Below are 138,364 nucleotides of genomic sequence, written 5' to 3' on the forward strand. Positions count from 1 at the left end.
TCTGATGGCTCGGAGCCTGGAGCCTGTTTCCGATTCTGTGTCTCCCTCTCTCTCTGCCCCTCCCCCGTTCATGCTCTGTCTCTCTCTGTCCCAAAAATAAATTAAAAAAAAAAAAAGTTGAAAAAAATAAACATTTATTTATTATTGAGAGACAGAGCATGAGCAGGGGAGGGGCAGAGAGAGAGGGAGACACAGAATCTGAAGCAGGCTCCAGGCTCTGAGCTATCAGCACAGAGCCTGACGCGGGGCTCGAACTCACAAACTGCGAGATCATGACCCGAGCCGAAGTTGGATGCCCAACCGACTGAGCCACTCAGGTGCCCCTAGAATTTTGATAGGGATTGCACTGAGTCTGTAGGTTGCTTTGGATACTATGGACATTTTCACAATATTGATTCTTCCTATCCAAGAACACAGGATGTCTTTCCATTTCTTTCTTTTTCGATTTCTTTCATTGGTATCTTATAGTTTTCACCTCCTTATTGAAATTTATTCCTAGGTATTTTATTATTTTGATGCTGCTGTAAATGGTTTTGCTTTCTTCTCTTTCAGATAGTGTGTTAATGTATAGACATGCAACTGATTTCTGTATTTTGATTTTGTATTCTGTAACTTTACTGAATTTGTTTATTAGTTATAACACCTTTTTGTTGGAGTCTTAGGGTTTCTTATATAAGATTATGTTGTCTGCAAACATAAACTTTTCCTCCTTTCTGATTTGGATGACTTTTATTTCTTTTTCTTGCCTAATTGCTATGGCTAGGATTTCTGGTATTATGTTGAATAGAGGTGACAAGAGTGGGCATTTTTGTATTGTTTCTGATCTTAGAAGAAAAACTTTTAACTTTTAACACTGAGTATAATGTTAGCTGTGGGCTAGTTACATGTGGCCTTTATTATGTTAAAAAAATTGTTTTTTAGGTTTATTTATTTTGAGAGAGGGAGAAAGACAGAGAAAGAGGGAGAGACTCCAAAGCAGGCTTTGTGCTGTCAGCATGGAGCCTACCTAACATGGGGCTTGATCTCACAAACTGTGAGATCATGACCTGAGCTGAAATCAAGAGTTAGATACTCGACTGAGCCACCCAGGTGTCCTTAGCCTTTATTATGCTGAGGTACATTCCTTTTATACCTAATTTGTTGAGGATTTTTATCATTAAGGGATGTTGAATTTTGTCAAATGCTTTTTCTGCATCTATTGAAATTATCATGTGATGTTTATTTTTCATTCTGTTAACATGCTACATCACATGTGTTGATTTACCTATGTTGAACCATATGTATGTTGCATCCCAGTCATAAATCCCACTTGATCATGGTGTGCGAGCCTTTTAATGTGGTGTTGAGTTCAGTTTACTGGTATTTTGTTGCGGACTTTTGTATCTATGTTCACCAGGGATACTGGACTATAATCTTCTTTTCTTGCAGGGTCCTTGTCTAGCTTTGGTAAAGCTGGCCTCGTAAAATGAGTCTTGAAATATTCTTTCCTCTTGAATTTTTGAGAAGAATTTGAGAATGATTGTTGTTAATTCTTCCTTAAAATGTTTGGTAGAATTCACTCATAAAGCCATCTGGTCCAGTACTCTTATTTGTTGGGGGCTGAATCAATCTCCTTGCTCATTATTTGTCTGTTCAGATTTACTGCACGATTCAGTCTTTGTAAGATGTGTATTTCTAGCAGTGTATCCATTTCTTCTAAGTTATCTAATTTATTGGCATATAATTGTTCATACTAATCTTTTATGATCATTTGTATTTCAGGGGTGTCAGTTATTAAATCTCCTCTTTATTTATAATTTTGTTAATTTGAGTCATTTGTCATTTTTTGTCTTAGTCAGCTAAAGATTTTTCAACTTTTGCAGCACGTGGGTGGCTCAGTTGGTTAAGTGTTGGACTTAGGCTCAGGTCATGATCTCACAGCTCATGAGTTTAGGCCCCACATCAGGCTCTCTTCTGTCAGTGCAGAGCCCACTTGGGATCCTTTGCCTGCCTCTCTCTGCCCCTCCCCACTCACGCTCTCTCTCAAAAATAAATAGACATTAAGAAAAAAAGATTTTTCAATTTTCTGTTTTCAAAAAACCAAATCTTAGTTTAATTGATCCTTTAAATCGTCTTTCTAGTCTCTATTTCATTTATTTCTGCTGTAATCACTATTATGCCACCTTCGTGCTGAGTTTGTTCTTGTTTCAGTTCCTTGAGGTGTAATGTTAGAACACAGATGTAAAAATCCTCAACAAAATACAGTACTAGCAAACTGACTTCACTCTTTTTCATTCTTATTTCTCTTTTTCTCTTTTTTTCTCCTCTGACTGGATAACATCAAGAAATATGTCTTCAAGTTCACAGATTCCTTCTACCTTGGTGGACCAACCCTGGGTGATGCCCTCATTCCCATACAGCCCATCAGTTCCTAAGCCAATACATCCTGTGTCTTGACTCTCTACGTTCTCTCCTTCTCTCTGTCCTCATTGCTTGGGCTGGCTCAGGACTTGTGCTTTCCCATCTGGACCCAGACCTCAGCCTCCTCCATTCTCTTAGTCTCTCCCCTCCAGTCCACTCCCTACGTGGCCTGAGAGGATCTTTTGAAGCCCAGACCTGGATTATACAGCCCTATGTCCACATCTATTAGGACACAGATTTACCACCCCTCATCCCTCAGCAGCTCTTCTAAGCCATCATTAAATCTTCTGTGCTCTACTACTAATATACAGTTCAAATTCACTCACTTCTCTCCAAGGCCACTATCCTAATCCAGGCTGTATTATTTTCCATACAAATAATTACAATTGCTTCTCTACTGATTGTAGGGTGTGGATGGTGACACCCTGCCCCTGCCCCTAAAAAGATATGTGCATGCTGGGGCATCTGGGTGGCTTAGTCGGTTGAGCATCCAGCTTTGGCTCAGGTCATGATCTCACGGTTCCTGAGTTCAAGTCCCTCATCGGGCTCTCTACTGTCAGTGCAGTGCCTGCTTCGGATCCTCTGTCCCTCTCTCTCTGCACCTCCCCCACTCATGCTTGCTCTCTGTCCAAAATGAATAAACATTAAAAAAAAAAAAAAAAAGACATGTCCATGCCAAGGCAATACTGAAAAAGAAGAACAAAACTGGAGGTATCATAACCCCCAATTTCAAGATACACTACAAAGCGGTAATAATCAAACCAGTGTGGTAGTGGCACAAAAATAGACACATAGAGCAATGGAACAGAACAGAGAGCCCAGAAATAAACCCACGATTACATGATCACTTAATGTTTGACCAAAGAGGCAAGAATATACAGTGGGAAAAAAGACAAATGGTCCAGGAAAAACTGGACCACTTTCTCCCTCCATACACAAAAATAAACTCAAAATGGATTAAAGACCTAAACGTGAGATCTGAAACCATAAAAATCCTAGAAAAGGACACAGGAAGTAATTTCTCTGACATGAGCCATAGCAGCACTTTCCTAGATATGTCTCCCGAGGCAAGGGAAACAAAAGCAAAAATAAACGACTGCTACTACATCAAAATGAAAGGCTTCTGGAGAGCAATGGAAACAACCAACAAAACTGAAAGACAACCTACTGAATGGGGGAAGATATTTGCAAATGACATTATCTGGTGAAGGGTTAGTATCCAAAATATATAAAGGACTTCTATAACTCAATAAAAAAAAAAAACCCAAAAAATAAAAACAAAAAAAACCCCAAAACAGAACAAAAAAAAATTAATCCAAATGCAGAAGACATGAACAGATACTTCTCCAAAGAAGACATATAGATGGCCAGCAGATACATTAAAAGATGCTCAACATCACTGATAATTAGGGAAATGCAAATCAAAACCGCAATGAGATATCACACCTGTCAGAATGGCTAAAATTAAAAACACAAGAAACGACAAGTGTTGATGATGATGTGGAGAAAAAGAAAACTCTGTGCACTGTTGGTGGGAATGCAAACTGATGCAGCCACTGTGGAAAATGGTATGGAGGTTCCTCAAAAACAAAAACAAAAACAGAATTACCATATGATCCAGCAATTCCACTACCAGGTATTTACCCCAAAGAATACTAAAAACACTAACCTGAAGAGATACATGCATCATTACATTTATTGCAGCATTATTTACAATAGCCAAATTATGGAAGCAGCCGAAGTGTCAATTGATAAATGAATGGAAAAAGAAGATGTGAGATATGTATACAATGGAATATTACTCAGCCATAAAAAAGAATGAAATCTTGCTATTAGCAATGTCATGGATGGATCTACAGGATATAACGCTAAGTGAAATAAGTCAGAGAACGACATAGTTGCTCATATATGGAATTTAAGAAACAACTGAACAAAGAAAAAAAAGAGACAACTCAAAAAATAGACCCCAAACAATAGAGAACAAACTTCTGGTCACCAGAAGAGATCTGGGCAGGGGGGATGGGTAAAACAGGTGGAGATGATTAAGAGTACACATATGATGTGGGGCACCCGGGTGGCTCAGTCGGTTGGGCATCCGATCATGATCTCATTGCTTTTTGAGTCCGAGCCCTGCGTGGGGCTCTGTGCTGACAGCTCAGAGCCTGAAGCCTGCTTTGGATTCTGTGTCTCCCTTTCTCTGCCCCTCCCCAACTTGTACTCTGTCTTTCTCTCAAAAATAAAAAAAAAAAACCATAAAAAACAAAAAAGAGTACACTTATGATGAGCACTGAGTAATGTATAAAATTGTTGAATCGCTACATTGTACATTTGAAACTAATATAACACTGTATGTTACCTACACTAGAATAGAAAAAAAAAGGATATGTCCATGTCCTGGAATCTGTGAATGTGACCTTATCTGGCAAAAAGGGTTTTTCAGACGTAATTAAGGATCTTGACATGAGATCAACCAGCATTATCTGAGGGGGCCCTAAATAAATCTAATGGTAAGTGTCTTATACTGTAAGAGACACACAGGAGAAGACAGAGAGACGAGAATGCCAGGTGAAGGAAGAGGCAGAGATTGGAATTATTCAGCTGCAAGTTATTTTAGGAAACTCTTTGACTATGGCTCATCATTTGGCCTTAGTCCAGGGAACGTAAGAAATTTGGGGTTTATTTGGATCCTCAGAAAGACTTAACTTGAAAAGGGGCAGGGTTTCATAGGTTCAGGAGAGGAGGTGGAGAGAGTTTTGGAGGAAAAGGGAAGTTTGGTGAAAGGATTAGAACCAGGGAGCAGGGGGGACAAAGGAGGTGAGGACTGTGCAGAGGAAGCTGGCACCAGAGGCAAGGCCTGAGAGCAAGGTGGATGCTATGTATTATAGAGACAAAGAAGGGCGGGGAGGAGGAGAGGAGGTAAAGAGGCCTTAGAAGACATTCTGACTTCTTTCAATTGTTTAGTTGCCTCATTTAATTTAGAAATAGTACTTTGTGATGTGATTTGAAGTTTGGGTTAGAGAGCAAACAGCCAAGAAAGAATTCTTGACATATTTTTGGTGCAAAAAGGTGATTGCATTCCAGCACGGGGATAGGACCTGTGGGCAAAAAGGACTGCTTTGGGATTGTGAAGAGGGACTGATTATATGCTTTTTAATTAGTGGGGTTTAAGGATTGCGTAAGTCTCTAAGGAATTTAGAAGCATGGCTTTCAGGATCTTGAGGGGCGAGCTGCCGTTAAGATAAGGTTACTTTTACTCTTTAAAAAAAAAATTTTTTTTAATGTTTACTTATTTTTGAGAGAGAGAGAGAGGCAGGCAGATACAGAATCTGAAACAGGCTCCAGCCTCCGAGCTGTCAGCACAGAGCCTGATGCGGGGCTGGAACTCAAGGACTTCAAGATCATGGCCTGAGCCAAAGTCAGACACTCAACCGACTGAGCCACCCAGGCGCCCCTACTTTTGGTCTTTAATAAAACATACACATTAAGGCACTAAGGCAGCCATGAGTTCCTTGAGGAACGTCATGCTCTGTATGTTTCAGGTATCTATCAGTGGGCTGCAAGCTGTAAGGAAACTTAGCTTTGGCTACATTTCTCTCATCTTTGTTCATTTTACAAAGAGGTAAACAGAATCCTGAAAACATCTGCAGGCCTCAAGCTACTGTTTACAATAGGCATCCCATACAGGTTTTTGCTTCTTTTACAGCTGTAGCTCTCCAATTTAATTTTGAATAATAAAAAAAGTTTGGAGAGATCAGAATTTCCCCATGATTGCCATTGGGAGTTCTAAAATACTTTCTGTCAAGTCGTTCCATTTCCTTGTAAGTGTGCCAAAAAACCTGCCAGAGTCCCAGAAGGGGCAGGGCGACCTCAGAGCGTTTTGATGCCTGGGAACCCCAGTTCCTAGAGGTTTCTCTTTAGAGCAAAGAGAAAAATTCCTAGATGGCACAGTTGGAATAAGAACAGCCCAGTTCCAAACAGGAGGGGGAATGAAGTCCAAAAGAGTAGTCTCAGGGAGGACAAAGCCTTAAAACAAATGCCCAAATAAATCCTGGAGTGCTCAAATCACGAAGAGTGAAGTTGAAATCCAGGAGAAAACACCTTCAAACTCGCGGGTCATCAAGAAAGCAGTAAGCTCAGGGGCGCCTGGGTGGCTCAGTGGGTTAAGCATCCTACTCCTGGTTTCCACTCAGGTCTGTGAGTTGAGCCCCATGTCCAGCTCTGTGCTGACAGTGCAGAGCCTGCTTGGGCTGTCTCCCTCTCTCTCTGCTCCTCCCTCACTTGCGCTGCTGTCTCTGTCTCTCTCAAAATAAACAAATACACTTAAAAAATATCTAAAATAAACAAAACTTGTCAGTTATTTTACCAGCAAAAGTGAGTTGTTATTGGTCCCCGCCCCGAGGAATAATAGAGAATTGCAATTCAGGACAGGCAAGTTAGGGCAAAACCACAGTCAAGTCCAAGAAAAAAGGAGAAAACTACTCTTTGATAGAGGAAGGCGGGGAGCTGGGAGGGCTTTTGTGAATAAAAGTCTATTGGAATGAACTGGGAGTCTGAAGTGTAGGGACTTGCATCGGCTGAGTTGTGAAAGTCTCTCATTGGCTGGGGTGTTGCTGGGTAGGAAAAAAACTTTCTTCCTCCTGATGAGATAGTACAGTAGTCACTGCCAAGTTAGGTTTCTTCCTGTCGGGTCTACAATTGACTGGAGTGGTAGAGTGTGAGAGCTCCCCTTGCTGGCCCCCAGACTCAATTTTAGAGAGGCTACCCTTCATTAATATTTCACGTCTGCAATCCCAGTAGGTTTCTGAGCTCTCTGAAGGCAAGGTCCGTGTCTGTCCTGTTGGACACATATTTAAGCTTTGGATAGCAGTAGGGGAAGCTTAACTAAACACCGTAAGTTTGAAAGCAAGAGAAATGACTGGGAAGAACAAGCTTCCCACCTCACCCACATCTCCACCTCACTCAGGGGTGTGGAAGCAAAGTTCATGCTCCAGACTCGGGATACGGCTAAAAGCTTGGCTTCAGCACCACGCGCAGTGGGGAGGGCGTTGGGTGCCTGGTCCAAAGCGGGAAGAGACGGACGCGGGGCCAGGCCAGGACGCTCGCGCAGGAAACTGAGTGGGGAAGCGGCTGGAGGGCGCGCGGTGGCGCGCGCGTGCGCAGTGCAGGCGGGCGTGTTAAGAGTTTCGGGGCGGAATCCTCCGCGGGGTCGAAGGGGGCGGGGCGGGGGGCGGGGCGCATGCGCAGAGGAACGGCGGGAAAGGCTGCACCTGAGGCGGAGCGAGGCGTGCGTCGCGAGCTGGCCTGACGAGGCCTGGAGGGGCCTGAGATGTTCGGTAGGCTTCTCGGCAGAGGCGTCTTCACATTCATTTTTTTTCACAGACTGAACAGACCGGAGAGCCCGGGGGTTTCCGGGCTGGGGTGAGAGTGACAGCCCCAGGGAGGCTTGAAAACTCAGAGATCCGGGATGTGCGAAGCTGGGCGTCACTCCTGAGGCCCGGGGTCACGGGATTCCCCTGGACGCCCCGGGCTCTGAGGAGCTGAGGGATCAGATAGGCCCCGAGGGGTCCCTCCTTTTTTCTCCCCCAGGACCCCGCGCACTGTCTTCAGCCCCTTCGCGGTCTGAATCTGACTTGGGGTCCCGTGCTCACGGGACTCGGCCCTGGGTCCCCGCCGTTTGGGGAGACCCAGCGGTTCAAGCGCTTGGACCGCGGAAACCCGGGCCAGTCCCACCATCCATCGGCCTGTTAGGGACACAACCCCTGCTCCTTGAGGAACCTGCCACCCGCTCCCTCCTTTCCTCTCCTGAGGTTGTAGTTCCAGGAAGGAGGGCCTCCGCGGGGAAGAGGCGTTTCTGGGGGACCCTGAGTGCCCGCCCCCCCCCCCCAGAGGCCATGGGCCTGGAGGAGCGGTTGTCGCGAATGGTGATGTAGGTGATCACGCGTGGCCCCTCACCCCCAGGGCCGCTCAGCCGGGAGGAGGGGGTCTGCCGCGGGGCCAGGGGGCTTCACAGGTGGCGCAGGTGGCCAGCTCTCTCGCCGAAGGGTCCAGTTTCCCCATTTGCCAGAAAACTCGTTTTAAGGAAGACCCTTTTGGAATGTGTTTCAGAGAGGTGGCTGTATTTTTCATGAATTCAATTTTCCTTTTCTCTCCCCCAGGGGAGCGGAGAGTCCGAATCAATGTCAACAGCATGGGATTATGAGAATCGGAAGTCCTCCTGGTTATTTTGAGGTATGTTACATTTCAGCTGCTGGCGAGATATCTAGTTGTAATGAACATTTGTGCTTTTTTTTTTTTTTTTTTTAATTTTTTTTAAGTGGGCTCCATGCCCAAGGTGGGGCTGGAACTCAGAACTCTGAGTTTAAGAGTCTCATGCACTACGGACTGAGCTAGACAGCCCCGCCCCCACCCCCTTTTTGGAACATTTGTGCTTTTTTTTTTTTTTTTTTAATTATTTTTGACAGAGAGAGAGAGCGCGCGAGCATGGGAGGGTTCGAAAGAGAGGGAGACAGAATCCAAAGCAGGCTCCAGGCTCTGAGCTGCCCAGCCCAGAGCCGGAAGCAGGGGCTCAAACCCACAAACTCTAAGATCATGACCTGGGTGGAAGTTGGATGCTTAATGGACAGCCACCCAGGTGTCCTGGAATATTTGTGCTTCTTAAGAGAACTGCCACCTTTACCTACATGTCTCCAGCTTCCTCAGCTTGCTTAACTTTTGTACAAATTGAATTAAGATTTCTCTTTCTGTTTACTTCCTACCCGCTAAAAGCATACATGTTCATATCGTTCTGTTTCTTTCTTTTTTTTTTTTAAAGATTTTTTTTTAAGTTTATTTATTTTTGAGACAGAGAGAGACAGAGCATGAACAGGGGAGGGTCAGAGAGAGCGGGAGACACAGAATCGGAAGCAGGCTCCAGGCTCTGAGCCATCAGCCCAGAGCCCGACGTGGGGCTCGAACCCACGGACTTCGAGATCGTGACCTGAGCTGAAGTCGGACGCTTAACCGACTGAGCCACCCAGGCGCCCCACGTTCTGTTTCTTAAAGCCTGTTAAATAAATCACTTTTAGAGGTCTGTTCCCTGCAGATTTTTTCAAACTTTTCCTTCATTTTTAAAGTTTTTAAAAAAATTTACTTAGAGAGAACGCACACACAAACATGGGAGGGGCAGAGGGAGAGGGAGAGAGAATCCCAAGCAGGCTCCGAGTTGTCAGCAGAGCCTGAGCTGGGGCTCAGTCTCACCAACCATGAGATGGTGACCTGAGCTGAAATCAAGAGTCCCATGTTTAATCCGCTGAATCACCCAGGCATCCCTTTCCTTCATTTTGCTTTGCTTTGCCTTTTCTTTCGTTTTCTTTTTCTTTCTTTCTTTCTTTTTCTTTCTTTCTTTCTTTCTTTCTAAGGAAACCAATTATTTTATTACCTTTGGCTAATGATTCTAATATTTGGAATCATTTGCATTTGTCATCTGTTGTTTCTGTCCGTTCTCACTATTAGTGCCTTTTTTTCCTTGTGTGCTATGTATGCTTCTTGTTCTTGACAAATTATTTTTTTTTAAGGTTCTATTTTTAAGTAATCTCTGCACCCAATGTGTGGCTGGAAGTCACAAACCCAAGATCAAGAGTTGCACGCTCTACTGACCGAGCCATCCAGGCACCCTGACAAATTATTTGTAGGAATAACTTAAGGCCTGAGAATGAAGATGTCTTACTCCAGGGAGGGTTCCGATTTATTCTGCAAAGTACTTAGGGGGCACCATTAGTCTTGTACTACTTATACTTAATTTGGGAAGGGGGTTGGTATATTACTGTGGTTTTAACTTGGATTTTTCTGATGACATGATGTTGAACACATTTTTCAGATGTGTATTGGCCCTTCATATATCTTTCTTTGTGAAATATCTTTTCAAATCCTTTATCCATTTTTTAATTGAGTTGTATCTATTTTCATTAAGTTGTAGGAGTTCTTTCTATTCCCTAAATACAAGTCCTTTGTCAGATATATATATGAAGATCATTTTCCCTTAGCCTCTGGCTTGCTTATTAATTTAGAAAATTAATCAAGTCTTTTGATGAGCAGAAGTTTTTAAATTAAAAAAAATTTTTTTTAATGTTTATTTTTGAAGGAGAGAGGCACAGCATGAGCAGGGGAGGGGCAGGGAGAGGGAGACACAGAATCCGAAGCAGGCTCCAGGCTCTGAGCTGTCAGCACAGAGCCTGATGCAGGGCTTGAACTTACAAACTGTGAGATCATGACCTGAGCTGAAGTCGGACGCTCAACCAACTAAGCCACCCAGGCGCCCCAATGAGTGGAAGTTTTTAATTTGATGAAGTCTAAATGAATACTTTTTATGATAATTGTATTTTGTGTCCTGTCTATGAAACTTTACCTACTCCTAAGTCATGAACATATTCTATTATATTTTCTTTTAAATATTTATTTATTTTTGAGAGAGAGGGCATGAGTGGGGGAGGTGCAGAGAGAGAGGGGGACAGAGGATCCGAAGCAAGTTCTGCACTGACATTAGAGAGCCCAATGTGGGGCTTGAATTCGTGAACTGTGAGATCATGATCTGAGTCGAAGTCAGACATTCAACAGACTGAGCCACCCAGGTGCCCCTCTTATATTTTCTTTTGAATGCTTTATAGTTTTAGATTTTACATTTAGGTCTGTGATTTATGTCAAAATAATGTGTGTGTATGGTGCAGAGTAGGGTTTGGGTTTCATTTTTTTTCCCCCATATGGATATCTAGTTATTCTAGAAAGGACTTTTCCCCCTCCAATTGAATGTGTTTGGATTCTCTGTCAAGAAACAAAAGACCAATACATATACTTACGGGTCCGTTTTTGAGTTACATTGTTTGACTTTTGCATGTTAAATCAACCTTGCATTTCTGGAATAAACTCCATGCGATCATTATTTATTATCCTTTTTATATATTGCAGGATTTGCTTTGTAACATTTGTAGAGGATTTTTGCATCTATGTTTATGAAGATACTGGTCTGAAATTGTCTCTTTTACTAATATCTTTTTCAAGTTTTGGTATTTGGGTCATAGACTTATAAAATGGGTTGGGAAGTGTTTCCTCTTCTTTCCTGGAAGTACTTGTGTAAGGTTGGTGTTATTTTTTTCTTTCAATATTTGATATAATTCACTAATTATTTTTTTTTTTTTAATTTTTTTTTCAACGTTTTTTATTTATTTTTGGGACAGAGAGAGACATAGCATGAATGGGGGAGGGGCAGAGAGAGAGGGAGACACAGAATCGGAAACAGGCTCCAGGCTCCGAGCCATCAGCCCAGAGCCCGACGCGGGGCTCGAACTCACAGACCGCGAGATCGTGACCTGGCTGAAGTCGGACGCTTAACCGACTGCGCCACCCAGGCGCCCCTAATTCACTAATTATTAACTGTTTGGGCCTGGAATTTTCTCTGTGGGAAAGGTTTTGATAAGAAATTCAACTTATTTAATGAAACTGTACAGATTTCCCATTTCATTTGATTGCAGTTTTGTTAGCTGTATTTTTAAGAAATTTTCTCATTCATCTAATTTGTTAAGTTTATTGGCATAAGTTTGACATCATATTTTCTTATTCTTTTAATGTCTATAGCATATATAGTGATAACCTCACTATCATTCCTGATATTGGTGATGTGCATGTCTCCTTTTGTCTTAATCTGTCTAGGGGTTTACCAGTGTTGTGATCATTTCAAAGAACCAGCTTTGGCTTCTTTACTTTTTGCTATTATCTGTTTTCTACTTGTATTTATATTTTTCTTTGTTCTTTTTTGGATTTATTTTGTTCTTGTCTTGAAAGCTTTTTGTAAGACATTGATTTGAAACCTTTTTTTCTAATAACAGGATGTAAAGCTATGAAATTCTCTCTAAGCATTGCTTTTGCTGCATCCCACAAATTTTGATATTTTGTATTTTTATTATCCTTCAATTTAAAATACTTTATAATTTCTTTGTGACTTATTCTCTGACCTATATATTGCTTAATAATATATTCTTTAATTTCCAAGTGTTTGCAGCTTTCTTACACATCTTATTGATTTCAAACTTATTTATGTTGTAGTCAGAGAACAGACCCTGTGTGATTTCAATCCTTGTAAATTTATGGGTACTTGTTTTATAGCCCAGCCTATGGCATTGATGAAGTATGTGTATTCTGTTTTGTTTTGTTTTGTTTTTTTTAAGTGGGTTTTAAACCCAGAGTGGAGCCTAACTTGAGGCTTGAGCTCACAACCTTGAGATTAAGACCTGAGCTGAGATCAAGAGTCTGTTGCTTAATGGACTTAGCTACCCAAGTGCCTATTTGGGGGTTTTATAAATGTCAATTAGGTCAAGGATGCTTGTAGTGTTATTGGATCTTCTATATCTTTACTGATATTTTGGTCTTCTTTTTCCCCATCACTTACTGAGAAAGAGTGTTAACTTCTACCATGATTGTGGACATCATGTAGCCTTTGTAAATTTTTGCTTCATGTATTTTGAGATTTGTTATGTTTGCATACATTAGTTGTCTTCATGATGAATTGACACCATTTTTTATCATTAGTAAGTATCCTTCTTTTTTTTAAATTTTTTTTTTAACGTTTTATTTATTTTTGAGACAGAGAGAGACAGAGCATGAACGGGGGAGGGGCAGAGAGAGAGGGAGACACAGAATCGAAAGCAGGCACCAGGCTCTGAGCCATCAGCCCAGAGGCCCGACGCGGGGCTCGAACACACGGACCGCGAGATCGTGACCTGAGCTGAAGTCGGACGTTTAACTGACTGAGCCACCCAGGCGCCTCAGTAAGTATCCTTCTTTAAATCTGATAATACTCTTTACCTCAAAGCCCATTTTATGTTACATTAATAAGGTCACTACAGCTTTTTTATGCTTCATTTGCAGGATGGGTCTTTTTCTATTAAGCTACTTTCAATCTATCTGTGTTTTTGACCTTAAGTTTCATCTCTTCAGAAGCTTATAATTGGGTCTCTTTTATTCATCCTGACAATCTTTGCCTTTTATTTAGTTATTTTTTAAATTTGTGCCTTTTAATTGGAATGCTTAAACTAAAAACGTTTCCTGTAATTATTGACATGGTTGCATTTTGGTCTCCAATTTTCTGTTTGTTGATTTTTTTTTTTTTTTGATAGCTTGAATCATTTTTAGTATCCATTTTTATTTATTTATTGTCTTAGTAGCTATAACTGTTCATAACATTTTTTAGCAGTTTTTCTAGGGATTATAATTCATACTACTAACTTTTTTTTTAATGTTTGTTTTTATTTTTGAGAGAGAGAGACAGCTTGAACGGGGGAGGGGCAGAGAGGGAGATACAGAATCTGAAGCAGGCTCCAGGCTCTAAGCTGTCAGCACAGAGCCCTATGTGGGGCTTGAACTCATGAACCGTGAAATCATGACCTGAGCCGAAGTCGGACACTTGGCGCCCCTAGACTTAACTTTTTATCTCTGTTGTGTTTCCCAATTTTTTTCCTTTTAACTAAAGGTATTGTGCCACAGGCTAGTTTCTCTACCTAATTTTTTCTTCATCTCGGAACACTTGTGGTTCAAATTAATGCTTCCTGCTAATGCTGTGGTGGCACAATTTGTCTCAGGGAGAGACCTATTAACTCATTCACGTTTTCTCTAAAGTGGCTCACACATTGGCTCACAGAGTTTTGCACCCTCTGGGATACAGCTTCTGGAAGCTGTTGGTTCATTGGAGCAGAAGGGCTTTGGAGAGGGATTCTTTTTCTCTCCAACAAGCTGCCTGGAAAATTATAACTTATTTCCTAAAACATTAAACGACTTCATCAGGAAGGATCGATGTCAATTAACCCCTTAGTGACTACAGTTTGATCCTGTCTGTTGTGTATGTAGCAGGATTTTCTCCATTGTTTAAAATTTAGATTTTAGTTAATATACAGTGCGATAGTGATTTCAGAAGTAGAATGCAGTGATTCATCACTTACATACAACACCCAGGGCTCATCACAAGTTCCCTCCTTAATACCTATCACCAATCTAGCCCATCTCCTACCTACCTCCCTCTGTCAATCCTCAGTTTGTTCTCTTGTTAAAAGCCCTTGTGGTCTTTTCTCCTCTCTTCTTTCCTCCACCTTCCCTTCCCATATGTTCATCTGTTTTGTTTCTTAAATTCCGCATATGAATGAAATCGTATGATATTTGTCTTTCTCTGATTGACTTATTTTGTCTAGCATAATTCTTTTCTAGCTCTGTCCACGTCATTGCAAATGGCAAGATTTCATTCTCTTTGATGGCTGAGTAACATTCTATTGTATATATATACACCATATTTTTATCTATTAATCAGTCTATGGACATTTGGGCTCTCTCTACAGTTTGGCTATTGTTGATAATGCTGCTTTAAACGTTAGGGTGCATGTACCCCTTCCAGTCTGTATTTTTATATCCTTTGGGTAAATACCTAATCGTGAAATTATTGGATCATAGGGTAGTTCTGTTTTTTGAGGAACCTCCATGCTGTTCTTCAGAGTGACTGCACCAGTTTGGATTCCCACCAGCAGTGCAAGAGAGGTCCCCTTTCTCTGCATTCTTGCCAATACCTGGCTTGTGTTGTTAATTTTAGCCATTCTTACAGGTGTGAGGTGGTATCTTGTTGTGGCTTTGATTTGTACTTCCCTAATGTTGGGTGATGTTGGGCATCTTTTCATGTGTCTGTTAGCCATTTGGATGTATTCTTTGGAAAAGTGCCTATTCATGTCTTCCTCCCATTTCTTAACTGGGTTGTTTTTTGGTGTTGAGTTTGATAAGTTCTTAACAGATTTTGGATACTAACCCTTTATCAGGTATGTCATCTACAAATATCTTCTCCCATGGTGTAGGCTGCCATTTAGTTTTGTTGATTGTTTCCTTTGCTGTGCAGAAACTTTTTGTCTTGAAGTCCCAATAGTTCATGTTTGGTTTTGTTTCCCTTTCTTTTGACAATGTGTCTGGTAAGAAGTGCTCCAGCTGAGTTTTGAAGAGGTTGCTGCCTGTGTTCTCTTCTAGGATTTTGATTTTCTCACATTTAGGTCTCTTATCCGTTTTGAATTTATTTTTGTGTATGGTGTAAGAAAGTGGTCCAGTTTCATTCTTCATGTCACCATCCAGTTTTCCCAGCACCAGTTGTTGAAGAGAGTCTTTTTTCTATTGGGTGTTCTTTCCTTCTTTGTCGAAGATGAGTTGACCATATAGTTGTGGGTCCATTTCTGGGTTTTCTGTTCTATTGATCTGTGTGTCTGTTTTTGTGCCAGTACTATCTTGATGACTACGGCTTTGTAATATAGCTTGAAATCCAAAATCATGATGACTCGTTTTTTTTTTTTTTTTAATTCAGGATTTCTTTGGCTATTTGGGGTCTTTTGTGGTTCATACACATTTTAGGATTGTTTGTTTTAGCCCTGTGAAGAATGCTGGTGGTATTTTGATAGGGATTGCATTAAATGTGTAGATTGCTTTGGGTAGTATAGACATTATAAGAATGTTTGTTCTTCCAATCCATGAGCATGGAATGCTTTTCCATTTCTTTGTGTCATCTTCAGTTTCTTTCATAAGTCTTCTATAGTTTTCAGGGTGTTTTTTTCTTCTTCTTTTTTTAAATTTTAGTTTTTTATTATTTTTATTTTTTATTTATGTATCTTAGAGAGAGAGCAAGAGTGTGGGCATGAGCTGGGGAGAGAGGTGGAGGGAGAGAATCTCAAGGAGGCTCCATACTCATCGTGGAGCCTGACATGGGTCTTGATCCCACAACCCTGGGATTGTGACCTAAGCCAAAATCAAGAGTCAGACCCTCAACCTACTGAGCCACCCAGTATGCACTCAGTGCCATAAATTTCCTTCCAAGTACTGCTTTCATTTCATCCCACGAATTTTGGTAAGTTTTGTTTCATTTTCATTGAGTTAAAAATATTTATAAATTTCTCTTGAGAGTTTTTCTTGATCCATGTACTATTAGAAATGATTTGGGGCGCCTGGGTGGCGCAGTCGGTTAAGCGTCCGACTTCAGCCAGGTCACGATCTCGCGGTCTGTGAGTTCGAGCCCCGCGTCAGGCTCTGGGCTGATGGCTCGGAGCCTGGAGCCTGTTTCCGATTCTGTGTCTCCCTCTCTCTCTGCCCCTCCCCCATTCATGCTCTGTCTCTCTCTGTCCCAAAAATAAATAAAAAAAAAAAAACGTTGGGAAAAAAAAATTAAAAAAAAAAAAAAAAGAAATGATTTGTTTAATCTCCACATATTTTGGGATTCTCCAGTTATCTTTCCATTAGATTTTTAGTTTAATTCAATTGTGAACTGAGAGAAGACATTGTATGAGTTTTTGTTTTTTGAGTTTGTTAAGCTGTTTTATAGCCCATGATGTGGGCTTGAGAAAAATGTGCATTCTGCTGTTATTGGATGAAGTGGTCTGCAGATGTCAGTTATATCCAGTTGATTGATGGTGTTGTCAGATTTGACATATCCTTACTGATTTTCTGCCTGCTGATGTTCAGTCTTTGTTTTCTTTACTTTTCAGTTCCGGAGGTTTCTATTGAGAGATCTTCAGGCTCAGTGTTTCTTTCCTCAGCCACGTCCAGTCTACTAAAAAGCCCATCAAAGGTATTCTTCATTTTTGTTACAGTTTTGTTTTATTTTTTAATCTGTCAGTTCTTTTTGGTTCCTCCTTAGGATTTCAATCTCTCTGTTTACATTGCCCATCTCGCATGCCTACTTTATCCATTACAGCCCTTAGCAAATTAATCCCGGTTGTTTCAAATTCTCAGTCTGACAATCCGAGCATGCCTGCCATGTGTGGTTCTGATGCTCACTCTGTCTCTTCAAATTATGGTGTTTTTTTTGCCTTTTGGTATGCCTTGTAAATTTTTGTTGTTGTTGTTAGCTGCAAATGACGTACTAGATAAAGGAACTGCTGTAAAGTAGGCCTGTAAGTAATGTGGTGATAAGGTGTGGGGAAGGGCAAGTATTCTATGCTGGGTCTCAGTCTTTTAGTGAGCCTTTGGCCCTAGACTGAATTTCACAAGTGTTTCTTGGGGTTTTTTTCCTCCTCTCTTAGGTGGGACAGGATGGCTGGAGTGGGCTGGAGTTGATATTTTCTTTCCCCTAGCTCAGACTGACTTTGATATTACCCCACAGATTAGGCTGTGGTTAACTAGTTTCTCCTGAGGGCAGGCCTTGTTAAGAATAGAGTGCCCTGGAGTATTTCAGTATGGTTCCTTTTTCCTTCCCCTTCTGGAAGCCTGAGGGGATTTTCAGCCTATATTCCATGAGAACTCGATCAGGCTCCCGGAGCTCAAACTCACCAAAATGTGCCTCACCCCAGTGACTGGGTCCTCCTGGAGTTTTAAACTCTCGGATTGTCCACACTGAGCCTCCAGCAATTTGTCAATTACAATTGAGTTTTTCCCTCTCTGGCACTGGTTCCTGTTATGCCCAGAATTCGTGATCCCCAAAGACCACCAGGGAGCCGAGTCCGATGCAAAAGCAAAGAGCCTTTATTCGAGCTAGCTCGAGCTCAGTCCCCTACCTGCACCGACACAGCGGTGAGATGCCGAGGAGAGAGAGCAAGTTTCAAAAGCACAAAGGTTTTATAGGGGTCTAGGGGTAGTTGGTGAGGTAATGGCGGTGGCCTCAGCCGATTGGCTGGGGAAGGGTCGGAGTCCTGTTACGCAGGCCGCTGGTTGTGTTTTGATCCGTGTTTTGATCGGGAAGTTTGAACGGGTGAGCCGGAGGTTACTCAAGGGGAGGAGGCGTGGTCTGAGGTTTCTGCGATTTTCCCGGAAAGGGGGCATGTCAGGGACTTAGTCACTCAAGGTGGAGGACACAGAACAAGATGGAGCCAGCGTAGGTCCGCTCTTTCAGTTCCTTGGCAGTTTCTCCTCCTAAATTTCTGCTCCAGTAATCAAGTAATCTTTGTATTTGACTATCTGTCAGTCTTGGGGGCAGTGGTTTACTCTGTGCCCCTACCTCCCTTAGGGATCCAGTTATTGATTTGCAATCTGTTCAGCTTTTTACTTGTTAGGATGGAGTGGTGACTTCCAAGTTCCTAACATGTGAACTGGAAACTGGAAGTCCAGCCCAGCTGCTTTTCGAGTTCTGGTATTAACCTTTAAAAAAATTTTTTTTTAAATATTTCGTTATCTTTGAGATACAGAGAGAGAGACAGAGCATGAGCAGTGGAGGAACAGAGAGAGAGGGAGACACAGATTCCGAAGCGGGCTTCAGGCTCTGAGCTGTCAGCACAGAGCCCGACGTGAGATCATGACCTGAGCCAAAGTCAGACGCTTAACCAACTGAGCCACCCAGGCGCCCCCAGTATTAACTTCTTATTTTCACATAACTTCAGACTTACAATTGTAGTTTCAATCTTGCAATTCTTTCATCTTTCCTTATCTTCATGACTTTGATCAATTTTTAATGAAAATAATCCAGTTGTTTTATAGAATGTTCCTCAATTTGTGTTGTCTAATGTTTCCTCATGATTGGATTCTGGTTGTACATTTTTGGCAGGAATATCACTGAAATGATGTTGTGTTCTTTTCAGTGCATCATATCAGGAGACAGATGATATCAGTTGGCTTTCATTACTTGGTTCAGGTGGTGTCTAACACTATAAAGGTACTATTTTTCTGTTTTTTGTTTTTGTTTTTTGGAGGAGATATGTTAATACTGGGCAATTATTTGTCCCCACCAAACTTTCTTGTGTTAGTAACCATTGATGATTCTTGCTTGAATTAGTTATAAATTTCAATGGTTTCCAAATGATGACTTTCTAATTCCATCATTGCTTCTACTTTTATTAGTTTTCATTTTGCTGTAAGGAGAAATTTTCCTTTTGCTCATTTATATCGTTATGGATTCATGGATTCTTACTTTATTCTATGGGTTCTCATCTGTTACTATTATTTATTTTGATGCTTTAGTTGCCCCATACATGGGTGAAAGAACTCCTTCCATCTGACTTCTGTGTCCAGTATCATCTTTTTATTTTTAAGTTTATTTATTTTTGAGAAAGAGAGCACGCAAACAAGGGGGGGCCAGAGAGAGAGACGGAGACATAGAATCTGAAGCAGGCTCCAGGCTCTGAGCTCAGATCCTGACACAGGGCTTGACCCCACGAATGGTGAGATCATCACCTGACCTGAAGTCAGCCGCTTAACCAACTGAGCCACCCAGGCACCCCTCATCTTTTTATTTTTAATTTTTACATGTCAATATATACTTTTCTCGATTATTGAAGCAATACTTTTTTTAGACATTTTAATAAAATCAGAGAGAAAGATATAAAAATATCTTATTGTCTTCTACACATTGGCGTATTTTCTTTCAGCCTTTGCTTTCATTGCGCTTTTAAAGGTAGTAGAGATAGAACTATAGACACAGATTTGCATCTCAGTTTTGGTTTTTAACCTGTCATTGAATTATAAGCATTTCCTGAGCTACTAAGAACTCTTTCCAAACAGTATGTCTCACAACTGATTATTCTTGTGACCCAGATGCGCTAGTGCTGCCCTGAGACCTACCTGTTGCCTCTGCTTTTGGATGGCATGCTCCTTCCCCTTCTGAAAGAAAAATCCAGTTCCCTCTCTCTTCCCCTCCACCACATCCTGTTGTTTTTCTTTTTTCTTTTCTTTTTTCCTTTTATTTTTCAGCACACTCCTTGCCCATTCTCTTGTAGAGCATTTGAGGAGTCAGCAACAGGTCAGAGTGGCAGAAGGGCAGAGAGGAGAGTGTCCCCAGATGTGAGGTAGAGCATTGTCCTCTTGCTGGGGAAAGAGCAGTCAGTGGGGAGTGGGGGGGGGCGGAGATAGACAAAAAAGAGATGAATAATCAATAGCTAATTGCATCAGGAGGTGAAAAATGCTATGAAGAAAAATAAAAGGGGGTAGGATGGAGAGAGTAGTGGGGATGGGTAGCTGCTATTTTAAAGGTGGATAGGGAAGACCTCTCTGGTGAGGTGATATTTGAGCAGAGACCTGAGTGTTCTACAGATGAGAAAGCCCAGAGAGTTAAAGGAACCTTCCTAAGGTTATAAGCAAGATGTATTAAATTCATTTCTTTATTTTTTCAGTTTTTTAATTTATGTAATCTCTACACCCAGCACGGGGCTTGAACTTGTAACCCTGAGATCAAGAGTCACACGCTCTTCTGACTGAGGCAGCCAGGCACCCTGAAGTTTGTTTCATTGATTCAAAAGCCCACTATAAATGGTACTTCCCTCCCTAGGGAGTATACCTCAATGTTTTTAGAAGCCCTTTGAGTGCGATTCCTAACTGTTAGCTTGGCTATCTCTACCCTTCTCCCTTGTACTGAAATATTTCTAAGAGGTAAAACTTATATAGAGATTTTCATATGTTTTGACTCTCAAATCTAAATGTAGGTTTTGGTGTCCTTAAGGTCTGTTCAGGAAGGTGAACACCCCATTGAAAAAGCTGGAGCTGCTCCAGGGAGTCTGCCTAGAATGAAGATAGAGGCCCAGGATTCCACATCTTTACTGGCAAAAGCCATCTCTACTGAGACAGAACTTTCTGAGAGTGCCCAAGAAAGACAATCTTGGGAAGATAAGGGCATGGCTCCCTGGCCTGCGATGGTCCGGCTTTCAGAGTCCCAGGCTTTGGAGGCCCAGATGGCAAAGGCTTAGGCCTGGGAGATGCAGGCTTGTGAGGCCAAGTACAGAGCTAGCCAATCCAGGCACATCTCTGCATTGGAAGTAGCAGCTACCGGGGCACCTGGGTGGCTCAGTCGGTTGAGCGTCTGACTTCGGTTCAGGTCAAGATCTTGCAGTTCATGAGTTCAAGCCCCATGTCAGGCTCTGTGCTGACAGCTCAGAGCCCGGAACCTGCTTTGGATTCTTTGTTTCTCTCTCTCTCTACCCCTTCCCCCCTCATGCTCTGTCTCTCTGTCTCTCAAAGATGAATAAACGTAAAAAAAAAAAAAAAAAAAAAAAGAGTGGCAGCTACCCTGACCCAGAAACCCTTATGTGGGAAGGGGCAGGTTGCAGAGAAGGAAAAGAGAGAGGCCTTTTTTAACCGTCCATGCTGGTCCAATAAGGTTGAGTACATCCTGACTCAGGTAGGCTACTCCATGAGGATGAGTGATCTCTGGCATGTTTTCTTCCTATGACCTCACAATGGAGGTTGTAAGTTTGGGGACCAGGAATCATGGATCCACAAGAGGCTTCAAACTCCAAGGTTTCTGAGATCTGTAGAGGCTGGAAATTTGGTACTCTGAGCAGGATAGGAGTCAGGTGCCTGAACACTTAGGATCATAAGAGGGTAGGGGTGCAGGGTATCAGAATATAAGGATGGTGGTCCAGGGTGGGGGTGGAAACTAGGCATCTGGGTCTTACAGAAACTAGGGGTAAAGGGGTACCTGGGACTATGAGGGATGTGGAAACAGTTGAGCCCTGATGCCTGTGGCCCTGAGGGAGGTCACGGGGCGGGGGAATGTGTTTTCCCGGACCCCCAAAGAAGTTTAGGCACTGGAAAGCCAGGTGGTTCTCAGAGCCCTCCTGACTCCCTTGCACAGGCGGTTTTCTCATCTTCTATATCCACGTGCTGTTCTTGATCGGGGTTCCTCTTCTATTCCTGGAGATGGCAGCTGGTCAGAGAATGCGTCAGGGCAGCATTGGTGTCTGGAAGGTCATCAGCCCCTGGATTGGTGGTGTGGGGTATACCAGCTTCATGGTGAGGAGTCCTGGGCTGCCCCGGCCTGCCCTTTACACCCCACTCGCACCCTGACCCTTGTCCTGGGATGGGTCCCATGACTTCACTTCCACAGGCCAAGTCTCTTCAGTTCCCAGTCCTCTCTCTCTAATCCCCTCTTTTTTCCTGTTCTCATTCTTCCTCCCCAGCCACCTGCCTTGTGGCCCTCAGGTGTGCTTCATCACCAACTTATACTTGAATGTGGTCAATGCCTGGATCCTGTCCTACTTGGCCCAGTCTTTCCAGTTTCCAGTTCCATGGGAGAACTGTCCCTTATTGATGAACTCCAGTGAATTTGGTGAGGAAGAAGTGAGAGAGGAGGAGATGGGGAAAACAGCTGGAAGGGAATTTGGAAGAGGAGAAACGAGTGAGGAGGGATAAAGAAGAGGAAAATCTTAGAAAGAAGAAATGGGAGGGAGAAAGAGATGGAGGAAGTGGGAGAAAGGCTAAAGAAGAGGGAGGGATCACCCTATCTAGCAGGCATGTCCAAAGACAGGTCCCCCCAGATCCTGAAGGACAACAGCTTCCATGTACTTCTGGTACCTGCTGACCTTGAAGGCCTCAGACAGAGTTGAGGATGGTGGGTCACCAGTCTTCAGTCTGAAATTGTTCTTATTGGTGTCGTGGTATCTTGTTAGCGCTTTCATTATTAATGGGCTCAAGTTCTCTGGAAACGTAAGCCACCATTGACATTCTCGGATGCCTTAGACCTCATCTAATATTGTTATCACTGATCTCCTAATGTCTTGCTCCTTCTGGCCTTTTGCTCCCACCAGCCCTTGACCCTTGCTGAAAACTGTCTCCTCCTCACTTCTGACTCAGAACTTTTGATCCCTGTTGATTGTTGGTTGACCCCTCACTGGTACATGCTTGCTGATATGTCCCATTCTCAATTCAGGTAATGTATGTCTTGGTACCAGTCTCTTATTGCATCGTCCTCAGTTTCCTCATCTGTGTCTACTGCTCTAAGGGGCAGTATTTGGCCTTCAGTATTGGATGCTTTCCAAGGTAAAGTACATCTTCCTCACTCTGCTACCGGGCCTTGGCAGACTCCTATTGTCTATTTTTAGGGCATCCTTTCTCCCTTATTACCCCTTGTCCTTCCCCCCATACTTGCTAAGGTTCTCCTCTCCTTCTTTGACATTTCACCTTGTACTTGTCTTCTCCCTTTTAGATATCAACTATGTACAACATGGATGTATGGCATGAAGTAGGGAACCGGGTCTTGTTTGCCTTGTGTCTAGGCTTTGGCCTTGTCTCCTTATCCTCGCACATGTACCCATCCAGCAACTGTCTCATTGATGCCTTCGTTGTGACTCTGGTCAACCTGCTCAGCATGCTGCTGGTCCCATCATTTTACTTCTGTGTCCTGGGCTTTTGGGCCACAGTCATCACGCACCGCTGCAGTGAGAAGTAAGGCCAGCCCCTTAGTTGAGGGTGCCAGTGCCAGGGAACTACAAAACCTAGAGACCCTGACTTTCAACGTGCTACAGAGACTCCTGTCCACAGCTGGCAACATCAGGTGCACTTGCAAGTCTCTACTGTCCCGTGGAGCAAAACACAGAGACAGTAGAATCTCTGTCATATAATATTTTGCCCAGAGCCTCTTTCTGGCCCTAGAAATCTTCAAACTCAGAGATTGCCAGCCATCCACTTCAGAGTACCACCACAGAGATAGGCTAAAAGTGGCAAACATTCAAGATTACTCTGGTCTCAGATACCATCTAAGAGCACACCTATATGGAGAACTTTCCACTTGCTGAATGTTTTCACTCTTAACTTTCAACTCCTAAGTTTAGGGATTTCTGTCAATCTGTCGCACTTAAACCCCAAAAGGACTCTCAGAACGAGATTTTTTTATTGTTTGCTCACCCCTTGTTTTTCATTCTTTAGGCATTAGTTTCAAAAACACTCATCAGACATGTACAAAGAACTCTTTGCGTACCACAGAGATGTGGACAGGTGAATCAGACCACAGTTCTTGCTTTCACTGAGTTTTCAGTTTTCGGAGAGAGGAGGTGGGGGAATTGCATAATCAGACAGTCACAGACTCGTGATAACTAATACCAGGGGTGATGGGGAGTATAGAAGACAGAGCCTTTAATTCTGACTGGGCTAGTCAGAGAAGGACTCCTAGAGGAGGCAAACCTAAGCTGAATTTGTCCCTATCCTAATCCATGTAAATAAGCACTCTTTTCTTCTAGAATTAACCCGGGAATATTCATGTGCTTATGTGCAAGAGTCCTCTGGGGTGTATACTTAGGAATGGAATTGGTGGGTAGGGTGCCCACACCTTTAGTCTTACTGTGTGTTGTCTCATTACCAAAATGGCTTATGATGTGTGAGAATTCTGCATATTCAACTTTCTGCACGTTTGATTAGACTTGGTCACACTTGAAAATTTTTGCCAGTCTGGTGGGAGTGTAATGGTATTTTTTAATGTTTAAAAAACATTTTATTATGAGGTATTACATACATATAGAAACACACGTAAAACAACACATGCAGAATAAATAACTATAAAATAAACAGCACCCATGTTAAGAACTAGAATGACCCATAGAAGATCTCTGTGTATCTCTAATTATAAACTCTTTCCTCACACCCACTGTCCTGGCTTTTATGGTAATTAGTTCTTTGTTTTTTTATATATTTTATTATCTACATATGCATATCTAAGTAATGTAGTTTTGTTTGTACACTTATATGAAGCAATATGGTTTAACGTGTCCATTTATATAGTTTAATTTGTTCATTTACATATACATTCTCTTTTGTATTCTTTTGTGTTTTACTTCTTTCATTTCAACGTGTGTTCATAAGATTCATCCATATGGTCTGTGCTTTTAATGCTGTATAATGTTCCAGTATATGAACATTCCACAATTTATTTATCCATTATACTATTGACCATTTAGAGTCTTTCCAGTTTTGGGCTATTGAAACAATGCTGTTCTAAACATTCTTACACGTGTTCCTGATGTACTACACACGTGCTTATGTGTGTAGGGTATATATCTACGAGTGAGATTGTTGATGCCGAGTTCTGTTACCGTGTGACAAATCACTCCGAAAGTAAATGGCTGAAACCAAGAATGATTTATTTTTTCTTAAGATTCTATGGGTTGGCTGGCAAGTTCTACTATTGGGCTTGCATGGGTTAACTCGCATGTCTGCATTCAGCTGGGCCCAGCTGGGACTGCACCGCTTTGCTGTGTGCGGTGTTGACAGGGCTCGCTTGAGCGCTCCGGTCAGCTGGTGGGTCCGCAAGGCCTGCTCTTTCCGGGAGGCCTCTCTGTGTGGCTAGCTTGGGCTTCCCCATATGACAGCTCACAGAGAACCTAGGTGGAATCAGCAAAGTGTCTTGAAGCCTAAGCATGGGAATACTCTCATTGTCGTTGCTGCTACATTTCTTTAGTCAAAGGGAGTCACAAAGCCACCCCAGATTTGAGGGGTGGAGAAACAGACTTTACCTCCTGATGGGAGGAACTGCAAAATACTATGGTCACGTTTCTACCCCACGTATAGCTTCAGCGGATAATGCCAGGTTACCTTCCACAGTATTTAGGATTGTAATGGTCTTTCCTTCCACAGTATTATTAGGATTGTAATGGTCTTTCTATCTCTTGTTGCTGGTCTCACTGTCATACACACACACACACACACACACACACACACACACACACACACACTTGCTTAATCTCCAAGCTAGAATGCACAGCAAATAGTTACAGAATTGCTAGCTCATTCCATTACGGAAACAAACATACTAATCCCAGAGTTCAGTATTTGTTGACAACTTTTTGTCTTTATCCTGAATTTTATAGTTAAAATGCTGTGTTCAAAATTACTTGGGTTAGGGGCGCCTGGGTGGCTCAGTCGTTTGAGCGGCCGACTTCAGCTCAGGTCATGATCTTGTGGTCCGTGAGTTCAAGCCCCACGTTGGGCTCCGTGCTGACCGCTCAGAGCCTGGAGCCTGTTTCAGATTCTGTGTCTCCCTCTCTCTGACCCTCCCCCGTTCATGCTCTGTCTCTCTCTGTCACAAAAATAAATAAACGTTAAAAAAATTTTTTTTTTAAATTACTTGGGTTAGTTCTTTTTCCTTCATTCAGTATGATTGTCACTTACTTGAAATACAGTTAATGTTCATTTGTTTCTGTTTATATGGAATTTTAATGTCCCTCAAACTTTTATTTTAATGTGAAACATTAATGTGGTTTCAAAAGAGAAAATTATACAAAGGGACACTCAGAAATTTCACCAGCACTTCAACCCATTTCTCATCCATCCCTTATAGGTAAACCGATCTCATTATGTTTTTATTTATCCTTCCTGTGTGTGTTTGTAAAAACAAAGAGAAAGATGTATATATTTTTATTTACCCTTCTTTTTATTTAAAAGGAAATTGTTTTGGGGCACCTGGGTGGCTTGGTCGGTTAAGCGTCCGACTTGGGCTCAGGTCATGGTCTCATGGTCCGTGAGTTCGAGCCCTGCATCGGGCTTTGTGCTGACAGCTCAGAGCCTGGAGCCTGTTTCAGATTCTGTGTCTCCCTCTCTCTGCCCCTCCCCCATTCATGCTCTGTCTCTCTCTGTCTCAAAAATAAATAAACGTTAAAAAAAAATTTTAAAGGAAATTGTTTTAAATGTTTATTCTTGAGAGAGAGAGAGAGAGAGAGAGAGAGAGAGAATGAGGGGGGGGGGGGGGCAGAGAGAGAGGGAGACACAGACTCGGAAGCAGGCTCCAGTCTCCGAGCTGTCAGCACAGAGCCTGATGCAGGACTCGAACTCACAACTGCGAGATCATGACCTGAGCCAAAGTCGGATGCTTAACCGACTGAGCCACCCAGGCCCCCCTTTTTACCCTTCTTTCTTATGCAGAAGTTAGTTTTTATGCTTTTTTCATTTAACAGTATATCCTGGGAATCACTTTTCCATGTTAATTTTTTTCTTAGATGATCTAAGGCCTGGTGGTAGTGCCTGCCGTCCTGTAGATCAGTGGCTCCTCTATTCTTTCGAGTTCTCTTCACTCCTTAGTATGTAAGGCCTTGTTACAGTCAATAACTGGACACCATAAAAATTCAAACCATTTTCTCTTTGAAAGATACCCGTGAAGATAATGAAAATGCATGTCCCAGTATTGGAGAAATTTATATGTTCTATACATTTATATTCAGAATATGTAAAGAACTCCTAAAACACACTAAGAGGACAACCCAACAAAAGTGTGCACTTAACTTTCTACAGTCTGTTTAGAATTAATACTTCAGGGGCACCTGGGGGGCTCAGTCAGGTAAGCATCTGACTTCAACTCAGGTCATGATCTCACGGTTTGTGAGTTTGAGCCCCACACTGGGCTCTGCCACTGGCAGTGCGGATCCTGCTTGGGATTCTCTCTCCCTCTCTCTTTGCCCCTCTCCTACTCACACATTCACTCTCTCTCTCAAAATAAATGAATAAACTTTAAAAAAATGTACTGTTTGCTGTTGGGCTCCATTTCTGATAAGGAATTTGTAGTCTTTGAGATTGCTGTTGCTGAATATGTAGTGTATCATTTTTCTCTGCCTCTTTCAAGATTTTTTAATGTTTTTCAGTTTGATTTAAAAAATTTTTTTAATGTTTATTTTTGAGAGAGAGAGAGAGTGAGCTGGGGAGGGACAGAGAGAGAGGGAGACACAGAATCCGAAGCAGGCTCCAGGGTCCGAGCTGTCAGCACAAAGCTTGACGTGGGGCTCGAACCCGTGAACTGTGAGATCATGACCTGAGCTGAAATCGAGAGTCAGACACTTCACTGACTTGAGCCACCCTGGTGCCCCAACAAGTGCCCTCCTTAATACCTATCACCCATCTAGCCCATCTGATAAAGAGTTAGTATCCAAAATCTATAAAGAACTTATCAAACTCAACACCCAAAAAACAAACAACCTAGTTAAATGGGCAGAAGACATGAATAGACACTTTTCCAAAGAAGACATCCAGATGGCTAACAGACACATGAAAAGATGCTCTTTTTCCTTTGAAATATTTCCAAGCTTGTCTTTTATTATTTAAGCACAGCAAATATAATCTTCAATAATTCTAATATTTGGAAGTAACTTTAGGTCAATTTTTACTATGTTGTTTCTGATGGTTATTGCTCATGGTGTCTTCTTTTTGTGTACTTAATTGTCTCTTTGTCCTATTTATTTGACCATTATTTGTAGGAATTCTTAAGGCCTAGGATGAAGGTATATTCCTATAAATACGACTTTTGTTTCTACCTGATGCATAGGGACATTAGAAAGAGACTACTTGAAACTCAGTTCTTGGCTTGAGTTCTTGAGACAACCAGGATCAAATATTTGGGCTGCACATCCAACCTAGGATTGACTTGGTTATGACATGTCAGGAACTTTATTTTTAAAAAAATTTTAATGTTTATTTAATTTTGAGATAGAGAGAATGAATGAGCTGGAGGGAATCTTCACAGACTCTGAAGCAGGCTCCAGGCTCCGAGATGTCAGCACAGAGCCCGACACAGGGGCTTGAACTCACAGACTATGTGATCATGACCTGAGCCGAAGTGGGACGCTTACATGACTGAGTCACCCCGGCGCCCCCCAGAGTTTTATTTTTTTTTTTATTTTTTATTTTTCGGAGTTTTATTTTTTAATGTTTATTTATTTTGAGAGAGAGAGAGAGAGAGAGAGAGAGAGAGAGAGTAAGTGATTAGGGGAGGGGCAGAGAGAGAGGGAGAGAGAGAAAATCCCAAGCAGTCTCCATGCTGTCAGTACAGAGGCTAACATGGGGCTCGAACCCATGAACTGTGAGATCATGACCTGAGCCAAAATCAAGAGTCGAGTGCTTAACCGACTGAGCCACTTAGGCACCCCATGTCAGCAACTTTAAAACATTTCCCTTTGTTCTGATCATTTCTGAAGCAGCCTTCTTTGGCATTCCCTGTCTTGTGGAAGGGTTGAGTGCAAGCTTCTAGTTCATTTTTATACTGAAGGTGTAGTAGCCCTTTGAATTGCGAGATTAGGGGAAGACCTTCTGGTCTGATTCTTACTTTGTGCAGGCTCTGGTGCTTTATATCTGACCCTCATTCTCCTTTTATTTCTTAAAAGTCATAAAATTGGAAACTAGGGGTACAGTGCTGTATTTGGCTTTTACCTTTGGGAACAAGTTGCTTTGGAAGTCCCCTTTCCCCACTGTTTTTGTGTGCACTGCAATTTTTGTATAATAATTTCTCATTTTTTCAATATTTTAATTAAGAAGATTAAAAATATTTTTCAGACTTTTAACTTATTTACAGTGAGGTTGATCCAAATATTTAGCTTGCCTATTACCAAAAGGACATACAGTATTTTGTTTTCTAAAATGTGATCAAACTATACTGAGTTCCCTGCACCTTGCATTTTGCTCTTAGCAGTAAGTTGTGTCAAGCCTTCCACTGCAGTTCGTGTAGAGCAATGAATTGGATTTTTAACGATCTGTAGGGATTGGTCAAGTGAAGAATGGTAGTGGGGTGAGGGTGGTCTTGGGCATGAAAGAGCATGGCCAGCCCTGAAATTGTAAGTAGTTAAGCGTGATTAGAGCATAAAATGTTCAGAGGATCATGGGAGGAAGATAAGTCTAAATAGGTCAACAGGATTCAGATGAAAAAGTCCAAGAAGCAGTTTCTCTCACCAGCTCACCTCTAGGGCAGCATTATGTACATGGTAATCTAAGTAAATGGTGCTTCCTGACATTCGGTAATGCAAAGCCTAGAAGATTGCCTTTTACCCACTAGTTAAGAAGAGAGCAAGGGAAGAGGTAGGTGGTGAATAAGACACCCGTCACTGCAGCAGATATCCCAGAGTTCCTGTGAAGATAATGCAAAACACTCCTCCTGGGCTTCCCCCATGGTCATAAGTTCTCCAGGCTCACATAAATTCATGATCCTGGAGGTGAGTACCTTCTAGGTTTCGTCCTAGGCTCTACCGTGCCTGGATCAATAATGCTAGGTTAGTGGTGCCCTTCCTTATCTAGAAGATAAGGGAAAAGGAGGCGATCTCTTGAGGGGCCAAATGGTCCTGTGTGATTCAACTCCTTACCCCCAGGAATGCTGAAATGCTTGAGAAGCTGATAACCGTAGGGAAATTCCCTCTTGAGGCCCAGCCCCCTTCCAATCTGGTTGATAGCCCTACTCTGCCTTGCCTCCTGGCTGGACAGCCTTCTCCAGCACATCAAGAGCATTGTCCTCAGCCACTTGAGTGACTGCAACTTAGAGAAGCAGGTTTTGAAGGTCAGTAAAAGTAGGTGAGCAGGGCGTGGAGTTACTCAAAGCCTTTTGTGAAACAGAAATTTCAGCTTTTGCTAGCACCAGAAAAACATCCCAGAAGCACCAGGATAACCTGCAGCCCAGATGATGCAGAGAACTAGAGCTTGCAGAATGCCCTCCACGGGTAATGCCAGGTAGACTGGTTTTCCATGTCAGAGGGTCAGCTTGGAGATCTGATTTTCTCAGTGACCCACAGCTTTTAGGGAGTCTTCCAGGGAAGGTAGATAGTGTCCTTCTCTGTATTTTTTTGTTAAGTCCAAGGACACTTTAACTCCTACCCTCTCTCCCCTCAACAGGTTAAGGAGGGCCCAAGCCTTGCATTCATGGCCTTCGTTGAAACCATGTCATTCATTCCTGGGTCTGTCTGCTGGTCTATCCTCTTCCTGTTTTTGCTGACATTGGGGCTGAGCACCATGGTAGGGATCATGCAGGGCGTCCTAACCCCACTCCAGGACACCTTTTCTTCTTTCAGGAAATACACAAAACAGCCTACCGGTACTCTGACCAATGCCCTACTCCTACCAATGGCCCTGATTTATCTGAGACTCTTACCCAGCCCAGGTCTGTAACCTATGCTTAGCCCTTCTCACCCAACTAGACTTCTGACCTTGATCCCATCCAGTATTCCCTCCAGTGGTTGTCTTTGGGCTCATGTTCCTGTGTGGCTTCTTCTTCACTCGACCTTCAGGCATCTACTTCATCAGCCTGCTGCATGAATACTGAACAGTCCTCCCCATCATCATCATCATCATCATCATCATCATCATCATCATATTTGAAAACATGGCTGTGGGCTGGGCCTGTGGGGCCAGGAGGTGATAGCTTGGGTCTATAGGGAAGGTTGACCCCTTTCTGGTTGCTTCTGTTGTCACCCATCTAGAGTGATGCAGGGACTCTTAACCTCAGGGCCTTCGGAGAAACATGTTTATTCATTCATTTAACATATTTCTTGAGTGCTTAATATGTGCCAAGCACTGTTTTAATCACCAAGGTTATTGAATAAAACAAGCATCCCTGTCCTCAAGGAATTTATATTCTAGTGGTGGTGACAGGTAGTAACCAGATGAACGAATAAAAATGTCAGGTGGTGACAATTGACAGGAGAAAATCAAAAGGTAAAGTAAAATGATCAAGAATGGGAGTATGTGTGGGTGCTAATTTAGGTTGGATTGCAGGGAAGGCCTCTCTGATAAGGTGACATTTGAGCAGACTCCTGAAGGAAGTGAAGGAAGGAGACATGATTTTGAGGAAGTGTTCCAAGTAGAGGAAACACTTGAGTACCAAGGCAAGAGGAAGCATCATGCCTGGAATTTTTGAGGAGCAAGGAGATCGGAGAGGTTGGAGTAGAATGTTCCAGAGAGATAACAGGAGATCAAGGAAGACCTTCTAAGCTATAGCAGTACTTAGTTTTTTTCTGCAGCACGAGAGGAGGCATTGGAAGGTTTTGAGCAGGGGAGTGACATCGTCAGATTTATTTAAAAAAATACCTATGACTGCTGTGTGGAGAATAGACTATGAGGAGTCAGGAGTGAAGCAAGGAGAACAGTTGGGTGCTATTGCAATATTCCAAAGAAAAGACAAAGAGAAGGGCCTTCGTGGCCAAAAGACCCCACTTGGATATTTATTGCAATTGAGAACATGCAGTAAAGGAGTTGGACACATGGGCTTGAAGAAACTAAGAAAAGTTCCCCCCGAGGGTCAAGTGTTGCCGCCTTTTCCAGTCTGAGCTGGTTAGTATGGATACCCAGCATGTAGAAGAGTCCCTCACACATCATAAACATTTTCATATTCATGGAATGAATGAAAGGGACTTGGCCTTTATCCCAAGGGCATTGGGTACCCATGAACAATTTTGAGCAGTAGAGAAATGTTTGAAAATTTTTCTTGGGTTGCGATGCAAGACTGACTAGGGAGAAGATAAGAGAGGATGAGTCTTGAGCTGAGGCAGAGTTTGGGAGATGAAGTAGAATATTTGAAAGATGCTAAGGTTGGGCTGCCCTCCACGCCCAAGGCTGGGTGAAGCCCGACTAGGCCTCCCACAGTCTTGTGGCCCTTCCTCCCAGGTTCCTTGAAGACTTGGCGATCATGTGGGGACCCCTCATCTCTCCCATCCATTGGCTGTGGTGCTTTCTCTGTCCCGTTGTGCTGCTAGCCCTGTTTGTGATTACTCTGATTCATCTGTCTCTGAAGACTATCACCTATGTGGCCTGGGACTCAGTGTGAGCTTCTTTCCCGAGACACTAGACCTTGCTAGAGAGTGGGGGCCAGATCTTTCAATCCACTCATGGCCTAAAGATGCTATTGTCTCATTCTCTGACTCCCTGAAGACTCATTGGTCATCTGCCCTGGTTCCTATCCCACCCTTCCCTTCTACAGTCCTCACTTTTCTGGGAACTTTGATGTTCTGAACCCCTTTCCCATCTTTCCACAGTCAAAAGAGGTGCTTCACCAATACCCATCATTGGGGCTTCTTGCAACGATTGACCTTTTTCTCACTGTTATCTTCCCCATCCACACATATTTTGCATACTGCCTCACCCACAGGATTCCCTTCAATCCCACAAGCCAGGGTAAGCCTATGATATCTTCCAAATCCTTACCCTTAATCCAGCCAACGCCCGTTAAAGAGGTCCAAAAGTAGGAAATCCTGTGAGGTGATAATCAAGTTGCTGATCAACCTGTTGTATGATTGCCTAACTTCATTCATTTGACTTGACATCACACATTCCTGGAAATAGCATAAGAGGCAACTCATACCAACTTGCAACTGTTGATGTCCCCAGACATAGAACTGCTATTATTCCCAAAAGTAGAGGCATAATTTGGTGGACACATGGGGCCTGGCTTTGCATCCCCCTCTCAGACCCCATCCTTCCTGGTTACCACTGTCACTGTGTTTTCCCCATCCCCTTCCTCAGTATATACACACGCCCATGATATTCACTATTTGTCATGTCTACCAAATCTGCTTCTTGACTGATCTGTGCAGCTCCTGGAAGGAAGCTGGAGGAGTAATGTTGTTGGTCAATAAATCAGTCCACCAGGACTAAGTCCTGGGTGTCAGCGATTTTTTTTTTCTATAAATGTCTTTTTTCCAAAAGTCTTCCATTCTTTTGAGAGCCAAATGTCCAGACTAGAGTTCCTGCCCTATCCTTGTCATGGCAAATTCAGATCTAGGTTACTAGACTTGCTTTGTCTAGGGATTGGCCTTTAGCCAAGGGAAACGTGGGAAATGGGGTTTCAGCTAAGATGGAAAGGATATTAATCACTTGCCAATGGGACATGGTAATCATATATGAGTCTAAAAATTTTATTTTTATTTTTTTAAGTTTATTATTTTGAGAGAGAGAGAGAGGGATAGAGAAGATCTCAAGCACTCTCTGCACTGTCAGCACAGAGCCTGATGCAGGACTTGAACTCATGAGCTACCAGATCATGACCTGAGCGGAAACCAAGAGCTGGACACTTAACCGACTGAGCCACCCATGCACCCCTAAAAATTATTTTTAAAAAGAGGCTCCAAGACTGTGAATCAACACAAGTGGTTTAGGGAACTACCTATTGCTGAGCCCACTAGGGCCCCATATCTGCGTGGTAGGAGACCTGGCAGGTTTTACTACAGGGCTAAGTCAAATGAATTTGCCTAGTGGGTGATGACGAGTGGGTCTCTCAGAACTTCTGGAGGGGTGAGTCCACAACTGAGCTGACGTACTTACCAAAAGGAGATAGGGGTCAGTCAGCGACTGGGATTGGGAGCTGTGGGTAGAGGTGGTTGGGATTCCCGAAGATCCAGGGAATGGGTTTCCCTTAAGTACTCAGAGATCTCAGTATTTCGGATTGCTCAGCTACCACAGGGTAGTTGCCTCTACCTAACTTTTCGTGATTGAGGAAGAAAAAGCAGACATCCTAACCATTGGCGGGTGGGACTCGAGGGGTGGGCCGGGTAAATAGGAAGAGGTGTGGTCCCGGAAGTCTCTGGACCTCCGGTGTTTCTCGCTGGTCAAGCTTGGAAGGTCGGGGTCATCACCCGTTGGCTCCTGTACCTTGTAGCCCCGCCCCTCACTTTCCTTCGCCACCCCCCCCCCCCCAATCCAAACGATCTGTCGGCTGGAAGCTTGGTGCTATTGAGTTGGGTAAGGTGAAAATCAGCGGAGGCAGTCGTCTTCTCATGATCAAATAGTCTTGAGTTTTAAACCCCCTTCCTTTTGGGAACGCAGGTGTTCATGCTCCCTTCTGCCTCCCCATCCAGTTCTCAGCTTTGGGAATGGAACCTGCGTGGGGGAGGGGATTGAAAAGCAGGGGCCTACCGGATAAACGGATAGGAGTGGAATGAGGATCTTGGGGTGTCTCCTCCCACTCTCAATTTTTATATTCTCCAGCTACTTGTTGAATGTCCTTTGGTACCAAACTGCAAGGTGGTTTGCAATGCGAATATCTCACACTGCTGTAGGGGCTCCTGATTAGAGATAGACCAATTTCTATCATAGACTCCTCTCTACTAGATAGCTCTGGGGATCCTACTGTCGAAAGTCGAGTTTCGTAGCACCCTTGCGTGTGATGAGCAGTTTCTTTAGCACTGCTCTGGGGAATCTCCGGCCTCATTAGACAAAAATGGAGCCCCGTCCCTTGGTATGGTACCTTATATGAGAATGGTATGAGACACAGCTATTGTCATCCTTAATTTTCATCAGGAGACCCAGAAGAAAGAGGGGTTTACACGGTGAGTCAGGGTAGCCTGATACAGATTCTTGCTGTGGCTTCTGGCCCTTCTATTTCGGAAATGTTCAAACATATGTAAAAGAATAACTTCATGAATTCCTTTGTACTCATCACCCATCTCGTGACCAACTGACGACCAGTCTGGTTTCAACTTACCTCCTCCCACTGAAAGCCTCCCCATTATTTTGAAGCAGATCCCAAATTTATCATTTCATCTGTAGGTATGTCCATACATATCTGTATGTATATATTATATATAATATATGATAAACAATAAATATATATAAATATTATATATTTATATAATATACATATATATTATATTTATATATATATATGTATTTTTTTTCTGGTAGCTTTATCCTTTTTAACAGCTTTCTTTTTAACCTTTTTTTTTTTAAACGTAATTTCTACATCCAAGGTGGGGCTCAGCTTATGACCGGGAGATGAAGAGTCACATACTCTACTGACTGAGCCAGCCAGATGCCCCTTAACAGCTTTGTTGAGATGTAATTCACCTACCATACAATTCACACATTTAAAATGTACAATTCAGTGGCTTGTAAAGTATGGCAGGGTTGTGTACCCATCACCACAGTCTATTTTAGTACATTTCATTACCCCCAAAAGAAACCCCCCTCCCTTTTGCTGTCACCCCAAATGCTTCAGCCTCCAACCTCAACCTCAGACAACCACTAATCTACTTTTGTTTCAACAGAGTTGCTTACTCTGGACATTTCATATAAATGAGATCATACAATACATGTAGTCCTTTATGACTGGCTTTCACAGAGCATAATATTCAAGTTTCATCCCTGTATAGCATATTACCAGTATTTTATTTCTTTTTATCGCCGAATATTCCATTGTATTGATATACTACATTTTATTTATCCAGTTGATGGACCTTTGAGGTTATTTCCACTTTGGGGCTATTATGAATAATGCTGTGATGAATATTCATGTACAATTTTGGGGGGGGAACATATGTTTTTCTTTCTCTTGGCAGATACTTAGGAGTGGAATTGCTCGATCGTGTCCCAACTCTGTTTCACTATTTGAGAGACTGTCTCAGAACTTTTTTAGATTGTTTGAATCATCATCCAAGTAAAATTCGTATGTTGTAATTTGTTGCTGTATCCATTAAGAATCTTTTGGGGTACTTGGTGGCTCAGTTGGTTAAGAATCAGACTCTTGATTTTGGCTCAGGTCATGATCTCACAGTTCGTGGGACTGAGCCCCATGTCAGGTGGCACGCTGACAGTACAGAGCCTGTTTGGGATTCTCTCCCACTCTCTCTCTGCCCCTCCCTGCTCAATAAATAAACTTAAAAAAATTTTTTTTTAATCTTTGTTTATTTTTGAGAGAGAGACAGCGTGTGAACAGGGGAGGAGCAGAGAGAGAGGGAGACACAGAATCTGAAGCAGGCTCCAGGCTCTGAGCTGTCAGCACAGAGCCTGATGCGGGCTCAAACTCACGAACTGAGATCATGACCTGAGCCGAAGTCGGACACTCAACCGACTGAGCCACCCAGGTGCCCCTAAATAAACTTTTTTTTTTTAAAGAATCTTTTGAGAGAGGGAGGCAAACCAGAAGAGACTCTTTTTTTTTTTAATTTTAATAAAATAGTTTTATTTAACCCAAGATTGCCAAAACATCATTTGAACATGTGACCAATATAAAAATTGAGACATTTTATATTCTACTAAGTCTTCAAAATCCAGTGTGTATTTAAAACTAATAAGCACATCTCAATTTGAACACTAAATTTTTACCAGAAAATATTTGATCTGTATTTAAATTTCCTAAAATCCACATGTGAAAAAGTAGATTGACATATCCAGGTTGTTCTAAACATACTTAAAAAGTTCTCTAGTAACTGAATCAAGTAGAAGTTTTTAAATTATATTTAAATTAGTTAAAAAGTCACTTTCTTAGTCACACCAGCTACATTTCAAGTGCTTGTGAGCTACATGTGACTAGTGACTGTTAAGTCTATACTGTTAAGTAATATACCTTCTTGTATATTACTATCTACTTTTTATTTCTATTTAGCTTTTTACCACTTAAAACAAATCTGAACCTTTTAAACTTTATCTATTTTGTTGGTTATGTATATATTCCAGTGGTTGATCTGATTTTGTGCCAAAGAGACTCTTAAATACAGAGAAAAAACTGAGGGTGTTTGGGAGTGTGGGGGAGAGGGGAAAATGGTTACGGGCATTGAGGAGGACACTTGTTGGAATGAGCATTGGGTGTTGTATGTAAGCCAATTTGACAATAAATTATATTCATAAAAAAAGAATCTTTTAATCTATAGATCTCCTGCCCTCTTTTCCCCCCTCTGCAATATATTTAGTGATGAAACTGGGTTATTTGTCCTGTAGTTTCTAACCATCTGGAATTTGCTGCTTCCCTCCCTGTGGTGTCATTTAATATGTTCTCTGTTCCCTGGCTTTCTTATGAATTGGTAGTTAGGGCAAGAGGTTGATTCCTTTTAGGGTCAGTATTCTGTCAAGAATACTTCATGAATGGTTTCATATGCTTCTGTCAGAAGGCAAAAACTCTCTAGATGTTCCCTCTTTTTGTCATGTGAGCAGCCATGAATAGTCATTGTCTAGATACACATATTCATTAGAGATTATGAAATGGTGGTATTCCAGCTTTATCATTCCTTTTTTTTTTTTTTTTTAGCTGGAATACTTCTAGAAAGAGAAACTTCCCTTTATCAAACATTTGTTGCCCTGGTATACAGTTTGTATGAGGAAAGCAGAATAAACTTTGATTCTTTCCTCTCATTTGCCAGCTTAAAAAATGAATTTATTGCCTAATACTCTGCAAAAATGGTCATTGAGTTTGTTCTTTTTAGCATCTCTCCGGACTCATAGATTTACATATATTTGATGTGTTTCCATCCATTGCAGCTATTCTTTTTTAATTTTTAAATGTTTTTTTAATGTTTATTTATTTTTGACAGAGAGAGAGAGAGCAAGCATGAGTGGGGGAGGGACAGAGAAAGAGGGAGACACAGAATCCGAAGCAGGCTCCAGGGTCTGAGCTGTCAGCACAGAGCCCGACGTGGGGCTCAAACTCACAGACTGTGAGATCATGACCTGAGCCAAAGTTGGACGCTCAACCGACTGAGCCACCCAGGCGCCCCTATTCTTTTTTAATTTTTAAATTTTTTTTAAATTTATTTTTGAGAGAGAGAGAGAGAGACAGAGCATGAGCAGGGAGAGACAGAGAGAAAGAAGGAGACACAGAATCCAAAGCAGGCTCCAGGCTCTGAGCTGTCAGTACAGAACCCAACGTGGGGCTCAAATCCGTGAACCATGAGATCATGACCTGAGCTGAAGTCGGCAACTTAACCGACTGAGCCACCCAGGCGCCCTTGCAACTATTCTTATTGATGCTCAAATCATCTCATTTTTGGCACATGGAAGCATCTTCAGTTTGACTCCTGCGTCCTTTTGACAAGACCACAGAAGTATATAATAATTTCTTTGATTTCTGGTATGACCTTCTGGTCTAGGATTACTTTGTACATTTCATACCCAGCTCTGAAATCTGCTGTTTTTCTAAGGATACTTAGTTCCTTTTGATGGGAAGTGGTATTTAGAGATCACAATTTTGTGCTAGGGGTGTTCATTGCTACCGCATTGCTCATTGTTTCTAGGTCTTTTCAATAGATAGAGCTAGGAAGTAGCCTTCTAAGGTTAAATACATCATAAATTCATACTTATTTTTTCAATTCAAATTCAGGATTATAGGGTTTTTACTTAGCTTCTCAGAGCTTACATTTACATATTTTCCTGTCATGTGGTCTGATGCTCTTGATGTTTCTCAGCTAGAAGTTGGTGCCCACAAGCCCTCACACTCATTGTTTCCCAAATTGAACTCATCATTGTCTCTATCAATTTTCACATCCCCAAACCTACAAATCCACCTGTGTTCCCACCTAGGGAGCAGGGCAGGTGGACCTAGAGCCTAGGCAGGCAAATTGAGGCAAAACATGTTTTAGGACTCTGGGTGGTAGGGTTTGTAGACCTCTAATATGGAAATGTCCACATGTCCCATCACTGGTATAGGTGTCCAGGGCAGCAAGACTAATCCCAGACCCAGTGACTGGTAGAGTGTTGTTGCAGTCTCTGTCTTGAGCAGCTTCTTGGCCTGGTAAGAAGAATATAGCATTTAGAGACAAAGAAATCTGTGTGTGTTTGTTTATTACATCAAACCCTTAGGTAGTTCCATGACCTTTAGCAAGTCACTTTCTCTCCTTCGTCTTAGCTTTCTTATCTGTCAAATGGAGACGGGGAATTAATCCCACAGATTTCTTGGAGAAACTAATTTTTTAATATTATTTTATTATTTTTTAAAGTAATCTCTACACCCAACACAAGGCTCGAACTCACAACCTTGAGATCAAGAGTCATAGCCCTACTGACTGAGCCAGCCTGGTGTCCCAGAATGTCATTTAAATGCAGTCATGCTGTATGTAGCCTTTTGAGTCTGGTTTCTTTCATTTTGCATAATATGTATGAAATTCATGGATGTTGTTCATTGTATCAATATTCCCTGTTCTTTTTTTACTGCTAATATTGCATTCCATGAATGTACCGTTTATCTTTTATTCAGTAATTGAAAGCCATGTGGGTTTTTCCAGTTTGGGCGATCGTGAATAAAGTAGCTATAAACATTGGCATACAGGTTTTTGTGAACAAAACTTCTTGGGAAAATACCTAGGAGTGGTACTGCTGGGTTATATGGAAAGCATATGTTTAACTTTTTTAAGAAACTGTGACTCTTTATGGCTATACCATTTTGTATTCCATTTTTTCCAATTTTCTTATTGTGGTAAAATACATGTAAAACTTAAACCATCTTAACCAGTTTAAAGTGGTATTAAATACATTAATAGTTTTTACAACCATCACTACCATCTGCCTCCATATTTCCTTCATCCTGTAAAACTGAAACTGTGTACATTACACAATAAATCCCTATTATTCCACCCTCCACAGTCCCTAGCAATTACCATTCTACTAGTGTTTGTCTCCATGATTTTGATTATTCTAAGTACGTTATATAAGTAGAATCATGCAGTCTTTGTCTTTTTGTGACGGGCTTATTTCACTTAGTATAATCCTCAAGGTTCATCCATATGAACCTCAAGGTTGTAGCATATGTCAGAATTTCCTAACTTTTTAAGGCTGTATAATATCCCATTACATTGATATACTGCATTTTGCTTATCCATTTATCCCTCAATGGACACTTGGATGGCTTACATATTGTAGCTATTGTGAATAATGCTGCTGTGAACATGGGTGTACAAAAATATCTTTGAGACCCTGCTTTCAGTTATTTTGAGTATATAACCAGAAGTATAAATGCTAAATCATATAGTAACTGTGTTTTTAATTTTCTGAGGAATTGCTGTACTGTTTTCTGCACAGCAGCTGTACCATTTTTCAGCCACCAACAGAGCATAGGGGTTCCAATTTCTCCACATCCCCACCAATACTAGTTCTTTTCTTTTTTTTTCCTTTTTTTCTTTTCTTTTTTGTATACTAGACATATTAACGAGCGTGAGATAGTGTCTCATCATAGTCCTTTGCCCATTTTTGAATCAGATTGTAGAATTCTCTATATATTCTGGATATGAATCCCACATCAGATATATGATTTCACAAATATTTTCTTTTATTCTATGGGTTTCATTTTGACTCTGTTGGCATTATCTTTTGATAAATGAATTGGAACATTTTTTCATGATATCTGACTTATTTATATGTTTTTTTGTTGCCTGTGCCTTTGGTGTCATATCCAAGAAATCATTGCCAAATCCAATGTCATGAAGATTTTTCTCTATGTTTTTTTCTAATAGTTTTACAGCTTGAGGTCTTATATTTAGGTCTTTGATCCTTTTTGAATTAATTTTCATATGTGGTGTTAGATAAGGGTCCAACTTCATTATTTTGCACGCAGATATCCAGTTTTCCCAGCACCATTTGTTGGAAAGACTATTCTTTTCCTATCGTATGGTCTTGGTGCCATTGTCAAAAATCATTTGACCGTGTATGCAAAGAGCTCTCCATTCTATTTTATTGGTTTATATGTCTGTCTTTATGCCAGTACCACAGTGTTTTGATTACTGTAGCTTTGTATACTAAGTTTTGAAATCAGAAAGTATGAGTCCTTCATCTTTTTTCTTCTTTTTTAAAAAATTAAATTAAATTATTTTTATTTTTATTTATGAGAGAGAGAGACAAAGCATGAGCAGGGGAGGGGCAGAGAGAGAGGGAGACACAGGATCCAAAGCAGACTCCAGGCTCTGAGCTGTCAGCACAGAGCTTGATGTAGGACTCGAACTCACAAACCGCAAGATCATGCAGATGCCTCTTTGTTCTTCCTTTTTAAGATTGTTTGGCTGTTCAAGATCCCTTGAGATTCCATAGGAATTTTAGGATGGAAATTAAAATTTCTATTTTTAAAAAGTCACTGGGATTTTGATAGGGACTGCATTAAATCTGTAGATTACTTTGGATAGTATTAACATCCTAAAAACATTGTCTTCCAGTTCATGAATATGAGATGTTTCTCTTTATTTATGTCTTCTTTAATTTCATTCAGCAATATTTTATAGTTTTCATTGTATAAGTGTTTCACTTCCTATTGTGTTAATTTCTAAATATTTTATTCTTTTTGATGCTATAGTAAATAGAATTGTTTTTATAATTTCCTTTTCAGATTATTAGCTGTCTGTATACAGAAATGCAACTGATTTTTGAGTGTTGACTTTGTATCCTGCTACTTTGCTGAGTTCATTTATTAAACTTTTTTTAATAAAATCATTAGATTTTGAACATAAAATATCATACCATCTATGAACAGAGATAACGTTACTACTTCCCTTACAATTTGGATGGCTTTTTAAATTATTTATTTATTTATTTTTGGGTGATCACATTTATTGAAAGGGTTGGAAAAAAATTGAATGCACTTTAGTGTAAGAATTTTTGAGTTATCTGCAAATCAACTCATTTCAGGAGTGGAAGGATCCTTGGTCATTTCTTAATATCAAAATTTACACAGGTTTCTCTTTTGAATGTCTTCTACATTTAAAGAGACAATCGTACAAAGTCTTCCATATTCCATACGTGATAAATTCTTTGTTTCAGCCAATTCTTTTAAAAAAAACTTTATGTTTATTATTTATTTTTGAGAGACAGAGTGAGAGTGGGGAGGGGCAGAGAGAGAGGGAGACACAATCTGAAGCAGGCTCCAGGCTCTGAGCTGTCAGCCCAAACCCCAATGCGGGGCTTGAACCCACAAACTGTGAGATCACCACCTGAACCGAAGTCAGCCGCTTAACCTATTGAGCCACCCAGGCACCCCTGTTTCAGCCAATTCTTAATGGAGGGCAACTAGTACAACATCTCCTGCGACAAAGAGCATCAGAATATTCCATTTTGTGTATATACATACACACACACATATCTTTGTATGTTTCCTCATCAATTTCTCTGGTAATCACAGTTTCTTCCACATCTCTCAACATTGTATTTACATCCTGATCATAAACATGTAGTCTTCCTTGAAACTCTCTTTTGTTTCTCATTTTCATATAAATTCACTCATCAAGGCCAAGCCTGGTGAGATCCAGGGCTCTTCTACAAGTGCTGGTAGTTTGTTGATGGTCCACATCGTCTGCCATGTTTCAAACCCTGAACCCTTTCCCCTGGATGCCTTTTACTTCTTCTTGCCTAAGTGCTCTGGCCAGAACTTCCAGTACTGTGGTGAGTAGAATGGTAAAAAGAATGAGTAGAATAGAATGGTGAAAGTGAGCATCCTTGCCATGTTCCTGATCTTAGTAGGAAAGCGTTCAGTCTTTCACCAGTAATGTTTACTGCAGGTTTTTCATATATGACTTTTATTATGTTGAGGTAGTTTCCTTCTGTTACTAGTTTGTTGAATATTTTATGAAATAATGTTGAATTTTGTTAAATTCTTTTTATGCATCTATTGAGATGATCATGATTTTTAGCTTTCATTCTGTTAGTGTTGAATCATCATTGTGTTCCAGGAATAAATCTCTCCTTGTCATGGTGTATTATCCTTTCAATATGCTGCTGAATTCAGTTTGCTCATATTTTATTGAAGGCTTTTGTGTCTATATTAATCAGGGATATTGGTCTGTAGTTTTCTTTTCTTGTAACATTTTTGTTTGGGTTTGGTATCATGATAATGTTGACCTCATAAAATGAGTTAGAAATTATTTCCTTCTCTTCAGTTTTTGGGAAAACTTTGAGAAGGATAAATACTAGTTTTTCTTTAAATGTTTGTTTTATTGGGGTGCCTGGGTGACTCAGTCAGTTAAACATTGCACTCTTGATTTTGGCTCAGGTCATGATCTCAGAGTCATGAAATCGAGTGTTGGGCTCCACACTGGGTGTAGGACCTGCTTAAGATTCTCTCTCTCTCTCTCTCTCTCTCTCTCTCTATCCTGCTCATGCTCTCACTCTCTCTCTCTAAAAAAATAAATTAAATTAAAAAATTAAAAAATAAATGTTTGATATATTTCATCAGTGAAACCATCCGGTCCAGGGCTTGTTGTAAGATTTTTTTTTGAAAGACTTTTTTTTGTTTTGTTTTTTTTAGAGAGACAGGGGGAGAGTATGTGTGAACGGGGGAGAGGAGCAGAAAGAGAGAGAGAGAGAGAGAGAGAGAGAGAGAGAAAGAGAAAGAGAAAAGCTCCACACTCAACATGAATCCCTGTTTGGGGCTTGATCCCACAACTCTGGGATCATGACCTGAGCTGAAATCAAGAGTCGGATGCTCAACATGGTCAACCAACTGAGCCACCCAGGCGCTCCTTGAAAGATTTTTTATTAGTGATTCAGTCTTCTTACTAGTTACATCTAGTCAGATTTTCTATTTCTTTGTGAATACGTTTTGGTGGTTTTGTGTTTCTAGGAATTTGTCCATTTCACCTAGGTTATATAGTTTGTTGGTATGTAATTGTTCATGATACTCTCATAATCCTTTTTATTTCCATAAATAGGATTTCCATAGAATAAGTTGTGTCCCCACTTTAATTTCTGATTTTATTAATTTGAATCTTCTCGCTTGTTTTCCTTAATCCATCTAGCTAAAGGTTTGTCAATTTTGTTGATCTTTTCAAAGAACCAACCTTCAGTTTCATTGATTTTCTCTACTTTTCTATTCTCTATTTCATTTATCTCTGGTCTGATCTTTAGTATTTCCTTCTTTCTGCAAGCTTTGGGTTTAATTTGTTCTTCTTTTGTAGTTCTTTAAGTTGTAAAGTTAGGTTGTTGATTTGAGATCTTTCTTGTTTGTTAATGTGGGCATTTACAACTATAAATATCCTCCTTCATACTGCTTTCATTGTATGCCATAACTTTTGGTATGTTGTGCTTTCATTTTTATTCACCTCTAAGTATTTTATAGTTTTCCTTGTGATTTCTTCTTTGATCCACTCATTGTTTAAGAGTATGTTTTTTAATTTCCACAATTTTGTGTATTTTCCAGTTTTACTTTTGTTATTGATTTCTAACTTCATCCCTTTGTAGTCAGAAAAGACACTTTATATAACTGTCTCTTAAAATCTGTTGAAACTTAATTTTTGGCCTAACATATGATCTACACTGGAAAATGTTCCACGTGCTCTTGAGAAGAATATATGTGCTGTTGTAGGTTGTATTCTGTTTGTGTCTGTTAGATCTAGTTGGTTTATTGTGTTAAGATCTCTGTTTCCAGATGGTAATCCTGTCCATTATTGAGAGTGGGGTATGGAAGTCTCCAGTTGTTACTGTAGAACTATTTCTTCTTTTAGTTCTATCTATATTTATGGTCTGTAATTAGGTGTGCAAATACTTATAATTGTTACATATTCTTGCTGTATTGAACCTTTTATTAATATATAATGTCTTCCTTTGTCTCTTGTAAAATTTTTCCATTTAAAGTCTGTTTTTTCTGATATTAGTATAGCCACCCCTGCTCTCTTTTGGCTGCTATATTTTATGGCATATCTTTTTCCATTCTTTCAATCTATTTGTGTCTTTGGATCTAAAATGTGTTTCTTGTAGACATAATATAATTGGATGTGTTTTTATGCATTCTGAAAATATGCCTTTTGATTAGATAATTTAACCCATTTACATTTAAAGTAATTACTGATAAGGGGAGATTTAATGCTATCATTTTGCTATTTGTTTTCTATGTACCTTAGAGCTCCCCTTGCCCTCATGTTTATTTCCTTCTTCCTGCCTTCTTTGGTGTTTAATTATTATTATTTTTTTTTGTAGTGAAATGTTAAAATTCCTTTCTCATTTCATTTTCTGTATGTTTTATAGCTATTTTCTTTATGGATACCATGGTATTTACATATAACATCCTGAAGTTATAACATTCTAATTTGAATTCCTACCAGCTTAACTTCAATAACATACAAAAACTGCCTGTTTATAGCTCCATCACCACTCTTTTTGGTTGATGATGTCACAGAATACATCTTTATATATTGTGTGCCCCAAAACACAAACTAATAATTCATTTCAATGCACTAGTATCTTAATTTATATAGAAAACCAAATGTGGAGTTACAAACATAAATTGCAATAATACGAGATTTTAGACTAATATTTTAAAAAATATTTATTTATTTTGAGGGAGATAGAGTAGGGGAGGTACAGAGAGAGAGGAGAGAGAAAATCCCAAGCAGGCCCTGTTCCGTCAGCACAGAGCCTGATGTGGGGCTTGATCCCACAAACCTTCAGATCATGTCCTAAGCCAAAATCAAGAGTCGGATGCTTAACCAACTGAGCAACCCAGGCACCCGTAGATTAATTTACATTTTTAAAAATGAACCAGCTCTTAGTTTTGTTGATTGTTCTACTGGTTTTTTGTTTCTATATCGTTTATTTCTCCGCTCATCTTTATTATTTCCCTTTTTCTGCTGGTTTTAGGCTTTATTTGCTGTTCCTTTTCTAGCTCCTTTAGGTGTAAGGTTAGGCTGTTTATTTGGGACCTTTCTTGCTTCTTGAGATAGGCCTGAATTGCAATATACTTTCCTCTTAGGACTGCCTTTGCTGCATCCCAAAGAGTTTGGACTGTTATGTCATTGGCTTCCATGTATTTTTTTATTTCTTCTTTATCTCCTGGTTAACCCATTCATTCTTTAGTGGGGTGTTTTTTAACCCCCATGTATTTGACATGGCTTTGTCATGACATGACTTTCCAACTTTTTTCTCGTTTGACTTCAAGTTTCATAGTGTTATAATTTGAAAATGTGCATGGTATGATCTTTATCTTTTTGTACCTGTTGAGGGCTGATTTGTGACCAAGTATGTGATCTGTTCTGGAGAATATGTGCACACAGTAGGGCACCTGGGTGGCTCAGTCGGCTGAGCGTCCGACTTCAGTTCAGGTCATGATCTCAGGACTCATGGGTTCAAGCCCCGCATCAAGCTCTGTGCTGACAGCTCAGAGTCTGGAGCCTGCTTCACATCCTTTGTCTCCCTCTCTCTGCCCCTCCCCAGCTCGCAGCTTGCACTCTGTCTCTCGCTCTCCCAAAAAGAAAATAAACATTAGAAGAAAAAAGAATGTATTTGTGCTGTTTTAGGGTGAAATGTTCTGAATATATCTGTTAAGTCCATCTGGTCCAGTATGTCATTCAAAGCCATTGCTTCCTTGTTGGTTTTCTGCTTAGAATATCTGTCCATTGCAATTTTTAAAAATCTTTTGGTTTCTTGGGGCTCCTGGGTGGCTCAGTAAGTTAAGGGTCTGCTCTTGATTTCAGGTCAGGTCTGATCTCACATGGTTCATGAGTTTGAGCCCCATGTTGGGCTCTGCACTGACAGCACGAAGTCTGCTTGGGATTCTCTCTTCTACCTCTTTCTCTGTCCCTCTCCTGCTTGTACTCTGTCGGTCTCTCTCAAAACAATAAATAAACATTAAAAAATTTTTTAAATGTATTGGCTTCTTGAAATCATCTCTTTCATGTAGAAAATAAAAAGTAGAGTTACAAACTATTGTTATAATAATAATAGCTTTTATAATCACCTATAATTTACATTTTTTGAGATCTTTATTTTTTCATATGGCTCAAGTTAACATATAGTTAGTATCTTTCATTTCACCCTGCAAATCTCCCATGAAATTTCTTGTAGGCAGTTCTAGTGGTAATGAATTCCTTCAGTTTTTGTTTATCTGAGAATGTCTTAATTTCTCCTTTTTTTTCTTTTTCAATATAAGCATTTAGTGATATAAATTTCCTTTCAAACACTGTTTTAATTACAACACAGAAATTTAACATGTTATATTTTTATTTTTGTTTAGTGCATAATGTTTGCCAGTTTCCCTTAATAATTCCTCTTTGACACATAGGTTATTTTTAAGAGTGTTGTTTAACTTTCAAACATGTGGGGGTCTTGAGGTATCTTTGCTTTTTTGTTGTGTGTGTGTGTGTGTGTGTGTTTTAATGTTTTTTTTTTTTAATTTTTGAGAGAGAAAGTGTGCAAGTGGGGGAGGGGCAGTGAGAGAGGGGGACAGAGGATCTGAAGCAGGGCTCTGTGCTGATAGCAGAGAGCCTGACACTGGGCTGGAACTCATGAACTTCGAGATCATGACCTGAGCCAAAGTTAGACGCTAAACTGACTGAGCCATCCAAGCGCCCTGTTTTTTGTTTTTTTTATTTTTTAAATGTTTATTTATTTTTGAGAGAGAGAGAACATGAGAAGGGAAGGGGCAGAGAGACAGAGAGAGAGAGAGAGAGAGAGAGAGAGAGACAGAGAGAGAATCCCAAGCAGGCTGCACGCTGTCAGTACAGAGCTGGAGGTGGAACTTGATCTCATGAACTGTGAGATCATGACCTGAGCAGACATTAAGAGTCAGACACTCAACCGACTGACACCCCCTCAAGGTGTCTTTGTTTTTTATTCCTCGTTTAATTCTGTTATGGCCAGAGAACATACTGTGTGTGATTTTATTTTTTTTTTTAATTGTTATGGCTTGTTTTGTGGGCCAGGATATGATGTCTCTTGGCAGATTGCTGCATTCATTTGAAAATGTGTTTTCTGCTGTTGGAGTATTCTAGAGATGCAACTTAGATTATGCTGGGTGGTAATGTTATTTAGGTCTTCTCTCTTCTTGTTGATTTTCTGTCTGCTTGTTCTGTGAATTAGACAGGAGTGATGAAGTTTCAAAGTGTAATAGTGGGTTCTCTATTTCTCCTATCATCTCTATTATTTTTTGCTTCATGTATTTGGAGCAATATTTTACGTATATATACATTCAGGATTGTTTTGTCTCCTTGGTGAATTGACTCTGGTGAATTTTCTTTTTTAATTTCTGAAATCTGCTTTGTATAGTATGAAGACAGCCACTCTAGATTTCTTTTGACATTGCATAAATAAATTTACATTTATTTATGTCTCAGTAAACAGCTTTATTGAGATATAATTTACATGTCATAAAATTCACCCATTTAAAGTGTACAGCTCTGTGATTTTTAGCATATTCAGAGCATTGTGCATTTGTTATAATAACAATGTTATTTCAGAACATTTTCATCATTCCCTCCAAAACCTTTTTTTTTAACTTTTAATCTATTTATATTATTATATTTAAAGTGTGTGTGTGTGTGTGTGTGTGTGTGTGTGTGTGTGTGTGTTGTGGACAGCATATAGTTGGATCTACCCCTCCCACCCCAGCTAATAATCATTATTTTTTAATTGATCTATTTAGGTCATTTACATTTAATACGTCATGTATATTAATATATTATTGCTATGGCCAAATCTAGGGCTACCATTTTATTATTTGTTTTCTATTTGTCCTCTCTGTTTTTTCCCTCTGTTTTGTCTTTCTTGCTTCTTTTGACTTATTTAAATATTTTTTAGTATTCCATTTGAATTTATATTTGGCTTTTTAGTTATAGATCTTTGAATTAAGTTTTTTAGTGGTTGTTCTAAGGATTGATTATATTATGCACCTCCAATTTCACACAGACTACCTGAGCTAATATCACTTCACATAAATGTGGAAGCCTTATAACCTCATGGGACCCTTTCCCTTTATTTTATAGCTATCATATGTATGATGCTTATATACATTGAAAGCCTCCCCTACCAATGATATATTTTTTTGCTTTCAACTGCAAACATTTTATTTTTATTATTTAATGTTTATTTTTGAGAGAGAGCTCACATGCACACATGAATGGGAGAGGGGCAGAGAGAGAGAGAGACACAGAATCTGAAGCAGGCTCCAGGCTCTGAGCTGTCAACACAGAGCCCGACACAGGGCTTGAACTCACTAACTGTGAGATCATGACCTGAGTCGAAGTTGGGTGCTCAACCAACTGAGCTACCCAGGTGCCTCTCAATTGCAAACATTTTCTAAAAGTCTTTAAAAGGAGTAAAAGAGTCCATTTTTTTTACCCCACTGTTTACTGTCTCTCTTGTTCCTCTCTGAAGGAGACATTCTGGAGTTCCTAATTCTCCCCTGATACCATTTCACTAAAATCCAGAGAACATTCTTTAGCCTTTCTGTTATAGCAGGTCTGCTAGTGGGGGATTCTCTTAGTTTTCCTTTATCTGAGTTTTTATTTTCTTCTTTAATTTGAGAGAGAGAGAGCATGAGTGGTGGAGAGGGGCAGAGGGGGAGAGGGAGAATCTTAAGCAGGTTCCATCCTCAGCATGGAGCTTGATGGAGGCAGGGCTTGATCCCATGACCCTGGGATCATGACCTGAACCAAAACCGAGTCAGATGCTCAACCAACTAAGCCACCCAGGTCCCCCCAACTGAGAATGTTTTTACCTCACTTCATTCCTGAAGTATTTTTTTTTTGATGGATATAGAATTATGTGATGATACTTTTTTTTTGTTCCCTGTTAGCACTTTAAAGATATTCCACTGACTTCTGGCTGCCATCTTTTATGATGAGAAATCCACAATTCTGATTGTTATAGCCTTCTATGTAATCTATTGTTTTTCTCTGTTAACCTTATAGATTCCTCTTTTTTCCTTTTAGCAGCACAGTTATGATGTGACTGATATGATATGGCTTTTTGGGGGGGGGGATTTGATGAACTTCTTGAATCTAAATTTATATATTTAATCAAATTTGGGGAGTTTTCAAGATTTTTTAAATTTCCTTTTTACATTTATTTATCTTTGAGAGACAGAGCACAAGTGGGGGAGGGGAAGAGAGAGAACGAGACACAGAATCCAAAGCAGGCTCCAGGCTCTGAGCTGTCAGCACAGAGCCCAACGCGGGGCTTAAACCCACAAACCATGAGATCATGACCTGAGTCAAAGTCGGACGCTTAACCGACTGAGCCACCCAGGCACTCCTCAGACTTTTTTTCCCACCAATCTCTTTCTCCCTCATTCTTGGACTTTTGATATTGTCTCATAGGTCCCTGAGGCTCTGCTCATTTTATTTGCAATTTGTTTTCCCTCTGTTCTTCAGATTGGATCATTTCTAATGTCCTATCTTCATATTCCATCTAATGAATTTTTAATTTGCAATATTTTACCTCTTGGCTCTAAAATTGCCATTTGGTTATTTTTTTAGTTTCTATTTCTCTACTCAGAACTTCCTGTTGTTCCATTAATTTCGAGAGTTTTCACCTTTACCTAATGGAGAATGGGTATAATAGTTTCTTTAATGTCTTCATTTAGTTTTTTTTTCCTAATAAATAAAATGGTGGAATAGGAGATCCCCAGCTCACTTCCCTCAACACGCACACAGACAACAATCCAGCAGCCATCCACAGAAAAAAAAGTGCCTTTGTGGGAGCTTTGGGATCCTAGTAGGAGGTTGTGAAACCCCAGGAAAGCCCAGGACTAAGGAAAACTGATTTCAGGAAGCAGGCTCTAACCCTGGTGGAAAGCCAACCAAATGTGGTGCTGGGTACAGAATAATAACCCCATCTCTTTATGGACTTGGCTCCAACCCCACTTGGCTGCAGTCCTGCAACCGGTTCCATCCACCAAGGCACCAGGAGGAGCCATGGTCATCTACGCCACCAGTATCAGGCCTGCCAGCCTTGGACACAATTGCAGATCCTGAAGCATCCCTGTGACCCAGCTCAAGCCCTACTCTAACTGCCAGTCTAGAGTCAGACATGCCTGCACAGGGGCCCTATGGGAGACATGCTCCTGGTAACAATCCTGCTAACCTTGTTCTGACTTTGGATCCTGAAGCAACTCTGTAACCTTGTTTCAGCCTTGATCTCAGTCCTACCTACCCAGGGATCCAGCACTGCTGGTCTGTTCTCCTCATAGTAGGCTTACCAACCTCAGTCCTGGCTGTGGACCCTGAAGCCAGTCCCAGCTACATACTTTGAAATGGCCCCGAGACTCAGTGACAACTCCTCTCTGACATGGTTGGAAGCCAGTTCTGACCACCCAGGAAACTGGTGACAGACCTGCCCCTCTGAGCCTCTAATGGCAGGCCTGTCGGCCTAGTTCTTGACTGCAGAACCTGAAGCAACCCTGTGACCCTGTTCCAGCCCTGCTCTACCACAGTTCCAGAGACAATCTTCCCACCCAGGGACTTTCCTAGGGACATGGTGCAAGTGCAGTCAGGGATCTGTGGGAGCCATACCCATCTGTGCCTGATAACAGACCTGCTGTCTGTGGACTTGACTGTAGCAATTTTACAAGTCCACTATTACCTCGATGCCAAAGCCAGACAAGGAGACTATGAGAAGAGATCGTTACAGGCCAATATTTCTGACGAACATAGATGCAAAAATCCTCAACTGAATACTAGCAAACTGAATTGCTAAAAGGATCATACAGCATGATCAAGTGGTATTTATCCCAGGGATGCGAACATGGTTCAACATATGCAAGTCAATAAATGTGATACATCACATTAACAGAATGTAGGATAAAAAGCATATGATTATCTAGATGGGTTAGGAGCATTAAGGAATCGACTCCTGAAATCATTGTTGTACTATATGCTAACTAACTTGGATATAATTTAAAAAAATAAATAAAAATTTAGAAAGTATTATATAATTATCTCAATAGATGCAGAAGAAGTATTTTATAAAATTCACCATCATTTTATGATAAAATCTCTCAACAAATTAGTATAGAAGGCATGTACCTCAATATAATAAAGGCCATATATGAATGCCCACAGCTAACATCATACTAAAGGGTGAAAGCTCAAAGCTTTTCCTCTAAAATCAGGAACAAGACAAGAATGCTGTCTGTCTCCGTGATTATTCAACATAGTACTGGAAGTCCTAGCCATAACAATTAGACAAGAAAAAGAAATCAAAGGTATCCAATTTGGGCAGAAAGAAGTGAAATTGTCTCTATCTGCAGATAACATGATTTTATATACAGAAAACCCTAAAGATTCCTAAAAAAAAAAAAAACAAACCAACTGTTAGAACTAATAAAAAAATTCAGTAAAGGTGCAGAATACAAAATCAGCATACAAAAATCAGTTGCACTTCTATACACTAACAACCAACTATCTGAAAAACAAATTAAGAAGACAAACCCGTGTGGGACGCCTGGTTGGTTCAGTTGGTTGAGTGTCCAACTCTTGATTTCAGCTCAGGTCATGATCCCAAGGCTGTGGTATTGAGCCCATCAGGCTCTGTGCTGAGCATGGAGCCTGCTTACGATTCTCTCTCTTTCTCTATCTCTCTCTCTCCCTCTGTCCCTCTCCCCGGCTTGTGCTCTCTCCCTCTAAAATAAAAAAAAATAATTTGAAAAATTAAAAAAAAGACAATCCCATTTACAATAGCATCAAAAAGAATAAAATACTTAGGAATAAATTTAAACAAGGAGGTGAAAGATCTGTACACTGAAATCTATTAAACATTGATGAAAGAAATTGAAGAAGACACAAATAATTTAAAAGATACCATGTTCATGGATTGGAAGAATTAATAACAAATAATATGTGTCAACATACCCATATAACCCTAAGTGATCTACAGATTAAATGGGGTCCCTATAAAAATTCCAATGATAATTTTTCACAGAAATAGAAAAAATTCTAAAATTCATATGGAGCCACAAAAGACCCAAGTAACTACAGCAATACTGAACAAGAAGAAAAAAACCAGAGGCATCTCACTTCCTGATTTCAAATTGTATTACAAAGCTATAGTAATCAGAGCTGTATGGTATTGGCATAAAAACAGACACACAGATCAATGGAACAGAACAGAGAGCCCAGAAATAAACTCACATATGTTCAGTCAACTAAGGTATCAAGAATACACCATGAGGGAAAGGATAGTCTCTTTAATAAATTGTGTTGGGAAAACTGGATATTCACATGCAAAAAAAGGAAATTGGACCTTTGTCTCACACCATACACAAAAATCAACTCAAAATTGGTCAAAGACTTAAATGTAAGACCTGAAACTATAAGACTCCTAGAAAAAAAAAGCATATGGGAAAGCTCCTTGACATTGGTCTTGACAATGGTTTTTCAGGGGATGACACCAAAAGCACAAGCAACAAAAGAAAAATTAAAACAAGTAGGACAGCACCAAATTAAAAAGTTTCTGCAGGGGCGCCTGGGTGGCTCAGTCGGTTAAGCGTCTGACTTCGGCTCGGGTCACTATCTCGCAGTCCGTGAGTTCGAGCCCCGCGTTGGGCTCTGGGCTGATGGCTCAGAGCCTGGAGCCTGCTTTGGATTCTGTGTCTCCCTCTCTCTCTCTGCCCCTCCCCCGTTCATGCTCTCTCTCTGTCTCAAAAATAAATAAAACATTAAAAAAAAATAAAAAAAGTTTCTGCAAATAAATGAAATCAACAAAATGAAAAGGCATCCTATAGAATGAGAAAATATTTGCAAACCATATATCCATAAGGTGTTGATAGCCAAAATATACAAGGAACTCATAGTATTCGGTGGCAAAAAAAATAAACAAAATGGAAAAACACCGAAATAGACAATTTTCCAAAGTAAACATACAAATGGCTGATGGGTATATGAAAAAGTGCTGAACATCACTAACCATCAGGAAAATTCAAACCAAAACCATAGTGGGAGATCACCTCATGACCTTAAGATGGCTATCATGAAGAAATCAAAAGATAAGTATTGGCAAGGATGTGCAGAAAAGGGAACACTTATATACTGTTGGTAGGAATGTAAATGGTACAACCATTATGGAAAACAGGATAGTGATTCCTCAAAAACTTAAAAATAGACACACCGTATGATCAAGAAATCTCGCTTCTGGGTCCATATCCAAAGGAACTGAAATTAATATCTTGAGGAGATATCTGCACTCCCATATTCATTGTAGTATAATTCACAATAGCCAAGATATGAAAACAACCTAAGTGTCCATCAACAGACAAAGGGATAAAGAAAATGTCACACACACACACTGGAGTATTATATAGCCTTAGAAAAGAAGGGAGTCCTGGTGTTTGTGACAACATGGATGAACCTCGAAGTCATTATACTAAGTGAAATAAACCAGGCACAGAAAGACAAATACTGCTGATCTTACTTATACGTGGGATCTAAAAAAAGTCAAAGTCATAGAAACAGCGAGTAGAAGAATAGTTACCGGGGGATGAGGAGTAAAGGAAACATGATGTTTGTTGGTCAGCGGGTACAAACTTTCCGGTATAAGCTGAATGAATTCTAGAGACCTAATGTATGGCATGGTGATATAGCTAATATACCTATAGTTAATAAGGTATGGGGCGCCTGGGTGGCTCAGTCGGTTGAGCGCCGACTTCGGCTCAGGTCACGATCTCACGGTCCGTGAGTTCGAGCCCCGCATCGGGCCCCTGTGCTGACAGCTCAGAGCCCGGAGCCTGTTTCAGATTCTGTGTCTCCCTCTCTCTGACCCTCCCCCATTCATGCTCTGTCTCTCTCTGTCTCAAAAATAAATAAACGTTAAGGAAAAAAAAAAAATAAGGTATACTTGAAATTTGCTGAGAGAAGATCTTAGGTGTTCTTAACACACAAACATACACACACACACACACAGAGTAACTGTGAGGTGAGGGATAAGTTAATTAACTTCATGGGCTGATCATATCACAATGTATACATATATCAAAACATTACATGTTATTCCTTAAACATATACAATTTTTACTTATCAATAATACCTCAAAGCTGGAAAAATATAAGTACTTAAATTTTTTTTTTTTTTAAGATTTATTCATTTCTCAGAGAGACAGAGCGTAAGCAGGGGAGGGGCAGAGAGAGAGAGGGAGACACAGAATCTGAAACAGGCTCCAGGCTGAGCTGTCAGCACAGAGCCTGATGCGGGGCTTGAACTCACGGACCACGAGATCATGACCTGAGCTGAAGTTGGACACTCAACCGACTGAGCCACCCAGGTGCCCCAAAATGGGCTCCAGGCTCTGAGCTGTCAGCACAGAGTTCTAAGCAAGGCTTGGACCCATGAACACGAGATCATGACCTGAGCCAAAGTCAGATGCTTAACTGACTGAGCCACCCAGGCACCCCTGTACTTTTAAAAATAATAAGTCTTTGTCTAAAAATTCCACATCTGGGTCATCTCAGGGTTGGCATCTGTGGATTGTCTTTTCCCTTGGGAAATGGTCAGATTTTTCACATGTGTGTAAGTGATGAGTAAGTTTGGACTGTATCCTGGGAATTTTAAGTTTGCAAACTTAACTTTTAAGTTTGCAATTTTATATTGCAAACTCAGGATCCTGTTAATATCCCTTGGAGAATGTTGGATTTTGTTGGCTTGTTCGTTTTAGCAGGCCATCAACCTGGGTAGGTTCAGATGGCAGGTTCTGTCCCATCTTCTGTGGGTGTTGGTTACAACGTTAGTTCAATCTCTAAAGCCTTTGCTGTGCTATTTGGATTAGCATGTGCCGCCCTGGGGTTGGTCTGTGACTTGGGCATTGGTTTATATCATTGTTCAGTTTTCAGAACCTTGTTGTTCTTCTTCACATTTGTTTCCTGCTTGTGTAGTTCAGAGGCGAGCCTCTGAGGTGAAAAGGGAAAATTAGTAATGTCCCTACCCCCTTACTCTCTAATACATAGAGGAGTTTCTTTTCCTGGTCCTTTGGAAATAGGAGGCTTCTCCTAGATTATCTGCTGTTGGTGCTTGTTGCACAGTTACGTGGTTTGGCTTATTCTTGGATCAGGAGACAAAGGAGGGAAAAGAAATATGAAATTCACCCCTCCCCTCATTATAAGTCATTATTCAAGTTCTAACTTAAATCCCTGGTCTGCTTTTTTTTTTCAGTTTACTTTTCAAAGTTCACAGGCTCTTGTTTCTTATATGCTATTTAAGATTTTTATCTGGGGGCGCCTGGGTGGCTCAGTCGGTTAAGCGGCCGACTTCGGTTCAGGTCATGATCTCACGGTCCGTGAGTTCGAGCCCCGCGTCAGGCTCTGTGCTGACAGCTCAGAGCCTGGAGCCTGTTTCAGATTCTGTGTCTCCCTCTCTCTGACCCTCCCCTGTTCATGCTCTGTCTCTCCCTGTCTCAAAAAAAAAAAAAAAAAAGAAAAAAAAAAAAAAAATTTTATTAAAAAAAAAAAAAAAGATTTTTATCTGTCATCAGTGGGAGAGGCTGCGTATCATTACTTTACTTCATCTTGGCCAGCAACAAAGAACTAGTGTCAGTCTCTTCATTATTTTCGGTACTTTATTCTTCTATATAAATTGTAAAATCTTTTTAGCTTTCATGAAAAGTTATGTTGAGATTTTGGTTGGAATTGCCTTCAATCTATAAATCATTTTGGGGAGAAATTCCATCCTTACAGTATTGAGTATTTATATTCATAAACATGAGATGTTTCTGCATATTTAAGGTCTTGGTTTAACGTTTAGGTTTATTTCTTGATGCCATATAGTTTTTGTTGCTGTTGTGAGTGCCATCTTTCTATTTTAAAATCTACTTTCTGGGGCACCTGCGTGGCTCAGTCATTTGAGCAGCCGACTCTTGATTTTGGCTCAGCTCATGATCTCATGCTTTGTGGGTTTGAGCCTTGCGTTGGGCTCCACACTAACCTGCTTGAGACTCTCTCTCCCTCTGCCCCCTCCCCACTCATGCTTTCTCTCTCTCTAAAATAAAACAAAACAAATAAAATATATTTTCTGTTTATTATTGCTTTATAGAAATCCAGGGTTTTTAGTTATTTTTCCAATGTTTATTTTTAAGATAAACTTTTTTTTTTTTTTTAAGTAAGCTCTATGCCCAACATAGGGGCTCAGACTCACAACCCAGAGATCAAGATTGCATGCTTTACTGGCTGAGCCAGCCAGGTACCCCTAAGATAAACTTTCATTAACGTATCCCAAGTCAGGGGCACCTGGGTGGCCCAGTCGGTAGGTGTCCGACTTTAGCTCAGGTCCTGATCTCACAGTTTGTGAATTTGAGCCCCGCATCAGGCTCTGTGCTGACAGAGCCTGAAGCCTGCTTTGGATTCTGTGTCTCCCTCTCTCTCTGCTTCTCCCCCACTTGTGCTCTCTCTCTCTCTCAAAAATAAATAAACATTTACAAAAATTTTTTTAAAAGTATCTCAAGTATGTCCAAATCGTAATTATAGTTATCACATAGTTATAACTTATCACAATGTAAGCACACTATCCTGGCTTTTGACACCATGAATTTGTTTTGCCTCTTCTTGAACTTCATATAAGTGGAATTATGTACTGTGTTCTTTTCTGGGCCTTGCTTCTTTCATTCAAAGTAATATTCTTTTTTTATGTTTATTCATTTTTGAAAGACAGAGAGAGACAGAGCACAAGCAGGGGTGGGGCAGAGAGAGAGGGGGACACAGAATTTGAAGCAGCTCCGGGCTCTGAGCTGTCAGCACAGAGCCCGACGCGGGGCTCAAATTCACGAACTGCGAGATCATGACCTGAGCCAAAGTCAGATGCTCAACCTACTGAGCCACCCAGGCGCCCCTCAAAGTAATATTTCTGAGATTCATGCAGGTTGTTATGCATATCAGCAGTTCACTCTTTTTATTATTGTATACCCGTTATATGAATATACTATTACTTATCCATTCTACTGTTGAAAGAGATTTGGGTTGTTTCCAGGTTTTGGCAGTTATGAATAGTACAACTATTAGCATTCTTGAACGTGATTTTTGGTGTACTCATGTACACATTTGTTAGATGGTCACTTTGGAATGGACTGTAAAATGTGAAAATAAAGTATGTAGGTACATTCAACTAGTTTAGTTTTTTTTTTTAATGTTTATTTATTTTGAGGGAGGAGGGTCAGAAAGAGAGAGAGAGATTGAGAATCCCAGGAAGGCCACATACCCAGCATGGAGCCAGACATGGGACTCTCTATCTCACGACCGTGAGATCATGACCTAGCTTAAATCAAGAGTCGGACATTCAACTTAGCCACCCAGGCACCCCTCAACTAGTTTTCTGAAGTAGTTGTACCAATCTCTGCTTCTACCAACTGTGTACGTGAGTTCCAAAAGTTTCCACACAAGCCATCATTTGGTTTAATCAGACTTTTTCATTTATACTAGCTCATCTAGTGGGTATGTAGTGATCTCATGTGATTTCCTCCCAACATTTTATTTTGTTTTATTTATTATTTATTTTTAAATGTTTTTATTTATTTTTGAGACAGAGACAGAGCATAAGCAGGGGAGGGGCAAAGAGAGAGAGGGAGACACAGAATCTGAAGCAGGCTCCAGGCTCCGAGCTGTCAGCACAGAGCCCAACGTGGGGCTCAAACTCATGGAGTGTGAGATCATGACCTGAGCTAAAGTCAGATGCTTAACCGACTGAGCCACCCAGGCACCCCCAACATTTTATTTTGAAAAAATATTTAGGCATACAGAAAAGTTGGAATATTTATACACTGACCATGCATATAACCATCAACCTCGGTTCTACAATTAACATTTTACTCTATGCAATTTATCACATATATATCCATCTATTCTTATTGTGGTTTTAGTTACATTTTCTTGTTGACCAGTGAAGTTGAGTAATGACCACCGTTTCCTATGGCTATTGATTTGTATATATTACAAGCCTCTATTAGTAAGCTTATTCAAGCTTTCTTTTCCCTTCCCTCCACTTTTTAGCTTGTCCACTTTTTCTTATTTATAGATATTTCTTTCTTTTATAAATATCATTTGGGAAACAGGCCCTTTTGGGGTTATATATTTTGTTAGTTTCCTACTGTTACTCTAACAATAACTACAAACTTAGTGGTTTAAAACAACATGAATGTATTATCATACCATTCTAGAGGTTGGAAATCTGAAATCCATTTGGCTGGGCTAAAAGCAAGTGTCAGTGTTCCTGTGTTCCTTAACATAGGATCTAGGGAAGAATCCATTTCCTAGAGTTTTCCAGCTAGCATTCCTTGAATCATGGCGCCTTCCTCCACGTTCAAGGTGCATTACTCCAACTTCTGCTCCTGCGATCCCATTTTCTTCTTGGATTCTGACTCTTCTACCTTCCTTTTCCCATATAAGGATCCTATAAATACATTGGGCCCATCATAGATAATCCAGCTAATCTCCTTTCAAGATCCATAACTTTACCATATTGAAAAGTCACTTTTTCCATATAAAGTAACATATTCATAGGTTCTAGGGATTAGGATGTGGATATCTTGGAGAAGGGCATTATTCTGTCTACCACGTATGTTGCAAACATCTTCCACTGCCTTAGGGCTTGTCTGTTTATTCAATTACTGTTGTTTCCATTGAAGTTTCTAGTTTTAATTTAATCCAGTATGTCAAACTTTTCCTTTATGATTGGTGCTTTTTGTGTCCCATTTAAGAAATCTGTGCCTACACTCAAGTCATGCCGATACCCTCCTAGGTTTTTCCTCTGGGATGTTATTGTTTTATCGTTCACATTTAGAACTTCAATCTTCTCTGAATAGATTATTGTTTGATATGTGAAGTTGGGGAGGCCAGGGTTCACTTATTTCTGTGTAGATATCCAGTTCCTCTAACAACCAATGATTCATTGATAAGAATGCCCTTTCTCTACAGCTTTGCAGTGCTGTCTTTATTGTAGATCAGGCACCTATATTTGTGTGAGTTTCTGAAATCTCCCAGTGGTATCCACAGAACTTCCTGTGGTAATGGAAATGTTTGATATCTGTCCTTCCAGTATGGTAGCCGTGTGGCTACTGAGCACTTGATACATGGCTAGTATGACTGAGGAACTAAATCGTTGATGTTACTTAATTTTAATTAAGCAGCCATATGTGGCTTGTAGGCACCATATTAAACAGTGCAGCACATTGATCCATGGATCTATTCATGCCATAGATCCCTGTGCCAATACCATACTCTCTTAATTACTGTAGCTTTATAATTAGTCTTTACATTTGCTTCTTCTCTATCAAGATTGTATTAATCATTCTAAGCCTTTTGCTTTCCATGTACACTTTATTTATTTATTTTAAAATGTTTGTTTATTGAGAGAGGAAGAGCAAGCATGAGTGGAGGAGGGGCAGAGAGAGAGAGGGAGAGAGAGAATCTGAAGCTGTCCGCACAGAGCCTGATGCGGGACTTGATCTCATGAAGCGTGAGATCATGACCGGAGCTGAAATTGAGAGTCGGTTGCTCAACTGACTGAGCCACCCAGGAGCTCTTCCATGTACATTTTAGAATCAGCTTGTCAATTTCCCCAAAAAACCCTGGTGTGATTTCAATAAGAACTGCATTGAATTTATAGATCAATTGGGGATAATTGACATTGTTTTACTATTAAGACTTCTAGTTCACAAACATGCTATATCCCTTAATTTTATTTTCTCTCAATAATGTGTGTGTGTGTGTGTGTGTGTGTGTGTGTGTGTGTGTAAAGGTCTTGCCCATCTTTTGTTAAAATTATTGTTACGCATGTTATGTCTGTTGGCATTACTGTACATAGTATTGTTTTAAAATTATTATTTTCTAAAGGCAGGCATATCCTTGGTATGTTTTCAAGGGTGGAGAACTCCATGTTCTTATCCACATAAGGATAAGAGGGTTTGGAGGCCTCAGGGGTTCTTGTACAATTAGTCTTGTCTTTACTTAGCTCATATGTCTAAAGTCTGTAGTTCTTGATGTCCTTAAGGTCAACAAGGAAGGAGGCCTCACCCCTGCAGAAGCAGGAACTAGAGTCCACCCTGGATAACAACTGTTAGTGAAAACATGGAGGCCCAAGATAAGAAATCCCAGACGTCTAGACCTTCGGACTCCAAATCCTTGACTATTACTTCCTCAACTCCCCAGCTATTAAAGTCTGAGTTGCCTACTGAGGAATTGATGGGGATGGGACAGAAGCTTGACACTCTGTCACCAAACATTTGGTCTGATGAAGATAGTGATGAAATATTGGAGACCACAGACAGTGATGAACTGAAGGATAAAGCCCCCCCTGATCGACCATACTGGGCCAATAAAATTGAGTACCTTCTGGCCCAGGTGGGCTTCTCTGTGGGGCTGAGCACCATCTGGCGCTTTCCTTACCTGTGTTTTCACAACGGAGGTGGTAAGCCTGGGGACCAGGAATCATGGACCCACAAGGGGGCGAGGAGCCAAAGGACTGTCCTTGCTACTCCGAGGTCTCTGAGATATGTGTGTGGGGGGGGGGATTTGGGATCCTGACTAGGACAGGAGGCAGGTACCTGAACACCTAGGATGTTGGGTGGGTGGGAGCAGGGTAGCTGAACATTTAGGTTCATGAGGATGGTGGAGCTGGAGGCCTGGGTCCAGGGTGGGCTGGAACCTAAGCATCTGGGTCTTCCAGAAATTGGGAGAGAAGGGACACCTGGGACTATGAGGGATGTGGAAACAGTTGAACCCTGATGCCTGTGGCCCTGAGGGAGGTCACGGGGGGCGGGAGGAATGTATTTTCCTGGCCCCCAAAGAAGTCTAGGCACTGAAAACCCAGGTGGTTCTCAGAGCCCTCCTGACTCCCTTGCACAGGCAGTTTTCTCATCATCTACATCCTCATGCTGTTCTTGATCGGGGTTCCTCTTCTATTCCTGGAGATGGCAGCTGGTCAGAGAATGCGTCAGGGCAGCATTGGTGTCTGGAAGGTCATCAGCCCCTGGATTGGTGGTGTGGGGTATACCAGCTTCATGGTGAGGAGTCCTGGGCTGCCCCGGCCTGCCCTTTACACCCCACTCGCACCCTGACCCTTGTCCTGGGATGGGTCCCATGACTTCACTTCCACAGGCCAAGTCTCTTCAGTTCCCAGTCCTCTGTCAGATCCCCTGCTTTCTGCTGGCCTACCTTTCTTCTCCTGTCTCCAGAATTCTCCTTGGTCCCTAGGTGTGCTGCATTGTGGGCTTGTACTACAGTGTGCTCATGGCCTGGAGTCTCTTCTATTTAGTTCAGTCTTTCCAGTCTCCACTGCCTTGGTCAGTGTGCCCCTTACTGAGGAACTCCAGTACTTATGGTGAGAAGAGAGGGAAGAAAAGGGCAATTGGGAGGGCTGAAAAAAGGATAGGGAAATGAAGAAGGAAGAAGATTGTTGAGAAAACTGGGATGAGCAGGAAGATGTTGAATGAGATTGGAAGGAGGAGGTGGAGGGGAATTGGAAGGGGGAGTCACGTGGTCTTGCAGCTTCCTCCATGCCCAGTTCACCTCAGATCCTGAATGTGTGCGGACAACATCCACTACGTACTTTTGGTACCGGAATGTATTGAAGGCCACAGACAAAATCGAAATGGGTGGGCTACCAGTTAAGCATCTCAGTATCTCTGTCTTTGTGACCTGGTTAATTATCTGCATCTCCATGATCAGAGGACCCAAGTCCTCTGGAAAGGTGAGCCACTCTCTAACTTACTAATCTGATGGACTCCTTTCTACCTGAGACCCCCTAATATTCTCCTAACCCGATGCCTGTAGGCCTCTACCTTCTAACACATACTAATATGACCTTTGACTCAGTAGCCTTTGATCCTACTTGTCCCAGCGTCTGTCTTTGCTGAACTCTGTTTCTGAATCATACTTCCCACTCAGATGCTGTATGTCTCAGTGATCCTTCCCTACTTCATCCTTTTCTGTCTCCTTATCCGGAGTCTCATGCTGGAGGGTGCAAAATTTGGTCTCGACAGTTTGTTGGCTGCCCAGGTGAGGTGTCCCCTGCCCTTGAATTCTCTTACCCACATGGGGGTGTCAGGGACAGGATGGTTGTCAGTCTGGTAGAGGTCCTCCTAGTTCCCTCCTTCACCCCCTCCTCATCTTCCATCAGATCACAGACCCCTCCTCACTTTATATCCCAGTTTGCATGGTACTTCTCCCCAGGTGCCAGCTCTGTACTCTGTGGAAGTGTGGCGCCGGACAGGGAACCAGATCTTTTTATCCATGGGCCACGGCTTTGGCAGCTTCATCGCAATCAGCTCATACATCCCTCGATCCAACAACTGTGTCATGGATGCCTTTGCTGTGGCTCTTCTCAACTTGGTTGCCTCACTGACCGCCATGGTGTTTGTATTTGCCACAATGGGCCACTTGGCCACAAAGAACAACAACAAATGTTACGTAAAGTGAGCCCAGTATTTCATATGCAGATCATCAAAAAGACCAAAGTCTTAGAAATAGCTCGTGGAATTCCAGCGTAGGCCCCCATCTAGGCTCAGTCAGTATGGGACCCTCAAATGGGAGCATCCTAAACTGTAGCAACACCTGAATCGCTCCAACTCTGTCTCTTTCGGGGCTGCCTTTCTAAACTAGTAAAGCCCTAAACTCAGAGGTTTTCAGTGGTGTGTTCACCCCATTCTTAACTGGGGATTGCCTGGAAAATTAGGAGAATAGCTTTAGCTGAATCATTAGACAAGAGGCAAAAGAAAAAAAGAAAAAAAAAAAAAAAGACCCACAGTACCACCAGAGCCCCCAGAGCCCATTCCTGATTTTCTTCTCCTATAAGATTCATTCTAAAAAATATCCATGAAACATTTATAAAACACCTCCTATCTGCCAACCCTGTGTTGAGTTCTGGAAACACAACCAATGGTGAGGCAGATCACCATCCCTGCCCTAAAGAAAACCACAGTCTTTTGAGGAAGCAGATACTAAAGATAATCACAAAGTAGATGATAACTGGTAGTAAGGGATGATGAAGAGACACAGAAGAGCAAACCACTAACTTCCTGGGGCAGTCAGAGAAGACTTTCCGGTGGAGGCAATCCCAAGCTGAGTCTGTCTCCTGACAAATAACCACCACTTAGCATGCTATCATAATGTTTCCCATTCATAGACCTACATATAAAAACATATCATTAAAAAGATCAGATCACACCATACTACTTTTCTGCAGCTTGTTGACTTGCCCTTATGGAAGTAAATCTTGAATAGCTTTCCATGGCAGTAAACAGAGTTTGGGGGGCTGAGTAAGGATGTGTAGGAACTTGCATATGGAGAATGGTATAGTGGTAGAATTTGGACAGACTGAGTGGGATCAGAGTGGGTGGTGCTAGGCAGAGAGAACACCACGTGCCAGAGATACTGAGCAATGGGGAGCATGACAAGTGGAAGCAGGCTTAATGGTTGGGTATGTCCAAAATAGAGAAGGTGAAGAGTTGTACATTAAGAGATTGGAGAGGCCAGCAGGTCAAGGAAGCTGAGAAGCTTTAACGTCGTCCTGAAATTGTCTAGTAGGAGGTATAGGTCCTAAAGCCCTCCATGACACTGTAGGAAAGACCCCTCCAGGTCTTAAGGCAGAAACTCTGTGGCCTCCCGCAGACACATTATGAAAGTAGGTGTCAGGCAGTGAGGGCCAGGACCCTGGAGACCCAGGTTTCAGTGCAGGCTGCACATTAAGCAGATCAAAAACTCCAGACTAGTGGTTTTCCTTCTTGTGTGAAAGATAAGAGAAGTTACCTTAAAGGGCCAAACGGTTTTATGTGATTCTACCCCTGTCCCCAGGAATGCCGAGACAGTGATGAATCTGATAGTTACCGGGGTGCTGCCTCCTGAGGTCCAGCCCCCAGACAGTCTGTATTATGAGCCAAGCTCCATCTACCCCAAATGGTTCAAGAACCTTCCTGAACAAATGAAAAGCATGATCCTTCCCCATTTGTCCAATTGCAACTTATCTGAACAATTGAAGGAGGTAGGTAGGGGTTGGGGATGGGGTCCAAATGTTCCCTTCAAAGCCCCCAGCACACCAGAAACGTCAGCTCTCCTTAGGTGCCTCTAGAATTCAGAAAGGCAATTCTTGGCAGCATCCTGAACTGGATCACAGTATCCTTCTGTGATAATGCAGGTGTAGCCTCCAGAGCACCAAGCACTAGAGTTCATATAAGCCTGTTCACCCCATCCCCAAAGAGTTGCCAGACTAGCAGCTGTTGTTGGAGGAAGTCCTCATGCCTCAAGGCCAGAGGAGTTTAACAATGTCCATCGACAGTGCTACAGGTCGTTTCCTAGAGGAGGAGAGGAGAATGCAGTTAGGGTTCTACAGAATGAGCTCAGAGCCCTTACCATTCCTCCCTTCACTCACAGGTTATGGAGGGTCCTGGTGTGGCCTTTGTGGCAGTTACTGATACCATCTCTGTGTTTTCTGGATCCACTCTCTGGGCCATCGTCATCTTCGTGTTGCTGGCAAACCTGGGGCTGAGCACCATGATAGGGATCATGCAGGGCATTATTACCCCTCTCCAGGACACCTTCGCTTCCCTCAGGAAACAGACAAAACTGCTTACAGGTACTCAGACCTGTGACCCCACTCCCACCTATGGCCATTGTCTAGCTTAACCCCACTGGGACTCTTTTATAACCTAGTTTGAATTCTGACCTTGATACAAATCTGATGTTTTCCTTCAGTGGGCATCTGTGCGCTTATGTTCCTGGGCAGCCTCATTTTTGTGAGACCTTGTGGCAGCTACTATGTGAACCTGCTGGATGATTACTGGGCATCTCTGCCCCTCCTCCTCATTGTCATCTTGGAGAATGTGGCCATGGCCTGGATCTATGGAGCCAGGAGGTGATGTCCCAAGCCCAGGATCTCCAGCCATACACCCACACAGCTAGGGTCTCTAGGGAGTGTCGGCCCCTCTTGCTCTCACTGCCAGGTCTCTGATCCCAGGGCTTATGGAGAGCCCCCAGGAGGGTGGGAAGGAGGAAGGCCTGGGCTGATGCCTGGAGAAAATAGCTGTAAAATGGAAAAGCAGTGAACAGACTATATCAACTCCTAGCAGCTCCTGAGCCCTACTTTTAACCAGGGTAGTGTGGGCATACCGTCCCTCACTTCTCAAATGTGCTCTGGACCAATAGCATTGGCATTGCCTGAGAGTTTATTAAAATATAAAACCCTGGACTCTACCCCAGACCTTTGTATCTGAATTTTAACAAGAACCCCAAGTAAATTGTCTGCACATTAACATTTGAGAAGCATTGTGTAATCCAAATGTGGCAGCATTTCTAGGTGATAGTGGTTCTTGCCATCAGTTGCTGATTCGTACACTCACTCTCAAATATTACCCAGAGTGTGCCCAAGGGGCAGGCAGGCCTTGTGAGCCCTGGGGATACTGGGATAAATTAGACCGAGTTTCTGCTCTCAGAGTCCAAAGGAGATGTATGTAAGCAGATTTGGGGGGCAGGGTAGTAAGCCTATGATAGAGGCACCCAAGGGTACTCTGGGAACACAGATGGTTATGTAAAGAAGATTGAAGGGTCAGGCAAGGAGGGGATGCTTGAACAGAATCGAGACAGATGAAGGGGAGTTTGTCAAGGGAAAGAAAAAAGGAGGGCGTTCTAGGCAAAAGGAACCCAACGTACATATATGTTGGGGTTAAGAAGGTGCACCAAAGAAAGCTGGATAAGTGGGCTTGAAGAAACTACATTAGGAACTCAGCCTTTATCCTGAGGGTGATGGAGGAGAGAAATGTTTTTGTTTTGTTTTTTGTTTTGTTTTGTTTTAATCCTGAGGCTGGGACAGAAATCAGACTGAAACGAGATGAATTAGAGGGAAGAAAACTGGTTGTGGAGGTGAACAGAAACGTTTAAGAAACGTGAAGCTCTGTCTCCCAGGCTGGGTTTGGATTGACCCCTCCACAAGGCTGGGAAAGGCCTGAACAGGCCCCTCCAAAGCCTCGTGGCCCTTCTTCCCAGGTTCCTTGCAGACCTGATTATCATGTTGGGCCGCCCCATCTCCCCCATCTTTCGTTGGCTGTGGTGCTTTCTGTCTCCATTTGTGCTGCTAGTCCTGTTTGTAAACACCCTGATTCATCTGTGTCTGAAGAACATCACCTACTTGGCCTGGGACTCAAGCATTGTGAGCCTCTCTCTCAGACCCCAGAACCCCTTAGGGAGCGGGTAAGGACTTTGTGATCTTCTCTGGCCTCTAAGACTCTGCCACCTTATTCTCGGGTTCCCTGGGGACCCAGTTATCTAGTCTCTTGTCTCGGTTCATGTCCCTACCCCCAACCTCTGTAGCCTTCCTCTTCAGAGAAACTGGGTATTCTAAATCTTCCCTTTCTCCACAGTCAAATGAGGTGATCCGAACTTACCCATCATGGGCGAAAGTCTTGCTCATCATCTCCATCGTCATTACCATCTTGCCTATCCCTGCCTACTTCCTGTACACACTCATTGATGTGGCTTTTTCAGTCTCCGTGATTCACAGTAAGGTCACAGTTATCTTCAAACCTGAAGCTAAAGGGAACTCGCTGAAGCCCCATCCACGGCTTCAGGTGATGCAAAGTCAAAAGGTTAATAAAATGGATAAATAACCAGGGAAAAACCTCTCTGCCATGTGAGTAATTCATCTTGGAAATAAAGACTTGGTTTATTTGGCAAAACATCACTTTTTTTTTTTCAAAGTGGAACTCCCCGGCTGGCAACTTGACGTTAGAAAAGGTAAAAGTAGCAATTGCTAATGTAACTGGACTCAAAGATGTTTTGTTTTCCTGGACTGGGAAAGTCTTTCTGGCCAGATGGAGGTTAACACAGCAGTCATTCTCTGCATCTCCTACACTTGCCCTCACCAGACACATAATAATGGTGTTCTTTGACTTCCAGTATTTGGTTGATGGTGACGGCTGACCCCTACTTCTCCTAGGCTGCCTTCCTCTTGGAATTGGTGGTACCTGTCAGGTCTGATCCCTACGAAACTAAGGTAAAAATGGTGCTAGTACCCGTGAAACTTTGCTTTTGTCATGAAAAAAAAAATGCCCAACTCCCACTCTTGCCTTCCATTGACTTTGTTCAATTCAAATGCTAGAATCCCAGGCCCTCTCTGCCTGGCCCTTCCTGTAAGGAAACAGATAAGAGACCATAGTCTCAGAAAGCAGTGGAGTTACCGATTATGGCAAAGTGGTTAACTATCTGCTAATTGGTGACTTCCTCCTGTCTCTCTTAAGCAGGAATAGCTGATCAATTTACCAAGTCTACCAAGGAGCTTAAACCTTTATCCAACATTATATATTTTTCCTAAGGTGGTCTAGGAGCCTGAAGGAAGGATATTTGCCAGAGAATGAGGGAGACAGTAGAGGTTAACTTCAGAGTTTGAAGACTCAAGGAGGACTTCATTGAAGGCAATATGACAACAAAATAAGACAAACATTAGACACACCATAGATTAAGACACCTAAAGTGTAACATCAAGTATATTTCAACAATCCTCTTTATTTCTTTTAAATTTTTTAAGTTTATTTGTTTGGGTGAGAGAGAGAGAGAGTGAGTATGCAGGGGAGAGAGAGGATCCCAAGCACTAACAGTGCAGAGCCTGAGGTGAGGCTCGAACTCATGAACTGTGAGATTATGACCTGAGCTGAAATCAAGAGTCAGATGCTTGACCGACTGAGGCACACAGGCACCCCAACAATCCTCTTTAAATGCATAGATGAGCTTAGAAGAAATTAAGGGAAATCTTTAAGAGGTTCAAAAATTAAACCTAAGCTTGGGGCGCCTGGGTGGCTCAGTCGGTTAAGCCTCCAACTTCGACTCAGGTCATGATCTCCTGGTTCATGGGTTCGAGCCCAGCATTGGGCTCTGTGCTGACAGCTCAGAGCCAGAGCCTGCTTCAGATTCTGTGACTCCCTCTCTCTCTGCCCCTCCCCTGCTCATGTTCTCTCTCCCTCTCTCTCAAAAAAAAACATTAAAAAAAATTAAACCTAAGCTTGAATTCAGCAAGGGTTAAAGCTAGTAAATGCCAGTGTAGGATCTTAGAGATTTTGGGTTTAAAGTTTAGGTGAAGACTAAAGAAGAACTTGGGTTCATGAAAGAAAAGGAAATCCCCACACAATAGGAAGCTATGAAAGGGTTAGATAGCAAGAAAATATGTATGTATTGGTTCTGTTTCTGATAGCAGGCAAATAATGTCTTTTTTTTTTTTTTTTTGAGAATTTGTAACCCAAAACCTTCTCTCACATGGAATTTTGGTTCAGATTCACACATGCATAGTCTGAAAAACCCAGTTGAGATTAATATAAAAGGTGCCGGTGGATAGCACCTTGCCTCCAGCACCTGTCATAAGTAAATATACATAATCTCTGGGGAAACACAACCTCTCCCAAGCCCCATAGCGTTTCATGAACATGAGGTCACAAAAAGAAATCACAAAATATGCAAGGAAAAAGGTACCCTAAGGGAAGATTAGAAGAAAAAAAAAGTAGCAGAATTAGACCTTCAGAAACCTAATGTACTGGAATTAACAGGTACATAATATAAACTCAATATGCTTAGTATATTTAAAGACAAAAAGAGTTGAAATTAAAAAGATACAAAAGACTCAGAAATGATCAGGGTATTTGTAAAAGAACCAAAAAGAAGTGAAAAATCACAAAGATTAAAAACATCAATGGATGGGTTAAATAACCAATTAGAAAACTAGAAAGAGACATATGGAAATAAATTACCATCAATGTAGCACAGAGAAACTATAGTATTAAAAATATGAGATTAATCATATGTGGAATTTAAGAAACAAATGAAGGGGCACCTGGGGTCTCGTTCAGTTAAGCCTCTAACTTCGGCTCAGGTCATGATCATAGCTCATGAGTTCAAGCCGCGAGTCAGGGTCTGTGCTGACAGCTCAGTGCCTGGAGCCTGCTTCAGATTCTGTGTCTCCCTCTCTCTCTGCCTCTCCCCAGCCTGCTCGCTCTCTCTCTTTCTGTCTCAAAAATCAATAAATATTTTAAAAAATTAAAAATTCTTGGTATATTATGGAAATTAAGCTTTTTGTTATAAATGAACTTTTTATGAGTTTGATGCCTTTTAATTTGTTTTATTTTCTTATTTTTTTATTTTTTTATTTAAAAAAAAATTTTTTTTTAACGTTTTTATTTATTTTTGAGACAGAGAGAGACAGAGCATGAATGGGGGAGGGTCAGAGAGAGGGAGACACAGAATCTGAAACAGGCTCCAGGCTCTGAGCTGTCAGCCCAGAGCCCGACGCGGGGCTCGAACTCACAGACGTGAGATCATGACCTGAGCCGAAGTCGGACGCTTAACCGACTGAGCCACCCAGGTGCCCCATAATTAATTATTTATTTTTTAGTTTACATCCAAGTTAGTTAGCATATGGTGCAACAATGATTTCAGGAGTAGGTTCCTTCATGCCCCTTACACATTTAGCCCATCCCTTTTCTTATTATTTTGCCCTACAGAGATTTTGTTTTTATATGGTCAGACTTACCAAATTTCTCCTTTACGGATTCTTGTTTTTATGTTATCCTTAGAAAGCCCTTCCCCGTGCCAAGATTATAGAAATGTCCGCCCATGTTTCTTCCTAGTGAATTATGTTTTCATCTTTTATAGTGTGATCCTTGACCCATCTGAAATGTACTGTGATGTAAGGAGCATAATCTTTCCCAGGTGCCAGTTGTTTCAACCCAATCACTGAATAATTCATGTTTTGTCCACCCATTTGAAATTCCACTTTATCACATCCTAATTTCCATCAGTACCCAGGTCCTCGTCTACACTTTGTAGTCTACGCCATCAGGTTACTGCGAACCTGCTCCCCCCTCTTTTAGATATTGAAGCTTTACATAATGTTGAATCTTTATGGCACAGTGGCTAAGAACGTGAACTCTAAAACAGGCCCCCCTCGGTTCCTATCTTGGCTCTCCCCTTACCTCCGTCCGCAAAATGTGTTAACCATGAAGTCTACCAGCCAGACGAAATCTGCCTGGCAACCGGTGACATCACTCCGCCCACTGCAAGGCCGAATCTGGCAGGTAGCTGGTGACCCCTGGGCTCTAACCCGAAGAATAAGCTTGGAGAGATGATGCTCCAAGGAGTAAGGGATGGAGGTGGGGTGGGGAGAACCGCTGGTTCTCGCTTCACACTTAAGTACTCAGATCGTCGGGTTTCTGCCCGTGAAACCGCGGGGCAGGCGTCACTCTGCAGAGTGATGGGGCCCAGACGCAGGCAACGGGATGTGGGCTATGGACCCGAAGCCCAGAAGAATGAATCAACAGGGGCAGGCACGCCTAGGGGCTGGGCTCAGTTGTGAGCATCTCCAGGGTGAATTGCCTAAATCGCCTTATGGCTGCAGCGAAATATTAAAATCACCGCTGGCCCCAATAGCGGTGGTTCCCCGCAGAAACTCCGACCGTTGTCGCGCGCCCAGGCAGCGCCCCCTGCCTCGCCACGCCCACAGAAGCGACCGGTCTTCTCCAGACTCGCGCGTCAGTGGCCCTAGCCCCCAGCTCCTAACCTCTCGGGGCGCCAGCCATCTTGTTTCCCCGGCCACCACCCCCCACCGCCTCTGGATGTAGACCACCCAGCCTCCCCTGCTAATCTCCCTTTCTCTCCAGGAATTTAGGGATCCAGGATGCCCTGAGTCTGGGAGGGGAGGGTTGGACACCAGACACCGAGAGGCAGAGTAGTAAAGGCCAGCAGGTAGAGCGGAAGTCTGGTGGCACGTCTTGCCCCTTCCTCCCTCCCCATCCCACCTCCCCTCCCCTCCCCCTTTCTCTCTCTCCCTCCTCAGGTCACCGATGGGGGACACCAACTTTCCCCAGCAGGTCATCTGGGCTGAGTCTGTGGGGTTGGGATGCTGTAGGCACATCCTTCACTGACCGGCTCCGAGGTGGACTCCTGGGACTCTCCCATCTGGATCGAAGAGTTTCCTGCCTGGTCTTCAAACTGCTTGTCGCTCCTTTGATTCTCTGAGAGCCTGGCGGAGAGTAGACAGAGCAGGGGGAAGCCCAGAAAGACGGAGTTCCCATATCCAGGCGGGGCCGGACTGGTGACAAAGACAACTATCCCAGGCAAGTGCTACCTGGGCTGACCCCTCTGGCGGGGGAGGGGGTGTGAAGGCAGAAGAAGCATTGGCAGCAGAGTGAATTGCAGGCAGCCTTGATGGGGTGACAGTGGTGGCTGCAGCTGCGGGTGGGGGCTGGGAGGAGCTGGAAGCACCGGGCCATTCAGGAGGGTCCCTGGGTGCTGACCTAAACAGGACTGAGTCCCCTCAGGAAGATTTAAGCAAATGATAGATTTGGTCAGGTTTATATAATGATGCTGGAATAAGTACCCATTAAAAATCATATTCGTAAAGAATATCACATAGGAAAACACTCCTGATAAAGTGGATGTATATATATAATCTCCAATATTATGTCCAATTTGCAAGTAATACACATATTCATAGAGTATATATTAATATATATTTATGTGCTATATGCTGCATTTAACATTATCCAATACATAATATATAGTAATATCCAGTTTGTAAGAAATACACATGCATAACATATTCATATATACATATACTATAATAATACCCAATTTATAAAATTGGCTGTGCCTCCTTCTAAAACCTAAAGGGAATCCCAGCAGTGCCTCCAAAAGAAAAAGAAAGAAAGAACTAAAGGGAGCAAACATTTTATTTTATTTCTAAATGTTTGTTTATTTTTGAAAGAGAGAGGGAGACAGAGTACAAGGGGGGAGGGGTAGAGAGAGAGGGAGGCACAGAATCTGAAGCAGGCTCCAGGCTCTGAGCTGTCGGCACAGAGCCCAACATACGGCTCGAACTTAACAAACGGTGAGATCATGACCTGAGCCGAAGTCGGATGCTTTAACTGCCTGAGCCACCCAGGTGCCCCGGGAGCAAACATTTTAAATCATGGTATTTTTTAAGACTGTATAGACGTTGCACCTAGTTAAACTAAAACCTCAAACTTAAGCAAGAAGAGGCAGATGGCCTGCCTTACAAATAGCAACAACCCTAAGCCATCTTCTAAAGTCACCAGATTGAACTGAGCCAGACCGTGTGCTGCCCTGGAAGCGAATGCTGGTGCCAGTACTGCCCACAGAGGAGCTGAGAGGCATTTGCAGGGCAGGGTGACTGGCTGCCCCTCAGGCTGGAGTCTGTGCAGTGGGCTCTTGAATGGGTGGGGTGGGAGAGGGGCCACACACTTTCCAACCTCTAACTGGAAACTGGTCACCTGACAAAGGGCTGTTCTAATAAGAGGAAAAGCCTGGGAGATGCGATCCGACTACCAAAATAGCAACATTTCCAGATTTCAACGGTTTGTGGAAGAATTGTGTTTTTTTTTTTAAGTTTATTTATTTATTTTGAGAGAGACAGAGACAGCGTGAGTGGGGGAGGGGCAGAGAGAGAGGGGGAAAAAGAGAGAATCCCAAGCAGGCTCCGAGCTGTTAGCGCAGATCCCGATGGCGGGCTCCGTCTTACGACCGTGAGATCGTGATCTGAGCCAGTATCAAGAATCAGACACTTAACCGACTGAGCCACCCAGCCCTGTTGGAAGCATTTTAATCAGGACATCCCCAAGAGGGGCTACTGGGGGCATTGCACTAGGCACGAGAAAGGGTGTTTAGGTGTAAGGTGTATTAAAATCTCAAGAGACCTCTGGCAAAGGTGATCAAGGCTGGCTTCCTGGAGGAAGTTAGATCTGAAAGGAGACATCAGTGATGAGTTGAAGTTATCTGGATGAGGGAGGATGGGAAGGGGCAGAAGGGAGGGTGTTATGTGAGAAAGAGTCCTCTGTGCATTTACAGGCGTGTGTATGAACACTTAGAAACGTGACGTCTTCTTTATATAGATTCTCTTTTTACATAAGTGGTATCAAACATTTGATATTCTGTGACTTTTCACCCAGAAGTGTGTTTTGGAGACTCTGTTATGTTCTTACATACCATATACCTCTTTTTTATTATAAAATATTGTACATATTCACGGAAGTCCACAAAACTGAAATGTTCAGCTCAATGATCTATTCTCAAGCAAATACCCCAACCATCCTGGTCAGAAAAAGAACATCGCCTATATCCTCCGAATATTCCCTTGAGCCTCTCCCAAACCCCAACTCCTTCTGCCCCTCAGTGGGACTCACCATTCTGACCCTTAGGACCATTACTACTTTTCTTTCACTTATGGTTTTACCACCTCAGTGTGCATGCCTAAACACTTTAGTTTTTGGACTTTGATATAAACAGAGTCATATGATATGTATTCTTTTGGATGTAGCTTCTTTCACCGAATATGAAGTTTTGGGGATTTATCCATATTGTTAAGTGTGGCTGTAGCTCATTTTCTTTGTTGTGTAGTGTTCTTTTGTACTGGTGATATCACTATACATATATATATATATATATATCCACGCTACTGTGTTGAACTTCCTGATCGTTTCCTGTTGGGGTTGTTGCAAACAGTGCTGTTAAGGAAATTCCTGTATGTGTGCTCTGTTGCACACAGTGAAATTGCTGTTCGTGGGATATATATATCTTCCTTTTTTTTTTTTTTAATGTTTATTTGCTTATTTTGAGAGCGAGAGGAGAGGGAGTGTGAGCTGGAGAGGGGCAGAGACAGAGGGAAAGAGAGAATCCGAAGCAGGCTCCACGTTCAGCACAGAGTCCCGCTCGGGGCTCGATCTCACAAACCGTGAGGATCATGACCTGAGCCTAAATCAAGAGTCGGATGTTTAACTGATTGAACCACCCAGGCGCCCCTGTATACCTTCAATCTTAATAGGTAATGGCCCACCCATCTCTAAAACTAATTTTGTAAGTTTCCATTCCCCTCCCCCCCAGCAGTGTCTAATATTCCCCATGGCTCCTCATCCATCAATATTTGGTGTTCTTCGCCTTTCCATTCTACCAGTCTGACTGGTGTGAAGCGGCCCCTCAATGTGTTTTTTAATTAAAAAAAATTTTTTTTGAATGTTTGTTTATTTTTGAGAGACAAAGCACGAGCAGGGAGGGACAGAGAGAGAAAGGGAGACACAGAATCCGAAGCAGTCTCCAGGCTCTGAGCTATCAGCACCAGAGCCTGACGAGGGCCCTGACCTGAAGTCAGATGCTTAACTGACTGAGTCACCTAGGCACCCCTCCCTCGGTGTGGTTTTAATCACCATTTCCCTTCTGTTTAAATAGTTTGAACCCTCTGATATATTGTTCACTGCCCATTTATTTGGAGGATGACTTTGGTGAAAGGTCTCCACATTTCCTGGAACATTTTTCTATTGGGTTATTTATATTTTTCTTATTAATTTGTAGGAGCTTTTTATAGATTCTGGATTTTTTTTAAAAAACCTCCCTCAGCTACACGTGTGGCAGATTTTTTCTCTGTGGCTTTTAACATTTTAATGCTGCCTCTTGATGAATAGATGTTCTGAATTCTAATGAACTCAAATTTACTTATTGTTTCCCTTATGGTTAGTGTTTTCCAAGTCCTGTTTCTGAAATCTTTCTCAACCTACAGATCATGAAGATACTCCCTCTTATTAACTTCTTTAGAAGCTTTATGAATTTGCCTTTCATTTTTTAATCTCATGGTCAAATTTCATTGTTTCCATATGAATATATATTTTCCCATCCTAATTATTTAATACTGTCATTTCCATGATACTCTGGGTTGACATGAAATCTCTATTTATTTAAAATTTTTACTTCTCTTAATAATCTGTTTTAGGTTTTGGTATAGAAGTCTCCTCTTTCTTTTGTTAGATTTATTCCTAAGCATTTGAAATATCTTAATTTTATTATTAATGTCATCTTTAATTTTTTTCATTACCTATTTATTTCTTGCTGGTATCTAGAAATGCTATTTATTGTATTCCGTTAACCCTGTATCCAGCCACCTTGCTAGACTCACTTGCTGGTCCTAATAATGTGTTTATAGATTCTGTTTTATGTTTTACATACATAATCGTATCTGTAAATAATGACATTTTTTACTTCTCATCCCAACTTTACACTTTAAAAAATCTTGTTGCCCCTGCTGGCACCTTGTACCAATTATCGATTACCACCCAAATGCTGCAGAACAAATTACTTCAAAATTCAGTGAGTTAAAACAACAAGAATTTATTATTATACCTCATAAGCCATGAGGGTGGGCTCAACTAATATGTAAGGGAGTTAGTTGACTGGCCATTGACTGTTCGACACTAGCTTGAGCTGGGACCACTGGAGTGGTCAGCTCAGATTTACATGTCTCGTCTTCCAGCAAATTAGCCTAGATATGTCCTCAGGGTGGTGACAAGAGTGTAAGAGAGCAAGAAGCGGGGCACCTGGGTGGCTCCGTCGGTTAAGCGTCTGACTGGTTTCAGCTCAGGTCGTGATCTCCCGGTTCTGAGTTCAAGCCCCACATAGGGCTCCGTGCTGGCAGTATGGAGCCTGCTTGGGATTCTCTCTTTCTCTCCCTCGCTCTCTGCCCCCCCCCCCTCAAAAATAAATAAAAATATATAAAAAAAAATGAAGAGAACAAGAAGCAACAAGGAAGGCCTTTTTCAGCAAGGCTCTGAATGGGCACACCAGCCCCAATGCAAGGGGTAGGGAAGTAGATTATGGCCTTGTTAGTGAGAGGAACTGCAGAATCACATTGCAAAGGGAGTGGATATAGGACAAACTGAAGACTTAGAACCATGAATGCTGTCAATCAGCCCAGACTTTAAATCCAGTTTGACTAGAAGGGACTGTGGTGGGCATCTTTGTCTTATTCCCGAACTCCAAGGGAAAGCTTTCAACATTTTATCATTAAGTACAGTATTTGCTGTAGCTTTTTTGTAAATATCCTCTATGAAATTACAGATGTTCCTTTCTACTCCTAGTTTCCTAAAGTTTTTTTTTTTAATGTTTATTCATTTTTGAGAGATAAGAGAGAGACAGAGCATGAGCAGGGGAGGGGCAGAGAGAGAGGGAGACACAGAATCCGAAGCAGGCTCCAGGCTCTGAGCTGTCAGCACAGAGCCTGATGTGGGGTTCGAACCTACAAACCATGAGATCATGACCTGAGCCAGAGTCTGACGCTTAACCAACTGAACAACCCAGGTGCCCCAGTTTGTTTAAAAAAACAAAGTTTGTTTTTTTTAAAGGAATGGTTGTTGGGTTTTGTAGAATATTTACACAAATATTGAAATGATTGTATCATTTTTATCCTTTTTATGTTATCATTGATTTTTTACTTCTTTTTTTAAATGTTTATTTATTTTTGAGGGAGAGAGAGAGAGAGAGAGAGCACGTGAGCAGGGGAGGGGCAGAGAGAGAGAATCCCAAGCAGGCTCCACACTGTCAGCACAGAGCCTAGTGCAGGGCTCAATCTCACCACCCAGGGGTCTCTGACATTTTACTTCTAAACTTCCCTGTATTACTGGAATAAACTCAATACAGTTGTGAAGTTATATTGTGTGTGTGTGTATGTTTTAGTTTATTTATTTTGAGACAGGGCACGAGTTGGGTAGCGGCAAAGAGAAAGAATCCCAAGCAGGCTCCACACTGTCAGCAGAGAGCCCAGTGTGGGTTAGAATTCACATACCATGAGATCATGATCTAAGTGGAAGTCAGATGCTCAACCGACTGAGCCACCCAGGTGCCCTGATATGTAATATTTTCATTGTCATTCTGTTCAAAATATTTTCTGATGTCTGTTATAATCAATTCTTTAACCACTGGTTATTTTTAAATGTAGTTCTTAATATCCAAACATAGGGATCTTTAAACTAATTTTTGTTAATTTCTAGCTTAATTGCGTGTGGTCAGAAGTGTACTCTGTGTGACTATGATCCTTTGGAATTTGTTGAGATTTGTTTTACAGAAAATATGGTTGATTTTTTTGTGTAATTGTTTAGCATGTTCTTTAAAAGTATGTAATCTGCAGGTGTTGAATATTGTGTGTGTGTGTGTGTGTGTGTGTGTGTGTGTACATATAAATATATATTCATTAGGTCAAATGTGCTAATTAAGTTGTTCAGGTCTTCTATATCCTTAATGAATTTTTGCTGTTTATCTTTTATGCCTAAGATAAGTAGATTCTATCAATTTCCTACATTTTGAGGCCACATTAAGGAATGTATAACATTTTAGAGGCACTGGAGTGGCTCAGTCAGTTGAATGTCCAATTCTTGATTTCAGCTCAGGTCATGATTTCATGGTTCATGGGATCGAGCCCCACGTCCCTGACAGCACAGAGCCTGCTTTGGATTCTCTCTCTCCCTCTCTCTCTGCCCCTCCCCCTACTCACACTCTCTCTTTCTCTCTCAAAAAAAAAAAAAAAAAAGATGCATAACATTTTAGGATTCATATGTCTTCCCAGTGAAAGGGAACTTTTTATCATTATTAAATTTCCCTCTTAGGGCGCCTGGGTGGCTCAGTCCTTTGGGTGTCTGACTTCAGCTCAGGCCATGATCTCCTGGTTTGTGAGTTTGAGCCTCGAGTCGGACTCTGTGCTGACAGCTCAGAGCCTGGAGCTTGCTTCTGTGTCTCCCTCTCTCTCTGCCCCTCCCCCATTCACACTCAATCTCTCTCTCAAAAATAAATAAACATTAAAAAAATTTTTAATTTCCCTCTTTATCTCTGGAGGCTTTACTTTAAATATTAAATGCATCTTAATATATAAATATTAAGTACATATAAACATTAATACTATAATGTGTAAAAATTATGTATTAATATATTAGTAAAGCTATACAAACTTTCTTTTGGGTAGAGTTTTCATGAAATACTATTTTCCATGCTTTTTACTTTTAATTATTCCAAATTCTTACATTTTAGGTGTCTCTTGTTAACAGCATTTAGTCTGATTTCAGGTTTTTATTAAGTCTGAAAACTTCATCTGTAATTGGAGCATTCAGTCCATTTACATTTAATACAAATACTGAAATGTTTAACTTTAAATCTACCATTTAATTAGGTGTTTTGTACCTGCCCTATCTACTCTAGATTACTTTTTCTCTTCTTCTTGCATTCTTTGTGCATGGTTTGTTTTTATTAGTCTTTTTTTCCCCTCTTATAGCTTAGAAGTTCCATTTCTTTGCTGTTCTTTTAATGGTTCCCCTGGATATTAAATATGCAGCATTTTATCAAATAATATTTATCGGTACCCTAAGCGAACCAGAACCAAACGAGAGTTCGTCCACCTGATGCTAAGCAAGCAAATAAAAACCGGCACCAAGCTTTTGTAGTGAAGAAAGATTTACTGGGTGGCTACCACCCAGGGGAACCAGGAGCTAATGCCGAAAAGTCCCAAACTCCCTGATGACTTCCAAGTGGGGGTGGTGGGGGGGGAGTTGGAGGGTAGTTTAAAGGGTGAAAATTCAGGGTGAGGGTCTCAGGGTCTTGGATCACTCTGATTTTTTGTTTATTTTTGAGAGAGAGAGAGAGAGAGAGAGAGAGAGTACAAGCAGGGGAGGGGCAGAGAGAGAGAGAGGGAGACACAGAATCCGAAGCAGCTCCAGGCTCTGAGCTGTCGGCACACAGCGCGATACAGGGCTTGAACTCACAAACTGTGAGATCATGACCTGAGCCACAGTTGGACACTTAACCGACTGAGCCACCCAGGCGCCCCAGATCATGTTGACTAATTAAGGATTTGCTCAACTATATTTCCTTTCTTGACCATCTTGACCTTCTGGCAAGTTCCTGACTGGTTTGGGTGTGACTGGAGCAGGGCCATCGATCTGCTTTAGGGGCCTGAACCGATAAACCATTCTGAGCAGACTGCATTAGTGATGTCATCTCTAGAGTACAGAGGCAGAAGTTCCACATCCTGTGACTACTAAGCCGCAAATTATTATGTTTTCTTGCGAACGCGGCACCTTAGACTTGTTACGTCCGGCAGAACAGCATCCCACAGACTTTTCAGGAGGCAACTCATTTCCTGAGGCAGTTTCTTTAACAGTAGCTAAGGGCTACGTGACTCTGGTCAGAAGCAGCTGAGAGCCCCTTGTCTAAATTGTGGGGTCTGGGGGGGGGCTTGCATCGCTGGTCTCAGGACTTTTATCCTCTTCCCAGACAATAAAAAGTACTTACAACAATTAAATTCCACTAACCACCCTCCTTATCTTCACTGTGGTGCAATTCTTACTCTTTGCTTAATTAAAACCAAACAAGATGTTACGATTACTTTTTGTGCAGTCTCAGTTCCATCCCCATATTTGCATTTCCATTACTCCTGATTCCTTTCTGCATGTCTGACCTTCCATCGAGGATAATTTCCTCTCTTGGGGCGCCTGGGTGGCTCAATCGGTTGAGTGTCCCTCTTTGGCTCACAGTTTGTGGGTTTGAACCCTGCATCGGGCTCTGTGCTCACAGCCCGGAGCCCACTTTGGATTCTCTGTCCCCCTCGCTCTCTGCCCCTCCCCCGCTCTCAGAAATAAACATTTTTTTAAAAAGATAACTTTCCCTCTTATGGAAGAATGCTCCGTCTTATTTCCTGGAGTTGAGGGCTTCTGGTGAGAGCACTGTCTGAAGTTTTGTCTTTATTCCATCTTCATTCTTGAAATAACTCGGGGATCCACGAATTCCCGGCTGATTGCTGTATTGCTTTTGACAGTGGCTGACGCATAAATTGTTCCACAATCTAATCCAGTTAAATTCAGGCTTTTTTACGGCAGTAAGTTTTTGAACTCAGTGTTTGACGTGTGTTCTGACGCCAGGAGGGATCTTCTTAGCTGTCTCTTTCCTCCGTTCTCTCTAGTGTATTCCTGGCCTAAATTTACTGATTTAGAGTGTGCCCTCAGGCTTAAACTTCTTCACACCCCGTTTCAAATAAAGTCAGTTTCTTTGGGAAGAGCTTCTGGGCCCATTTGTTCTGAAGGCCTGTCTCTCTCCCAGGACGAGATCTTCAGAGCTGGATGGGAACAGAGGCCTGCTTCTCTCTGAGTGCTTTTGGAGCAGGGTGCCACGTGGAGCATTAACCTCTGGTCTTACTGAGTTGCCCCTCCTGACATAGAACCTCCACCTCACCAATGAGCTGGGGCAAGGGGGTGACCAGGGCCCCCAGTATTCTCCACTTGTCGGGCCACAAATGAGGGCAGAGTGGAAGAAAGGGGCTCCGGACCTTTATACCACACACTTTCCTGGAATTTCGTCTCTGCCACGTGTCGCCAAAAAGGAATGACAAACGCTGGTGATCTGCCCCTCCTGGGAAGGTGCCTGTAGCCTCTGAGTGGGAACTGGGGAGAGAGGGAACCCTGTGCAGTTTCCACAGCACTGGGCCGGGAGTGAGGAGGGAGGGAGCAGGCTGTGGGTCACATGCCACAGACTCTCCCTGTTCATGGTGAGTTTTAGTAGATTTTCCTGACTAAACGTTTGCTGTGTGCCCTGAAGACATTTTCCAGAGTCCTTGAATGTTTTCTTTCTTGGTAATGTTCACAGGCTGTGTTTGTTTCACTAGGGGATGGGTCCACAGAAACTCACTGCTCCCCTCCCCACCCCCCCCCACCCCCCCCGCCATCTTGCTGCCTTTCCAGAAATAGAACCCCAAGGAAGCTCTTTAATTCCACCAATCTCTATACCCCACCTTAGATCTCTTGAATCAGAATCTGGAAGAGTGAGGCTTGGAGAATGAAAGGCAGGAGTCTGGAGGTTTTTGAGAGCTCCTCAAATGGTTGGGATACACAGGTTAGAGAACCGCTGGCCTAGAAGCCCACATGCATTAGCTGGGCCAAGTAGACTAGAAGGAGAAAGGAAAGAAACCTGAGTTTCTTGAGTCTTTACTGTGTCCTTGGCACTCAATATCCACTATGTCATTTTTAATCCTTTCAGATGGGGCTGATTTTTTTTTAACTAAGTTTTTTAAAGTTTATTGATTTATTTTGAGAGACAGAGCATGAGCTTGAGCAGGGAAGGGGTAGAGAGGGGGGAGAGAGACAATTCCAAGCAGGCTCCACATTGTCAGCGTGGAGCCACGTGGGGCTTGAACTCACAAACTGTGAGATCACGACCTGAGCCAAAATGAAGAGTCAGACGCTTAAGCGACTGAGCCACCCAGGTGCCCCCAGATGGGGCTAATGTTCAGCTGACATTCCAGGGGCTATGGCTGGTTCATTCTGATTGGTGCTCACACCATAACATTACTAAATATTTTGAAATTCATCTAGCTTGTAAGATGAGAGCAAAAAACAACAACAACCGAGTCTCAAGGTGATGAAATTATTTGCCCAAAGTCCACTAGTGAGAAGGGCCAAGAGGTAAATTGTGGCCCTTTGTTGCCCTGAAACCCTGCCGGCATGAAGTTTCAGTGTCTGAGACATAGCCCGTAAAGTCTGCTGTTTTTGATGACCCCAAGATTCCGTCAGGAGTTAGCTGGCCTGAAAGAAGAAAGTCATGGAGTCCCTTGAAGAAATATCAGAGGAAGAGGCTCCCAAGGGACCCAGAACTTCCTCCTTCCTGTCCGGGAAGCTCACAGCCAAGGAGATTCTGGCCACCAAGACCCAAAACTACTTTGCTGAGACTAAAAGAACCGAGGATATCTTAATGCAGGTCGCTTTCTCCATTGGGCTGGGTAGCATATGGCGTTTCCCTTACCTGTGTCAGCGGAACGGAGGAGGTAAGGCCAAGGACCTGGGTCTTGAGTTTGGGGAAGGAGTTTTAAGTCTTGAAGCCCAGACTCCCGGGTCCTGGGGGAGGAGACACCTGGAGGTTCACCCAGACTTCTAGGGGATAAAGAGGAGGGGGGCCGGGACTCCTGGCTGCCTGAGCACAGCGCCTGGCTCCCTTCTCCAGGCAGCTTTATCCTGATGTACTTCTTCATGCTCCTCTCGTTTGGGATTCCCCTCCTGTACATGGAGATGATCATGGGGCATTGGCTGCGTGTGGACAACATCCGGGTCTGGAAGCAGCTCGTCCCCTGGCTGGGCGGCATAGGATACGCTAGCATATTGGTGAATGAGGGGCCCGGGCAAGAGGCATCCCCAAGTCACCCCTTGTGGTCTCCAGGCCCCCCGTCTCTGTCCATCCTGTCCCTCAGGCCCACTGTGTCCACCCCTAGGTGTGCATCTTGATGAGCTTGTATAATAGCGTCATCATCACCTGGAGCCTCTCCTACCTGGCCAACTCCTTTGATAACTCCCTGCCCTGGAACCAGTGCCCACTGGTGAAGACCACCAATGTCACTGGTGAGGAGAGGGAGAGGGGAGGCCGGCAGGGCCAAGGGAGGCAAGGGCACCAAGGAGCGGGAGAGAGGCAGTGAGAGCCACGGGGGAGGAAGTGAAGAGCGGGGGACAGGCACCTAGTGAGGTGGTGCCTAAGCACCTGGGTCCCCCCCCAGACCTCTCTTGCCTTCGGACTGTGTCCCACCAGTACTTCTGGTACCACACCACCCTGAGCGCCTCAGGCCACATTGAGGAAGGGGTCGACGCCCTCGTCCTGCACCTCACACTGGGCATCTTCGCAGCCTGGTTCCTCCTCTTCTTAACCATGATCACAGGGCTGAAGATTTCAATGCAGGTAAGCCACCCCCCCTACCCCCCCACCGACCCCGCCACAATCCGGCCGGACACCATCCCACTCCTTCCTGCCGACCTCTCTTCTCTAATCCCCAAGACCCTCCCCCACTCCCAGAGGACAGGCTCTGCCATCCAGGTCTCCCCAAAGCAGCAGCATCAACCCCTCCTGTCACAAAGAACTGCCCCTGTCCCACCCACTGCAGGAAGGAGCGCCTGGTACCCACTCTTCCCCATGCCTCACCCCCAGGTCACAGCAGTGGAGACCTTCTAGAGCAGACCACAGCCTCGCCCCTTGAACCTTGCACCCTGTGCCTGCATATTGACAGGGCCTGTTAATCCCTGAAGGGGCCAGTTGGCTACCAGTTCCTTTCCAGAGTCTTCCATTTTATTCCAACCCATACTTCCAGCCCACGCCCCTGCCACCTGGATCATCTTCTCCTTACGTGGAAAATTTATTCTGGTGTGTTTATTAGGTCACTTCAGTTAACCTTACCCGCAGCTTCTGGCCCCCGAAACAGTTCATGCAGTCGGTTTCCACCCCATGTGTCCCTGGAGCCATCTCTCCACAGCCTTCGAGATAAAGCAGATTTTACTAAAGGCTCAGTAGGGGCACATGGAGGGAGGGGGCCTGCCTTCCTCTCCCAGAGTGGAAAGAACCAGAAATACTTCAAAATTCCCACTGACCGTGTTACTCTCTCCCAAAGTCTCTCCTCGGTTGCTTTTCCTCTGTCTTCACCGGTGACATTGTCCCATGCGGTTAACTCACGCCAAGACCATAAAACCCAGGCAGATGATAATGTCCAGCTGCCCTACCACATAAATGCCATCTCTACTTGGTGTCTCACCCCTCACCTCTGAGCAGCTTATTGGTAGATTCTTCCCCCAAAACAACATCACCGTCTCCTAAGGATAATCCTCTGACAGCTCCCTCATGTCACAGCCAGGCCACCTTCACCCGGCTCAGCCCAGCTTATCTCCCTCTCTCTAGGCCTGCCGACCTGTGCTCCCTGTAATGCTTGCCTCCGCCTGCCCCTCCTCCCCACTTCTCCTGACTTCTGGTTTCTGTCTTGACCCACCTGGCCAGATCCTGATTTTTTCGGTATTCCTCCTCTACATCGTCCTCCTCTGCTTCCTCATCCGAAGTCTCTTCTTGGAAGGTGCAGTTGCCAGCCTCAGACGTATGGTGACCACAGAGGTGAGGCTGGGGACTCCACACCTCCTCCCTCCCACAGCTCCCCAGGCCTTCTCTGACTCTTCTTCTCAGACACCTTTCCTAAGGCCCCCAGCCCGCCCCTCATCCCTCTGCTCCCCAGCCCAGCTTGCCCTTCTTCCAGCTCACCGACGGGTCTACCCTCAGGCTCACCCCCAAACGTCTCTCTCTCCCAACCCCATCCACAGCTCTCATCCTGGGCCTCGCTGGACCTCTGGCGTCAGGCAGGAGGCCATGTGGTTTATTCCTTAGGCCTGGGCCTGGGCACCACCATCAACTTCTCCTCCAAGGCTGGAGGCAACAGCTACATCCAGGTGGCCTCCTTGGTGGCCCTGGTCAACCTGGTGACCTCATTGCTGCTCACATCCATCATCTTTATAGTGCTGGAGTTCTGGGCTACCACCAGCGGCCACACCTGTGTTGAGAAGTGCGTAATTACAGCCTTGCAGGTCCAACAGGAGGTCCCTCCCTCCACCTTAGCAATCCCCCAGCCTCATGGGCCTTCACGCTCTGGCCTCTCCAATTATAATAACAATAACAGCAACAGTTATCATAGTCATCATCATATCACATTCTCAGAGAAAGCTGCCAAATGATAATATTCTAAAAACTTTTTCTAATGTTTATTTATTTGGGGGTGGGGGTGGGGGGAAGGGACAGAGAGAGAGGGAAGGAGAATCCCAAGCAGGGTCTGCGCTGTTAGCACTGAGCCTGAAGTGGGACTCAATCCCACAAACTGTGAGATCATGACCGAAGCTGAAACCAAGCATCGGACGCTCCACCAACTGAACCACCCGGGTGCCCCCAAATGATACTGTTCTAATATCCACCACTTTATAGATAAGAAAATAGGCCCAGAGACAGGACTGTCCAAAGGTTTCCATAAATTGTATTTGGTGTAAAGAAGACTTCAAAATCAATCCTTTAACTCGCAGAGGTTGTACAGCATCCTGGGCCACAATCAAAGGTTACTGGCCTAGGCTACATATTGGAATCATTTGGGGAACCTTAGAAAACACTTACACCTGAGTCTCACTTCCAGCGATTCTGATTTCCTTGGTCTGGGATGCCTTCAGGCATTGGGATCTTTTTTTTTTAAATGTCCAAGGTGGGGGATGCCCGGGTGGCTCATAGGTTAAGCATCTGACTTCAGCTCAAGTCATGATCTCACGGTTCATGAGTTCGAGCCCCACATTGGGCTCTGTGCTGGTAGCTCAGAGCCTGGAGCCTGTCTTGGATTCTGTGTCTCTGCCCCTCCCCTGCTCTCTCTCTCCCTCTCTCTCTCAAAAATAAACAAACATTAAAAAAATTTTATAAAAAAAAAAAATCTCCGGGGCGCCTGGGTGGCTCAGTCGGTTGAGCATCCGACTTCGGCTCAGGTCATGATCTCACAGTTTATGGGTTCGAGCCCCGCATCAGGCTCTGTGCTGACCGCTTGCTCAGAGCCTGGAGCCTGCTTCAGATTCTGTGTCTCCTCTCTCTGCCTCTCCCCACTCACGCTTTGTCTCACTCTGTTTCTCAAAAATAAATAAATGTAAAAAAAAAAAAAAAAATCTCCAAGGTGGGATTTTTCTTCCAGTTAGGATGTTGAAGGATACAAAAGTCCATGCTTCCTTGGTACCAGCAATTTTAAAAATGGATAAAATAAAAATAATACTTTCCTATAATGTTACTGAAGAGCAGTAGACACAAAGGAGCCCTCATGAACTAAATAAAGCCAGGAGAGTAATGAGTTCATCGTACATGAGCAAAGAGCCACGAATGCCTTCATATCTGGGGGTAAGTGGCTCCTCGGGTGCATGTGGCTGGAGGCACAGGCCTGTCACGGATGGAGAGACTTTGCACTGACAAGGAGAAACCGTGCAAGCATTTAATAACAGTATGGGCTGCCAGCAGGTGTTGGAATCGCAACGAGCCCCCAAGAAGGAAATACACCACTGGACCCAACGGTTTGCCTCTCTATTCCCAGGAAAGGTTTTTGGAGAAGAGGCAGAAGTGCAAGGGAGACAAGGGAGCAAGCAGAGGAGCTCCGCCTAGTCCTGTGGTTTCAGGACCTGTGGCCCCACTGGAGCTGTGTGCGAAGACAAACCCAAAACATCTACAGCTACTATCCGGCCCACTTCAACCCAAATAATGACAACATCAAAGATACTAGTCCTCATGGTGGGGGGGAAGGGCAGTGTGCAGGAAGTTGGGGGCATGGCCTGAGGGCAATGTGAGCCCTCCTTAATCCCATTTGAAGGCAGAGAAAAAACTAATGAAAACTGTCACCCACCCCAGCTCGCCTCAACGCTTAGAAAACTAACTAAATAGCCCTAACTCTTAGCTGCCTGTTGGAATAAAAGTCTTAAATTTATCGAGATTTCGCAAAATAAAACAGATCACAGACCTTCCTCCTTTGTTGTTCTATCTACAACGCCCCACATGGAATTGAACACTCTCGAGACATTCCGAAACCCAGGAAAATAGAATCCATAGCCAAGAGAAAAAAAAAGAAGACCCAAAGATCATCAAGACATTAGAATGAGCAGACAAGACCTTTAAAACAACGATTATAAATATGTTAAGGGATTGCATAGAAAAGATGAGTAAAATGGAAGCAGTGGAGGTATTTTAGGAAAGATATGGAAAATCTAACAAAGAACCACATGGAAATTATAGAACTCAAGGTCGATGAAAACAAAGTTTCACTGGATGTATTTAGTATTCATCCAGCAGAATAAAGGATCAGTTAATTTGAGGACAGGTAAATAGAAGTTCTACAAAGTGAAACAAAGAGGAAAAAAAGAACGAAAAAACTGAAGAAGACCTTCAGTGACCTATAGGACTAATATATGTGGGGGGGAGGGTTAGTTTATTTTTTATTTGTTCTGAAAGAGAGAGCAAGCGGGGGAGGGGCAGAAAGAGAGACAGAATCCCAAGCAGGCTCCGTGCTGTCAGTGCAGAGCCCGATGAACAGCTCAATCTCATGAACCATGAGATGACCTGAGCCAAAATCAAGTCGGACACTTAACCAACCGAGCCACCCAGGCGCCCCAAGATTAATCTATGTTTAATTGGAGTTGTGGGAGGAGAGGTATAATGGCCGAAACTGCAAACAATCCAAATGTCTGCTAGGAGGTGAGTAGATAACAAATCTTAGTATAGTCATTCAATGAATGGAATACTATCTGCCAATTAAAATGAATGAACTGGGTTTTTTAATTAGTGTATATTTTTTAATGTTTATTTTTGAGACGGAGACAGAGCATGAGTGGGGGAGGGGCAGAGAAAGAGGGAGACACAGAACCTGAAACAGGCTCCAGGCTCTGAGCTGTCAGCACAGAGCCCGACATGGGGCCCAAACCCATGAACCACGAGATCATGATCTGAGCCGAAGTCGGACACCCAACCGAGCCACCCAGGCGCCCCTATTAATATTTTTTAATGTTTATTTTTGAGAGAGAGCATGAGCAGGAGAGGGGCAGAGACAGAGGGACACACAGAATCTGAAGCAGGCTGCAGGCTCTGAGCTGTCAGCACAGAATATCATGTGGGGCTTGAACTCATGAACCACAAGATCATGACCTGAGCCGAAGTCCAATCCTTAACTGACTGAACCACCCAGGTGCCCCTAAATATCCCCCTTTTTATTAGGACACCAGTCCTACTGGATTAGGGGCCAGTATGACCTCATCTTCAATTACTTCTGTAACAACCCTCTTTCCAAACAAGGTCACATTCTGAGGTAGTGGGCCTTAGGACTTGAACATATGAATTTAGTGGGGGGCACACTTCAACCCGTAACACTGAGGAGTCCTAGCTACAACAAATCTAGAGTCTTCTGCCCCTTCGGGGACTCCCCAGCGCAACTCTCCTGCCAAGTCCACCTGATTCACTTCCAGCCCCTGTCTATTTGCCCTTGTTACTCGGCTGAACTCCTCTTGCACAACTCACTTTCCTCTCAGGCAGCAGAGGGGCCAGACTGCTCACCACATTTCCTTTGCTTTTCCCGTTCAGGAGTGTCTCAAAATTGATAAGCCTGATAAAAAAGGGGGTGCTGCCTCAGGATGCCAAGCCCCCGGAAGACATCCTCCTCCTGCCCGCCCTGGACTACCTAGACTGGATCAGCAATCTCCCTCAACACCTCCAGTACCCGGTCATCCACTTCTCCCCATCCTGCAGCATCATGACCCAGAAGGATAAGGTGTGTTTGTGGGGGTGGGAGGGTGCTTCCCAGAGGCCCCACAGGACACTGGGAAATGCATTTCCCAGGAGCCTCATGGGCCACCCATGCATCTTCAGAGGAAGGTGGCAGTTATAATCAAGTTTCCACCACCGTTACCTGTGCACTAGGGTCTTCGCTAAGTGGTCACTTGACTTTAATCCTCACATCAACCCTAGGAGCCCAGTTTGTTAGAGGAGGAAACTGCGGCCTAAAGAGGTGAAGCTCACACAGCTCAGGAAAGCAAGCAGGGCAAACACTCAGCCTTCTGCCGTCTGCCCACCACTCTCTGCCTCTTTCCTCTGTCCGAGACAGACATTGCTAATCGATCACTGCACCATTTCCCCCCCTACCCCCAATCCAGACCCACCACTGCCTGAGAGCTCTTCTCCCCCACAGTTCATGGAGGGCCCTGGCCTGGCATTCGCAGCTTTCTCCCAAGCCATCTCGCTGTTCCCTGGCGCCTCTCTCTGGGCCATCCTCTTCTTCTTGGCCTTGGTCATCATGGGGCTGAGCACCTTGATGAGCATCTTGGAAGGCATTGTCTGTCCCCTCCAGACCTCCTTCTCCCTCTTCAGGAGGTATCCCAAGCTGCTCTCAGGTACTGTGGGTTCTCGGCCTAGCAAAGACCCTGCCCTGCTGCCCCCTCTCCCCAGGCCACCCCAATCTGTAGAGCTCACTTTGACCCCTAGCCCAGCCCTGCGCATAGACCTCAGTGTGGCCAAACCTGCCTTTGTCACAGTGCTCATCTGCTTGGGAGGTTTTCTGGGCAGCCTCGTCTTCACCAGCCATGCTGGCAGCTACATAATGTCCTTGTTTGATGACTGCCTGGTCCCGCTCACCCTCATCGTCATTGTGGCCTTCCAGAATGTGGCCCTGGCCTGGATCTATGGAGCCAGGAGGTGACGTCCAAGCCCCGGGGGCCCATCCAGCCAGGGACCCACCCCAGGTCTCTGCTCCCTTTGTCCATCCCACAGCAGGGGGGCCCAGCCAGCGGCTGGCGGGGTACAGGCACAAGGAGCAGTCAGGAACCAGGGGCCATAGGGGACAGTCTGAAGGCAGAGGGCTGGAGCACTACACGCATGCAGGTTCCCGTCCTCAGCGAGGGCCCAGCAGGACTTGGCAGCCAGTGAGAGAACCGCTCCCAAGCGCTCGGGTGCCGGCTGCCAGAGGAGGGCTCCTACCCAGACATCTACGCCTGTTGTTCCCTCCCCAGGTTCAGGGAAGAAATGTTCAGTAAGCTGGGCCACCTGCTGTGGTCCTTCTTCACTTTCCTGTGGCGCTACGTGACCCTGCCTGGGCTGCTGGCCCTCTTCACCATCTGCCTCACGCAGCTCCACCGGAGGGTACCGTCCTACTACATCGCCTGGAACAGCAGTATGGTGAGGTCCCCCTACCCTGGCCTCTCACCACCACTCTGGGCCCCGTTCATCTCATTTCCCACTCCACGGAGACCCGAGGTCTGGGCTCCTTCCATCCCCAGGGAACCTTTAGCCAGCTTCCCAGTCCCTGGGGAGTGGAATCCCCAGCATCGCAGGGATTGAACCCCCCCCCCACTTCCTCCCACGCTGCTCCCTTCTTTCGGCCTCCAGAGCCAGGAAGTAAAACAGCCCTACCTGCAGAGCACCCTGAGCTGGGTCACCTTCCTCAGCATCCTCACCTTTCTGCCAATCCCAGTGCAGCCACTCCACCACTGGTGGCACCTCGAGGACCACATTGCTTCTGATCCCTTTGAAAAGCTACAGTCCAAAAAGATGCCCTTGGTGCCCCCCAAGTCGTTGCAGTACCCCAGACACCAACTGGTGACGTCCCAGAAGACAGACACTGAATGCTCATCTAGAAAAGTCAACCCACCCTTGATTAGGAGGCTGAACCTGAGCTCCTTATGGAGGTTCAGCCTGCCCTTGAGTGAGTACAACCAGAGCTCTTCCTGGTTCAGCCTGCCTGTCATTTCATCCCTGACATCTGCACTGTCCATGAGGAATGCCAGCACTCCCGTTTCAAGGCAGGTGAGCCCGGCCTCAGTAACCATAGACAACAGTGACAAGAGCAGGGAGACCCAGGAAGAAAATTAGGACTCTGTTCAATAACTGGTGACACCACCTATTTTTCCAAATCTGGCATTAGCGTCCACCTTGTTACAGAAATAATCGGTCCTGTCGGGAAGTAGGGAGAGGGACACGTGGAAGTTTTGCCTAGCAACCACTGACATCACTCAGTTGGCCTTGGGAGGAAACGGACAACTCAGGAGCGCCTTCCTCTCCTGGAATAATACCGATTCTGCTAAGTGGAACACTCTGCTCTGGGGTTGGAGAATTCAGAAGAAATCAACTCAGCCATTCACAGGGCTGCACCTAGGGCCTCCTTTCTCCCTGTGAGGAGGGAGCATCATGTTGGCATGATGGAGATGGGCCTCGAGGCACTTTCCGGGATCCAGCCTTCCCAGTTATCATGGAGACAGACAGTGTTCTCTCCAAACCCCAAACTCGACCACCAACCTGGAACACTGGGGTAGCTAACGCCTCCAGGGCTGCTCTCTCAGAACGGGGCTGGGATAACAAAGCTGAGTCAATAAATTGATCCACTGAGACCCCGCGCACAGGCTGTGGGCACAGTGTTCTTTCCATCAGCCTCCTTCTACACACATATCGTCCAGATCTCCAACCTCTGGTGAACTGAGTGTCCCATCTGGTGATTCCAATCTCCCATTCCCTTTGGGACACAGATACTGAGTTTCTAGACTCCTCCTTGTTCTGGAGTTGAGCCAAACCATTGGGGAACTTTGCAGCAATCAGTATCACTCAATCTAGAAAGTGTGTTAACCCTTAAACCTAACTTGGTAGTTGGGTGACCATACTAAATGTCTTATAATTATCATCTACCAAGAGGGTAGCATGCCTAGAACAGCACCTGGCAGGTAGGTCCTCTCTAGCTATCATGCTTTGTTCTCACGTGGGGTGGTCGGTCACCCACTTGGGCGCTGGGAGGGAGGTCACCTGGATTCTGTGGGCTCAGGACCCAGGAGTCTTAGAGAAAGAACATAGAGCTTACTAGGTTTGTCTGCGGGGATAAGTGGCACCACCCTACCTCTTTGAATATCAGATGGAGTGAAGGCACCTGGGGGGTGGGGGGAGGCACCTTCTAGAAGCCACACCTCTTAGGGACTTCCTGGGTAACTCCCCATCCCCAGAGGTCATGACCTTGGGCATCAAGGTCCCATCACCACCCTCTCTGGTTCCCAATCACCTCCCAAGTGCCTGCCTGCCCATTCATACCTTCTATTTACCTCAGAGGCCTCTAAACATTCTTTATCACACTCCCCTATCCATGACAACCTTTTGAGAAAATATTCCCAACATATGTAAGAAATCTACTTGTGACCTGCTGTCATTCTACATACTTAATATTGGCAAAGCTTTGTCTTGCTTATTTTGGTTGAAAAAAATCTAAATTTTTCCTCCTGCATCTCCAGTGTAAATGGCTTCTACAACCTGATTTGAAGAGCCCCGGAAAAGGCAGAGGCAGAAGCTCACAGGCCCTTCCTTGTGTCTAAGACTCACCCCTCCTGCCTTCCTGCCTCCTCCCTTGCTCTCTAGGGACCCTGGGTCTGGGATGACATGGCTCAGGAAACGAGCTGGGTGGAGAGGGCCTGGTCCCCGTACCCTCTCTCACCCTCTCCGAGTCTCTTCCCCTCTCCGAGTCAGGGCCGGCCACCCCAGGCCAGGTATGCCAAGAGTCCGGCGGGGTAAGATAAAAGCCAGTGTAGATGATGCATCTTAACCCACGTAGGGCTCTAGCAAGAAGGTGTTTTTTTTGTGCGAGGTTGTGGGGTGAGAAGTCCCCGCATGGAGGACGCCGTCCCAGGTCCTCTGGGACCTCAGAAGCCCCCAGGCCTCTGTTAGCACTTAGACAAGGCAACAGACGGGCCCTTTGCTGGGCTCCTTCACGCACCTCTCCTTCCAGGGGGTGGAAACTGCAGGAGGCTCAGAGAAGAGAAACAGCTGCTCTGAGATCAAGTAACCAGTCAGTGACTCAGGTGCAAATAGAATTGAGGTCCTCGGGTTTCTAGTCTGGGAACCTTTTCTTGTTCATTTCCATACCAGGTTAACCACTTCTTGACCTACCTTCCCCAGTCTGAGGTGGGTGCTTCCACAAGCATGGAGGCGAAAACGAGGACATTTGAGGTGACCTGTGTGCCGGGGGTGGGGGGGGGAGGCGCGGCGGTTGGCGATCTTGGTGAAAGTGGAGTGGGAGCCTCTGGCCCCTCTGCAACGGCTGTGGTGGAAGAGGTCTTGCAGCAGGGGTGAGGGGGGTTGTTTTAACCTGGATTTGGATGACCATACATTGACTAAGTTAAGCCACATGCGTGGCATCAGCAAGTAGCTGCAGCTCAGACGGGAGTCGGCAAACCTTTCCTATAAAGGACCAGATAATAAATATTTTTGGCTTTGCAGGACATATGGCCTCTATTGTATATTCTTTGTTTTTTTTATAACTTTTAAAAAGGTTAAAAAAAAAATCAGTCCTAGCTCAAGGGCCAGAGATAACAGGCCGTAGTTTGCCAACCTCTGATCTAGGGCCATGTCAGGCCAACAAGAAAATGCTGGTGGCTAAACCAGAATTTAGTTTGAACTCCCTAGTTGGCCCGCTTTGGGCTAGGCTGTCATCCAGAGGGTTGGAACCACCAGGCCGTCCAGCAGAAAGATGACCCAAGAATGGTCAGGAACCAGAATCCTTAATTTTCAGAATAAGTCTTTGTAACTCCCCCACCCCTTCAGCCTCAGCCATTATCCAGGAGACGGCCTGGAAGAGATGAAGCCTCTCCGGAAACACGCACATTCAGGGACCAAACCGCCTACCTAAGGTGTGTGGACCAGGAGAACGCGAGGAAGGTAGTCCGAAATATATTCTGCACTGATTTTTGAGGAAATCGTTCCAATAATACCAGATGCTTGTGGAGGGTAGAGAAAAGAGAAAGTCTCGTCCAATACCTTAACTATAAATTTCAGTCTGTCTTCCCGGGTTGGCTTTGGGGTTGGGTGGCTGCCGCACCCCAGTGGATACTACCAGTTAGTTGACCTACCCCAGAACGCAGACGTAAGGCTAGAGAGTCACAACGCCTCCAGGGGCGGGGCCTCCTCTTTCAAGGAGTGTTTCACAGCAAAGCGGGAACAGCCGCCTTTTCCTAAAAGGTGCGTTCAGGGAGGTTGTGTCAGCAGGTGGCGCTGTTGTGCTGGGAAATGGCCTCCCTGAGGGCCGCGGCAGGCGTGAGGACAGGAAAGCCGGGATTCCCCTTTCTCCTTTTGGGATTCCTGCAATTTCTGTAGACCGCCCTGGAGACGACCGCACGTGCTCCAGTCTCTGGACGGGAGAATCCCCTGACAACAGGACATTCACAGTACGGACCGGAGAAACCTGTACTAGTAGAAGCCATAACAGCACATTGAACTGGCCCCAGGGCCCCTGCCCAACAGTCACTTCAGCTCACTTTCCCCCAAGTGTGCCTCATCAGTTGAATTCAGTTTTTTCTCCTTGGGGAACATGGACCAAGGAGCTTCAGCAAAATCTCCACCTGTGAGCTATACAAGAGCCGCAAAAGGCTGATCCTTGTTGGAGGCTTGAGGACCAACCGCTCGTCTTTCCTAAACTACGAAATGTCTGAGCCCACATGGTCCTCAGGTGATGACTTGGGTCACGGGGCCTCCTTTTTGTCTTCATTTAAAACCCACCTATTCCTAGTTAACTGTGATTGGGTGGCAGGCAACGCCTCGAAAGTGGTGGAGCTCATGGCTAACAGTCATTCCTTCCAAAGATGCACAAAGGGCCGACAAGCGCAGGTGAAGAAGGTCAAGGCCATTAATCATCAGGGGAACGCAAATCAAGCCCACAATGAGATACCACTTCACACCCACCAGAATATCCATAACCAAAGAAAATGGAAAGTCCCAAGTGTCAGTGTGGATCTGAAGAAATCGGAACCTCAGGCATGGCTGGTGGGAATGTGAAATGTAGCCACCGTGAAAATCAGCTTGGCAGTTCCCCAAAAAGTTAAACATAGAAATATCAGCAATTCCACTCTAGGCACACACCCAAAGGAACTGAAGACACTGTTCAAAAAACAAAACAAAAACAAAACCTTGTACGTGAACGTTCACAGCAGCATTATTCACAATCGTCAAAAAGTAGAAACCATCCAAATGTCCATCAACGGATGAATGGACAAAAGTGGTATGTCCACACCGTGGATGTGATTCAGTCACAGGAAGGCATGAAATTCTGATACAACACCGATGAACCTTGAAAACACTGTGCTAAGTGAAACAAGTCAAACACAGGGGACCTCATATGTTCTGATTCAATTTGTATGAAATATCCAGGATAGGCAAATCTAAGCGATAGCAGAATGGTGGTTGCCGGGGGCTGGGGAAAAGAATGAGCGGGGAGTTCTTCATGGGTACAAGGTTCCTGTTTGGAGTGATGAAGACTTCTGGAACTGGATAAATAAACTGGAAAAAAAAATCTCTGTGCCCTTCCCCTGCTCGTGCTCACTCTCTAATAAAAAATTTGGGGGGATAGGGGGCGTCTGGTGGCTCAGTCGTTTGTCTGACTTCTACTCAGGTCATAATCTCCCGGTTTGTGAGTTCGAGCCCCACATCCATCGGGCTGTGTGCTGACAGCTCAGAGCCTGGAGCCTGCTTCGGATTCTGTGTCTCCCTCTCTCTCTGCCCCTCCCCTGCTCACTCGCTTTTTCTCTCTCTCCCTCTCTAAAATAAACATTAAAAAAATTAAATTTTTTTACAAATTAAGAAAAAAAGAAAATCCCAAAGAACCTGGGAAAATTATACTAGTGAATTTAGCAAAGTCATAGAATACATCAATGAACAAAAGAAATCAGCAGTATTTCTGCAGACCAGCAATAAGCAATTAGAAAATTTAAAAATTTCAAACAGTGCTGTATTAATATTGCCACCATCGTTTATATTATTACTACTTGGGCTAGTGAGAATTCAGCATCTTCTGGAGAAATCTAGTTGCCACACAACACTTGGCAATATTTCAAAGCTATTCTGCACCCGAAGGTGGCAGATAGTTGGAATTCTTCCAATTTGGAGGAAGGATGTTTTGGTTTTGATTTTTGGACGCGATGGTTGTTGGTGGTTTTCTTGCTATTTAATAACTGCTGTCAGTTCAGTCTTGTCATTACCAGTTTAGGTTGTTATGGGTTGTTTAGTTAAACTGCATGTATAATGACGCATATTTGCCTCAATTCCATGTGTGCGTGGCCTGCAATTTCCCACTAATTAGACTCTTTAAAGACGTTTCTGCAGTGAGCTTCTCAAATTTGCATCATCTGTTCCCCTCTTGCCAAAGCAGATGTATGCAGCACCCACCCACCCCCTCTCCAGGAAATAATTTGCTTATTATCACTGAGTTCTTTTTCCACTGGAAAGGAAAAACTAAGGGGGTGCAGATGGTTGGGGGTTTTTGTCCCACCAAAGTGAAAACCAACAAAATAGTGCCAAGATGTGCTGGGCCTGGGGGCACCTGGGTGGTTCAGTCAGCTAAGTGTCCGATTTCGGCTCAGGTCATGACCTCACGGTTTGTGAGTTCAACCCCCACAATGGGCTCTCTGCTGTCAGCACAGAGCCCGCTTCAGATCCTCTATCTGCCTCTCCCCTGCTTGCACTCTCTCTCTCTCAAAAATAAACATTAAAAGAGAGAGAGAGAGATGCTGGGCCTAAGTCAGACAGCAACAGTGGGCCTGGGATGGGGGAACAGACCCGGAATTATCTAAAATACGACAAACTTCTCAATGACTCCAAACCCGGCCCTGGCCCAGCAAATGGTACACACTCATCATTTCCCCAAGAATCAAGCAGCAGACTCTACTCCTCTCAAATGGCTTTATTTCCCCAGTGTGGGGAGCTACAAGTAGGATCTGTGGTCCCTGCATCCCAAGGACCCTGCAGCCTTCTGCCCAGTGGGCTGTGGCAGGACCTTCAGAAGGTCAATGCCTGGGTTCCAGAGGCCGATCCTTCTAGATTGGGACTGGTTCTGTGGGGAACCAGGCCTGCCGTGGTCCCAACGGATGACACTCCCTGAGGTGGTCCTGACAGCAGCCCTGGTGGTCCTCCATGAGCATGGGGCCCACCTCCAGGACAAGGCCAGGAGGTGCAAGGGTCCAAGACCAGCTAGGACTTGGGGAGTAAAAACGCCCTATGGGCCTACTCCTTGAAGTCTGCCAGCAGGGGTCAGTCTGGGGGGGAGAGAGAAGAGAGAACAGATGGTGGGGATGGAGAGGACAGAAAAAAAAAGGAAAAGTGGCAAAAAAAAAAAAAAAAAAAAAAAGGAGCAAGAAGGACGAAAAGCCCAAAGGAGACTGAGAGAATGACCCAGGGCCAAAGGAAGGGCGGCAAAGTGAGAAAAACACTCAGGCATCGAGGAACACAGGCCCCAGAAAGCACGGTGGTGGTGACAGAGGCTAGGGGTAGACACAGGTGTACCCTACAACACTGACCTTTGGGCCCAGGTGGGGTTGGAGGCGGTGGCCCCCCTGGGGGCAGCAATGCCGAGCGGCTCAGGGCTTCCGCCACCCAGCCCAGGACACGGCTGCAGTGCTGGACCTTGGGAGCAGGAGGGACGTAAAGGAACGAGACCAAAACCCCACACCCCGACCATACTCCCCCAGCCCCGTCCGGGAAGTCCTCACCTCCCGTTCCAACCCTTTGAGACGCTGCTCATACTCGCGGATCTGTCTCAACTGCTTCAACGCCGTGTCCACCCTGCAACCCGGGACAACCTAGGGCATCAGGCCAGTACCACCAGCCCACCAGCCCCGCCCCCGGAAAGCCCCCTCCCCCCCCCCCCCCCAAGGCCCGCCTTCCTCCCCAAAGTTCCAGGACCGTGTCCCGCGCAGGCTCCACCTGGAGCACCGCTCTTCTCTAGCCCAGCCCCGGGTTCCACTCGACACAAGTCACAAGATCCGCCCCCGAAGCAGGAAGCCCAGTCCCCGGTCCGCCCCGCCCTCACTTTTGCGAAGTGCGCTTCAGACGCTCTGAGTCGCTCTCGCGCTTGTCCCGGGCGCGTGCCAGCAGGAAATTCTCCTTCTGCACCGACTCCCATGTCAACAGCCTCCGCTCTGCTTCCTTCGAAAGGTAGACCCCTGGAGGGCGGAGTAAGGATGGAGTCCTCGACCTCGCCTCCCTACCCAAAACATCCCGAGGGAGCCCTACCAGGCCACGCCCCCTATTATTGCACACCCGCCCCACTAGTGAACCTGGGTATCCTTCCCCCGCCTGTCTATGCTCTTCTTTCTCTCCAGGTCCCGTCCCCTGTGTTTTTCACCAAATCCCGCTCTCACGAAAATGTTCGAAGATCGGGGAGGACGGCAAGCTGGCCCTGCGCCTGCGTAGTCGGCGGATGAGGAGGCGAACGTGCGAGACGACGATAAGGGGCGGGGCCAGTGCAGGCCTAGAGTGATATTCCCGGATGAGGCTGTAGCGCTGCGCCTTCCAATAGAGGTCGCTGTTTCCCTGTACTTTGCCGAAGGTGTAGCTACGGGGACGAGAGGTCAAGGGTTACCAGAGGTCAAAGCGAGCAAGAGACCAACGTTAGATGTTGAACAATATGTTTGAAGTCCAAGGCACCAGGCAGATATTGGAATCAATAAAGTCAGAGGTATTACAGGATGCACTTAGAAGCTGGGTGAGGAGGGCCAAGGGTCAGATGTCAGGAGTCAAGTTGGGATGGTGTCATGAATTAGCAGTCCAACTCTTGATTTCGGCTCACAGGGGCTCACAGTCGTGAGATCAAACCCTGTGTCAGGCTCCATGCTGAGCGTGGAGCCTGCCTGGGATTCTCTCAGCCTGCCTCTCTCTCCCTCTCCCTCTCTCTCCCTCTTCCTCTCTCTCTCATAAAAAAAAAAGAAAAAAGAAAAAAGAAAAAAAAAAAAGTCAGCTGAACACAAATAGCTATAATCAGAATGAAAATGAGGGCATTACTACCGACCTTACAGAGATAAAAAGGATTATAAGAGAACACTGTCACAATTGTATGCCAACAAATTAGATAACCTAAATGAAATAAATGGGACAAATTCCTAGAAACACACAAATCACCAAAACTGACTCAAGAAGAAACAGAAAACCTCAAAAGACCTATAATAAGTAAAGAGATTGAATCACTCACCAAAAAATGTCCCAACAACAACAAAGCCCAGGCCCAGATGTTTTCATGGGTGAATTTTACCAGTCAAAAAAAAAAGAAAGAAAGAAAGAAAGCAAGCATTAACACCAATTCTTCTCAAATTCTCCAAAAAAATTAAGAGAGAACAGTTCCTGACTCATTCTATGAGGCCAATGAGGTTACCCAGATAAAGAGATCACAAGAAAACAAAATTACAGATAAATATTTTTTATGAATATACATGCAAATACCCTCAACAAAATACTAGCAAACCGAATTCAGCAGCATATTAAAAGGATTATACACCATGACCAAGTGATTTATCCCAGTAATACAAAGGTGGTTCAACATACAAAAATCAATACAACACACCGCCCTCATAGAGCAAAAACAAAACAAAACAAAACAAAACAAAAAACCCATGATTATCTCACATTATCATCTCAACTGACATAGAGACACAGAAAAGGCGTAGGACAAAATCCAACACCCTTTTGTGATAAAAAAAAAAAAAAAAAAATTTTTTTTTCCTTTTGACTTAGAACAGGACTGAAAGGAAAATTCCTCAACATAGTAAAGGATAGGGGCGCCTGGGTGGCGCAGTCGGTTAAGCGTCCGACTTCAGCCAGGTCACGATCTCGCGGTCCGTGAGTTCGAGCCCTGCGTCAGGCTCTGGGCTGATGGCTCGGAGCCTGGAGCCTGTTTCCGATTCTGTGTCTCCCTCTCTCTCTGCCCCTCCCCTGTTCATGCTCTGTTTCTCTCTGTCCCAAAAATAAATAAAAAACGTTGAAAAAAAAAAAAAAAACATAGTAAAGGATAATTATGAAAAACCTAAAGCCTACAAAATATTCAATGAAGAAAGACTGAAAACTTCCTGCTAAAATAAGGAATAAGACAAGGATGCCCAGTCTCACCATGCTATTCATCATTGTACTGAAAGTACCAGCCAGAGCAATTAAACAAGAAAAAGAAATAAAACGCATCCAAATTGGAAATGAAGTAAAACTATTTCTAGTCACAGATGACATAATCCTATATATCAAAAATCTCAGAGGGGCACCTAGTTGGCTCAGTTGGTTTAGCGTCAGACTTTGGGTCAAGACAGGATCTCGCAGTTCGTGAGCTGGAGCCCCACATCAGGCTCTCTGCGGCCAGCACAAAGCCTGCTTCAGATCCTCTGTCCTCCTCTCTCTGCCCCTCCCCCACTTGCCCTCTCTCAAAAAAAACAAATAAATAAATAAAACATTTTCTAAAAAATCTCAGAGAATCACAATAACAAACAAATTCAGCAAAGTTGCAGGGTACAAGATCACCAACCAAAAATCAACTGTGTTTCCATACACCTGCAATGAACAATCCAAAAAGGAAATTTAGAAAGCAATTCCATTTATAATAGAATCTAAAAGAATAAAACACCTAGGAATAAATTTAACCAAGGCAAAAGGCTTCTACACTGAAAATTACAAAACAATACTAAAAGATATTTAAAAGAACATCTAAATACATGGAAAGACAACCTGTGTTCGTGAATACAAAAACTTACTATTGTTAACATCCCAATACTATCCAAAGCAATCTACAGATTCAACACAATTCATACAAAAATTCCAACAGCCTTTTCTGCAGAAAAATAAAAGCTGATCCACAAATGAATAGGGAATTGCAAGAGACCCTGAGTAGCCAAAAGAATCTTGAAAAAGAACAAAGTTGAAAGACTCACACTTCCTAATTTCAAAATTTCCTACACAATCAAAACAGTGTGGTTGTACTGGCATAAGATAGATATATCAACCAATGGAATAGAAATAAGGGTCCAGAAATAAACCCATACATCTATGAGCATTAGGAGTTGAATTGTGTCCCCTTCCCCCTCAGAAGAGATACGTTGAGGGGCGCCTGGGTGGCTCAGTCAGTCGGGCGTCCAACTTTGGCTCAGGTCGTGATCTCGCAGTTCGTGGGTTTGAGTCCCTCATGGGGCTCTGTGCTGACGGCTCAGAGCCTGGAGCCTGCTTCCGATTCTGTGTCATGACCTGAGCCGAAGTCGGAAGCTCAACCGACTGAGCCACCCAGGCGCCCCGGCCAAATGATTTTTAACAAGGGTGACAAGTCCACTCAATGGGGAAAAAACAGTCTCTTGAACACAGAGCTGGAAGTACTGGATTTCTGCAAGCCAAAAAGCATGAAGTTGGACCCCTAGCTCATACCATGTACAAAAATCGAGTTGAAACAGACCAACAACCTGAATAGAAGAGCTAAAACTATAAAACATAGGAGTAAATCTTTAGGACCTTGGATTTACTGATGAGTCCTTAGATATGACACCAATAGTACAATTAATAAAATTTAAAGCTTTTGTGCATTAAACGGGATTGTCAAGAACAGGAAAAGACAACCAACAGAAAAGGAGAAATTATTTACATATCACATATCTGATAGGAGTTTACATCCAAAATATATAAAGAATTGCTACAACTCAACAACAGAAAGACAACCCAGTTTATAAACAGGCAAAAGACCTGAACAGACATTTCTCCAAAGAAGAAGTGCAATGGACAATAAGCACATGGAAAGATGCTACCCATCGTTGGTCATTAGGGCAACGCAAACCAAAACCAGAGTGAGGGGCGCCTGGGTGGCTCAGTCGGTTCAGCATCTGACTCTTGGTTTCAGCCCAGGTCATGATCACATGGTTCCAAGCTGACAGAGCAGAGCCTACTTGGGCTTCTCTCTCTCCCTCTCTCTCTCTTCCCCTCCCCTGCTTGTGCTCTCTCTCTCTCAAAATAAACTTAAAAACAAAATTATAGCCATCCGAGTTAGTTGGTATGATATGAACTGGTATTTCACTGTTGTTGGTTTTTTTTAAGGTTATTCATTTACTTTGAGAGAGAGAGAGTCGGGGGGAAGGGGCAAAGAGAGAGGGAGAGAGAGAATCCCAAGCAGGCTCCTCTCTATCAGCACAGAGCCCGATGCGAGGCTCCAACTCATGAACCGGGAGACCTGAACCCAAATCAAGAGACGCTTAACTGACTGAGCCACCCAGGTGCCCCCCAAGCCAGCATTAGATCCGAGTCAGAATTCAAGGACTAAAAACAGAATTGCTTAGGCTGGAATCACCAATCATGCTGGGGACAGGGTCAAGCTGGGATTGAGGGTCACGCTGCGATCAAGGGTCACGCTGGGTGAGGTCAGATCAGAGAACACTCAGGCCTCACCTGAACATGGCAATGAGCAAATTCAGCAGCAGGATGTTGGCCACGAGCAGGAAAATGATGAGGAGGAGAATCACCAGCCAGTTGGCATAAAGCGAGACGCAGGAGCCTGCCTGGGCCCCCAGTGGGCGTGCCCAGAAGCCCTGCTCCGACGAGCAGTTGACATGCTCCATGAGGGCCACTGTAAAGGGAGACACTCAGAGGTGGGGCCAGGGAGACAGAGACCAAAGAAAAACAGAAATTCAGGGGGGCGTGGGGGAGCAGAGACCCTGAGAGAGGGAGACAGAATCCCATAGAGATGGAGCGGGGGGCACGGGGCCACTCAGAGACCTAGGGAGAGCGAGGCAGAGACTTAAAGAGAGGGGTATAGAGACCCAGAGACAGGGGGACTGGTAGGGAGCCCCGAGGGAGGGTGTCAAGCCCTCTCATCCTCCATACCATCCATGTCCTCCTGGGGGATCTGCCCAAAGATCTGCAGGTAGGGCCGGTAGAAAACACGGCGCAGGATATTCGGGAGGTCACGATCCCGGGGCCTAAGGAGCCCCTCTGTGGCCACCCCGTAGGCAACCAGCCACACACCGAGGAAGAAGAGGAAGAAGAACACGTCCTTCATCTGTGCGGGGGAGGGGGGCGGGAAACGAGACGCAGTCTGGCCCCGCCCCCTGAGACCGAAGCTCCACCCCCACTCTGCTCCGTGCACGGGTTCCCAGCCTCCCTGCCCCGCCCCTTCCCTCCTCTGGACCCGCCCCCGGGCCCCGTCCCCCTCACCATCTTGTTCACGATGACTATCTTGGGCCCCAGTTGTTTGTTGACCGTGAAGATGTGCAGCAGCCGCAGCGTGAAGACCATGAAGTCGAGGCAGAGGACAGTGCGGCCCAGGTCATACAGGCCGGGGGTCAGCCTGGGTGCGAGGAGACGCGGCAGGGGTCACCAACACCAGGCTTCGGGAGGGGCCGCAGCCGGGACCCTCCGATTCCCCGGGGGTTCACCCAGGTTTCACGGGGCCGAGCTGAGCCGCGCGGGGCGCCCGCACACCCTTAAAAACGGCTTCGTAATCCACGGCCTTGGCAAGAATTTGGGAGGTCCCTGTAACAATCAAGTTGGGAAAACCGCCGGAATACCTGTCCAGCCTATAAGAGGCCCACTAGAGAGTTCCAGCAGACCAGTAAGCAGAAGACAAACGACCTAACAGGAGAGTGGTTAAAGAGAACACACAATTCACAGAGGAAGGTCAAAGGCCAGTAACCTTAGCAATCCTATGGGGGAAATAAAGAATCACATCCCTATTTTGCAGCATCATGTACTTGAACTCTGAATGGATTAAAAACGGAGTAAAAGGCAACACATTAAAATCTGACAAAACTGGGGCGCCTGGGTGGCTCAGTCGGTTGAGCGTCCGACTTCAGCTCAGGTCGTGATCTCACAGTCCGTGAGTTTGAGCTCCGCGTTGGGCTCTGTGCGACAGCTCGGAGCCCGGAGCCTGCTTCGGATTCTGTGTCTCCCTCTCTCTCTGCCCCTCCCCTGCTCATGCTCTGTCTCTCTCGGTCTCAAAAATAAATAAAACATTAAAAAAATTTTTTTAAAATAAAATAAAATCTGACAAAACTATAGAAGAATTCCTTCCTGGGCTTCAGAGGATGAGCTGTCACATAACCAGCGAAGCCTTTCATGCAAGTGATATATATAAGATCACACTAAAGGAAAAGCCAGATTAATTTGACAACCTGGACATGTGAAACTTCCTTGCAGCAAAAGGTAACATAAATACGACCGACAGTGAAGGGCAACGCTGTTTGCCAAAAACGCATCGCCTACATTCGCTCGTGAGGGAACCCGAGACTAACTCAAATAGAGCCAAATCGTACACAGTAACTGGTCTGCACTGTCCAAGGGTGTTAAGATCATAAGAGCCAAAGGACTGGCGAACTGGATTGGCTCCTGGAGCAGAAAAAGGACATCAGTGGGACAACGGAGGGATTTGAATAAGAACTTCCTGGTTTGGGTAATGCAAGATGTTAACACTTGGGGATCCCGGTGAAAGGTGTGGAGGAATTCTCTGTACTGTTGCTGCAGCATTTGTTGTAAGTCTCGGGGTATTTCAACATGCAAACTTAAAGAGTAAAAAAATGTTTAGGATAATATACAAGGGGCGCCGGGGTGGCTCAGTTGTTCAGCATCTGACTTTGGCTCACGTCATGATCTCATGGTTCGTGAGTTCAAGTCCCACATCGAGGGAGCTCGAGCTCCACTTTGGGCGAGCTGGAGCCCCAATTCGGGTAAAAATTCGAACGCTGCTTCCCTCTCTCTCTTCCTCTCCCTCTGCCCTTCCTGGGATTCTCTCCTCTCTGCCCCTCGCTCACTTGTGCCAATAAACAAACAAACAAACAAACAAATAAATAAAATGCGAAACTATTCAGAGAAAGGAAGCAATTTACAGATAATGATGACAAAAAAAAAAGGATAATATACAAAAGTGAGGTGCCTGGCTGGCTGAGTCGATAAGGGCATCCAACTTCTGATCTCATGGCCGTAAGTTCCAGCCCCACGTTGGGTATGGAGCCTACTTTAAAAAATAAAATAAAATAAAATAATAATAATAATAATAATATACAAAAGTGAAAAGACAAGCTACGGACCGTGGGAAGATATTGAGAACAAATCCAAGAGTTAGTGGTGCCTGGCTGGCTCAGTCAGTAGAGCATAGGACTCTTGGTCTTGGGGTTGTGAGTTTGAGCCCCTTATCGGATGTGATCACTTAAAATCTTTAGGGGCACCTGGGTGGCTTAGTCAGTTAAGCATCCGACTTGGGCTCAGGTCACGATCTCATGGTTCGTAGGTTTGGGCCCCCCATTAGGCTCTGTGCTGACAGCCTGGAGCTTGGAGCCTTCTTCAGATTCTGTGTCTCCCCGCCCCTCTCTCTCTGCCCCTCCCCCACTCTCTCTCTCAAAAATAAATGATTAAAAAAAATTCTTTAGGGGCGCCTGGGTGGCTCAGTTGGTTGAGCGACCGACTTCGGCTCAGGTCATGATCTCACAGTTTGTGAGTTCAAGCCCCACATCGGGCTCTGTGCTGACAGCTCAGAGCCTGGAGCCCGCTTCGGATTCTGTGTCTCCTTCTCTCTCTGCCCCTCTCCCACTCATACTCTGTCTCTCTCTCTCCTTCAAAAATAAACATTTAAAAAAAAAAACAAAAAACAGGGTCACTTGAGTGGCTTAGTTGGTTAAGCGTCTGACTCTTGGCTTTGGCTCAGGTGGCGATCTCATGGATCCTGAGTTCAAGTCGGCTGACAGTGTAGAGCCTCCTTGGGATTCTCTCTCTCTCTCTCTCTCTGCCCCTCCCGCACTCTCTCTCTCAAAATAAAGAAATAAAATAAATAAACTTAAAAATAAAAACAATAACAAGGGTTCAGAGAGCACCTACCCATACACATACGTAAAAGATCAACAAATATAAACGAACATGTATTTTTTTTTAATGTTTATTTTTGGTTTTTTTTTTAATTTTTTTTCCAACGTTTTTTATTTATTTTTGGGACAGAGAGAGACAGAGCATGAACGGGGGAGGGGCAGAGAGAGAGGGAGACACAGAATCGGAAACAGGCTCCAGGCTCCGAGCCATCAGCCCAGAGCCTGACGCGGGGCTCGAACTCACGGACCGCGAGATCGTGACCTGGCTGAAGTTGGACGCTTAACCGACTGCGCCACCCAGGCGCCCCTAATGTTTATTTTTGAAAGAGAGAGAGAGAGAGAGAGACAGAGCACAAGTGGGGGAGGGGCAGAGAGAGGGGGAGACACAGAATCCGAAGCAGGCTCCAGACCCTGAGCTGTCAGCACAGAGCCTGACGTGGGGTTCGGACCCACGAACCCCTGATCATGACCTGAGATCATGACCTGAGCCGAAGTCAGACGCCCAACCGACTGAGCCACCCAGGCACCCCAATAAATCAACATTAAAACAAAAGAAAGACCAGGCAGAACGTGCACCAAACTCTTGATGGCGACCGTGGATGGAAGAGTGAGGACTCTCGGAAAGACTGAAGAATAACGTTGGTTTCTGTTCTGTGCCTTTCTTTTGTTTAATCCTGTTCACTGAGGACATCTTTCGGTATTTCTTTGATAAGAGACTGTATTTCAAAGACATTTTAAGTTGCTGGGAGATGCTGTCGCGTTTATAATCTTGTGTGAGGAGAAAGACAGCACAAGCCATACTGAGAGCACCATTTGGGGTGACCTCAGGACAGGACAGGAGGGAGGCACACGGGAGGGACCCGGAGTCTGGCAAGGATAAAGGAAGCCTTCCAGAGTCGGAGGCAGCAAAACTGAGGCCTAAAGGAAGCGGAGGCATTGGCTTGGCCAAGGAGAAGAGGGAAAAGTGTTTCGAGAAAGGGGAACAGCGAGACTCAAAGACACGACAATTTGTCCCCAAGTCTGTGTTGACATGCCCCTGCCCTTTCCCTGGGCACCACACAGTATGATCTGGAAACCATGGAAGAAATGAACTAACATTACACGGCCCAGTCTTGGCGACAGAAATATTTGAGGTGAATTCCTGACAATTTTTTTTTCTTTTAATGTTTATACATTTTTGGAGGGTGGGGGAGGGACAGAGAGAGACAAGGGGACAGAGGATCCGAAGCGGGCACTGCACTGACAGCAGAGAGTCCGATGCGGGCCTTGAACTCATGAGGGTGATGGGATCAAACCCCCAGTCAGGTTCTGCACTGAGCGAGGAGCCTACTTAAGATTCTCTCTTTCTCTGCCCCTCCCCCTACTCTTGCACTTGCCCTCTCTCTCTCTCTCTCTCTCAAATAATTTTTTTTAATTTAAAAAACTTAAATATAAATGTGAATCTATAAAATTTGACCCAGGAAAACTGGACACGAATGAATCAAAGCCACAAAGTAAAATTCACAAACCCAGAACCTAGGTTTGGGCAAAATTCGATACAGACAATAACACAAATGATGAGCCCAATATCTGTGGTACGACTTAACCCAAATAATAATTCATGAAGTTGAAGCAATTTCAGAAACTGAAAATAAAAATAACAATATGGAGTGCTTGGGTGGCTCAGTCGGTGAAGCCTCGACTTCAGCTCAGGCCATGATCTCAGGGTTCCTGAGTTCAAGCCTCACCTCTGGCTCTGTGCTGACAGCTTGGAGCCTGGAGCCCGTTTCAGATTCTGTGTCTCCCTCCCCTGCTTGTGCGTGCTCTCTCTCTCCCGCTCTCAAAAATAAATAAACATTTAAAAAAAAGAAGAAAGAAAGAAAGAGAGAAGAAAAAAAAAGAAAGGAAAAAGAAAATTAATTAGTTTAACTGCCCTGCACATAAAACTGACCGAGAAAGTTTGAAGAAACTGGAAAACACTTCCTTGATAAGAACTCATCTGTCCTGGTCAAATTCTGATTACAATTTTGTAATTGCACAGATTGAAAATATTTAGGATCAAGGTCAAAGCCCCTGTGGCTGTGAGGAAGGAACTGCGAGCTGCTTGGAGGGGCCGGAGCCCGGATGACGAAAAGAGGAAGAAATGGGGGCGCAGGCTGGGAGAGGTGGGCGCGCCAGGACCGTCCAGGGCTCCCAGTGCCAAGTGCAGGGGTGCTGGGCAGCCACGGGTCAGGTCTGGGAGTAGAAAGACCCTTGTGGGCCCCACGGGAGATGGACTGGAGGGAAGAGGGGCGTCCAGGAGGCTGGGGCGAGGGGGCGGGAGGGAGAGGGGACCCGATAGAGGGAGGCGCGGGGGGGGGGGGGGCAGGGGGACAGGGGGGGGGAGGAGGCCAGGGTGGTGTCCGCGCCCGGCCGGGTGTCTGGGGGGAGGACTCCGGTCCACCAGCTGGTGCTGCAGCTGGGGGGCCAGGTTCGAGGACTAGAGAAAAGCCCGAGAGCCCGCAGATCTAGAACAGCAACAAGCACAGTGCGGTTCTTGCCCCGATCCCCACGTCCCTCAAGCCGGATTCCCGCACGCGAGCAAACTGCTGGGGGCCCGCGCTGCCGCGGTGGGTGCCTTCCAGCAAGAAGGGGTTGCCTGCTTTTCAAGAAAAAGCGGAGCTGGCTCCAGCCCGGCGGGGAGGGCCCGCGGCCCAAGGTCACGGGGACACTCACCGGCAGCCCACGCCGAGGAGGAAGCAGGTGAGGGCCACCAGGTCGCACTGGTTCCAGGCGTCCGCGAGGTAGAGGTGCAGCCGGTGGCGCAGCGGGGCCCGGCGGGGCCCCGGGCCGGGCCCCCCGGTGGCCAGGCTGCCCCAGCCGCCGCCCAGGCCCTGGCGGAACTCCTCGCAGAGCAGGGTGAAGGCCCAGAAGTAGAGCAGCAGCTCCGGGGCGGCGGGCGGCTCGGGCCGGAAGTCGACGAGCAGCACGTGGGCGAAGAGCAGCAGGAAGAGGAGGTAACTGACCACGTTGCCCATGAAGGCGGTCACCGGCGCCCCCCAGAACTGGGGCCAGCGGCGCAGGCGTGGGGGGCACCTCCCGCAGCAGCCCCTGCGTCCGGGCCGCGTCGGCGCCCCCACGGGGGTCTGCTCAGGGGGCTCTGCCAGCCTTGGGGGGGGGGGGGGGGGGGAGGGGGGGGAGGAGGGCTCAGCCTGACCTCTGAGCCCCTCTTCCCCATCATCAAGACCTCTCACCTTTCCCATCTGACTTCTAACCCTGCCGGACCTGAAACCAAGTCGGCTGCCTGCCATCGCCTTGACTTCTGACCCGTGTATCTAACCCCTGACCTCTGAAATCTCCTGCCATCAAGACTGCCGACTTTCTACCTCTGACTTTCTCCACCCTCTGGCCTCTGACCCGTGTCTGACTGCCGACTCCCTCTTCCCTCACCTTCATAGCCTCTGACTCTCTGACTTTGGACCATCCCCCTGACCTCTGACCCCCCTCACTTTCATGATCTCGGCTCCCCAGGTTAGACAGCGCTGTCCCTGAACGTTAACTTCTGACCCACAAATTCTGATGTCAGGCTGTCCGGCCCAGTGTTCTCCGGATCTGACGGACCACACAGCCGTATTTGGCTTCTGGATTCTGACCTCCTCGGTCCACTGCTGCCTCTGACCCTTCTCCTCCAAGTTCTGATCCTCTGTCCCAATTTCAGCCTGACTCTTAATTCCGACCTCAGATCAAAAACGCCAAAATAGGAGCGTCAGGGTGGCTCCGTTGGTTAAGCTTCCAACTCTAGATTTCGGCTCAGGTCATGATCTCATGGTTTGTGAGTTCAAGCCCAGCATTGGGTTCTGTGCTGACAACTTGGAGCCTGCTTGGGATTCTCTCCCTCCCTCTCTCTAAAAATAAATGAATAAACTTTATTTTTTAAAAAGCCAACATGAATAATGCAAATTAATAGTAAACTCAATAAGCTAACAGGAAAATTAAATTGGCTTGGAAAGGCGTCTTCTTTTTATAAACCAAGCAGAGGGGCACCTGGGTGGCTCAGTCGGTTGAGTGTCTGACTTCAGCTCAGGTCATGATGTCATAGTTCATGGGTCTGAGCCCCACGTCAGGCTCTGTGCTGACAGCTCAGAGCCTGGAGCCCGCTTCACGTTCTGTCTCCCTCTCTCTCTGCCCCTTCCCCAGTCATGCTGTCTCTCTCTCTCTCTCTCAAAAATAAACATTAAAAAAAAAAAAGGTGTATATATAAACCAAGAAGAAAGATAATAGCCCCAGAGTGGAAACAACACAAAGGTCCACCTGCTTATCCATGGATAAGTAAAATATGGGGTGGCCACACACCAGAATATTACTTAGCGATACAAAGGAATGGAGCACTGACTGACACGTGTTACAACATGGAGAAATCTTGAAAACGTGATGATAAGTTAATGAAGCCAATCATAAAAGACCACATAGTGTATGGCCCCATTTATACAAAACGTCAGGAATAGGGAAATTCGTAGACACAGAAAACCAACTATTGGCCCCCCAGGGCTGGGGGGAGGGAGGAACGAGGAGTGACCCTTAACGGGTACAGGGTTTCTTGTGGCAGCGACAGTGTTTTCAGGTTCATTGTGGTGACAACGGCACAATTCTGTGAACATACTAAAAACCACTGAATCGTAACCCCTTCAATGGGTGGCCTGAATGTGAATTTTATCTCAGCAAAAGCTGGTCTCAAGAAAACAAGAGGAAAGAACTGGAAAAGCTAAAGCGAGTGAGATGCAGAGAGGACAGAAAGTTCCCTAGGGTCGAGGGAAAAGAGACCTGTTATCTGGCATTTCACCCTCCGCGGGGCCCTGGGACCCAAGACCGCCGCGTGGTGGGTCAGAAGGCTCCCCGCCGTCCGCCATCTTGAATCAGGCACAGCCGGGCCAGTTTCCTGGGCGCATCCCGAGCCTCCCTGAGGACGCATCCGGGACTCTGTCTTTCTACAAAGCTCTCCACGGAGGTGGCTCTCCACAGTGGCTAAGAGCACAGCTTCAGGAACAAGAAGCTGGTTCAAATCCCAGCTCCCCCATCTACCGGTCACGTGAGCTGAGGCGAGTGACTTAGTCCCTCAGTCATTTCATCCTCAAATAACAGACTCTACGGCGTAGGGCTGTTGAGGGAATGAAACTGATTTTCAAAAGGACTTAGCACCCTGGCTGCCCACTGCAAGTGTTCCAGGACATCAGCTGTGGTCACCGTCACTGTCATCGTCATCATGGTGCAAAAGTCGGGAGCTCACTGGGTGAGCACATCGTTACTGACCCTGACACTGGGGACTTTTCTCAGTGGTCCCAATTTTTTTCTTAGCTTTCTCTTCCATCTTGACAAATATTTCGTATTCGCTGTGCGTTATCGCGGAAAAATGTGTGTGTGTATACATATATACGTTTAACTTTGCTCCTCGAGGTAGGTAGTGGATTTTAGAGACTGCTGGTCATGTTTCTAACACTTACCAGAAATATTTTTTCTTCTGGGATACTGGGGGCCAGGGTCCCTCCCTCTTCTCACCTAACTGGCTAAAGTAGAGACAGAGGCTGTGTCTCTGTCTCTCTCTGCCCTTCCCCCCCTCAGACTCTGTCTCTCTCTCTCTCTCAAAAATAACTAAACACTAAAAAAAGGGGGGGGGAGGGCGCGTGGGTGGCTCAGTCAGTCGGGGCGCCCGACTTCAGCTCAAGTCATGATCTCACGGCTCCTGAGTTCGAGCCCCGCGTCGGGCTCTGTGCTGACAGCTCAGAACCCGGAGCCTGCTTCGGATTCTGTGCCTCCCTCTCTGTCTCTGCCCCTCCCCTGCTCTCTCTCTCTCTCTCTCTCTCTCTCAAAAATAAATAAACATTAAAAAAAAATTTTTTTTAAGTACAGACGGAGGGTACAAAGATGCGTATAAGTGCGGGCCTCTTTTTCTCCGTGTCTCTGTTACCAGAGGTTGAGACCCTTATGCCTACACACGTCGTTCAACAAAATAAGTGATAAATGGGTTAATAACCACAGTAGCAGTGAACGATCCCCGTTAATTGAGCGCTCACTGTGTGCCAGGCAGTGTGATGCACTTGACACGTTATCCCCATGAGGCCCCCACTGTAACACGCCTCGCCGTTGGGCGCCAAACATTCTCCTTCCCTCTCAGTGGGAGAATCGGGGGCTGAGGAGTTACCATATGCCTCGTTTTTGCCAGTAAAATGTGGGCACCGGTGACACGTGTCTCTTCCACGTGGCGGCTTTAAGAGCCAGTACCTCGTTCCCCGTTTCCCTTTTCCCTCTGCCCTGAGACCAGCAACATCCCAGCTGGGAGCTGCTCACTCGCCCCCCAGGTGGAAGCCATATTGGAGGCACGACACAGACAACCCAGAAAAGGAGCGTGAGAAGGGAGCGTTGCTTGTGGCCAGTCGCTGAGAGTTTAGGGTGTTTTCTTTTCCGTCTTTTAAAGACCGGAACATTCTTTTTTTTTTTTTTTTTTTTAAGTTTACTTATTTATTTCGAGAGAGAGAGCATGCACGCGAGCGTGCGAGCGAGGGAGGGACAGAGAGAGAGAGAGAATTCTAAGCAGGCGCCACGCTGTCGGCACAGAGCCCAACCCGGGGCTTGATCTCACAAACCGTGAGATCGTGACCTGAGCCGAAATCCGGAGTCAGCCGCTTAACCAACTGAGCCACCCGGGCGCCCCTGGGATGTTTTCTTACGCAGCACTGCCCAACCTGAGCTGACACGGGTACAACCTTCCATGCACCTTCATTTAACAGAAAAGAAACCTGGGGCTCGGGGTGAAGTCACTTCCAAGGTCAAAGTCAAGGTTTGAACCCAGGTCTGCTTGACCCACCGCCAAGTCCCTCAGCACCTCCACTCTGTGGCATCATCAGAAGTTTGGTAGACCGTTTGCTTAGGCCCGGGTACCACAGCACAGAGCTTCAGGGCAATGGCCCTGGAGTCAGAAAACAAACAAACAAACAAAAAAAACCCAAAAAACGACGAAGGATGCCCTGAATGAACCAAATCCAGCTGATTCCACTTGCTACATGGAGATGGAAGTATGTGTAGCATGAGGCAAACTGGCTTCCAAACTTCGCGGCAGAACCAAAGCTTGACGCAAGCCGAGCGTGGCATTTGGGACACTTCCTCGGTATCGTCAACGGCTTCATGAAGCCATTACCCCCAGAAGCTCCGCCTCTGCCCTCTGGCTTTGCTCTCAGCGCCGGGGGCTCCTGAAGCTGCCCAGGGTGCCCCCCCCCCACACGGTGCTGGGGCTCCACTCACCCCACGGGGCCTTCCCCGTTGACGCCCCGATCCACGTCAAAGGCCAGGTCCTTCTGTGTGGACTCCTCCTCTGGCTTCCTGGCATGGAGGAAAACGCAGAGTGAGGAACGGGGACGGGGCAAGCCGAGGAGGAATTCTCCAGACACAGACCCAAACTTCTTCACCCAGAGACATTGGCAGGGAGACAGCGAGGAACTTTCCTAGACTCACCCAAAGGGATCTTCCCCCCCACCCCGAGCCACAGCCGGAGGGCAGAGGAACCGTTCCCCAAAGACACTGCAGAGCCCCCCCCCCGCCCCCCCGGAAGCTCACCTCCCAGACACGCCCCCAGTCTTGGGGAGGGAAAGAGAGCGAACGGGGAGGGGAAGCACCGGACAGACCAAGTGGGGAGGCAGCCAGATGTGAGCAGGAAGGGCAAACTGAGCACCCCCCCCTCCTGCCAGTCGGACCCCAGGGACTGACCTGAAGGTGATGAGGTTGGTGTAGATGAGTGGGGGGCAAAAGAAGGCGAGAACCAGGGCCCAGATGGGAGTGGTGCTGTCCATCTCCCCCCACCACTTCTGTGTCAGCAGAGACTGTGGGGTGTGAGGAGGGTTAAGAGCCTGAATCTCCCCACAGCCCCTTTCCAAAGACCCCAGGGAAGAACTGGGCAACAGCTGCAGCACACAGAGCAAGGGCCCAATATGGCGGCCGCAACTTTTTTTTTTTTTTTGGGGGGGGGAGGGTCAAAGGTGAGGAGGACCTGTCCCAGGTTTTAGCGGGTAGAGTTCCAAAACCAACATTTATTAACACAATATGCTAGATACCAGGTGAAGCATTTTACATAGATGAGATCACTGAACTCTCACCAACCCCCTACCCCCCCCCCCAGGAGAACAGGTACTAACTACTATTTTCTCCCTTTGCACGGATGGGGCACGGAGAGGTTAAGGAAGAGACCCAAGCTGGAACTCACGAGTGTCACCACCATTCAAAGCAAAGGTCTCTGGGTAACTACTTGAAATGCCAGACAAATCCTTCTGGACAAGGGAGGACAGGACTTCCGGTTGGGGTGGGCAGACTTCCTGTACTGAGGGTGGGATTCTCTGAGCCCCTGTCAGGCGTTTTTTGTTGTTGTTGTTGTTGTTGTTTTTTGCTAAGTAAGCTTTATGCCCGACATTGGGGCTTGAACTTACCACCCTGAGCCTGAGATCAAGTCACTGAGGCAGCCAGGTGCCCCACCCCTGTTCAGCTTTAGATTGATATTGGGAAAGGTTTTAAAACGTCAGGATGGTCAGGATGGGGGCGACCGTGAGCCAAGCAGGGCTTCCCAAAGGAGAGGATTTCCCGGGGGGGGGGGGGGGGGGGGGAAGGGTGGGATTCCTAAACCAGAGTTCATCTCTGTCCAAAACACTAGGCGACTGTCCAGAGAGGTCATTCTAATGGCTGAGACCTGGAACTGAGGACCTCTCCAAGGAAGCAGGAAGGCCTTCTAGCGGAGGGGGCAGGGCTTCCTTTGGGAGGAGTGAGACTTCCCGTGGGAGTGGGGAGGACTTCCTGTGGACGAGGCAGGGCTTCCTTTGGGAGGAGTGAGACTTCCCGTGGGAGTGGGGAGGACTTCCTGTGTGCCAGAGGGGACTTCCTAAAGTCACCAGGAATTTCCCTATGGCGGAGGGAGCTTTTTAGGAGGGTGGGCTTTGCTGTGGGAAGGTTGGCTTTCCCGTGGCAGGGGGTGGGGCTTCTTCTGGGAGGAGCAGCCCTTCTGGGAGAGGGCGGAGAATTTCTGGAGGGTGGGTGGTCTCCCAGAGGGAGGCCGGTCAAGTCCATTCGCTGCCCGCAGTGGCAGGGGCTTATCCTCCATACATCCCAAAGTCCAGGTGGGAGCTGTTGAGGATGCCGGCACCTCAGGGGCTCACCTGGACCCCATCCTGGGCAAAGAAGGCACGGGCGTCGGCCTGCATGGCAAGCTGCAGGCAGGTGGCATCCCCCCAGAGCGGGCAGCGGCGGAGCAGTAGGCGAGCGGCCCGTTTCTCGCTGCTGCGGTAGCACTCCCCGAAAAGGTCTGGGGGCGGGAGACATAAATGAGGGAAGAGAAGGAGCGAGGGCGCGGTGTGCGGGGTAAGGAGGAGGGGACTGAAGGGGAAGGCGCCGGGCTGTGAGAGGAGGAGTGGGGGGGATGCACACACCCCTCGAGGCAGCTCCCTGTCCCCGCCCCCACGCACGCGTGCCTGACGCACCAACGCCCAGGCCCTCAAACTTGGCCGCCAGGTCCTTCCTCCGGGCCGCCTCCTCCGCCTCAGACTCCAGGCGTGCCAGGACGCGGAGCAGCAAACAGGCCCCGAGAGCCGAGGCCACGGCGTTGGAGCCCTGAAGAGACAGAGAGAGGGGTCATGGATACGGGTCACAGTTTATTTTTATGTGTTTTTCAATGTTTTATTTATTAGTTTTGAGAGAGAGACAGAGCACGAGCGCGGGAGGGGTAGAGAGAGGGAGACACAGAATCCGAAGCAGGCTCCGGGCTCGGAGCTGTCAGCACAGAGCCCGAGGCGGGGCCGGAGCTCACACACCGTGAGATCATGACCTGAGCTGAAGTCGGATTCTTCAGGGACTGAGCCACCCCAGAGAGGGTCAGAGTTTAGAGAGGCTCACGGAAGGTGGTGGAGGGGGAAGCCTGTGGTCAAGGGAGAGGACAGAGCCAGAAGTGAGGAATTAACCAGGGTCATCAGAGGCCAAGATTGAAGCAATGTTTGTAGGTGAATCTGGGCATCAGGTGAAAATGTCAAAAGTCAGGAAGTTCAGGGGCACCTGGGTGGCTCAGTGGGTTAAACATCCGAATCTTGATTTAGGCTCAGGTCATGATCTCACACTTCGTGAGATCAAACCTCACATCAGGCTCTGTGCTGACAGCACGGAGCCCGCTTGGGATTCTCTCCCTGTTTCTCTCAGTTCGTGCACGCGAGCTCTCTCTCAAAATAAATAAATAAACCTAAAAAAAAAAAAAAAAAAAAGTCGGATAGTTCAGGGACCGGGGCTGGGGTAGAGTTCGAATGACCTCAGAGGTTACAGACAGGTCAAGCAGCAGTTGGAAGAAATGTCCCCTAAACTGGCAGGGTACGGAATTTCAAAACTCTGTCTCTCCAAAAAAGCAACAAATAAGCTGGCAAAAACTGTCAGAACCAACTTTCTCAGAGTCCAAGACCGGACTATAAAACTTACAACAAATAGGAGAAAGTTCAATGAAGAAAGAAAACAGCAAGTTTGGGTAAAAGAGCGCTGTGACATTTTAACTACCACTGTCAACACCCCGGCTCAAGGGCGGCCTGTTCCCGGTGCAAGCTGTTGGTACCCGAGGGAGATTCAGATCTTCTCCTTGAATAATTGTGGTTGTGTGCGCGTGTGGATTTAGCTGGTGGCTATCCGAAGGAACAGCTCAAGGGCCTGCGTTCGTCTCAAGGTTCTCGGGGCTTCCCCCAACCAGAAATGGCTTCCCGGGCGGTGTCAGAAAGCATTTAAGGGCAAATAGATTAGCCTCAGCCGCCTGAGGCAAAAAATAACAGTCAAGGCGAACAAAAGATAAATATACTCAGCAGCTGGGGAGGGAAGCGGCTGGGGTGGGGAGGAGAGTTGAAGGAATAAGGGTTTGAGGAGTTCCTACGTGTATCAGGGAATCTAGAAGGCTACATGCATGACTAAGATGGTCCAGGCTCAGAAGAGATTCGAGAAAACCCTAACTTTTCACCTCTTGCCGACCTTTTGTCTCAGCAAAAGCAGGAAGTGAAGCCTAAGGCAAAATGGCAAACAGCCTGCCTGAGTGTCGAAAGACAGCTCCAGGGGTGTCTGCGTGGCTCAGCCAGGTGAGTGTCTGACTCTTGGTTTCGGCTCAGGTCACGATCTCGGGGTTTGTGAGTTCGAGCCCCACATCGGGCTCTGTGCTGATGGCGCAGAGCCTGCTTGGGAATCTCTCTCTCTCCCTCTTTCTCTGCCCCTCCCCTGCGCTCTTTCTTTCTCTCTCAAAAATAAACATTAAAAATTTTAAAAAGAAAAAGAAAGACAGCTCCAACACAGAGCCAATCTGCAAACCAGGAGTGTCGGGCCCCTCCCCCCTCCCCCCCTCCCAGGCCCTGGGCGTTTAAGGATTTCTCTGTCAAGTCACTAGCGAGCCACTAACCTAACAGAACAGGGACTTCAGGGGCCACACGTGACAAAGAATAAAGACTTTACAAAAGAGCTTAGAAAAGTCACTGAACAAACACCACCACCATCAACACAACAAACCACAAGGCACCCTGAAGGGAGGGGGTGAGCTGACTTCCAGAGCGGCCACACTATATTATTCAAAATGCCCAGTTAAAACAAAACAAAACAAAACAAAACAAAACAAAACAAAACAATGAGGCAGGCAAAGAAACAAGAAAGTATGGCACAGTATCAGGGAAAAAAAAGAAACAGAAACCGTCCCTGCAGAAGCTAAGACACCAGACTTACTAGACAAAGGCTTTAAATTAATTGCCTTAAATGTGCTCAAAGAGCTAAAGGAAATCATGGACAAAAACTCAAGAAAGCCAGGAGAAGGATGTCTTCCTAGAGAATAGGAATAAAAAGACAGAAATTACCAGAAAAAAAACAAAAAACAAAAACAAAGGTAATAATTCTGGAGCTAGAAAGTGCAGTAAGTGAAATGAAAAATTCACTAGAAGGGCTCAACAGCAGGTTTGAGGAGACAGAAGAAAGAACGCATGAACTTGAAGACAGATCAGTTGAGACGACCCGGTTTGGGGTACAGAAAGAACCAAGAATGAAGACAAATAAACGGAACCTAAAAGACCGTGGGACACTATCAACCACACCAATATATGTATAATAGGAGTCCCAAAGGGAGAGGACCGTGAGAAATGGCTAGAAAGAATATCTCAAGATATAATGGAGTAAAACTCCCCGAATTTTGATGAAAGACATGAATCTGTACGTGCGAGAGCAAGGAACTCGAAGTAGGATAAATTCAAAGAGGTTCACGTTGAAAAACATTTTAATCAAATTGTCAAAAGCCAAAACCAGAGACTCGTAAGATCAGCAAAGGAGAAGTGACTGATCACACATGGGGAATCTCAGTAAGACTAACGTGTAGGATTAAATAGTTATAGTTCATATAATTACAAAACCATAAAACCCTCAGAAGATAACACAGGGATAAAACTTCATGGTCTTGGATTTAGCGATAGTTACTTAGATATGACACCAAAAGCGAAAACAAAGAAAAAAGACAGACAAGTTGGACTTAGTCAAAATTTAAAACTTTTGTGAATCAAAGACCACCATCAACAGAATGAAAAGGCAACCCACAGCAAGAGAGAAAATATCTGCAAGTCATATGCCTGATACGGGATTGATATCCAGAGCATATAAAAAACTCGTACAACTCAACAACGACAAGATAAACAAACCAATCTATAAAATGGACAAAGGACTTGAATAGACATTTCTCCAAGGATAAACGGATGGTCAATAAGCCCATGAAAAGATGCTCCGTGTCATTAATCATTAAGGAAACACAAATCGAAACCACATTAGGATGGCAGTTATAAAAAACAAACAAACAAACAAACAAACAAACAACCAGAAAATAACAGGGGTGGCGGAGATGTGGAGAAATTGGAACCCCTGCACACTGCTGGCGGGAATGGAAAATGGTGCGGCCACTGTGGAAAATAGAACGGCAGTGCCTCAAAAAATTTAACCCAGAATTACTATATGATCCAGCAATTGGAGTCCTCAGTATATACGCAAAACAACGGGAAGGAGGGACCCGAGCAGGTATTTCCACACCAGTGTTCATAGCACTATTATTCACAACAGCCAAAAAAGTCAAAACAACCCATGCGACCAGCAAGAGATGAATGGATAAACAAAACGTGGCGTACCCATACAAGGGCATATCATTCAGATGCACAATAGAAGGAAGCACGCCTATACCTACAACCCGGATGACCCACAAAAACACTATACTAAGCGTAAGAAGTCAAGTGCAAGAAAGCCACATCTGAGATGATTCCATTTCTTTAAAAAAAAAATTTTTTTTTAATGTTTATTTATCTTTGAGGCAGGGAGAGACAGAGCATGAACGGGGGGGGGGGGGGGGCGAGAGAGGGAGACACAGAATCGGAAGCAGGCTCCAGGCTCCGAGCCGTCAGCCCGGAGCCCGACGCGGGGCTCGAACTCACGGACCCGCGAGATCGCGACCTGAGCCGGAGTCGGACGCTCCACCGACTGCGCCACCCAGGCGCCCCGAGATGAGTCCATTTCTATAAAGTATCCAGAATGGGCAGGTCCATAGAGACCGGGAGCAGATTAGTCATTGCCAGGGGCTGGGGGAGGAGGGAATGGGGAGCGAGTGTTAAATGGGTTTGGGGTTTCCTTCTGGGATGATGAAACCGTCCTGCAAGCAGAGGTTCCACCAACACTGTGAGCCTACTAAAGGCTACTTAATTATGCAGTTTTAAGTGGTTCCAATGGTGAATTTTATATTAGATGAATTTGATCTCAATGAAAAAGGAAATCTAAGGGCCCCTGGGTGGCTCAGCCGGTTGAGCGTCCGACTTCAGCTCAAGTCATGATCTCGCGGTTGGTGAGTCTGAGCCCCGCGTCGGGCTCTGCGCCGACCGCTCGGAGCCTGGAGCCTGCTTCGGATTCTGGGTCTCCCTCTCTCTCCCTCTCTCTGCCCCTCCCCTGCTTGTGCTGTCTCTTTCTCTCTCAAACACAAACATTAAAAAACATATTTTTTTTTTCATTCTATATTTAAGCCATGGCCTGATGGGCTGAAAACAACCCAAGGCTGAAGAAGTCCTGTTAAGATATTTCTGTGCTATAAAAATAGGCTCAACCTTAGATCCTACTCAAACCCTCCGACTCTTCTTTTTTTCTTTCTTTCTTTTGAAAAATTTCTCAAGCTTCTCAAATGGGTCCCAACACCTGCATCCCACCTGTTTTAGTCCAGGCCCTCATCTTGGCTGCCTGGAGGCCTCCAGATTGACCTTCTTAGCTGGTGTCCTTGCCTCGGATTTTGTCCCCTGCGACATGGCCACTACCACGATGCATCTCGATTTTCCAGGTGTAACTATGTTTAGATGACTCTCCCTCGGCTACCAGATAACCTTCTAACTTCCCCTTGGAGGTAACCATTCCGAGAGAACGAGGCGGAGTCCCGTGTATGGACAAGGGAAAACGTCCAGCATATATCGCTGATGGAAACGACAAGTCAGGAGAAAGGCGTGATATCGGGGGTGGGGCGGGTGGAGAAGCAGGGGATGGCGTCATCTATCAGGAATGGCGAACGGGGGTGGGGTGGGGGTGACGTCAGGAGCCAGGCACTGGGGTCCAGTAGAAATAAAGGACAGGGCGGGACACAGAGAAAAGTAGAATCAGAGATCACGTCAGCACTCACCATCTCCCAGAAGTACAGGGCCATCTGAGCCCTGTTCAGGAGCAGTGCCCAGAGGAGCAGGTCAGTCCAGGGGGCCTGCCCGAGGACGGCGTCCAGCGTGAGTTCCGACGGGGCCTTGTCCTTCAGCAGGCACTTCTGCAGGCGAGGGAGGCGTGGTGAGGGCTGGCCCTCCCTGGCCCCGCCCCCAGCCATCAGCTCCACCCCCGTCCAGGCGCACACCCCTCCCCGCCCCCGCCCCCAGGTCCTTCGGCACCTCCTCCCCGCGCAGCCTGGCCCCGCTCGGTCCTTACGCTCTCCTGGCAGCCTTGGCCCCGGTGGGGATCCACGACGCCCCCGGCGCTGTACCTCGGCGCGCACGTCTCCCCCAGCAGCAGCCGCAGCACCTGCCCCACGTCAGGGGGTCGAGGCTCCCCAGAGGGTGTAAGGGCTGGGGTTTTGGTGCCTGCGCCGTGGGACGCCTGCTCCAGAAGGCTGCGGATGAGCGAGTTGGCGGGCGCGGCGCTGTAAAGCTGGGTCAGGCGCGTCGGGGTCAGGAAGTGGCCCACGCTAAGGCCGTGGGAGATGAGCAAGCGCACGAACTCGGGCCGGTCGTTCAGGAGGGCGTCCATGAGGGAGGCTTCCAGGTGGAAGGACTGGCAGGGCGAGGATTGATGGGGTAAGAGAAGAGCACAGAAGACAGAAGGCCCGCGGAGGGCAGACGTTAAGGACAAGAGATGGGGTACAGAGCCAAGAGTGCACCACGGATGGGTAGGTGGGTGGGTGGGTGGGTGGATGGATGGATGGATGGGGTAGTGGAAACAAGACGGGAACAGATGGACAATTAAGAGAAGGCTGGACAGGCCATAATGCAAGGGCGAGTCAGATGCGGAAGAAGTCAGGGAGGGAGGAGAGTGCATCCTCCTTGTCAGGATCCACAGCCGCCGCCGCCACCCCCCGCTCCGCCCCCTCACCCGCCATTCAATGTCCCCCCGGAAGAGTTCACTCTGGGCAATGTCCACGCGGTTCCAAGCCACAGCCAAACGCAATTCGTCCAGGTAAGCTGAAGCTTCAGAGCTCCCACAGGCTGAAAGAGGGGGGGGGGCAAGAAATGGGGGGGGGGGACTTCAGATGAGTGTCTGTTTTGCTTCTGTGGGGGATACCTGACATTTAAACCCCATAAAAAGGGGATGTTGTCGGGTACAGCCTGGGGTCTTTAAGAAGTCAGGCTATTGCAAGCATGAGGTCATGCTCAGACCAGTGGTCTAGAGTCCTCAAGAAGAAGGAAAGGAAATCATTTATCCATTTAACATTTATTCAGGTAGGTTATGGACCAGGCAGTGGGCGGGATAGAGAGAGAAACCCCATACAGCCTCTGCCTTGAAGGAGATCATTCCAGAGAAATGTGTCCAGGAACCACAAAACTACCCTCAAAGGGAATGGTGAGGGGGGGGAGGCTACGCTCGCGGAGGTGTGGGGCGATCCAAGGGGGCCTCCTAGAGGATGGGCACTGAGGTAGGGCTTTTGAAAGACAGGCAGGATTCGGAGGTGTGCGTCTAAGATGAGGAAAGAAACTTCAAGGCAGCAGGGAGCAGCCCAAGCAAAGGTCTGGGTGCAGGAAAACACAGGATGTGATGGCAAAAGTGAGTCACTCTGATTTCCTGAAACTTAAGGGTATTTGTGAGAAGACAGAGAAGAAAAATGAGTAGCAGAAAATGAGATTGGAAAAAATATCCAAACATGAAAAGGGCTCTGGGAGACCCTGGAGATCACTGGGGTGGGGGTGGGGGACGAGGAAGAGCAAAACTTGGGTCCAACAATTCATGGGTCCAAACCGATGCAGTCAACGAGAGTCTGGAAGGTGAGGCAGCCAGTGGTGCCAAGAAGTCAGGCAAGTCTAGACACGGCTGGGCCTCAGAGCCCCTGTGCCATGGAGTTCGTTTTTCCTTCTCCCTCTGCTCGCTCCACGTCGATTTCCAAAACAAAGGAGGGACTTTCATCACATTTTGGTGGTTCCCAAAGTGGGTATGGCGGAAGGAGGGGGTGTAATCTAGTGGGGGGGGCCGATGAGCAATGGGCCGAAGCAGGCGGACCTGGGATTCGATCCCAGCTCCGCCGGCACCAACTGAGTGTCTTCTCAGGAAAGCCACTGGACCTTGGGAGCCTCAGTTTCCTCATCTATAAAATGGGGATGATAATGGTTCCCCGCTTTGGGGTCGCCTGGGTGGCTCCGTCGGTTAAGCCCCTGACTTCGGCTCAGGTCATGATCTCACAGTTTGTGAGCTCCAGCCCTGCCTCTGGCTCACCGCTGACCGCTCAGAGCCTGCTTGGGATCCTCTCTCTCCTCCCCTCTCTGCTCCTTCCCTGCTGGCTCGCGCGCTCTCTCAAAATAAATACAGTTAAAAATTTTGAATTAAAAATAAATAAACCTCGGGGCGCCTGGGTGGCTCAGTCGGTTAAGCGTCCGACTTCAGCTCAGGTCATGATCTTGCGGTTCGTGAGTTCAAGCCCCGCGTCGGGCTCTGTGCTGACGGCTCAGAGCCTGGAGCCTGTTTCAGATTCTGTGTCTCCCTCTCTCTCTCTGACCCTCCCCCGTTCATGGTCTGTCTCTGTGTCTCAAAAATAAATAAACGTTAAAAAAATTTTTTTAATAAAAAATAAAAAATAAATAAACCTCCCCTAGTTTCCTCACAGCTTCCAGAGAAGGAAAAAAAAAAAAAAAAAGATTTGTAATATCTCGCTTTATATTCTGCCTAATCACGTCTCCCCAGTGATCACCTGGACCTCCCCCCACTCACAGCCCTTCAGGTTCATCATGTCCCCCTGTGGAGCTCAGCGTCTTTCCCCAGAACCCACCTTCCCTGGGTTCGGCATCTCAGGGAAGGCCCCCCTTTGTCCACCCAGTGGATGAGGCAGACCCCCCCACCCCAATTCGCTGTGCCTGCCCCCCCTTCCGTTCATATCCCCAAGCCCCCCCCCTCTAGCCCCCTGCCCCTCTGGCCCTACCCCCCCCCCCCACCCCCTGCGGGCAAGAATGGAGCATCACGGGCAAAATGTATGCTAACTGCTCAGCCCAGGCTCATCCCACGCTCTTTAAGGAACATGCTTCCTTCCACACCCGCTGAAACCCCATCCATCTGCTATCACCCAGTCCGCCCGGCCATCTCCAATTTCCCCAGCAGAGGGGGATCACTTGCACCCTTTCACCAACACTGTCAACACGCCTCTTGTACAGAGCCGCCCTCTTTTCTCCCAGGCGGCTGGGAGTCAACTTCTGTGAAGTGAATCAGACTTGCTCACTGATTGCCATTCTCCATTTAAGAATGTGCCCCCACGAGGGGCGCCTGGGTGGCTCGGTCGGTTAAGCGTCCGACTTCGGCTCAGGCCATGACCTCACAGTTCGTGGGTCCGAGCCCCGCGTGGGGCTCTGTGCTGACAGCTCAGAGCCCGGAGCCTGTTTCGGATTCTGTGTCTCCCTCTCTCTCTCTGCCCCTCCCCCACTCGCGCTCTGTCTCCCTCTGTCTCAAAAATAAACATTAAAAAAAAAAAAAAAAAAAAGAATGTGTCCCTATGAGAAGTGGAATTATATTAAGAAGAGCTCCCATGTAGGGATCCCCCCAGGGGCTCAGGCGGTTAAGCTTCCGACTTTGGCTCAGGTCATGATCTCCTGGCTGTGAGTTCGAGCCCCACCTCGGGCTCTGTGCTAAGAGATCAGAGCCTGGAGCCTGCTTTGGATTCTGTGTCTCTCTCTCTCTTTGCCCCTCCCCCACTCGCGCTCTGTCTCTCTCTCAAAAATAAATAAACATTAAAAAAATTAAAAGAAGAAGGAGAAGAAGAGCTCCCATTTATTGGCCCGCCCATGGGAACCAGGCTTTGTTCATGAGCTGTCCCTGGGGCTCACAACACTCCTGCAAGGTATTATCTCCATTTTTCAGAGAGAGAGAAACTGAGGCTCAGAGGAGGGTAGTCCCTTTCTCAAGGTCACACAGAAAGGCAGGGGCCAAACTGGTATTCCAATTCAGCTTTATCTGACTCCAAAGTCAAAAGTAACTGCTGTGTCGGTTAAGCATCCGACTCTTGATTTCAGCTCAGGTCACGATCTCAGGGTTTGTGACGAGCCCCGCATCGAGCTCACCCCTGACCGTGCAGAGCTTGCTTGGGATTCTGTCTCCCTCTCTCTCTGCTCCTCTCTCTCTCTCTGAAAAATAATTTTTTTTTTTTTTTAAAGAGTAACTGCTCTTTCTGTCACATCCCAGAACATGACAGATACACCTGGGGTGGGGGCCTGGGGCTGAGAACGAATTATAAATTGACACTATGCCTCTCGGGAGTTTTTATCTATGGGAGTGTTTCCCCTATAACATTTCTGACACCAAAAACGACCCTCCCCACGCTACCATTTTTTTTTTTTTGAATGTTTCTTTTTGAGAGAGCGCAAGCTGGGGAGGGGCAGGGCAAGAGAGGAACAGAGGATCCAAAGTAGGCTCTGCGTGGACAGCAGAGAGCCCGACGTGGGACTCGAACTCACAAGCCACGGGATCGTAACCTGAGCAGAAGTCAGACGCTCAACCGACTGAGCCACCCAGTCGCCCTCCTCCTTACCATTTATTTATCCCACTTCCTCATCTTACTCAGTCCAGATTCTACGAGCTCTTCAAGGCCCGATTAAATACCTCCTCCTTGTCTCTTTACTGACAGTGGTTCCTCCCCTACGCTTTGGTCTTAAATTTTACTTAAGGTTGTGTCGGGACAACCCTCGTAGGATCTGGGGTCCTTGAGAGCAGGAAATGGATCTGCTTTGATCTCTGGACCCTAAGGTGGTGTTTGCTGAGTGAGTAAATGATCCCCAGCCCAGCCTCTACCAGGTAGCCATTATGCTCCCACCCTCGGTTTTCGCCATTCATTCTAATAGTGAAATACTGGGAATTTCTCAGCAGGAAGCGGCGTTCCGGTTCATCTCTGACTCCCCTACCCCTCGCTGCTTGAAACAGATTGGAGCCACGTAGGAAAGGAAGACAAGGAGAGTGGGAGAATGGATGGGCGGATGGATGAAAGACAGATGGACACGGGCACTCGTGGATCCAACAGAAAGAAAGCAATGTTGGCACATAACGCAAGTCTCTTGAAAAACTGTCCAAATGACACCAGGCAAGGCCCCAAGAAACACTGCCAAGGGGAATAATAAAAGGAAAGAGATAAAAAGGAGCCCAATGCAGATTCGAGACGATGGATAAAGTGCCCTGGGCGGGAAAGGGGTCCAAAGTCGAGCGGAGAGAAGGGAAGAGTTTGGGGGTCCAAGGCTCACCTTTGACAAGGGCCCTCAAAACAATGGTCTCAAATTCCTCAGGGCCATCCTCAGATGAATAGACTGTCAGCAGCTCCTTCCGGGTCATGATCCTCTCCACCTGCGGAATACCACCTTCTGTAACTCCCAGCCCGACTCCACCTGGGCCCTGTCCACAGTCACAGGAGACCGTTCCCCTCTAGAGCCTGGTAGTCTAGGTGCCAGCACCCTTCCCCCCCCCCCCCCCCCAGAACCTGGGAGGCTGGGCCCCCAGGCCTCTCCTCCCCAAATCCATGAGTCTGGGCCTCCGTTCCCCTCTTCCCTGAAATCCAGGGCTCCAAGTCCTCGGCATTCTCATTTCTCAAGACCCAGGAGCTCCCTCCCATCTCAGGATCCAGAGTTGGGCCCCCAGTATCATACCTGGGCCTGCAGGACCTCAGGGTCCCCTTTGGGGAAGAAACGCCTAATCCGATCTTGGACTTCACCTGGCCTGCTGCCCCCTCTCCCTGGAGCCAGAGTGTCTTCCAGAATCTCCGCCAGGCAGTCTGCAGCTCCCCCAGACCCAGCCACCAGCAGGCAGGGGAGCTGAGCCTGGGTGGCATTCTCTATCCGCTACAGGACAAAGGGGGGCAGTCAGGTGTGGGAAGGCAGGTGTTCGCCCCACCCGGAGTCCAGATCCCCAGCCTCCTCCCCCCTCCCCAAGTCTCAGGAGCCAGGAGTCAGAGCCCCCACTTAGACCCAGGTGTCTGGGCCCCCACACCTGTATTATTGATTTATTGATTTAGAGCAAGAGAGTGCAAGCCGGAGAGAGAGAGGAAGAATCTCAAGTAGGCTCCAATGCTCAGCACAGAGCCTGATGCAGGGCTCGATCTCGTGACCGTGAGATTGTGACCTGAGCCAAAATCAAGAGTCGGCTGCTCAAGCGACTGAGGCCCCCAGGGGCCCCGCGGGCCCCTATACCTTTAGTGTCTTCTCATCACCATTGATCAGGAGGAGGAGGACAGGGATGTCAATTCCAGTCCCTGAGGAGAGAGGAAGCCGGAAGCTTGGTCAACTCCTATCAGCCTGTGCCGGGGATGGGAAAGAACCACGTTTCCCATGAGTCCCCGGGACAAACATGGCTTCTGTGTAATCCTGTGTCCTGAGGCTCACGGGAATTGTCGTATCTTTGAGCACGTTGGGAGGGGCAGTCAATTTCGGCTTGCCAGGGGCGTAGGGGCTGGTGGCCTGGACTCCTGGACTCCTGACTGAGGCAGGTATTTATGGTATGAGTCACTCCTATCATTGGTTAATGGCCCAGGAGCCAGGAAAGGATGAAGTTCAAACAAAAGACGAAGGAAATAAGGAACAGAAAGGCCTATCTAGGGACACCTGGCTGGCTCAGTCAGTAAAGCAAGAGGCTCTTGATCTCAAGGTTCTGAGTTTGACTCCTATGTTGAGTGTAGAGATTACTTAAAAATAAAATCTTTAGGGGCGTCTGGATGGCTCAGTCGATTAAGCATCCAACTTTGGCTCAGGTCATGATCTCACAGTTTTGTGAGTTCGAGCCCCGCGTTGGGCTCTGTGCTGACAGCTCAGAGCCTGGAGCCTACTTCAGATTCTATGTCTCCCCCTCTCTTTACCCCTCCCCTGCTCACGTTTTGTGTCTCTCTGTCTCTCGACAATAAATAAACGTTAAAAAAAAAAAAGAAAAGAAAAAGAAAAGAAAGAGAGGACTGTCTAAATGTTTTTATTTATTTTTGAGAGAGCGCGTAAGCGGGGGAGGTGCACAGAGAGGGAGGATCCAAAACAGGCTCCGAGCTGACAGCCGTGAGCTCCGTGCGGGCCTCAAGCTCACAAACCTTGAGATCATGACCTGAGCGGAAGTTGTACACTCGACCAACTGAGCCACCCAGGTGCCCAAGAAAGGACTACCTAAATACAATAAAGACCTTTCCCAAAGCCCAACAGCAAAATCATCTCGGATAGTTTTCTACTAACTCTATTCCCATTAAAATAACGAACAAGACAACATTACTCCTATTCCCACTCATACACGAGTATTGAGCCAATGTAATAACGCAAGAAAGTAAAACTGTAGTACAAACTCGTATTTTTTCGGGCTGGAAAAGACAAAGGGATCTATCGGAAGAAAACATGGTTTATACTCTCAGAAAACTGGAAACTCCACTCCAAATAAATAAATATTGTTTTAAGAAATTATTTCTTTTTTTAATGTTTATTTATTTATTTTGAGAGAGAAGTTAAAAAAAAAAAAAAGATAAATTGGGGCGCCTGGGTGGCTCAGTCGGTTAAGCGTCAGACTTCGGCTCATGTCATGATCTCGCGGGTCATGGGTTCCAGCCCCGCATCAGGTTCTGTGCTGACAGCTCAGAGCCTGGAGCCTGCCTCCGATTCTGTGTCTCCCTCTCTCTCTGCCCCTCCCCTCTCATGCTTTGTCTCTCTCTCTCTCAAAAATAAACATTAAAAAAAAAAAAAAAGATTAATTTTGTTCTTAAGTAATCTCTACACCCAACATGGGGCTGGAGGCCACAACCCGGAGATCAAGAGCCTTCTGCTCTACCAACTGAGCCAGCCAGGCATTCCGTGGATACTTTTTAAAAGATAAAAAATGTTTACAAAGAAACAGCTTTTGGTTTAGTTGATTTTCTCCACTGCACATTTGTTCCTATTTTATTTATTTATTTATTTACTTATTTATTTATTTACAGATGGTGCAAATGCAGGGGAGAGGCAGAGAGAGAGAAGGAGAGAGAATCCCAAGCAAGCTGTGCACTGTCAATGCGAGACCGACGCGGGGCTCCATCTCACAAACCATAAGATCGTGACCTGAGCCAAAATCAAGAGTCCCACACTTAACTGAGTGAGCCGCCCAGGTGTCCCTTTCCCTATTTTATTGATTTCCGCCCTTGTGTTTATTATTTCCTTGCTTCTACTTTTCCCAGGTTTGATTTGCTATTCTGGGTCTAGGGGTTTGTTCATTTAATTTTTCTGAAAGATTTTACTTTTAAGTAATCTCTACACCCAACGTGGGGTTCAAACTCACAACCTGGAAATCAGGAGCCCAAGGTTCTGAGCCAGCCAGGGGCCCCTCTAAGTTTTGTTTGTTTGTTTTTCTCCATTGGAGCCTTAAACTCTTGATATTCAGTGTTTCTTCTTTTTTTTTCAAAAACTTTTTTTAATGTTTATTTATTTATTTTTGAGAGAGAGATAGAGAGCGAGCAGGGGAGCAGCAGAGAGAGAGGGAGACAGAATCCCAAGCAGGCTCCGTGCCATCAGCACAGAGCCCGATGTGGGGCCCGAACCCACAAACCATGAGATCATGACCTGAGCTGAAACCAAGAGTTGGATGCTTAACCAACTGAGCCACCCAGGTGCCCCTCTTCTTTTTTCGATTTATGCATTTTAAAGCTACAAATTTCCCTCTAGATACTGCTTTAGCTGCATCCCCAAAGTGCTGATATGTGATATGTTTTTTATCATGCAGTTGAAAATATTTCCTGGCTTCTTTGACCCATGGGTTATTTACAGACTACAACTCCTGCAATGATATGGATGAATCTCACAGAAATAATATTATCACAAGCCAGACTCCAAAACGTACAGATGGTGGAATCTATTCACAGGAAGCATAAACAGGGTCAGAACCATTCCACGCCCTAAGGGCAGGACCGGGGTGACCCTCGGGTGCAGGAGGGAGAAGGCTTCTGGGGGCCAGTAATTTCTTGATCTGGGTGCAGGCTGCCCACGCGGGGTCAGTGTAAAACCTCCCCCCGAGCCATCCACTCTTGTGTAGCTTACATTTCGAGATAAAGATTTTTCAAAACAGAGCAAATAATCGGACAAGACACTTGACCAGAGGTAATTCCTCGGTCCCTCAATCCCCAAACCTCAACCAGGCTGGACCACTGGGATGGGGAGCCTCGGGCCGCTGTCCCGAGTGGAAACAGCCACTCACCTCCCACGCCCGTCTTCTGCTGGGCGACATAGGACTCGAAGCGCAAGCGGAAGCGGTTCTCACCGCCCAGGCGGCCATGGGTGCCGTCATCCACCAAAAAGAAGGCCGAGTAGTTGTAATCGAGCGGAAATTGGACCCCGTCGTCCGGCTCACCGCGCCACGGATACCTCGCAGGGAATGAGCCCTGGGGGGAGGGGGGGTGGCGGGGGGGCGAGGGGCCAGACCAGAGAGTTTCTCCCTCAGGACCAGGAGGACAGACACCAGCCCCTCCCCCCTCAGACCCAGGATTCCCAGCCGCCTCCTCTTCCAAGATTCTGGGTCCCACCTTGGGGTTGGTGAGGAGCTCTCTATTCCGAACCACACCCCAGGGGGCCACGCCCATGGCCACCACCTTGGTGCCCCCGGTGCTGGCTGTCTGGTGGTCTCGAACAGCCACACCAACGTGCCGGCCAATGCCCCTGTGCAGCCCCCCGGTGACAATCCAGGCCCCTACAGGGAGACACGGAGAGGGATGGTGAGGTCCAGAGACACAGGTGTGGAGAGACAGAGAGAGTGAGACAAAAACCCATGCAGAGCCGCGGGGAGACCGCATGCCAGCGATGGGGGGGGGGGGGGGGGGGGGGGGGGGGGGGGGGATGGGCAGCGGCCACCCAGCCTCAGTCACCTGTGCTCTGGGCAGCCCGCACCAGCCCGCGTCGCAGCAGGTCCTGCAGCCAGGTCTGGAGGACGCGGCCCCCTGACCCCCCCAACACTGACACCACCAGGTTCGGGGCCCGGAAGCCCCACGTGCGCGTGACCAGATTGTAAACTGTAGCTGGATCGGTGCGGTCAGAGAGCCGGAGGAACTGCGGACACACAGGAGGAGGGGACACGGGGAAAGGGGCAGAGACAGAGGAGGGGACAGAAACCCAGAGAGAAAGGCACAGAAACAGAGAAAGGGACAGAGACCCAGAGAACAGAGATGGGGGGGGGGGGAGTGGAGAGGGACAGAGACCCAGAGAGAGGGAGGATGATTTAGAAAAGACAGACGGGGGTGGAGGGAGAGAGATCCAGGGAGAAGCGAAGACAGGGATGGGAAATGGGGAGACACAGCGTTCAGCTGCGGCACCCCCAGACTCTAACTCTGAGAACCCCCGAGGCATGCAGCTTCCGCTCCCGGACCCCAGCCCCGCCCAGACAGGCAAGCCTCACATTGCTGGCCTTGCGGCCTGCGCCCAGGAAATCTAGGTCCCCGTAGGCATCCGTCGGCTTCTCTGTGGTGTGCAAGTCACTGTCCCACACGGTCACCACGGCTGCCCCAAATGCATCCTCCACAGCCACTGACGGGTGGACACTCCGGGGACGCCCGCACTGGCACAAGTTTCCTCTGGGGAGGAGGGGGATGGGGGACCATGAACCCCAGGGGTGTCCCCCGGGACTCTTATTAAAGTTTCCCGCAGAAGAGCCCCACGGTCCATGCTGACCCTGAGGCGGAAGAACAGCCAGAGCCACTTGCCCACCAGACAGAAGCCGCAGTGGTTCAAGCACAGGGTCCCACCCTCACAGCTACCTGCAGGGAGAAGGGCAAGCGGCCATCAGTAGAAGGAAAATTCAGAGCGATCCAGAGAGCACTTGGGGGGAGGGGGGGGCAGCTGCGTGGCTTTGGGCTTCACCTCTCTGAGCCCACGTTTCCTCCTCAAATCAAAACACGACGGTAACACAGCCTCCTCCGTGGAATTATGAGGCGTCAGGGAAACAACACAGCGTTTTCTGAAATGAGGGCTGCCTACCAGACTCAGGCCGAGAAACCGCTCCACGGGACATGCCACACAGAGCTTTAAATAACCTCGAATGACACAGCGAGAAAGTCATTTCTTTTCCAGTGCTCCTGATTCCCGTCGAGGAGAGAGGCTTAAGCTGGGCGCTAGAAGATCTTTAACGCCTAACCCTTTGTTACATTTTTCTTTTTTTTCTAAGCTTATTTATTTATTTAAGTGATCTCTACACCCAGCGTGGAGGTCGAACTCACCACGGGGAGATCAAGAGCCCCACATTCCACCGACTGACCCAGCCAGGCACCCCATTACTCTTTTTTTCCCCCTTTATATTTATTTTTTTGAACTCACTCTGGTTTTTATTGGCTGTGACCCATTACTCTTTTTTTTTTTTTTTTTTTTTTTTTTTTTTTTCCCTTAACAGAGAAGCCGGCCTCCGGCTCCAAAAATTGGGCTGGCAACAGTATCCAGTTAGAAGGTAAATACTTTTTTTTTTGCTTTTCATTGTAATCGTCTCTTCCTGCTTGTTTCTTTCTCTTTGTGGCAAATGGAAGTTTTTCCATTTATGGTAATCATGGATGAAGCTTTTTGCTTTAAATGAGCAAGTGATTGGCACCTGCCTTTTAAAGAGCAAGCGACATGGGTTTGGCGAATGAGGGATTTGCTTGAAAATGTATCCAGGGGCGCCTGAGTGGCTCAGTCGGTTGAGCATCCAACTTCGGCTCAGGTCCCTATCTCGCGGCCCGTGAGTTCAAGCCCCGTGTCCGGCTCTGTGCTGACAGCTCAGAGCCTGGAGCCTGCATCAGATTCTGTGTCTCCCTCTCTCTCTGCCCCTCCTCTGCTCGTGCTCTATCTCTCAAAAATAAATAAACAAAAAACAAACAAAAAAAAAAAAAAGAAAGAAAGAAAGAAAAGAAAAGAAAAGAAAATGTATCTAAATATCTTCGGTCCCTGACTCCAGAAGAGACCCGCATTTACCTAAGTGGAGCCAGCCTCGACTTAAGGACCAATCCACACATAAAAGAATGGCCATCAATCCACACAGGATAAACAGAATACACTCAGCCCAACTCCTGGCACAGAAAACTACAGTGAAGGACACATCCTTCTTCATTTCTGAGTCTACCTTCAGGGACCCGGCATGCCTCAGTTTACCCTCTTGATCCTTTCACCTATTTCAACCCCACCCCTGGACCCCCTCATTACCGTCCATCTACTTCCCACTAGCCCTGTAGGCAAAACTCCTTCATGGAATGTTCCAGAACCTCAGCCGTCTAATACAGTAGACCATAGCCGCATGTGGCTCTTTACACCTTTTTAAAATAATTGTTTTAAGTTTATTTATTTATATATATTTTTGGAGTGGGGGGAGACAGCACAAGTGGGGCAGGGGCAGAGAGAGAGGGAGACAGAGAATCCCAAGCAGGACCTGTATTATCGGCGCAGGGCCGGACATGGGGCTTGAACTCACGAGCTGTGACATTATGACCTGAACCGAAATCAGCAGTCCTACACTTAACCGACTGGTGGCTCTTTACATTTAAATAAATTAAAATTAAATACAATTAAAAATTCAGCTCTGGCCACGTTTCAGGTGCTCAGGAACCACATGTGGCCAGTGGCTGCCATATTGGATATGGATTCGGAACACTGCCCCCGTTGCAGAAAGTTCTGGTGAGCAGAACTGGCAGACTCCCTCTCTGCACTTCTCACCTCCTACCTTTCTTCCTCTGTGAAGTCACCAGAGCTGAAACTGTTCCTGATAACATCAGCAATTACCTACATGTCCCCAAATACAATGGCCCCTATTCAGGTCTCAGGTGACTATCATGAAATAGCACTGGTCACTGCTAAAAGGCTCTGAGTCTAAAAAACCCTTTCCTTTCCTTGGCAGGGAACCCCTCCTTCCCTCGCTGCCTTGTCCCGGCATCATTCGTGGCCTTCACGCGCTCTCTCTCTCTCTCTCTGCGCCTCCCAGAACCCTGGGCCACATGGCTTCCCAACCTGGGTCTCAAACTCGATGCCCCCAGAGGCCAAGGAAGGAACGCAAGGGAAAGAAGCAGGAGGTGGAAAACCTGTGAATGTGCTAGCAACTGGGGTGGCCTGAGGTGGCATGTTTGTTTTCAGGTGTTCAGAGACAGGTTTTCAAAAATACTCTTCCACGCGGGGCACCTGGGGGGCTCAGGCGGTTAAGCGTGCGACTCTTGATTTTGCCTCAGGTCATGATCTCACAATTCGTGGGTTCGAGCCCCCTGTCAGGCTCCGAGCCTGCTTGGGATTCTCTGTCTCCCTCTCCCTCGGCCCCTCTCCCACTCTTTCTCTCTAAAAAAAAACAAAAAAAAAAAAATACTCTTCCGTGAAAAAAAAAACCAAAAACGAACAAAAAAAACCCAAGTCTTAGAATTACCAGCACAGCCCCTCCTCCTCCTGGATTCTCCATCTCAGGGACAATCCCACTGTCTCCCAGGTCCCAGACCAGAGGTCCAGGAGCCATCGTCCCCAAGCTCCTGCCCCTGTCCCAGCCCTGTGTCCCCACAGCTCTGGCCTGGCTCAGGCCTCTTCTGGTCCCACCCAGACCCTAGCCCAGCCTCTTCCGGGCCTTCCAGAACTCCTATTCAACCTGACACAAGTCCCAGCGGGGCTTTCCACACCCAGAGCTGACCCCGCCCCTCCCACAGCACCCCAGCACCCCCAGGCCAAGGTCCCCGCCCGGTGAGGCCCAGAGCCGTCCGGCCCCACCCTCCGCCACAGAGCCCTCCTGCACCTTGAACTTCGCTCCATTCTCCAGCCATACCGCACACGCTGCACACCCCATACCTGGAACCACCTTCACCCCCCACCCCACCTCTTCTCTCTATACTGCCTTCAACTGTCAAACTCCAACTCATCCTTCAAATGCCACTCCCTTGGCTCCTCCTCCTCCACTAGCCACCAGTGACACCCTGTGTCCCCTCCCCAGCCTTAGCCAGACTCTCCTCGGGGCTCCCGCAGGGCCAGCTGCAGTCTTGCCCAGTTCCTGTCTCCGTGCCTTCTGGTCCTCTTCCCACCAGCCCAGAGGTTCCGAAACTGCCTTGGCCACACTCCCCATCAGCAGAAAGGTTTAGAGCACTCACCCCCCAGTAATGTAGATCTGTTTATTTATACATGATCGCAAGCCACACTGTGCTAATGTGTTCACAGCACACTCAACGTTAGGAATGCTGACATTTCCCACGCCCCAAAGATTGTCTTGAAAACAACCACAGGCCAGAACCCAATGGAAAGACCGTCACTGAAAGCTGGGAGCTCCTCAAGGGAGGCAAACACCCCACGGGACTCACGCGAGTGGCCCCGCGCACGGAGCCCGCGCACGGTGGTGACTGCTATCTTCCAGGGGGGATGGCAGGCCTTTTCCAGCGCAAACCGTGTGCTGGGCGCTGTTCCAGAAACATCACAAGCATTTACTTGTTTAAATCCTCACAATACATGCTCCACTCAGGAGGCGGCCTGTCTGTCTGTCCAGGTGACAGATGAGGCCCAGAGAGGTGAAATGATTTACCCAAAGCCACACAGCACCAATCCCAGGTGACATTTGAACCCTGGCAGGGCCCATGCTCCCGATAATTGTGCTCCCTTGGGAGCACTGAATGAAGGCTTCTCGGATGGACGGATGGATGAATGAATGAATGAATGAATGAAACAGAAACAGCCAAAGGAGAAAGTGAGGCAAGGAGACACAAAGAGGAGACGCAGGGAAGGAAAGAAACAGAACCAAGCCCTGGGGGCTTTACCACTGACTCTGACCAGGCAAGGGAAGTTGGAAGCGTCCACAGGGACCCAAACCCTCCCCCGAGGGAGAGCGCCACCGGGAACGCCCTTGGGAGTGTCCGCAATGACATAAAGGGGTGGGGGGGTAGGTGAGTGGGGTCGGTGGGCCGGGACGCTCCGGGGACGCTCCGGGGATGCTCTGGGCTCGGTCCCTGGGGCGAGTTCCTCACCCCGAGTCTGTGGGGTCAACGATGAATGTCGTGCACGTCTTCTTCTTGAAGATCTTGGGGATCCAGCCCTAGGGACAGGAACAAGAGGTGGGAGGGCTCCAGTTCAGTCCTATAGGACCCGGAGTCGCCCACCACCTGCACCCTACCCGGGGACCCAGCAGTCCGGGACCCCAGCGCCTTCCTCCCCCAGCCTCCCTCGTATTTGTCCCCAAGGACCCAGGAGTCCGGAACCCCCCCCCCCAGCGACCCCCACGACCCTCTCCTTTGTCTGACCCAAGAATCTGGGTCTCCAGCGCCCTCCTCTCCGGGAACCAGGAGGCTAAGCCTCCGGCTCCCTGTTCATTCAGACCCGGGAGTCCGGCCGCTGTACCTGCTCCTTCTCCGGACCCACCATGCTGCCGCAGCCGCCGCAACCTATCCGGCTGCCTACATTCCGTCCGGGCCAACCCTGACTCCAGACCCGCCCAGGACCAACCGGATCCGCCACTTCCCAGCTCAGCCCGGGGCGTTGCAGGATCTGGGGGGCGGTGCAGGATCTGGGGGGCGGGAAGTCTTGTGGACGTGTAGAGCGAGAGGCGGGGCAAAGGGCCCGACGGGCCGGCCAGAAGGAGACGCACAGGGGGACAGAGGCTCGGAGAGAGGGGGACAGAAATTCAGAGAAGGGGAGAACAAAAACCCAGAGTAGGGGGGAGGGGCCAGAGAACCGAGACAGGGGACCAGAGACCAGAGAGAGGGGACAAGGATCCAGAGAAGGAGGGACAGAGAGTCAGAGCCAGGGGAAGAGGGAACCAGAGAGAGGGGGACAGGGACCCAAGAGGGAATGCCAGAGATAGAGAAGGGGTAAATTAATCCATGGGTGGAGGGCACTGACATTTAGGTTGGAGGAAGAGAATCAGAAAGGGGGTGAACAGAGATGGGGGGGGGGGCGGGTACACTGACTCAGGGAGAGACAGAGAGAGAGACCAAGAGTTGGGTGGAGAGCAGAGGTTCAGAGTGACAGGAAGACAGAATCCTGGGGTGGAGGAGCGGGGACCCTCAGAAACTGAATGACAGGAATGAGAGCGGGAGACCCATAAGGAGGGACGGGGACCCAAAAAGCCAGGGCAGTAGTGGCATGGTGAGGAACAGGAGATAATGACACATAGATAAGCAGGCCCACGTGTCCCCTGCCGGCTCTGACAAGGACAGCTGCGGCCTCGCTGGGTAACCTGAACCCCCACCCCCTTGCTGTATTTATAGCCCTGGCCTGGCCTGGCCTCCTGCCCTTGGCTCTCAGTTCCAGGGACAGGAGGTCACAGGTGCGTGTGTTGGGGCCAATTGTCTCCACCCGCGTCCAGGGCCTCCGTGTTGTCATCCATTCTCTCCACAAAGGATCCCATTCTGGCCAGAAGCTCCCCCCAGTCTAACCCCCGGTCTTCCACGGGAGGGGTCTCTCCTCTCAGATGCGTCCCTTCTGCCCTCCTCCCCCCTGCCTCAGGCTCCCGCAACTTGGCCCACTAAAATTCTATCCATTACCTTTGCAGCTGCCAAACGTGAACTTGTCGGCAGTCCAAAGTCAAGTCCTTGGCCCCCATTCCCGGCCAAGGAGGGACCCCTTCACCCACCCCTTCCCCAGCTGGGAGGAAGAGCAGGAGGGGAGGGGCAGGCGGGGACTGACCCAGAATAACTCAGGGCCGAAAGTAAATTTAGCCACAGAGAGGGGAGGAGAGAGACCCTATTGGCTGGAACTAGGGAGGGAGGGCCCGAGAGGGGGGTTAGGGGGCTCCTGAGACTGCCTCAGAGGGGTGTCCAGCAGTGAGGGCCGGAGGAAGGCAGAGACGGAGAGAGACACGGCGAAGGAAAGACACAGACAGAAAGAACGAGAAGGACCCCAAAAGGGACAGGGACCCCAGAACTCATCCACAAAGCCACAGCAGCAGCTGGAGCCAGCCCTGGGCAACGCTCTGCTGCCTGTCTGTCCCCATGGGCCAACGTGGGCCACGGGTGCACACTTCTCTCCTCTGGGCCGCCCTGGCCAGCCTGCTCCTCCCCCCTGCCATGACCCAGCAGCTGAGAGGGGCTGGGCCAGGCCCCAGCAACTGGAACAACAATGCAGGAGTCGTGGGGCCCTCGGAGGACGTGTCAGGTGAGTTTGGCCACCCCATCCACAGCCACGGAGGCCATGGAGATGAGAAGGAGGATGTTTCTACAGAGAGAGAGTATCAATTCCGGAGCCACAGAGGCCACGGAGAAGAGGACGAAGATGTCTCCGGGGGATACAGTCACGGACTCCGAGACCACAGGTACCGAGACCACGAGGTCAGAGAGGAGGATGTCCCTGATGAGGGAGTCTTCACAAAGCATGCTCGGCAAGCCCGTGGGCACAGAGGTCATGAGAATGAAGATGTGGACGATTCAGCCGAGCATGGGCACCACTTCCCCAGCCACAGAAGCCACAGCCATGAGGACGAGGACGAGGGTGAGGTTGTGTCCAGCAAGCATCACCATCATGTCATCAGGCATGTACATGGAGGCCACGGAGAGGAGGAGGATGAAGACGAGGAGGAAGGGGTTGTCTCCACGGAGTACGGACACCAGGCCCACAGGCACAGGGGCCACGGGAAGGAAGAGGATGAGGATGCTTCAGATGAGCATCCCCATCACGTCCCCAGCCACCATGGACGCCGAGGCCACGGAGAAGAAGATGACGACGACGTTGATGATGATGATGATGTCGTCTCCACTGAGTACGGACACCACACCCACAGGCACCAAAGCCACGGGAAAGAAGAGGATGAAGACGTCTCAGAAGAACATCCCCATCATGTCTCCAG

The 138,364-nt window shown here is 45.9% G+C and overlaps 5 protein-coding genes and 1 pseudogene across 21 annotated transcripts in view; 4 read left to right on the plus strand and 2 right to left on the minus strand.

Moving 5' to 3' along the window:
• Nucleotides 1–7,651: 7,651 nt before the first annotated feature.
• LOC125915109 (orphan sodium- and chloride-dependent neurotransmitter transporter NTT5-like) lies at nucleotides 7,652–68,256 on the plus strand. 8 transcript variants are annotated; one of them, XM_049620762.1, is made up of 15 exons: nucleotides 7,652–7,733; nucleotides 8,556–8,628; nucleotides 13,016–13,196; nucleotides 16,923–17,005; nucleotides 61,210–61,626; nucleotides 62,064–62,221; nucleotides 62,412–62,538; nucleotides 62,732–62,907; nucleotides 63,105–63,215; nucleotides 63,390–63,631; nucleotides 65,010–65,196; nucleotides 65,586–65,787; nucleotides 65,907–66,066; nucleotides 67,194–67,356; nucleotides 67,568–68,252. In XM_049620762.1, exons 5-15 carry the CDS (start codon nucleotides 61,287–61,289, stop codon nucleotides 67,811–67,813), a joined length of 2,112 nt encoding a protein of 703 aa, XP_049476719.1. In that variant the 5' UTR covers nucleotides 7,652–7,733; nucleotides 8,556–8,628; nucleotides 13,016–13,196; nucleotides 16,923–17,005; nucleotides 61,210–61,286; the 3' UTR covers nucleotides 67,814–68,252. The 8 variants fall into 8 exon arrangements, with proteins under 8 accessions (XP_049476719.1, XP_049476726.1, XP_049476727.1 ...); XM_049620769.1 differs by lacking the exon at nucleotides 67,194–67,356 and having other exon boundaries at nucleotides 67,568–67,666; XM_049620765.1 differs by lacking the exons at nucleotides 7,652–7,733; nucleotides 8,556–8,628; nucleotides 13,016–13,196 and adding an exon at nucleotides 16,125–16,288.
• On the plus strand, nucleotides 8,292–33,059 carry SLC6A16 (solute carrier family 6 member 16). Its single transcript, XM_049622299.1, is given in 14 exon segments — nucleotides 8,292–8,326; nucleotides 21,334–21,542; nucleotides 21,932–22,089; nucleotides 22,279–22,405; nucleotides 22,604–22,782; nucleotides 23,006–23,057; nucleotides 23,060–23,115; nucleotides 23,282–23,520; nucleotides 30,186–30,272; nucleotides 30,274–30,370; nucleotides 30,703–30,901; nucleotides 31,041–31,221; nucleotides 32,470–32,625; nucleotides 32,726–33,059. Coding segments are annotated over 14 exon segments (2,109 nt in total).
• LOC125915112 (U6 snRNA-associated Sm-like protein LSm3) lies at nucleotides 42,528–42,968 on the minus strand (annotated as a pseudogene).
• A 3,467-nt stretch (nucleotides 68,257–71,723) lies between the features above and the next one.
• LOC125915108 (orphan sodium- and chloride-dependent neurotransmitter transporter NTT5-like) lies at nucleotides 71,724–91,730 on the plus strand. 10 transcript variants are annotated; one of them, XM_049620753.1, is made up of 13 exons: nucleotides 71,724–71,930; nucleotides 72,022–72,301; nucleotides 82,561–82,821; nucleotides 82,998–83,155; nucleotides 83,263–83,389; nucleotides 83,542–83,720; nucleotides 84,708–84,914; nucleotides 85,118–85,356; nucleotides 88,929–89,115; nucleotides 89,533–89,734; nucleotides 89,876–90,035; nucleotides 90,350–90,515; nucleotides 90,726–91,730. In XM_049620753.1, the coding sequence occupies exons 3-13, from the start codon at nucleotides 82,599–82,601 to the stop codon at nucleotides 91,206–91,208; spliced, it is 2,331 nt and encodes a 776-aa protein (XP_049476710.1). In that variant the 5' UTR covers nucleotides 71,724–71,930; nucleotides 72,022–72,301; nucleotides 82,561–82,598; the 3' UTR covers nucleotides 91,209–91,730. The 10 variants fall into 10 exon arrangements, with proteins under 10 accessions (XP_049476710.1, XP_049476709.1, XP_049476711.1 ...); XM_049620752.1 differs by having other exon boundaries at nucleotides 72,053–72,301; XM_049620754.1 differs by having other exon boundaries at nucleotides 72,056–72,301.
• Nucleotides 91,731–94,244: 2,514 nt separating this feature from the next.
• Nucleotides 94,245–136,475, minus strand: TRPM4 (transient receptor potential cation channel subfamily M member 4). Its single transcript, XM_049622300.1, has 26 exons — nucleotides 135,922–136,475; nucleotides 135,552–135,619; nucleotides 131,012–131,186; nucleotides 130,485–130,665; nucleotides 130,146–130,309; nucleotides 129,821–130,004; nucleotides 126,823–126,884; nucleotides 126,283–126,474; nucleotides 125,884–125,983; nucleotides 121,553–121,665; nucleotides 120,893–121,234; nucleotides 120,603–120,737; nucleotides 115,402–115,531; nucleotides 115,081–115,226; nucleotides 113,648–113,760; nucleotides 113,186–113,263; nucleotides 108,629–109,060; nucleotides 103,296–103,428; nucleotides 102,966–103,140; nucleotides 102,531–102,708; nucleotides 98,495–98,688; nucleotides 98,164–98,296; nucleotides 97,844–97,916; nucleotides 97,638–97,757; nucleotides 94,622–94,712; nucleotides 94,245–94,318 (listed from the first exon to the last, which is right to left on the minus strand). The coding sequence occupies exons 1-26, from the start codon at nucleotides 135,943–135,945 to the stop codon at nucleotides 94,245–94,247; spliced, it is 3,810 nt and encodes a 1,269-aa protein (XP_049478257.1). The 5' UTR covers nucleotides 135,946–136,475.
• Nucleotides 136,476–137,298: 823 nt separating this feature from the next.
• Nucleotides 137,299–138,364, plus strand: part of HRC (histidine rich calcium binding protein) — a 4,065-nt gene continuing 2,999 nt past the window's right edge. The window contains 2 exon segments of the mRNA XM_049620995.1: nucleotides 137,299–138,355; nucleotides 138,357–138,364. The exon segment at nucleotides 138,357–138,364 is cut by the window's right edge and continues 984 nt beyond it. Coding sequence (XP_049476952.1) covers nucleotides 137,514–138,355; nucleotides 138,357–138,364 — 850 coding nt within the window. The 5' untranslated portion in view covers nucleotides 137,299–137,513.

Source organism: Panthera uncia (genome assembly GCF_023721935.1).
Source record: "Panthera uncia isolate 11264 chromosome E2 unlocalized genomic scaffold, Puncia_PCG_1.0 HiC_scaffold_19, whole genome shotgun sequence".
NCBI lineage: Eukaryota > Metazoa > Chordata > Mammalia > Carnivora > Felidae > Panthera > Panthera uncia.

What these genes read in the sequence shown, in the direction of transcription:
- LOC125915109 (XM_049620762.1), top strand. Translation starts at nt 61,287, where the DNA reads ATGGAGGCCCAAGATAAGAAATCCCAGACGTCTAGACCTTCGGACTCC. An exon ending in ACAGTTTGTTGGCTGCCCAG is followed by an intron (nt 63,216 to 63,389) that starts GTGAGGTGTCCC and finishes ACTTCTCCCCAG; the next exon opens with GTGCCAGCTCTGTACTCTGT. An exon ending in TATCTGAACAATTGAAGGAG is followed by an intron (nt 65,197 to 65,585) that starts GTAGGTAGGGGT and finishes CTTCACTCACAG; the next exon opens with GTTATGGAGGGTCCTGGTGT.
- LOC125915108 (XM_049620751.1), top strand. Translation starts at nt 82,599, where the DNA reads ATGGAGTCCCTTGAAGAAATATCAGAGGAAGAGGCTCCCAAGGGACCC. An exon ending in GTGTCAGCGGAACGGAGGAG is followed by an intron (nt 82,822 to 82,997) that starts GTAAGGCCAAGG and finishes TCCCTTCTCCAG; the next exon opens with GCAGCTTTATCCTGATGTAC. An exon ending in GAAGACCACCAATGTCACTG is followed by an intron (nt 83,390 to 83,541) that starts GTGAGGAGAGGG and finishes GTCCCCCCCCAG; the next exon opens with ACCTCTCTTGCCTTCGGACT.
- TRPM4 (XM_049622300.1), bottom strand. Translation starts at nt 135,945, where the DNA reads ATGGTGGGTCCGGAGAAGGAGCAG. An exon ending in GCGGGCTGCCCAGAGCACAG is followed by an intron (nt 130,310 to 130,484) that starts GTGACTGAGGCT and finishes GTCTCCCTGTAG; the next exon opens with GGGCCTGGATTGTCACCGGG. An exon ending in ACCAACCTCATCACCTTCAG is followed by an intron (nt 113,264 to 113,647) that starts GTCAGTCCCTGG and finishes CCTCCATGCCAG; the next exon opens with GAAGCCAGAGGAGGAGTCCA.